Source organism: Apodemus sylvaticus, chromosome 13, assembly GCF_947179515.1.
Source record: "Apodemus sylvaticus chromosome 13, mApoSyl1.1, whole genome shotgun sequence".
Classification (NCBI taxonomy): Eukaryota; Metazoa; Chordata; class Mammalia; order Rodentia; family Muridae; genus Apodemus; species Apodemus sylvaticus.
The window spans coordinates 16312201-16427978 of record NC_067484.1 but is presented as its reverse complement, the minus strand read 5'-3'; the positions used below and the strand labels follow the sequence as shown (position 1 = coordinate 16427978).

Below are 115778 nucleotides of genomic sequence, written 5' to 3'. Positions count from 1 at the left end.
ACAAATCTCAACAAAGCTAGAGGCACAGGGACGTCACTGGGGCAGCCTTCTCACGTGATTCTGGGACTAAGGTCTACACAAACACTGCAGACTGCCCCACGTCTGTGGACACCGAGACCAGGTTTGATAACCCTGTGTCCTCAGAGGAATGTCACCATTGGCTAGATGATGGGGGCTGCGTCTCAGGTGTCTTCCTCAGCTTGCTCTTATGTACTGAGCTGTTTGGGAAAGGAGGAAGATGTCCCCAGGCCTCCTCAAATCTGCCACAGACCGCAGAGCAAGCTCCTCCAACTGGGAAATGCTATGATCTGCAGGACTGAGCCTCTCTGGAAAAAGGAACCTTGGAGTTCCACTTAAGAAAGTTGATGAACTTGAGGGACTCATGATGTTTCTTTGCAACAGAAAAGGGATCCCAAGAACCTTCACGCTCTGGAAGCTGAAGATGAGACCCCACTAAAGGCAGTTCTGACTCATCCTCTCTGGAGTGGGGACACTGCAAGCCAACTGTGGCACCTTCGCTTATGTCAGACACTGTGGAAGCTTCGGTGAGGCCTTAGCAATGTGGTTACTTTCCTCATGGTGGGTATGGGGGCCAACTGGACAGTCTCTGTTCAGGCAGATACTCCCATTCTAGCAGTGGAGAGCTCTGTGGGTCCCCATCCTTTAGGGGATATATCCCCTGATAACGTTATGTCTGAATGTTCCTGCTCCACACCATCCATGGGCAGGCTCTCAGCCTCAGACCCAAAGGGCCATTTTGGATCAGAGGCCAGCCTCATCATCAGATCCCATTGCCTTCAGCACCCACACACTCGGTGTCACACATCTGCTCCCCTCCTGTCTGCCCCCACATACCCGCATAGGGTTTCTGAGCTGACAGCACCTTCCACTCCAGACACCCCTGGGCACATCCTGCCCTCTGGGGACCTGGTGAGACACACTTATTTCAGAAAATGAGCCCAGACTAGGGGTGAAGAGGACCCCAAGCCTCGTCCGCTTCAGCCCATCCCCCTCCAACTCAGAGATGCCTAGGACCTGCACTTGGCAGGGCAAACCCCAACATTTTATCATTTCCTACCAACCTATGTGTTTTACAGGACCCACTAATTACGGCATGCACACCTGTAATTATGATAATGCCGCTCCCAGCCATACACGAGGTAGAAACTCTTAATTATAACTCAAACAATTAATCAACCAGCACACGTTTTCTGAGCATCTGGCCCACGCAGGGCTCTGCTAGGCACTGGGAAAAGAAAACCACTCAGCTCCAATCTGTGTCAGCCTGGGGCTCACTCCCCTCCCTTCCCTTGCCTCCCAAACACCCAACTTCTTTTTGCTTGTTTTGTTTTTAATTATGGCAACCCCAAGGCAGGGGAATGACTCAAATGGAATCTATAAACTGGCCTTGGAAAGCTGTCATCAGTCTCCCCCAAAGAGACCCAGAAACCACAGCCTTCTTTGGACAGCACTGCATGCGCCTGTTGTGCATGTTGGTTACAGAACAGGGACCTCCAGGCAAGAGGGCTTCACCCTACATGTGCCACAACAGCCTCAGGATTCATAGCACAAGAGAGCAGATCCTAACCAAGGACAGTAAAAGTCCTACCCAGCCCAAGAGGGAAGGGACTGGAGAGAGTGAGATAGGACAGCCATTGCCCGGGCCAGGGCTTGTGAATCCCTCCTGGCTCAGGAAAAAAAATGAAAACCCAGTGCTGAAGGCAAAGCCCTGCCCCGGTGGGTTGACTCCACTGACCGGAGAAAGAGCAGGGCCTCAATGCGATCCACTACTTGATCACTCTCGGAGTTCCAGACTGGAAGAAAATCCATTATCCACAGCATACCATTGCTCCAAATGCTGTCCTGGCCTTTTTTAGCCAAGGGCAAAGGAGGCTGGGAGGGGGGGTTCTAGGACCTCCAGGGGCCAAGAAGAAGGCTGAATCTGAGCTCCTAATCTCTGGGGTCCAGGAGCAGGAGAATTTGGGACTTGACCAAAAGGGTCCCTAGAACAGCACATGAACCCAGTGCTATCCTTGCAGGACAGCATTTCAAGGGTCAAAAGTCTTGGAATCAAGGGACTTCCAAACTCTGAAACCATGCGTGGGATCCCCCAAGAATCACGAGGTTGGACCATCATCTCGAGCGCACAGGAGGCAGCTCACCTTCCGCACACGGCCAGCCCAGGCTCAGATCCCCTCAGCACCCAGCGCACTCCTTACTCCTGGTGCCATTGTCCCGACCAGATGCTGCTGTCCGAGCCAGAGTTTGCAGAATTCGGAACAGGGGAGCCAGGACCCACACCCGAGTCACACCGGTGCCCTGGGAGGTTAGAGAAGGTAAGGTGGCAGGACACCCGCGTGTGCAAAGCGCGTGAGCGCGCGTCTGCGCGTGAGGGGGGGGGGGTCACTCACCACCTCGGACCAGAAAGGGAACTAGAGCCGCGGACTAGCCCCAGTCACCTGTCCACCGAAGCCTGGGCGCACAACCTTCAAGCCCGGTCCTGCCCGGTCCGGGAGAGCCATGGTCGCTTCCCGGGGAACCTGGGCCCCGCCGCCGGTTGCGAACCTCCTTCGCCCTCCTCTTTTCTTCTTACCCGGGCTCCGGTAGAACCGACGCGGGCAGACGGGGCGGCAGCAAGACCCAGCCTCCGGCGGCCGCCAGAGGCTCCATGAAAGCGCAGCACGCGGCCAAGCCCGATCCTCTGGCTTCCAGCGCGGGGAGCGCGGGAGGCCCCACTCCGCTTGCCCCAGCCCAGCCCGACCCCTCGAGCGCCCCTCCGCGGGCTACGGCGCCCCGCAGCGCGGTCAGCCACCCCAGCCGAGCTGCGTTCCCGCCGGTGGCCGCCCGCAGACAGGTGTCCACGCTCCGCTCGGACCCGGGCCCCGCTGCACAGACCTCTTTCGCAGCTTTGCCCCTGTCTCCAAACGGTCCCAGGGACTCTCGGAACAGACTCGGGTCACACACTGTAAATTTAACTTTACCTCCTGCTCCGGCTCCCGGCAGCTTGCTCAGCGTGCCTGGCCGTGGCTCTCCTCCGGGTGGTGCACGGCGTCCCCAGAGCCCACAGCTCAGAGTCCGGCACCGCCCCATGAGCCGCCCCCAGGCCGCCCCGGCCAGCGAGTCCGGGCTACGGTAGCGGTAGCGCGGCGCCCCCTCGTGCCCAGCGGGTCCCAGGGCGAGGCCCCCCACTGTGGCTTTGGAAGCGGCAGGCTGGGCTCTTTGGGCACTGTGTGGGACCATGTGTGGACATGTGTGGACATGTGTGAGACCATGGGGGGACAAAGGCCACACCCAGGCACTCAAAACACGTGGGCTTCTACACTCACATCCAACCACACTCAGAAAGGTACACATAGCTACACAGGTGCACACACTTGAACTCACTAGAACTCACACTCACCACCCATACACACCTAGCGGGTACTCAGACAATCACCTAGGCACACACACACATGGCTTCTGCCTAAGCACGTGCTCACACACACATGAGCGCTAACTGCACACACACACACACACACACAAAGACACACCGGTGTGCACACTCACACACAACTGCCCAGGCTCCTGTCAAGTAAGGAGCTCACTCACCTGAATTCAGACCCCATGCCATGTGAGATGGCGTGGACTGACCCCTCCAGAGCCGTGCTCCAGGAGGAGACAAGCTCTTCCAAACAGACTTCAGGGACACTGGAACGATGGGACGTAGGTTTCCAGTCTATGGACAAGTTCCAACTGTGTGATCTGGAGACACAAGCCAAGCAGAAGGTCTGTGACTCTTCCTATGACAGGGGCCTTTTATGGATCCGGTGGCCTCTGTGTCACTGTCTGCACAGAGATGGCAATGTTCTTGGCCAGCTTCTGTCCTGGATTAGGCCTGGAAGAAGGGTGTTTTCTCCTTGGAAACCGTTCATTGGATTTAGAGCCCAGGAGCCCAGGCACTACTAACTACCCAGAGCCCAGACCACCATGTTCCTTCCACAGGAAATGAGTGCTTCTGGGATCTGTGCCCTTTGAGGCAGTTCTGTTTGTCAACACAATCTGTCTCAGGGGCAGATGCTCTGGATGCTCAGTGACAGAGGCAGAGCAAACTGGGAATGCCGTTGATGCATCGACAAGCAGATTGATAAGCAAGGTAACTAACTGTCAGGAAGCTCTCAGCCAGGGCCAGCTGCTCACCTTTTCATGGGCACAGAGAGACCCCGGTGATTCCTGGACCTCTTACTGTCTGGCCCTACACTGTTCTTCTCAGAAATGGCCAGGTCCAGCTGTGCCCTAGCTGCTCCTTTTAGACCCTCACCTTGTGCCAAGTCTCTGGGTCACAGTGACCACGCAGTGGAACTAGCCTGTCTCCTTCCCTCCCGTTTGAGGATTGTACCTGCATGTGTGTAGCCGAAGCACCCATTATCCTTTCCTGGAACCCAGCACCTTTGCAGACAACCCTGGCTTTAGGTCTCCAAGGCTTTACCTCTCATCTGTGTAGTTGTTGGGATTTGTTTCCCTGATCCAGTGTTTTTGTTTTTGTTTTGGGTTTTGTTTTGTTTTTTTTAATCTTTGAATTGTAGGTTACAATTTGTTCCTATTGAATTTCACCTCCTTCATTTTTATTTCCCCTTTTCCTGAGCCTGTCACATGCTTTAGAATCTTAGATTTCCTCTGTTCCCTTGTCTCCTTGGACAGATACAAACTTGACTGGATGCGTGGCTCATCCTCTCTATGGGTCTTGTTTTTTAAAAGCACACACACACACACACACACACACACACACGTGCTACAACAAGGCACTGCACCGGAGTGAAGTCCCGGTGTTTCTGACAAGACCCAACATCTGTGGGCCCAGAGGTCACACTAGCACCAGTGCTGATCCCCACTCAGCTATTCTATCAGTCCAGTATTCCCTATGTGTTTTAGAAGGATGCCAGCATTGATTTACTGTCCTTAGAAATTGAAATATAATTGGTGGCACACTTTAAACTTTGTCTACTACACATCCTGAAACAGAACAGTGAAGATACCCTGATGTGATTTCATCATCAGTATCCACCACTCCAATTTGGTGTTTTGGAGATCAGCTCAAGTAAGCTCCTCTGCCCGCGTTGCATAGGAGTCTGGGTATCCTTGACCTCTCTCTGAGTGTCCTTGTGTGTACACTGAAAACAATGGTAAGAGCTCAGTGTTGTTCCCTTTGGTAATCTAATGAGTTAATGGAAATGACAGGCTCACTGTAAGCAAAAAAAAAAAAAAAAAAAAAAAGCATTAAAGCTTACAAAAACACTGAAATAAAATGTTACATGTATGGTAACAATGTTTCAGGAAGGTTAACACAGTAACCATTGCTACATCTGAGGGATCTCGGGATGCAGGATCCACTCGATGTGAGGTTACTGGTCCAGCTTCCTGCCCTAGGACCCATGATATCTTAGTTAGACAGCTCAAAAGAGAGCATTTAGGGAGGGCACGGGACACTCTGTGGGCTGGGTAGCCTGGGACACTGATGGGAGGTGGTGGAGCAAACATGGCCTTATGCCACTTGGTTTTCCTAAATGCTATGAAGTTGACATGTAAGTGTGGTTTGTGCTTGGAGTAGCCACTGTTTTGGAAGGAGTAATGTTTCAGAATGGTTACTGTCTATAGTACATAATTATTATAGAAAAAATTCAACTTGTGAGAAACACAAAAGGGAACCTAGCAAACTTCCTGTAGCTCCGTCATCCAGGCTTTGCCACTGTTAACACTGCGGCACCAATTTTGACATCAAAACACCTTGGTCATTTTTATGTAAAGAATACTTTTGGTTCATTAATATAAAAAATATTATTATGACCTATGCTGAAGTTTCACCACCAAATAGTTCCTGATGTTTCTACCGTCCCACCTGAAAGTTAAGCGTTACTTAAACAGAATTCCAGTCTGTGACTTGTACCATGCCTTATTAATTGACATGGTATTCTTTCCAACTTTCCACTCTCAAAGAACTTTACCGTCATAGACATATTTGGGTCCCTTTCATGACTGCGTTAACATATTCCAACTGGTGTATTGTTAGCAGAAAATTCCAGAAGTAAATGTTGCCTGAACTTGACACTGAAAATTGATTTCTCTGAAGAAACAGGAAATTCTGAGTATGCGTGTCTCTCCATCTTTGCAAACACTGGTCCATGGGGCAGGGACATATTTTATTTTTATGTCATTGGTCCATTGTGCAGAGGCTGTCATGTGAGCTTGTTAAGTTAACGCATGTTTAAGGTTTGCATTGGCAAGGAGGAGATGAGTGGATACTATTGTAAGGTGTGTGTCAGAGAGTAAACAGAGGCACAATAAACTTGTAGAGACATCGAGTCCATAAAGATTAGCATACCAGGGAGCTGCAACCCGGAAGTTGCTCAGGAACCCAGGGAGGCTGCCACAAGACCGGTCCAGTGTAGCTAACAAACAAGAGAAATCTGATTGGTCATGATGGCGGGGCTGCATAGACCGAATCTCTCTCTGCCGGAAAGCGCGCGTTACGTAACATGACTGCCAGAGCTTAGGTTCTGTTTCTCTTTAACACAGGCATTTGCAAGTCACAGCCAAGTGTTCCTGGTGTTTGCAAACCAAGTGTGCTGGGTCACTTCAGAGGCCTGCCCGGCTCCATCTGCTCAGGATTCACCAGGCTTGGGACTCCGCTTTTATCTACCATAAGCACATATCAAGTTACTTTCCTTGCTGGCATTTTTCTAAATTGGTGGTTTTCTCCTAGATATTTAGCTAGACTTTTCATTTCTTGGCCGCTTCTCAAAGGAAGGTGGTATATGCTGTTCTGTTGCTATTAACAGTTTCAATAGGATCCAATTAGACACTGCACTTACAGTGGGCAGTTCTGTGACTCTTATCATGTTCATAGCCATCTACGGCTTCCTATGCCTGCTGTCCATTAAGAGATCCTGCACCCTTCCCCCACTCTCGGCACTTCTGGTCCTTTCTGTTCACCTTGCCTCTTTCTGGACCAGAGCTCGGGGAACCAGGAGCCTGGTGTTCCCTTGTGCTGTGTGTGTAACTTGCTCTTGGCCATTTGTCCACTTCAGGTATTTGTGTTCTTTTGTAAGTCTGCCTTTCACTGGAGTTCTAGAGGATACAGCTCTGCTTCTAAAGCCTGGCCTCCCTCTGCTACCACCCTCTTTTTTTTTTAAAGACTTATTTATTTATTTTATGTATATAAGTACACTGCCACTCTATTCAGACACCAGAAAAGGGCATCAGATCTAATTACAGTTGGTTGCGAGTCACCATGGGGTTGTTGGGAATTGATCTCAGGACCTCTGGAAGAGTAGTCAGTGCCCTTAACCACTGAGCCATCTCTCCAGCCAGCCACTGCCCTCTTGAATGCAGAGCAGGGTCCTCTGTGATCCTCAGCATCCCACAGTCAGCCTTTCCCGGAGCACTCCGTGGATGTGTGTGATCATATGTTGTTCTAGTCTCTGGATTTTCTGTCAACTGCTTTCAGCTTTCCTCCGTTACACAATTGCTCCAAATGCTCGCAGAGGAGCACTTGTCTGCCAGCCACGCCCATCCCTTCTTCTCTCTACCGTCCAGCTTTTGATGGATCAAACGTTCTTCATCCTAGGGAGTTTGTTCTCCCTTTGAGCTTTCTCAAGTTCCCACCTTTGTTCACTGCTTTGAATCCTATAGCCCAGATTTGCTACCTCCATGTTCATCCTTGTTCTGTGTCTTTACCTTGCCTGGGCTCCAAAGGGAGGCAACCAAACATTGTTTCAGCTTCTTTTCCCATCCCTGAACACGGAGTTTGCAAGGCAGAGCTCACTCTGTCATCTGTGCATGTGCCTGCCCGCAGAAGCAGTATGCAATCTCAGTTATGAAAGCCATGTGCTCCTGAAATCTGTGGAAACTAAAATTCTGTCAGTGGATTTGCATGAGAGTCCTCCTGCAGAGAGGAGAGTCCTCCCTGTACCACTCCTGCAGAGAGGTCCTCTCTTTCTTCTTCCCGGGGATAAGTAGCTAGTTTCTCACTTACCTTTTGCAAGGGAGAGTTTTAAATTTTCTTATCCAGGGGTAAGGAAAGAGTCGCCTCCTTCATCCATGACTGGGTCTCTATCTTCCTGCAATGTGCAGCTGTGTGTGTGGCTGAAGCCGGCCAGTCTTGCTGTGTGGTGTTAAGCTTGTGAACTCATGTGATCAAGATCTAGGGAAGAAATCACATAACATTCACAACACAGCTTAAGTTTATGTATATGAGTGTGTGCCTTCTTGTACAGATGTGTACCACCTGTGCGCCTGGTACCCACAGATGTGAGAAGGAGTCAGATCCTCTGGAGCTGGAGTTATGGATGGTTATAAGTCACCTGGTAGGTTCTGGGAACGGAACCCAGGTCATCTACAAGAGCAACCAATGTTCCTAACCACTGAGCCATCTCTCCAGCCTCACAACGCAGCTTTTGGCATTCCAAATCGTGCCCAGAGAGCACCCTGAGTTTCTTCTCCAGCATCCTGTTGATGACAGGACCCTTCACCAGCAGTGCTGCAATGCTGGCCAGCTGGCATTCAGAGTTTCCAGTGCACAGAAGCCGTCTCAAGCTCGACAGAATCACATTGACGTATTTGGTTTGTCTCGTGCTGACCAATAGGTGAATGGAGCTCTGGGTGGCAGGCATCTGTTTTCACATACCCCGTGGTAATAGAGACATTCTAAAGACAGTCTCCTGCCTTGTGCATAACGGAACCCCAGTCTCCACTTCGGGATAGATCAGTATCTGTAGCCAGTCTAATAAATTTACCTGCTCAGCTGTCACATCAAGGAACACGCCCCAAGTCAGATGTTCTGGGCACAGATGTTTCAAACAGTTACTGTTATTGAGAGGCTTGAGTCTAGAAAATTGTCAAACAAGAGAGCATTTTAGGTATTCAGCTTATGAAAAGTCAAATTCAGTGGACAGTTACAATCAAGCCAGAGAGAGAGAGGGGAGAGAGAGAGAGAGAGAGAGAGAGAGAGAGAGAGAGAGAGAGAGAGAGAGAGAAGGCTTCTGCTCCTCCCTTCAAATGAGCTTTAAGCACGGCCTTCTTGCCCCCAGAACCCAATTAGAACATAGCTATTCTCTGTGAGTGAACAGCTAGCTACCAGCAGGGTTTCTGCCTGTGAGGGAGATGGTCACCTTCCGGTGGAGGTTAATGAATCTGCAGAACTGTGGGGAAGGCCAGTCTTTCCTGCAGCAAGGCTGGGGGTACAGAAGAGACCTAGAGAAGATTAGGCAGAAACAAGAGAGGTGGTGACATCTGGGTGTTAATGGCAACTCTGGCCACAGGGCTGCAGGGGTGAGGAGGGGCTAGCCCAGGCTTGCCCTTAAACTTCCAGCCTGCTGCTGGGATGCTGTCAGCTAAAACTTCCAAGCTAAAACATCCCAGCTTCCTCATCTTGCTTCTGAAGTCTTCAATGTTTGCATCTAATAATGTGTCCAGAGTTGCTTTTACAATGCCGAGAGATCAGAACCATCGGTAGATTGATTTGATAGATTCTGTGATAGCCACACAATACACAGAAATATGAAGCCATTCAAAGCATTCCCAGAAGTTGGGGCATTGTTGTACATACCTATGATTTCGGTGCTTGGGATATGGAAATGGGGATCAGCAGTTTAAGGTCACTGTCAGCTACATAACAAGGTTAAGGGCAGCCTGGGCTACATGAGACCTGGTCTCAAAGGGACCCACAGCAAACATTAACAACAAAATTCAAAGAATGTTTATAACACTGGCATAATGCAAGGTACTCTGGCAAAAGGTATATGTAAAACTGTGTGGCCTGCGATCTACTGCATGGTAGACCTCAAGTCAGGATGGATCAGGCACAGCCGTTGGTAAGCCGATGGAACTGGGAACCACTGGACCACCAAGCCTTCACTCTCCTGGCCCCGTAACCCTGAGCTGAGCTTTGTGCAACTGTCCAGCGCAGGTGCTGTGCACCTGAGGGATCCCTGGCCACCCCGTGTGATAAGAACACAGGACAGGGATGTGATGTGCCACCCCATGTGGATAAGAACGCAGAGCAGAGATCTGTGCTCTGGTGGACCCTCAAGGATCACAGATTTGAGTGATTCTGTTTCCTTTTGACTTCTCTGTGTCTCTTGTGAATTCTACAAAGGACTTTGTAGCATCTGTAGCCATACAAAGTGAGGGGTGTTCAGCACTGGAAGGATCTGCTAGCCTCTGGCTGCCCCATCTCCGCAGCCAGTCCTGAACCCACCCTGCAGTTGACTTTGTGGGGGTATCCTGTGGTTTTCTCTTCTGATAGGCAGAGTAGACCCCGAGGCATGGAGGCCTCAGTAATGTTTTACTAATAGACTATCTCATAATGTAGTAAAATACTAAGAATTTAAAGTACTATCCCTAACCATGGAACAATTGAATGACTATAATAAAACAACAACAACAACAACAACAACAACAAAAACCCAGAAAAAAACCCCGCTAATTTATTATTCCTATTTTAAAAAGGAAAAGGACCACATTAAACCAACACCAGGCTTTCTGAAACTGTCTAGTCTGCCCCTGAAGTCTTAACTGTGGTTTCATATCTCATTGCAACATCTTGCCTTCCAGTAGCAACATCTGTCAGAGGACTGTGTCGTCTGGACCCTTAGCTGAAATTGACAAACACGCGACATGCAGGGTGACAATAAACCAGGGTCTGAGTGGTGCCAGCTTTCTTTCTTTGTCCCAACCCTGCTGTCAAATGCTCCCATGCAGAGATGCATTCCCAGTGACTCTGGGCTTGTTGGAATAATTCTACTCAAGTAAATGTTCTGGCAGGACTCTTAGGGAGGCTCTGACTGGGGCTCACGTGCTCTGCCCAGAAGCGTGGGGGACACGGAGATGTTGGGAAAACGGGTTGGCTCAGCAGAACCATGTGCTTCTGGTTCTGGAGGAAGTAGGATCTGATGGGGACTGAGGCTGTTATGGGACCAGTGAGGGCGGTCCAGGTCAGCACAGCACTGCTGAATGACTGCACCTGACCCTCAGTCTCCACTGGAAGGACTATTGGGTGGCGCTGCTGTCAGGGGTGTCTTCTGCCCTGGTGATCTTTGATCTTTGAGGGGGCTCTGCACTGTGCAATGTTCCTTTCCCTAATTCTCTATTAGAGTTTTATATATATACACATACATAATACACACACATACATATATATGCACAGATATTCTCGATTAGTGTATTATATATATTACTATATATACATACACACATATAAATAAACACACACACACACACACACTGCACATTAAAGCTGAGCTGAGATTTGATGTCACTTAAATTAATGTTAGCAACGACTTGGCCCTGCTCTCATTTTGCAGGTGAGGAAAGTTCAGGATTCTCCCAAATATAATTGAGAGGAAGAAAAAGGCAAATGTGCCCATGGTTTCAGACCTGACTATTCATTATCATGAAAGAAAAACGTGACCGTGACGATGCCCACAGGAGAGAACAGGCTAAAAAGGGACCAGAGGCAGGCAAGGACACATGGTCCCCTTCCCAGGCCTCTGGACTGGACCTAGCAGTGCTAGCCAGCGATTGCCCTAATAGTCCTCAGATTCCCCAGCCTGCAATATGGGGATTGCAGGAGCCACAAATAGAACCGTGAAGTGCTGCGGGGTAATGACTGCAGCCTGCCTTCTCCCTGCTCGGAGCTAAATAGTTCCAATTCCGTTAGCAATTTTTCTTAGGATATATCTGCCAGCAGTCTAATCGCCTGTGAGGCTGTGGATTACCCACGGCGAGACTCCCCCTTCTCTTGCATTGCGGGCCCAGAGCGCAACCCAGCCCTGGATCTGTCAGAATCAAGGCTGGGTACTGGGGAGGAAGCAGGCACGCTCCTGAAGAGATGTCTGTCTCCAGTGGAATCGAGTTTCAGCCAACATGTCTCAGAGAAAGCCTTCTCATGAAGCAAGAGTGAACAGGGCACAGCATGAGGTGTGTGTCTCTGTCTGCCTGTCTCCACAGACGCGTTACTGCAGCTTAATTGCTGTGACTCAGGGTATCAGGCCCAAATTTACCTTTGGGCATCCTGTATTTTGTGTGTCTAACTGACCTGTCAACATCCAAGGAGCACCTGGCGAGTAGATTTCCCTTATTGTAAAATAACTACGTCTGTTCCAGAACTTCCCTTAACTTCACACAGTGGTTGGTGCTTCCTCGGGGCGTTCTGTCTTTGAGGAACTGCTGTTCTGGAGGTGAGGAAGTCTCCTAGACAAATGTCAGGTGGGACTGAGGAAACGCCCTTCAGGATGGTTCCCCTTTTGCTATCCTCTGGGTTTTTGGTCCTTGTTCCTCTCCTCCATAGTGGGCTTCCTGTTGTGTTGAAACCTACAGGCCCAAGTGACCTGAAGGAGGGGACCCACAGCAAGGGGTCTCTTGTGTGCCTTCACTCTGAGTGACTTCCAAGGTGGGCCCAGGGACAAATCCCTAGATCCACAGTTGGCCTCTCACTCTCTTTCAGGAGCACACTTCCCCTCCCCCAGTTAGCTCTCTCCATTGCTGCAATTCTCCATGTTTCCTCAAGCCCAGGGCTTCCCAGCATTCTGACTCATTTTTTTGAGGCCCTGACGTGTCTTCAGCAACCCTTACCCATCAATTCCGTGTCTCTCTAGAAATCTCCCTGGCCATGACTTACTTCCTATCTAGAAAGTGCTGAGTAATGTCATGCCCAATGACAGCTTCTCCACGCCTGTGCCCCAGTTTGCAAAGTGACAGCTCACCGGAAAGGTCAAATCTGAGCTTGTGAGTTTCTTTCTCCAAACTCCCTTCCTGCCAAGAGGGAGCCAAGTGAGGGCCATTTCTACCCTGCTTAGGACTGACTGGGGCTGGGCTCACTCAGAGGTGGGTCATCTGACTTTTGGGCCCATCCATTTTTAAGCCTTGAAGAAGAGATAAACTGACAGCCAAAATATTAATATTTGAGGCCGCCGTGTTCATAAATAAATGCTGCTGACTCCAGGATTCATACCAACCCTCAGCTTCTCTGGCTTGTGGGAGCTCAGGTGACACTTAGTGTGTGGCACATAACTCGTCCCTCACGTAGCCGCCAAGAACTGGCATGAGGGAAATGCTTAAGTTGCCTTATGTTTTTAAATATATCTCTTGTCTCATCCTCCCCTCCTCAACCCACACAGCCATCTTGGGCTCCTCCTGAAGAGTGTAGATCTTTCCAGTGAGTTACATCTCACAGAAGCAAACGCAACATACATCTCAGCCTACATGTGTATGTATGCATATATTTACCCAGCTTATTGTCTGAAAGCAGTCTATATTACGGCTGACTCATGTTTGAGGGGGAAATCCAAATTAGTAACTAACTTCTGTTTTTACTATGCCACCCTTGGAAAGGAAATGTGGAGTCTGTCCACCTGTAGCTACAATCCAGGCTGGGCCCTAATGGGACAGAGTTTTCTTGTCTCTGAAAAGGCAGAAGGGCACCTCCCCTGGGTTAGGCAGCAGGTGCACTTCAAGCTTTGCCACAACAGTGTGTGGCAAAGTCCCGTGGCCCTCTCATGTGTGAGAAGCCCGTCTGCTGAGAACTGGCCCCAGGGCCCTCGGTGTAGTGCTCCAGTGCTTCCGTCTGACCCTCAGCCCTGCAGCCTACTTTGGCTCCAGACTCATCGCTTCTAGTCTGACCCCACTGCCATCACTAGCCTGGGCTTTTCAGTCACGTAGAAAGTGCAACAGTGTGGTTTAGGGAGGGCCTGGGGTCCTGAGGTTGAGCCTCACCTAAACCTGTGGGCCCTCACCCGGCTGGGTTCCCTGGAGAGAGCCTGCCATGTTGTTACCACTGATCATGACCGGAATGGCACCTCCTGGGTTGCCTCATTAGGCTGGCATTGTCTGCCATTCTAATATGAATACAAGACTGTCCATGAGTTCTTCACTCTGAGGAACTCCCTCTCTGAGGAACTTGGGAGCCTGGACATGGTACGGGGAGGGCAGTTGGTCTCAATGATTCTGCCTAGACCAGCAGCCCTTCCACGTGATCTTGTCTGTCCTCTCTGCTTGCAGACATATGGACATTTGGGCACTATATTAGACGTTTCATGCTCCATACCACTATCTATGACCCCTGTACCCTAAAGCAAGGTCTTTGGCCAGGTGTGCTGACTGTAGTAACAAGAACGCCATCTTGAATCCACAGCACAGGGGCCTGAGGCTTGCTGGGAGCAGAGCACGCAGCAGGACAGCTTTTTCTTGCTCTGTGGTATCCCCTGTGTATCTGCTCTTTTTAGTCATGCATCATATCTGGTCTGACCAGAATGTTCTCCCCATATTAACTGTCAGGTGTTCACACAACAGTCACACAACCCTGTGTACCCACTGTACACAAGCCTTGACCCAGGAGCGAAGAGAGAGAAGGGATGGAGAGGCTGTGAAGGAAGAGACAAGGCCTTGGCCAGCTCCTCTGTTGGCTGGTGCTCTCTTACACCTCCCCCATCCCGCCCCTTCCCATCAGGGTACCTGAGAACAACTATAGGCCTGAGCTCTGTGTTTAGGTAGACAGTGACAATGGCCACCTCAGAGTGATGGGAGCAAATCCGACAGGCTCCAGAACACCAGGAACATTGTGTCTGGAGCTGGAAGGCCAGGATAGAGTGATCCAGAGAGTTGGGAGACTTCTGAGATTCCCCTGGGCCCTCTCACCTGCTGAGAGAGGGTCTGTTCTGTTCTTGTCATTATCTGACAGATTACAATCAAAGCACTGGACAGTGGACATTTGTGTACCATCACCTGTGTCATGACATATGATACCACCAGTTATGACATCACCTCATGTAGTGCTACCTCCCATGATGTCACCTCTTATGACATCATCTCATGTGATGCTACCTCCCATGATGTCACCATGTGTGGTGCCATATTATTTGATATCATCTTATGACAACATCTTGCATGATACCATCACTTGTCATATCAAATCGTCTCATGTGATGCTATGTCCATGTTTAGTGCTTTTTTGCGTGATGTCACCCTGTATGACATGACCAATTATTTCTGTGGGGTTCAGACTTTCCTTGGGGTGACTGTAGGATTTCCCCAACTATATGCCTTCCGACTTAGTAACATTTGTGGGTGATTTGGTTACCAATGAAAGACCTAAAGAAAATATTTTTTATTACATTAAACAATTTGATTACATTTAGTGTGTGTGTGTGTGTGTGCGCGCACATGCATGCATGCACGCACGCATGTGCACGCACACATGCATGCATGCATGAAATGCCATATGTGGAGGTCAGAGGACAACTGGTGGAAGTCATGCTACCTGGTTCTCCATGTGTGCACCCTGGGGACTGAACGCAGGTCATTAGACTTGGCAGAGGTGACTTTACCCATTAAACCATGTCACTGGCCTGGAAAGACCTTTTATTTTATCTGAAGGAATGTTAATTCTAGGTATGCTTTGAATGTAAAATTGTATTCGATTGCTATTACAATAAATAACAATATACTGGTTAGTTTTTCTTGTCAACTTGATACAAACTAGAATCACCTGAAAAGAGAGAAACTTTATAGAATTTCTATGGGACATTTTCTTTTTAAAGATTTATTTATTTTATTTTGAATAAGTAAGTGTTTGCCTACATGTGCTATTTGAAAGGTCTAAAAGAAGGGGTCAGGACCCCTGGAATGGGACTTACAATGACTATGAGCTGCCATGCAGGTGCTGAGACTGACCTTGGCTCCTTTGCCAAGAGCATCAACTGTGGGCGGGAGAGATGGCTCAGCGGTTAAGAGCACTGATTGCTCTTCCAAAGATCCTGAGTTCAAATCCCAGCAACCACATGGTGGCTCACAACCATCCATAAAGAGATCTGATGCATCTGAAGACAGCTATGTGTACTAAGATATAACAATAAATAAATCTTAAAAAAAAAAAAAAAAAGAACATCAACTGCTCTTAAAGCACTGAACCTCTCCAGACCACAAGAGGCATTTTCTTGACTGCTGATTGCTATAGTAAGGGCCAGGCCTCTGTGGGCAGTGCCGCTCCTGGGCAGGCAGTCCCGACTGTGTAGGAAACCTCACTGAGCGTGAACCGGTGGGTGCCAGTGTGAACAGCTTCTCTCGTGGCTCCTGCTTTGAGTTGCTGCCTTGGCTTGCCTAATAAACTGTACCCGGTTAGCTGAAATAAGCCCTTTCCTCCTCAAGTTGCTTTTGGTCAAAGTGTTGGTTTTTTGTTGTTTTTTGTTTGTTTGTTTTTTTGTCTGTTTGGTTTGTTGTTGTTTTTTTAATTATAGCAAAGAAAGCCAGCTGGAACAAGCAACGAGTCACTCTTTTAGAAGACCTGTGTTTAAGAAAATCAGAATGGTCTCCATGAAACCCAAGGCCTCTTTGGCTCTTTAAGGACTCAGCATCACTGAGAGGTGTTAATATGAGGGCTCGCCTGGAGGACACAGCCTGAGAGCACACATTGTTGCATTAATGGCTGGGCTGTGACTAAATGCACTGAAGAGGTTCTCTAAAGGGAAGAACTGAGGGGAAGGCTTTCACCAGGCAGGGAGCAGCATCTCTGACTCGTATAAAGAATGGTCAGTGGGACCCGCTGACTGGGGTCATCAGCCCCTAGGCAGCCTGGGGCTACAGACCCGGGACAAGCCAGGGCCTTGCATGTTCCTACAATGCCATTTGAAGACTTAGCAACAGCAGTGATGGTTGTCTACTGGGCAGCTTTGGGTACCTTGATTCTGACAGGCACTGCTACCACCGTGGCCCCTTGGATATGAATTTAGTTCCGCAGCTGAGCAGCTGAGGCCTAGAGAAACCAAAGAGCTACCCACAGCCGACTGAGACAGGAGGAACTATTCCACGCTGGAGAGTCCAACTGCCATCAGCAAGAGGAAAGCCTTTGTTCAGATTGGCCAAGGATCCATCTCTGCCTTCTCAAGGTCCCTTCCTCACCTGCTGTGACTAATTTGGCCACCAAAAGGCAGGCTGTGTGACCTTAAGGGCTTGGCTAACAATAGGTCAGAATGGGGCTTTGAAAATGTTTATTTAAGAGCAGTTGTACTGTGAGAGAGGCAGATTTCTATGAGAGAAAAGAGAGAGGCAGATTTCTATGAGAGAAAAAAGAAAGCCCCCACGGCAGGGTAGCGCTTAAGCCTGGATTGTGACCTGGCTTAATTGTCCTGTATTTGCAGTGGAGTGACTGGAAAATTCCTTATCCCCCAACACCTACAAGCCAGAGATTACTAGGACCAAAAATAAAACTACGCCCCACGGCTTCCCAAACAGGTACAACCTTGATTGAAGGCTCCCCCGAGACTCCCCCAGTGTGCCTGGCAGGAACCCCGAGAAGACAGCCGCAATTACAGAAGCATTTGCTAGCGAGAGGAAAAAAAAATATCAAATGCTGCTGGCTTTAAAACACTCTTGTCAGATTGGATTCAAGCCAAGTTATAAATGTGTGAATTTTGATTTTAGAAGGAAATTCAACAGCCCAGGGCTGCAAGAGTGATAGCCGGCCCTGCAGAAGGGAGAGTGTGGCTATCAACAGGGGAGAAGCCCCTGGCAGAGCTGGCTCCCTGATGACTATCCAGATATAACCAGTGTACACACAGCCTTGAAATACCAAGGAGAGTCTTCTCCATGGAAGATGGGACCAGAAGCTACACCTCCCAAACCACAGACAGACCAGGCCCAGAGCAGCTGCTGATATGCCCAGAGACCTCTGGTTTCCGCCAAGGTGGAACCCCAGATGAGGTACTGCCTACCTCCTGCATGAGGACAGGGCTGCTGGTACCCCAGGCAGGTGGAGGGGTGAGCTTGGTGTGCAGGCCTGGCTCCTCAGCACAGGAGCTCAGTCATCATTGCTGCTGCCTGCTTTCCGCACAGCCACACAACAGCACGGTGGAGAAGGGGCTGCCGACTGAGAGACAGAGTCGGGGGCCAAGCAGTGTAATAGCTGGGACAGCGGTTCTCAACCTGTGGGTCTGGACCCCTTTGAGGTCCAATGACCCTTTCACAGAGGTCACCAAAGACCATTCTGCATATCCGATGTTTACATTCCGATTCATAACTGCAGCAAAATCACAGTTATGAAGTCTCAATGAAAATCATTTTTGTGGTTGGGGCGGGGGGGTCACCACAACATGAGGAGCTAGCTGTATTAAAGGGTCACAGTATTAGGAAGGTTGGGAAACACTGCCCTAGGTGCTTTAGAGAAAGGGGCTGGCATGTGGAAGGGATAGAGACGTGGCTTCAGTTGCCAGGACCCCTTGTTATAATTTCATGCCAGGCACCCATTAGGTATACTGTTCTCTCAGTTCTGGAAGCAAAGATATTTGCCAGTTTATTGGCCCAAGGTGACAGTGTGGCCAAAAATGGAGGCCAGAGGGCAGTGAGCCTTGGGATTGATAGCAGCTGTCTTAGAAGTGTCGTCCAACATGAGACAAAGTTGATAAACTAATGATGGCAGGTTTTCACTGTCCGCAGAGGCCCGGAGAACCTGTAGAATGTGAGGCATCGGGGATCACTCTCTGAAGCTGTTTTTAGATGCCTACCATCATGTAATTAACCAAATATTCTGGGACATCTTGTCCATAGAGTGACTGACTCTTCATGGTTTATTTAACATGCAAGCCCACATGTGCGCGTGCAGGTCCGGGGAAATCCCAGAGAACGTTCATCACATTCAATAGGAAGAAAGCTGTACAGTAGATTGATACAGTAGACGGGGCTCCACTGTGAGGAACAGTGGATCAGCCAGAAGTGTCGGATCAGCCTGTGGAGGTCTGGGGACAGCTTCCTGAATCGGGTTCTTTCTCCTCAATTGCCGGCGTTCAGCTGGTTCCGCTCCTTGCATTGTGGTCGGCTGGCTGCTCCCGTGGGTAGCGTTAGGAGCACAATCTGCCCACCGCCCGCAGATCAGCTCTCCAGGTGATCCCACACAATCAAGGCATGAGGAGCCTGAGCACGGGCCTCTGAGGGCTCCTCTGACTGCAGGTTCATTTTGGTTTTGAGAGAGGAGGGGCAGGCTCTTAAAAGGCCATAAAGGGACCTGGGCAAAGCTTCACAGAGCAGTCCAGGTCAGTGAGCAGAGGGCTGTCACTGTTGGATGCCAGCTCAGAAGGGTGGGCAGCTGGGAGCTGTCAGTGTGTTGGAGGCTTTTCCAAGTCAGATAGCAGCTATTATTAAAAATGAACATTCATAAACTTCCAACTAAATATATTAAGAACAAAACTCATCAACTCCTAATTACTTCTCTAAACCTTCTTGTAGCTACACTCTAGGGGGGGCACTGAACAACCACACTGGGCTTGAAAGCTATGGTGTATGAGGTTAGCTGCAGGACCCAGGCGGGCCTGTTCTGATGCGGGGCCGTTACCTGGTGAGACCCGGCCAGGGGTGCGAGTCCTTGGTCCTTTCTGTCAGCTGGAAACGCTGAGAGGCCTGTTCCATTGCTCCAACACAGCAGGTTTTGATAAAAGGAGACAGCCCATGATTTTCAAACTTTATTATAGATGACTAGATTGAGAGAGGGTAGGTAGAGAGATGAGATCTGGCCATGGCCACATGAAAAGAGGGGCGTCTTAGTCAGGGTTTCTATTCCTGCACAAACATCATGACTAAGAAGCAAGTTGGGGAGGAAAGGGTTTATTCAGCGTACACTTCCACGTTGCAGTTCATCACTAAAGGAAGTCAGGACTGGAACTCAAGCAGGAGCTGATGCAAAGGCCATGGAGGGATGTTTCTTACTGGCTTGCTTCCCCTGGCTTGCTCAGCCTGCTCTCTTATAAAACCCAAGAGCACCAGCCCAAAGGTGGAACCACCCACAAGGGGCCCTCCCCACTTGATCACTAATTGAGAAAATGCCCCACAGTTGGATCTCATGGAGGCACGTCCCCAACTGAAGCTCCTTTCTTAGTGATAACTCCAGACCGTGTCAAGTTGACACAAAACCAGCCAGTACAGAGGGGTAAGAGAACAGAGAAAGAGAAAGGTAAGAGAATGGGAAAGTGAGAGAGAAGAGGAGAAGAGAAGAGAAGAGAAGAGAAGAAAAGAGAAGAGAAGAGAAGAGAAGAGAAGAGAAGAGAAGAGAAGAGAAAGGAGAGGAGAGGAGAGGAGAGGAGAGGAGAGGAGAGGAGAGAAGAGAAAAGAAGAGAAGAGAGTAAGAGAGCTAGGAGGGGCCAAGCATCCCCTTTTATAGTGGGCTGGGCTACCTGGCTGTTGCCAGGTAACTGTGGGGCAGGGCAAACCTGGCTGTAGCCAGGTGTTTGTCGGGGTGGAGTCCAGCCAGAATGCTAGGGGCCTGGGGCGTGGCCCTACGTGACTGGCGGCCACAGGGTTATGCCCGACAGACCCACAGGGGCCAGCAGGCAGGTGAGGTGCCCAGCAACACGTGGTGAGTAAATCTTGTGTATACATACATTTTGCCATGAACACCTACGTCCAGCATGAACAATGACCAGGCACCCTGCATGTTCTCAGCACCCATGGGACATGCTTCTAGATAGACCCGCTAGAGGCCTGGTGTGCTGGCTAGTTCTGGGTGTCAACTTGTCACAAGCTGGAGTTATCATAGAGAAAGGAGCCTCCTTGAGAAAATGTCTTCTTAAGATCCAGCTGTGAGGCATTTTCTCAATTAGTGATCAGGATGGGAGGGCCCCTTGTGGGTGGTGCCATCGCTAGGCTGGAAGTTTTGGGTTCTATAAGAGAACAAGCTGAGCAAGCCAGGGGAAGCAAGCCAGTAAGAAACATCCCTCCATGGCCTCTGCATCAGCTTCTGCTTCCTGACCTGCTTGAGTTCCAGTCCTGACTTCCTTAGGTGATGAACAGCAATGTGGACGTGTAAGCTGAATAAACCCTTTCCTCCCCAGCTTGCTTCTTGGTTATGAGGTTTGTGCGGGAATACAAACCCTGACTAAGACACATGGGAAAGAGAGAGAAGCTTCCCTTTTATTGCTGAAGTCCCCAACCATGGCGTGGGCACATTACACAACCAAGAACATTCTCAAAATACTTGAGAGGGTCATGAGTACTTGGGAAAGTGTGTGGACAGCTACAGTAGAGCAATTCAGAGGTCACAGGGACAGGTTGACCTTATGGCCTGAGCTCTTCAGGTAGGGTGGCATCAGGCACTGGACGTCTCAGATGTCTGCTGTTACATGTTCCCACTCCATATCAGTGTCACATATTCCCAACTCCATGGGTGAATATAAGCGTCATGGTTCCACCTTTGAGGGACCGTGTCTGATGGCTTCCCTATGTCTAGAACACCAATATTCATGGGTAACAACTGGCTGCTCTGATTCATGGGAACAGGCCTGCTTACAAGGAGAGGGAGAGTGGTGCTTCCACACCGAGGGCTGAGTGCTTCAAAACAGAGGAGTCAGGCTTGGGGACATCCTCCCTTGTACCTGCTGGGGTGGGGCAGGGTGCCTGCTCACTCTTCCTTTACCTGAGAACTCCTCAGGCTGTGTGAGCAAACATCCTTAGAGGGCTCATTCTGCTTGTCCTGTGCCCCTCAGTGTCAAATGAAGCTAGTCCCACCAGAACTTTTGACTCGGCACCCTAAGCACGGCCCATTCCTGGAAATCACGTTCTGTAAGTCTTCCTCTACCTGGAGTGACCAGGCTCCACTGGCAGCTGGCGCTCTTCGGAGGGACACCGTCTGGATCCCTGCAGCTCTGAGAGCATCCAGGGACAGAGAGGAACACAGATCCCACCAGAAGCCAGAGGATCCCCCTTGCTTTGTACCAGGTATTACTTAGCTCAAGCCAGCAGGCTGGGGGTGGAAGTGCAGCTGTGCGGTCAGGAAAGCACACGGGCTTGTGAGCCACCTGAATCTCCCAGTGGAAAGGTCAGAGGACGTGTCTTCTGTCCCCTGTCAACTGTCAACTTCATAACCAGCACCAACCAAACCTACATTAAACATGTTGAGGAATAAGACGGTAGCCTTCTTTAGACGCCAGAAACCTGTGTATAATCTGGAGTACATCAGCTATTAAAATTAGAATGTATACAGTGCACAATGCATTGTGCACTGGCTTGGGCTGCCCCGTCGGTCAGGGTCAGCAGGGCCTAGCACTGTGAAAGCCTGGCTACAGCAGACAATGGCTGCTGCTGACTCTGGGGGTGCTGTGCACTGAGATGTAGGCTTCACGCATCTCTCTCTGTTCCTTCTGAAGATCACTGCTGTTGAACAGGAGCCCCGTGTCCCAGCAGGTTCTTGCTGGCTCTCCTCTGGGGCCTCCGGCTCTGTGTGTCCTGAAGTGAACGCTCTTTCTTTGCTAAAGTGTAAACTCGGGATTTTCTCCTGGGGAGTTCCTCTGACTTCCATGGTTGGGGCTGTGTATAGTGGAGGGGAGAGACATTGTTTTCCTGACCCCAGATTACACATGTGTTGTAGTATCTGCCCTACCCTAGGGGAATCACGTCTCCATCAAAGCATGTATTTACACTAGAAGGAAGACTCTCCTTCATGGCTGGGCAGGCTTGTGGTCAGTGCCCAGACAGCAGGTTTTTCACACCATTACTGAAGAAACAAACTGGGTTCTTTTGTCAAAGAGTTGAGATGTATGCGGGCTTGGTTCTACCTTATTCTACCCTGGAAGAAGTGGGGTAATGGAAAGAGAGGCAGTTCTGTTGCAGAGAGGTGAGGATACTTTAGCTGGATACAGCCATTCCTGATGCTCACCTCATGCTTTCTATTTCTGTGTCTTTTTAGCCCTACTCATACAACAAGAGCTTCTCTTGGATTAAACTAATTGTAGTTGGGTCTTGGTTCATCATTTGGTTTCCTTCCTCTGGGGATGAACAGCTGTGCACGCTTGGGGAGTTAGCATCTGACACTTTAATCAAATAATTCCTTTTGTCCCCAGCTCTCCACTCTGGCTTGTGTGTTTCTCTGGTTCTTAGCACGGTGCCTAATAGTGACCATTATCAGATAAACATTTTCTCAGTATGTGGAACTCTATGTTAGCACATGCTTCTCCCTGTGGAGGTCATAGATCTATGTCCAGAGAAGGTAAGAAGGGTTCGAAGTGACAACAGCCACCTCAATGCCCTCCTGGCTGTATTGATTTCAAATCTCAGGCATTGGCTATGGTTCCTTTGCCACTGTGGGCTGTCTCCAATGGAGCTGGGGTTCAGCCTAACCAGAGGGACAATTTGGCTTTTTCTCACAGCACTGACTTCTTGTAGAGGCCACGTGATTCAGGGCCAGTCAGTGCTGCCACTCTGCTCATTGGCAGACATGAACTCTACTTCTCATAAAGAGAGCCTAGAACCAGCTCCAAGAGGTGGGAAGTGGGCGTGTTATCCACAGCAGGGGATTCTGGGTCTTGTAGTCTGGCGTGGTGGCCATAACTATCTGTATCCCATAACTGTCCCAGGCTTTATTCACCCATCATCTGAGTCCAGTGAACTGAGACACTTCAAAAGTGTGGGTCGCAGTGAGAAAGAGGCCGTGGGACTATACTTGCTGTGCTACTTTATAGGGAATGTTGCTTCCCAGCCCACCGTCTCTTGTCTTCAGAGCTGGACCTTGGATCTCACGCTATCTATTTCCGCTGCATACAGTCAGAGGTCTACCCACAGCCTGCAGCATGATGGAATGGCATTGTATTTTACTTCAACACTGCGGGAGATGGACTGATCAATGTGGATAAAGTAACAGATTATATAGATGCTGTTGCCAGGCATGGCTGGATCTGGTGAATGCTTTTTTCTAAATGTACAAATGTGTTTATAATGGAATAAATGCAAACAAAAAGCCAAGTTCCTATGCATGCAGATTTTGTATTTATATCTTTTTCTGTGGCTGAAATGGAAAGCCGCAGCTAACTCTACGTGTATGATTTGTGTTGTACACAGTGTATGTTTTTCATATTCAGTTTTCTAAACATGCCACAAATATTGAATGTGCTCACTGGCAGACACTGGAACGGGCGCTTCCCGTTCCTGCTGCTGTGGCTGCATTTCTTAGAGGGCGTTCTCTCAGCTGCTGAGCATCTCAGCCCAAGAGGGGCCTCTCATCCTGCCCCCCTTCCGTTATCAGCCCCTGTAGTCCCCAGAGTAAACCCCTAAGGTACACGGAGGGTGCCCTATGGGATGTTTTCAATAAAACCAAAGGGCCACAGCTCCAGCCAGGATGGAGAAACCCCTGGGCCACCAGCTGCTGGAAAGGAACAAACACACAGCGGGTTCATTTCAAGACTCTAGGTGGCAGTCACATGAGCATCTGTAATCACCGTCAGCAGCAGATCTAGACAATGTAATCTAGACAATGTAAACACCTCCTTGTTTATCGGTAATAACCAGCTTCCTTGTTCAAGTGTGTTTAATAACTTCCCCGCCCCCACCTCCATCCAACTGCCTATAATGAACACACTAAGCTCCCGGGGCGCCTCAGTTTCTCTATCAGGGAGCCTAGAACACATGATCCCAATTTTTCTTTCCATGTGTCTGCCTTCATTCCCTCAGTACCCCAGTCAGGTCCATCCGTGGTAAAGGACTCGGCTGCATTGTCAGCTCAGCAATGACATCGCATTGGTCTGCCCTCCGCTGACCTGCTCGGAACCCCTAGTCACTTCGTTATACACAATTTACAGAAAGCAGAGATCGCTGTGCTGCACCATCCCTCCAGGGAGGGTTTAATCCCCCATTGAGCAAATTCCTGAATGTGTGCTGTCAACATGGGCACTGCTGTATCAAGAATCTCATGACCTCAGACTCCCCGGGCAAATAGCAGTGCTCCCCACAGAGCGAGGCTCAGAAGTATGACAAAGATTTCCTTCCATCCATGTGTGGATGTTGATAGTATATGCAGAAACTGTCTAGTGTAGTTTACCCCTCTGTGTTTACTGCCTCAAGAATGCTCCCCACAGAGATCGCTCCTGCCTATGTTAGCTAAACTTGTCTCCTGAGCCAGCTGTATACCATAAGCCCCACCTCCTTGTTTATCAGTAATAACCAGCTTCCTTGTTCAACTGTGTTTAATAACTTCCCCGCCCCCACCTCCATCCAACCGCCTATAATGAACACACTAAGCTCCCGGGGCGCCTCAGTTTCTCTATCAGGGAGCCTAGAACACATGATCCCAATTTTTCTTTCCGTGTGTCTGCCTTCATTCCCTCAGTACCCCAGTAAGGTCCATCCATGGTGAAGAACTCAGCTGCACTGTCAGCTCAGCAGTGAAGAAACAGTTGCCCCACGGAGGCTGGCTATAAACCACGGAGGCTTGCAGTGTGCAAAAAGACTGTGGGGTTGTGAAGTGCCCTGGAATGGGAGGAGGAAAGTGTGGGAGGGGCAGGAATGAGGGGACAACAGTGCTTTCAGAGTGAGCCAGGACCTCAGAGTCAGCTGCTCCACCTCTAAGTCTGCCTTAGGCTGGGAGTCTTCACCCCTATGCACCAATAGCAGGCAGGCAGTAGGCAGGCAGCAAGCAGGCAGGCAGCAGGCAGGCAGGCAGGCAGCAGGCAGGCAGCAGGAGGCAGCAGGCAGGCAGCAGGCAGCAGGCAGCAGGCAGGCAGGGAGCAGGCAGGCAGGCAGGCAGCAGGCAGGCAGGCAGGCGGGCAGGCAGGTAGCAGGCAGGCAGCAGGCAGGCAGCAGGCAGGCAGCAGGCAACAGGCAGCAGGCAGCAGGCAGGCAGCAGGCAGGAGGGCAGGCAGGCAGGCAGGCAGCAGGCAGGCAGGCAGGCAGGCAGACAGGCAGCAGGCAGGCAGGGAGCAGGCGGGCAGGCAGGCAGCAGGCAGGCAGGCAGCAGGCAGGCAGCAGGCAGCAGGCAGCAGGCAGGCAGGCAGCAGGCAGGCAGGCAGGCAGCAGGCAACAGGCAGCAGGCAGCAGGCAGGCGGGCAGGCAGGCAGCAGGCAGGCAGGCAGGCAGCAGGCAGCAGGCAGCAGGCAGGCTAAAACACTCCAGATGTGCAGGCCAGTGTCTGTCAACCCAGCACTGATTCTAAAAGCTGAGCCTCTCAGACACTTCCTGGAATTTACAGGACCTTCTTGTTTCTTCTGAGATCGAATGTCCTGCTAATCTGTCCTGCACTGTATGAGCTGTCTCACTGCCTCCATCTCCATGGAGACCTTCCCATGGACTCTGTTTTTCGTGCTGGCACACCACCCTAGGCCACTTATACTCTCCATAACTACCTGTTCTCAATGTGGTGGGGTGGGAGGAATTCTCCAAGCACTTATATAAAATCACTATCTATCATATGCAGTTACCAAACCTAGACACTATTGTGGATGCCAACAAGTGCTTGCTGACAGGAGTATGGTATAACTGTCTCCTGAGAGGCTCTGCCAGAGCCTGACAAATACATAGAGGGATGCTCACAGTCATCCATTGGACTGAGCACAGGGTCCCCAATAAAGGAGCAAGAAGAAACACAAGGAAGTTAAGGGGTTTGCAGCCCCATAGGAAGAACAACCAACCAGTACCCCCAGAGCTCCTAGGGACTAAACCACCAACCAAAGAGTACACTTGGTGGGACTCATGGCTCCAGCCACATATGTGGCAAAGAATGGCCTTGTCAGACATAAATGGGAGGGGAAGCCCTTGGTCCTGAGAAGGCTCAATGACCCAGTGTAGAATGCCAGGACAGGGAAGCTGGAGTGGGTGGGTGGGTGAGCAGGGGGATGGGGGAGAGGGAATACGGGGTTTTCGGAGGGGAAACCAGGAAAGGGGACAACATTTGAAATGTAAATAAAGACAATATCTAAAATAAAATAATCACTATCTATGCTGAATACAGGGAGAAGGAGCATGTCCGGACCTATTCATCTCCAACCAACAGAGCATCTGGATGGCTTTCCCAGTGTCACCTGGCTCCCTTTCCCCCATGATGCCCTGGCTCTGGCTGCCACACCCAAGATCTTCTTATCTAGTCATGAGATTATCCGGTTCCATAAGTCATCCTTACCATAGCCTGAGGCTGCTCTGAGGACTGAGCGTGAAATTTTTTCATTGGGTATTTTGTTTCTTACTAAGGGGCAATTTTCCTGCCCTTCCATTCTGCCCTTGGCCAAGGGTTGCCAAGGTGCTCCAAAAGCACAACAACCAATAATGGCAGCAACTTTGGTCATCATGGTGTCTGGTTCAATCGCTCAGGGGATCCTGGGGTGTAGAAATACAACATTTGGCCCTCATTCATATTACTTCCTAGTATAGAAGAAATTTAAAACAAGGTTAATAATAATTAAAAAAAAAAAAAGAGCTGGGCGGTGATGGGGCACGCCTGTAATCCCAGCACTCTGGGAGGCAGAGGCAGGAGGATTTCTGAGTTCGAGGCCAGCCTGATCTACAGAGTGAGTTCCAGTTCCAGGAAAGTCAGGGTTATACAGAGAAACCCTGTCTCGCAAAAACCAAATCCAAAAACAAAACAACAACAACAACAACAACAAACCAAGGTTAATGGGCTAGGTAGATGGCTCAGCTGATAGAGCACTTGCCTTGCAAGTCTGAGAACTGGAGTAACTCTGCAGAACCCATGTATAAAGGCCAAGCATGATGACCCACATCCTGCAGAACCCATGTATAAAGGCCAAGCATGATGACCCACATCCATCCAGCCCTGGGAAGCAAAGATAGGCATACCTGTGGGCTTGCTAGCCATCCACACTGGCTTAATTTGTGAGCTTCGGGCCAGTGGAAGAGCCTATCACAAAAATTAAGGTGCAAGGCTCCCAAGACAACACCCAGAGTTGACTTCTGGCAGATGCCATGAAATGTGCCCCAATGCCCAGTCTCCCCAACGGGTCTACCTGCTATTTGCTGTCTGAACATTCCACACCAAAAACAGAGAGGGCACTCATCAGTGACTGAGTGGCAGAGCCACCCAGTGAGCCTTTAGCTGTGATGGGCCGTCACCACATCTCATGTTCTTCTAAACTAGTGGTTCTCAACCTTCCTAAAGCTGAGACTCTTTAATGCATTTCCTTATGTCATGGTGAGCTCCGACCATAAAATTGTTTTTGTTGCTACTTCATAACCATAATTTGCTTTCTCATGGTCTTAGGTGACCCCATGTGAAAAGGTCTTTCAACTTCCCAAAGGGGCCATGAGAAACATTGTTCTAAACTGTCTTCAGTCAAAATCCTTCCTTCCACAACTTCTCTCTAGGCAGAAGCCCTCTTCCCGACTCCAGCCCATTCCATCTTCCTACACATCACTTTCTTAGTGATACAGTGTCTCCCGGAAATACCAAAGCCAACACGCAGGTGTTCAGTGGTTGAAGGATAGACACAGCACAAGCACATATCCAAACTCCATCAGTCACTCACCTGTGTGAAAGGCAGCAGGATGCATGGTCTGGTCCCCCACCCTGAAACATACACACACATACACACACACACACACACACACACACACACACACACACACACACAATTTCTCCCTTGGGGGCAGAGGTTAAAGGAAGGATCCAAGGCAGGAGGAGCAAAACTGAGCTCGAGTACTGTTTTGGAATGTTTATCAAATGTGTGGAGAAGCACAAGCCATGGCGTGCTGGGTTCATTCTTTACAGGTTGCTGTGTGCACCAGCCTCCAGCCATGCTACACTACGTGAGAGGGAGATATAAACCTATTGTAGTATACCATGTAGATTTGTGTCTTATCATGTAGATTTGTGTGTTATCTTAGTTAAGATTTTACTGCTGTGAACAGACACCATGACCAAGGCAACTCTTACAAGGACAACATTTAACTGGGGCTGACTTACAGGTTCAGTGGTTTCAGTCCATTATTGTCAAGGCAGGGACATGGCAGCATCCAGGCCAGCATGGTGCAGAAAGAGCTAAGAGTTCTACATCTTCATCTGAAGGCTGCTAGCACAATACTGGCTTCCAGGCAGCTAGGAAAAGGGAGCCCACATCCACAAGGCCACACCTATTCTAACAAGGCTACACCTCCCAACAGTGCCACTCCCTGGACCCAGCATGTACAAACCATCACATGTGTTATACCATGTCTTGTGCCTTACACCACATAGATTTGTGCATTATACCATGTAGTAGATTTGTTATATGCTGCCACAGACTAGGAGAGAACTTAGGGTGGGGAGGTGAGGTTAAAGGGGAGTTGTGGAAGAGTCTGTGCATTTGACACAGCTTTTAAGGTCCAGTTCAGAAAATGTTCAGTGCTAACAACAATGACAGGTCTTGGGATTCAAGCTGATCTGTACTGGTGACCCGCTATGCAAGGCCTCTTCCACACAAGAGAATCCCATTGACTTCCACACAATGAAGCAAACACATTGTGTCATAATTGCTTCAGCTGTCAACTCAACATGGCCTAGCATTAGCTGAAGGAGTCTGGGTTGGGAGAGGGCTCAGATCATGTGGTCTTGCCTGTGAGGAATTGTCTTGATTGTTGATTGATGTGGGAAGGAGGCTCTAGCTCACTATGAGTGGTGACACTCCTGAGCATGCTGTCCAAGAACTCTAGCTGAGGTGAGTCTGGGAGAGCGACACTCAGAGCCATTCCTACACGGCTTTTACCTCAGCACCTGCCCTGACTTCCCTCAACGATAGATAGACTATGACCTGGACATGTATGTTAAAATAAAATTCTTGCTGTTTTATCGAGGCTATCTATTGCTGCAACGAAACACCATGAGCAAAGACAACTTGGGAAGGAAAGTTCATTTTACCCCCACTTCCACATCACAGTCCATCACTGAAGGAAGTCAGGACAGGGACTCAAACAGGGCAGGAACCTGGAGCAGGAGCTGATGCAGAGGCCGTGGAGGGGTGTTGCTTATGGATGGCTCCCATGACTTGCTCAGCCTGCTTTCTTATAGATCACAGGACCACCACCACCTATAATGAGGGCCCTCCCACAGCTATCGCTAATTAAGAAAATGTCTTACAGTCTTGCCTATAGCCTGATCTTATGGAGAAATCTCCTCAATTGAGGTTCCTTCTTCTCAGATGACTCTAGCTTGGGTCTAGCCAGCATGCCTCTCCAGTTGCTTTTGGTCACAGTGTTTACCACAGTATCAGAGAGCAAACTAGAACAGGTTGCTTTGATTCTCCAGTTGAGAAAAAAATAAGGCCAAAATGTTCATCACTACGATACTATTGTGAATCGTTATTACGTGCTGCAGTTTTACCGAAATATCGCAAGCAAAGAATGTTACTGATGACTGGGGCTGGTAGTGTGTTCTCACGAATACATTAACTCTGTCACCGCAGAAACAAGACTGCTCCAAGGTGTGCAAAGTCTCTGATGAACACTGCCAAGCAGGTCAGACGTGAGGAGACCTGTGTGAACGGAAGTTTCCAGAAAACACACTCATGCATACACCGCACAGACACACCACCATACATATTACACCACACGCACACATACTATACACTTCCTCCTAACAACACACACACACACACACACACACACACTTGTATGAAAGATTCCATAGGATGGATTAATTGATTAGAGCTGTGTTGTTGTGGAGAGTTGGAATATTGCAACCCAGAACCAATTATCTTGAGCTATCTTTAGTCCTTTTAATGACTGTTCATTGGACATCTAGGTGTCTGACCTGTATCCTTTAAAGTACCGGGTAAAACTTTTGGAGAGTATTAACTTAGCAGTCCGCTAGCTTCTGCCAACCTAAACACTAAAGTGTCTTTACATAGCATCTGAGACCTAAATCAGTTTTTCCAGCTTGCTTGTAACCCGTCTACCTGATGTCCCCACAAATGCACTTGGAAAATACATTGCTTTATGATTTTTGTTTTGTAGCCACGTCTCCACTTCTGTATTGGATTGCTGTTTGGTACACTCTCATCCAGGTTCCTGGCCGCGGCTACACTTATTTGGCTTGAGATAAGTTGTCTTGCTCCCTTGAGTGACAGCTGCGCTTGGCATTGATACCTGAAAGCTTCTCAAGCCGGTCATCCTCACCACAGGGAAAGCCATCTACCACCCAGCCATTGATTTCAGGGGCTTTACACTGCCATCTGTAAGGCTTTGATGAGTAGGTCAACCACCAGCAGGTAATAACTTACTTTCAAAGATGAGCAGGTATATATCAAGCCACAGGCCCTAAAGTCTCAAGCACCACAGGGGAATATGTTCACAGTTAGTTCGCCTTAAAAGCCAGGACCCCTGTCTGCTTCTGCAGCGCCTCCACCCACCTCCCACTCACTCCACCCCTCCAGCGTATACTAACATGCATATCCCTATTGCACAACCACAGATGCTCAGAGATTCGGAAGGAAGAAGGGCAGTGTGTATTTGCCCACGGCCTGCCCTAGGAGCCTGTCACCATGCTCGAGAGGAGCCAGGCTTCTCAGCTGTAGTGATTGACACGTGTCATTCATTGCTAGGGGACATTCTGTGCTTGTGGATGTTCAGTGGCACTCCTGCCTTGCACCCCAGGGGCTAGCAGCATCCCTCACCCAAAAAATGAGGCCGCCAGACATCTGTTCAATAAACCAGCTGCCCCCGAGAAACGGAGTCACCCTGGGTAGAGGCTGCTGGGTAGAGGTAGCAGTCTCGGGGCCGGGCATCCAGGCACATAGCTTAGCAGCAGCATGCTCGCCGATCGTGTGAAGCTATGGCTTCGACCCCAGTACCCCTCCCCGAAAGGGCGTGGAAGAACAATGGGACCAACATACATAGTTCTGTTAGTTCTCAAGAAGAGAAGCCCATTACATCTGGATCTGAGATATGCTACTATTGAGGGTCTTCCAGTCGTTGGTCACAGCAGAGTGGAATAGGTAAAGTGACAGCATCCTGTGAAGCAGGCATAAAGGTTACCAAGACCAAATCTAGGCTGAAGACAGAGATTTGCATAGAGGAAAAGAAGACATTAGGGGAACTCTTGCCCCATCTACAAACCATGTCTTCCAGCTTCACCAAGGAGGAAAGTGCATGCTTCATCTGGAACCACTGTCCGCATGTCACCTAGTAATAAGCAAGCCAGAGGCTGCCATCAGGCTCCTGGCCAGAGCAGGCTGGAACAATCTGGAACAATCTGAAACAATCTGCGTGTAGATGTCAGGAAAGCGATCCCAGCACTCAGTGGGACACTGAAGAACAGGCTTGCTGAAGGCTGGTTCTCTCCAGGGGGCATCTAGCCTTCCAGTCAAGCATCTCACTCCCCAGAGAGAGGCTCCCTAATTCTACCGGTTGGGGGAGGAGTGCGTGGGATGCGTCCTTCCCCACTCATTAAGCTCCTGTTGTGACACCCAGAGTGTGAATGGAGTAGCTTGCTTACTCTGTTTACAGGAAGGATCCCACCTGCAGATATGCACTGGCTTCTTCTTTGTGTCAACAAAGGGGTTATCTGTGGTGTGTGTGTGTGTGTGTGTGTGTGTGTGTAGGTGTGTGTGTATGAATGTGTATATGTGTGTGTTTGTGTGCATATCTGTGTATGTCTGTGTGTACATGTGTGTTCTTGTGTGTGTATCTGTGTATTTGTGTGAGTTTGCATGTGTGTGTATCTGTGTGTGTTTGTATCTGTGTGTGTTTGTATCTGTGTGTGTATATCTGTGTGTCTGTGTATGTTTGTATACGTATGTATGTGTGTGTGTTTGTGTGTTTTGTGTGTATTTGTATGTGTCTATATACACACACATGTGTGTCTGATCATCATTTTCTTTTCCGAGTTACAAGTGCCATATTTAGTGCCATCGATCTTCCAAGTCTTACCACCTCCATCGCTGCAGTCACTATTTCTTTTATCTTCAGGGAAACTGTCAAACGTGACGTACAGCGTGTTACAGAGAGCTGCCTGGGGGTTGAGTCTGAGGGGGATAAATAATGAGGCCCCTTCCAGCCCCATCTCCTCTCCCACCTCACGCAGCCCCAGGGCTGTACCCATCATGCCCTCTTGCAGTCTGGTCCACTTCTGTCCCTGACTATTCATGCATTTAAGGGTCAGTTGCTAGCACCTGCTGTGCGCAGGTCCAGAGAGACCACCACGGTTGGCTCGATAGGAAAGCAGGCCTGAAGATGAGTGCTGAGTGGGGCGGGGCTGCTCCAGTGAGGAGCTGGGTCCCTCAGAAGACAGAGCACACAGGGACAGGGCAGGTGGATCACCACTGCTACGGTTTCAAGCCTTGGCTTCCCGGAGCCTGCTGACTCGGGGTTAGCTGAGCTCTCTGTGAATTGAGTTTCAGTCCTGGGCTCCACAGTCAGGGTCACACTTGAGTCAGTTTCAGTACAGACACACCACTGCTGCACACTGAAGCCTCCTTAGTTCTCAGAGCCTTTCCAGGAGAATGGCCTTGGTGGGTTTTCAAAGCCCATGCTTGCTGTATCTCACTACAGTGCGAACTCTGGCTGCACATTCACTGCACAGGGACGGGCATTACCCTTCCATTCCAAGTTTAGAAGCCACCAATGGGAGTATTAGAGGAAGAATTGACCACAAAGAATTAAATCTGCTACAGTGTCAGCAGCCCAGGCCACAGCCTTCAAGAGTGAAAATGATCCAGTGAGCCCCAGATACTTTTTTTTAAAAGTATCTATCTATTTATCTATCTATCTATCTATCTATCTATCTATCTATCTACCTACCTATCTACTTATCTATCTATCTATCTATCTATCTATCTATCTATCTATCTATCTATCTATCTATCTATCTACCTACCTACCTATCTACTTATCTATCTATCTATCTATCTACCTACCTATCTACTTATCTATCTATCTATCTATCTATCTATCTATCTATCTATCTATCTATCTATTTTGGCTAGGTATTGGTGGCACAGTCCCAGCACTTAAGAAGCAGAGGCAAGCAAATCTCTGAGTTCAAGGCCAGCCTTGTGTACATAATGAGTCCCAGCCTGTGACACCTATTAAAACTATGGCCAGCTTTTCAGGGGACCTGCACACCAAACTGGGCACACATTATTTCATGTCGAGTTCCTCTGAGTTATTATTATTTGTCCCAGTGGGTTTGGGATTCAGGGTGTGTGTGAAAAGACACACAAACACATTTCCACTGGGGACATTAGGGCTAGCCAGCTGAGTGGGTGCATGACTGAACTCTCCGTGCAGCCCACGGCCGGGAACAAATACCAAGCACATGGCGTTCTGGGAGCAAAGCTGCCACACGGCGCAATCTGGAATTCCAGTGCCAGCTCCGATTGGATGGATCCTTTCTGAACACTTGTTCACGAGTCGCAGATGCCATAGAAATACGTTTCTTAACACTTAGGTCATGTCTTCTTCAAGCCTGGGGCGGGGCGTGGGGGGGGGTGTGCTGAAACTGAGAACAGCCATTACATTATCATCCCTTCACCTAGCCTTTGTGATGTCAAACAGCCTTGTAGAACGTTAGTTTGATTCATTCTTTGAATGAGCTGCCTTGGTCCCCTGGGGTGATGGCTCTGGAGCTTTGGTGTGTCTGGGGCTGCAGCTCTTCTAGGTTCTGGGTGAAGGGAGTGTCCTTCCCTGGTGAGGGGACCTCCTTGAAAGATCTGTCCCCCTTATTTGAGCACTGAGCACCTGTCCCCCAAGAGCATCATTAAGAGTGGCTGTCTGCATGGACCAGAAGGAGACATCCATGCCTACTAGGTGACTGGCGCCTTGAGCAAGGGTATCTATAGATGGTTTCAGGCCGAGTGTGCACTTGGGACCTGCTCTCCAGAAGAGAAGTAAGAGAGGCTTCTCCAAGGCCCCCGTCCAGGGTGACATGAGGCCCGGCCTGATCCTGGCTAGCCCTGACCTTGAGGCCCAGGCAGCTAGGCCTAAGGTAAGCAGGAAGTCACGCCACATCATCTCCTTGTTCCCCGGGTGCAAATCTGGACTGACTTTTCTGGAACATGCCATCATCTCCAGGGAAATGGGAAGCCAGGAAGCAGTGCCCTGGAAAGTGGCCGGGATTCCTTAGTGCCTCTCCAGGGACAGGCTATAGCTTGTCATCTCACACTGTGGCGAGCTCCCAGCCGAGGGGTCCTAGGAAGATGTTCATTTTGTCACATGTTATTCCAGTGAAGAGAATGAGGAGCCAGCCAGCTCCAGGCTGTGTGCCCTGGGGAGGGACACTAGTCTACCTATATATCATGTCAACACTGTCCACAGAGGTAGACCTCTACCAGACCTTTCAAGGTCAGAAGCCAGAAGCAATGTGAAAGTGAAATTATCAACATGGGAGAGGAGAGGCACCTGCCTCTACCCTCCCTGAGCAGACACCTGAGGACCCTGACCTAGCTGGTGCCATGGGCTCAGAGTCAGTGTGCTTGGGTGCTGTGATCACACACTCAAATACACACACATACACACACACATACACACACACACTCACACTCGTGGTGTGCTGATTCCAAGAACGATGTTCCACTGGATGTTTTCCAAGCCAGAAATAAAAAAATAATAAGAGAATAAAACATTAGAGACCAAATTCGTATTTGCAGCCAACTTTAGTGGGCCAGGGTATAGGAAGGAAGTGGATGCCGGTGACTAGTGTGCACCAAGGATGCTGTGGTTTAGGTAGACGGAACCAGGACTGGATTTGTCCTCTGGGTCCCCCTGGATGCCATGTGCCCTCCTGTGCCCAAGCTTTGCGTCTAGTAGAGACTACAGAGTTTGCAGCTCCCTTGAGGAGGAGACCCACCTGTGGTGACAATTTTGGAGTTTTGGTTTCTTTGAAAAAAAAAAAAACAACACAGAAATATGAGAATATGTTTTCACTTTAACCCCAGGTGTGGGACATGGGGCTGCTTCAGACTGTCCACAGCAGTTGACTATGATTTGCCTCGTGCTCTAGCAGGGGAGTGATTTTGCCACCTGTAGATAGTTTCTGTGATTGTGTGATGTTTGGAATTGTGGGAGTTTTCAGAGGGTATGTAAATGCTAGGGCCCTGAGAGGCATGGTGGTTTGTTAAGTAGTCATGCACAAAGAAGAAATTAGAAATCCTGACGGTGAAAATCGAACTTGCCTCAGGGAACTCAATTCCCTTGATCATTCCTCTCCTATCTAGTGTTAGGGGGTTGACAGGATAGGAAAAGGGTGGAGAATGGGGGGAGAACCTACGAAGGAGTAAAAGATGGACACACCCATCGTCTTTTGTAGCTACAGACCAACAACTTACAGCCATTTGTGTTTCCCAGCAGAGTGCCCAGGTTCTATGGAGTCTCGGATTAGTCCAGCTGAGCCTAGAGCTGGGACAGCTAGGGGCTTGATGTCCCTGGGTGGGGAGGTCTTGGGTATGGAAACGGATCCCCGGACTCCTGTCTTGGGGGCTGTGCCCCAGGACCTAAGATGGTATACATGGCAGGCATGCCTTCTGTCTGATGACTAGGAGTGGAGGAATGGAAGAGACTCTGCCTGGTTTTGTCTCACTGGCCTGTGGCTCGGGTGTTGGAGACAACAGAATCCTTACCTTGTTCCTTCAGGGTGCTCTGTGTGAGCCCTGGTACCATGAGTCCTCCTGAAGGAAATACAAACCCTCCACCTCACCTACTGATGATTCATTCCTGCACAGGTTTGAGAAGCCATGTTCTGTAACTAAACTCACCCTTCTTGAAGCACAGACTGACATTTGAGAGAAAATATCTGTGGAGTCCAAGGAAACCCAAGCCTCTCAGTTTTGCCATAAGCATTCCACTCCGAGGGCTACATGGCACTCCTGGCTGGAAAATTCAGTAACTTTAGTCCAGCCTTTACAATGATGCAGGTCTGAAGATCATAGTTTCTCTGTAGTCTGACACAAAGTAGAGCACATTGCTTTGATGGTGGCTGTAATGGGGACTGGTATCCTTAACCTTGTAATCAGACCTCCAGAAGGACACCCACAGCTCCTCTGGCCTCCTTGACGTTACCTATTTACTTTAGTTGTACATCTGTTCTACTGGCCAGGCCTGTGGTTATAGCTTCTTTATATCCTTTGGGGCAACCAAAAACTGAAGTCTTATGTGATTATAAGTGGATAGCAACTTTCTCCTCCTAATCTCCTGATGCCCCTGGCACTCATGCTAACACAGCCTTTGATCAATGGGTTGGGCAGTCTCCCTACAGAGAGCTTTTATAGAGAGGTGCAATGTCTAGCCACTAGCTAGGGTTCCCTCACTGGCCCACCCTTGCTGTATGTTTAGTGAGGAAGGCAGTGACTTAACTGTTATGTCACATGGCATACGGGTGGCATATTCTGGCCAATCATACCCACCTAGAATCTGGTGTGACTTGACCCAGACCAGTCCTGGCTAGGGCTGACTGAAGATATGTGGTATGAGATAGCACTTGTCAACTGCTCATGGGAACTTAGGCTCCTGGTGTGTACTGTGTAAGCCTTGAAGGTCATTCCTTGGGTAGATAAAATTATTTTAGGGTCACTCATCTATCAAGTCCCCTGCCTCTCAAGGACTGTGCTTTCTATCCTGTGACCTATAAAATATTGCACATGTGGTGCCTTAAATGAGAACAGTTTCCATAGGCTGCTATAGCTTATACTTCAGACTGTAGCTTAGTCTGAAGTTGGTGGAGCTGTTTTGGAAGGATCAGGAGGTGTGTCCTTGTTAGAAGAGGTGTCACTGGGTATGGGCTTTTGTGGGGAATGTAGAGGCCAACGGTGTGAAGGGAAAAAGTGGGATGGAGAGCGAGGTGCTACAGGCACCTCAAAGAGTCCTTGATCTGCCATGCATTAGATCTAAGATGGCTCCCAGCACACGGGTGAGACAGCAGAAAGGAACCCGAGGCCAGGGCGGTGGCTGCTTCCCCATTTCCACAGAAGTCCTCATAGGTGATGGTATTCCCCTGACTCCTCCTGAGTTACCTCATTAGGCAGCACTTTCATTGTTGAGATATGATTGGCCAAGGATTTAGGGGCTTGGGATCGGCTCAAACACTGGATCAAAGCTTATGGGCTGGGCAATGAACTCAGATGTGCACCGTGGTGCTGCTCTCTGGACTTGGATTTCCTGGGATACATCACACAACTCCATCTCTTCTCACCCTCCACCCTCTGTCATATTGCTGCAGGCTTTGGGGTTCTAAGAGACCTTGCTGTTCCCAGTGAGCTCTCGTTCTTTGCCTCATGTCATTGTCTCAGCGTGTCTGCTCTCGGCTAGTGTTCTAGCTCAGTGTCTACCTGCCTGCTGCCATGCTGCTCACCGTGACGGCCATGGACCTTACTGCCCTCTGGAACCGTGAGCTCCAGTGACTGCTTTGCTGCTGCTGGTGCTGCTGCTGTTGCCTTGGTGATAGCGTCTCATTACAGCAATTGAAAAGTAGAATGACAACTCTTAAATAACCAAAAAAATGGCATCACCCCTTGTTCTGCAAGGCTCCTGGAGGCCACCTGAAGTCAGATCCCGAAAGCTGGGCCATAGTTTTTTCCAGCTGGAGAAGGATGCCACATCTCAATAGGTCACAGTGCATGGGAGAATAAGACCATGCAAAGCTGGGTGCCACCCCAGGGTGTCGGGAGAGAAGGTTGAAATGGGACAGAGGAGGTCTCAGGTGATCTCACACCTGCAGGAAGGGGACACGGAGCTGCTGAGGGCTGGCAGTGTGCAGTGGTAGTGACAGTGGAATTAACAAGGGTAGCAGGAGCAGGCAACAGAGCTGAGCCTCGTTAGGACCCAGGCTCACAGCTGCTGACATGCTCTCACATTGGCTCCTACCATGACCCACTGACTGGGGCAGTGAGGGAATGAAGAAAGGACAGACATGGATAGAAAAGCTGGGGTCACGTGGCTTGTGCTCACTCTGACGGACAGACACCAACCACCGCTACAACCCAGGACTTCGCTGTGTTTATTGGGAACAGCCCAGGAGGAGGGGTAAGCTGGTTTTGGTAGGAGTTGTCTGCAGGTGAGCAGTCTCGAGCTGTGAGTGCCCAGGGGGAGGAAGCTACAGTGGCTGGTATTTGTACACACGGGTCAGTTGTTTACCCATGGACCCCAGAGGAAAGCCGTGGACCCCTGAGTCTCACCTGGGGAAGGCGTCATCATCTGCATGGGTCTGAGGCATTGGGGTCCATGGCACAACTGTGCCAAGGCAAAAATATATATTCACACAGGACTTCACTCCCCCAGGGCTTCCTCTGCTCTGTACTGGTTCTAGGGGTGGCCTTAGTTCCTGAATGTAGCTTCGATGCTGTCCTCTCTGCAGGTGGGAAGTTGTATGACCAGTTTCCCCTGAGTACCTGAGAAGATCCTTGATAACAGGATGGGATAAGATGTCCTTTCAGGACTTCTGGTGTCAGGAAGAAGGAGGCAAAGACTCCATTACTGGAGAGGGGAAATAAACTAGTTAGGCAGAGAGCCTTAAGGAGCGGGGTGGGTGAGCTCTGCTGAGGAAGGAGGTACTTCTCCCACCTGGCCCAGAGGTGGAGGTCACCAGGGTGCCTGGTTACCCCACCACAACCGGTCAGCCCGCAGCCCAGGGCCTAGAGGCGTTACCTAGGGACCCAGCCTGGATAGCAAGAGTCCTGTACAGAGGTCTGAGGCTTGCTGACTTCCGATGAGTCTCCACTTGGCTTGGATGCTTTTCTAGTTCTGGGAAATGCAGAACGGATCGGCACAGCCTTTTCTTCTGATTAGGCAGGCAGCTGAAAAGCCTCTGCAATCTGTGGTGGCACAGAAGCGACAAGGCGTCAGCCACGGAGACAGCAGCTGTGGATGATCAAGGTGTGTCTTCCTGGGGATGGCTCTGAATAGAGACTCAAGTGGCGGCCTCACCCCACACTTTCCTCCTGCCTTGGGGAAAGCATCACTTTCCTTTTCCTCCACTTTTAAGACATCTGACACTTTCTGGAGAATGGAGCCATTTAAAGAAAGCCTCCTGAACAGTTCCTGGCAGACACTGTGGTAACCCCGAGGGGGTTTGCCTTTGCCCAGGTGCCCCGCTTCAGGAAACCCCTTTCTGACTGCAGACCTTTCTTCCCCAGGCTTGGCTCTTCCCCGCTAGCCTCCCAGCCATGCAGGCTGCAGACATCCAGAGCCTCTTGGTGTCAAGCGCCCGCTGCCAGCTTTCCCTTTTCCATGGCAAAACATAAACCATGAATTTTTAGAAACTAGTAACAACCAAATGCTCTCCGAGCTAAAATGCTGCCAGAGCCTGGTTCGCATCGCTGCAGAAGCTCGGGATGTGGGAAGAGCCGCCCACGGAGGGGACGCGTAGGCTGCGATGATACACCCTCTGCTCTCAGCCATCTTTTTAAAAAAAGAAACGAATCTCAAGTGCATCATATATAATTTCACTTATGTGACTTTCTTTAAAAAATATCAAAACAATAGAGACAGAAGCAGATGGTTACTAGGAGCTGGAAAATGGAAGACAAGAATTTTACTAAATATCATTAAGAAAAAAATTTAAAGTCTCTAGAATAAAACCACCAGCCAGATGTAACTACTTAACTCTATAATGAAAGTTAAATAAAATGGCCTATTGCATTTCTCCGAGTGCCTGGGCATCTGTGTTACTGTGAGCACAGCCTGGCCCCTTCATGACGTCATCACTAAATACATTGTTTATACGGATCAGACTCATCCATTGCTCTCTCCTGTCCCACACTCTGTCCTCCCGCTAGTCCACACCATGTTGTATGTGGGTGAGGGAAATGGGTGAGACTGGTTGGCTCCACCCCATGTAATGGTTCCAGCTCCATCTGCTTGCATTATCATGTCAATAACATCGTATTCTCTATTGGAAAATGACGTCTATTGGGTATACCTGGCACATTTTCTTTACCTATTTACTTATTTACCTATTTATTAATTTACCTATTTATTTATTATTTTGGTCCTTGAGATTAAATCTAGGGGCCTCCTGCACTCTGGGCCCATGCATCTGTTGATGGGTACCCAGGTTGACTGCAGTGCATTGGTACCGTAAATAGCGCTGCAATGAGCATGGGTGTATGTGAGTATCTCTTGTGGTGTGCTTCAATTTCGTTGGGAAACCAGCCAGCGGTGGGATAGCTGAACCGTAGGATGGTTCTCTTTTAAGGGTGAGAGACCTCTATGATGTCCATGGTTGCTACACCACTTTACCTTCTCACCAGATGGATTTGTGTGCTTTTGTCTCCACGTATCGTCAGCATTTGTTGTTTCTGAAAATCAACCAAGTTGGGCAAATCAACCAAGTCCTGGAGCTTATTTTTCCATTCTCTTGCTATTAGCCGTGCTGACTAGGGTGAGGTGGGACCTGTGTTGTTTTCATTGGCATCAGAAGACTCAAGATGCCAGACACTTCCCATGTCTATACTCCATCTTTTGAGAACTGTCCATTTATTTTAGCTATTGATTTATTGAATTCTTTGATTAGTATTCATTTCTTTTGAGATCTTTATATATGGCAGATACTAATCCTGTCCCATGTGCAGGTGGCAAAGCCTTTCTTCACTCTGTGAACACTCTCAATTCTGCTGGTTGTCCCTGACTGTGCAGAAGCTTTCATATTTGATGCAGTCCCACTTGTCAACTTTTATGAACGTGCTTAGGGCTGTGTGTGTGTGTGTGTGTGTGTGTGTACTTTCATATATTTGTGTGCAGTTGTGTGCATATAGAGCCCAGAAATGGCATGGGATCCCCCGGAGCTGGAGTTGCAGGTGTTTGTGGGATGCTTCATGATTTTGTTAGGAAGCAACTCTAACCACTGAGTGATCTCTTGAGCCCCCTAGCCTTCTTGGCTTAATAGTATTGAGTCTTGTTTAATCTATTAGTCGTGTGTGTGTGTGTGTGTGTGTGTGTGTGTGTATTATTTCATATATATATATTTCAAAAAATATATTTTAAAAATGTCTAGATTCATCAATTATTTTTATATTGGATTGCTTTTTTTAATAGTTGAATTGTAAGACAATTTACAAATTCTAGACACTATATTCTTATTAAAGATATACTTTGCATGTCTCCTCTTTTATAGACTGAATTTTAATTTCTTGATAGTATATTTTGTACAAAATCTTGTGGGTTTGCTGAGGTCCCACTTAACCATTACTTTTTGGTTGCTGGAGTACTAGTCACCACACGTAAGCCTTTGATCCAGTGCATCTCTCTGGACAGTCCTTCTGTTTCAGGCCTACGTTCAGGCCTTTGTTCCACTTTGAATGAGGGAGAGGTTTTCATTGTTTCCCATGTGCAGCCTGAGTTTCCCAGGGCCATTTGTTGAACACATTGTTCGCAGAGGGTCTGGCTTTGTCCTCCAGGCTGCCCTTGAATTCATTCCATGGCCCAGACTGGCCTCAAATATGCTCTTCAAACTCAGTGGCTGAGTGTTGGGATTACAGTGTGTGCTACCACACCTGCCACAACTTGCTTTTGTAGTGACATGATATCCTGCAACCTAGCTGAAATTACAAAAGTGTCATCTGTGAAGGTACACACACACACACACACACACACACACACACACACACACACACACACTGCTTACATAAACACTCACAAATAAATCTGGGTGGCTTTTCCTTCAACAATTGCCCGATTCTGTTCATTGTTTAAGAGCGCTCACACCGCACATGCTCACTCTCTTACTAAGACAAAGGAATAAAGTTGGGGTCCCTGAGTCAGCCCAATGCAACCTGCCTCGGGCTCTAGCTTCTCTTTGATTTTCACACAGGATGGGTACATCTGCCAAGTGTAACCTTGGTTTGTGAGTGGAGGTAGAGAAATAGCCCAGAGCCCAGGGGTGGGATGGGAAGTGACTTGAAGAAGGCTGAGGGTTACCTGAACCATGCCAGACGACGGACATTTGCTAAACGGGTACCAGGGACAAGGTCTGTCCTCGCTGGGAGTAGAAGCTACAAACCTACCAGAGCCTAACTTCCTCCCTGTTGCCACGGAGCATCGTGTGGAGAAGTCAGCCAAGAATCCAGGGTCGGAGCAAAAAGCCCAAAGCAGCCGCAAATTAGCAAAGATGAAGGGAGTGGAGGAAGTAGGTGGTAAGGGAAACCTTCTCTCTCTCTCTCTGTGTGTGTGTGTGTGTGTGCGCGTGTGCTAAGAGTTGATGGATATTGTCTAATCTGAATTGTCATGCCCAAAGAGTGAGGAAGCACAGCGCACACATAAAGCCTTAGGACAGGAGCAGGACACCGTTCAGAGCTGAGAGCCGCCGGAGTGATTCGGACTATGCAAGAACCTGCCTTACGGTCTCCAACTAGGCCTGGGACTCTTGTGTGTACTTATGGGCGTGTGTGTGTGTGTGTGTGTGTGTGTGAGATGCTGGGGATAAAATACAGAGCCTTCTACATGCCAGGCAATTCTCCACCATTAGGCCTCATCTCCAGGCCCCAAAGCACCCCATTTTGAAGCCGAATACACCTCTCTTCCAGAGGTTAAACAAAACTAAGTGGACCCGATGAAAATATGCAGAAAGAAAGAAAACCAAATTATGTTTGTGAAACACCAGTAGGCGAAGAACATTTCTAAAGGGTTCACCTTCTCCACAGGATGTGGACAAGCACAAAGCAGCAGCAGTGTCATGAGAACCAGGGCGGAGGGGTCAGGCAGAGGAAGTGCCCAATCCTGCCTGCCCCTTAAGTGCTCATGGCTCTCCCATTAAGTGCATGGAGAAATGTCCTGGGAAGTCCTCCCAGGACCTGGGGACATGACACAGAGATGTCCTGGGAAGTCCTCCCAGGACCTGGGGACATGACACAAGATGTCCTGGGAAGTCCTCCCAGGACCTGGGGACATGACACAAGATGTCCTGGGAAGTCCTCCCAGGACCTGGGGACATGACACAGAGAGGAAGATGCGAGAAGTGACAGTGGGAACTGAGCTTCTCCAACAAGGTCCAGGAAAATCCAACAGAGGCAACATCAAAGGCAATTCATGCTAAAAGGATTCGCGTATGCAGGCTTGTTCTCAAACAAAAAACCAGCACAAAGACATTATATCCAAAGAAATCCTGAAATAAAATATAAAAGCAATGGCAAAAAAGTTCTAGATGATCTGGAACATCAACTTTCGTAGTAACGGCACTTGCACTACACTGGAGCGGGACTGAGGGCTGGGCCAGCAATTATTCTAACTTGAGAAGACCACAGTCATCTGTCTAGTCCACGGGGCTTGGAAGACAGACCTTTGCAAGGCATATAGATAAGTGGAATTCCTGTCCAAAAACCCAAGAACTTGTGGCCCATCAAATAGTCTTCTCAGTGTGGGCAGAACTGTGACTCTGGTGGCAAAGGCAACTGCTGAGCCCTCGGCCTCTGGCACTGGCGAAGGCTCCCAGGCTTGTCTGTATTGAGACCGTATCTTCCCAGAAGTCCATCTCAAAGCGGAACCAGCCTTTGCTCTACACGGTTCCAGTGACTCCAAAGGAAGATCTGATCGCAATTAGGTAATTTTGATTGCAAACGTTCTTATATAATTATGAATTTAAAACTTATAGCCCGGAGGTGGTGGCACATGCATTTAATCCCAACACTACTGAGATAGAGGCAGGAGGATCTCAGAGTTTGAGGCCAGCCTGGTCTACAGATCAAGTTTCAGGACAGCCTGGGCTACCCAGAGAAATCCTGACTCATAGAACCAAACAACTTACATGGCTACTATTTTCTTACTACAGATCACTTCATTCTGCTGCTCATGACCCAACTCTCAGAATGGCTGAACTCCACCTGACCCTGAACCATGTTTTAATGCAAACTCATTTTATCCATAGATGTCTCATATTTAAAATAAAAACTCAAAGTGTAACTCTAAAAGAAATGAACTCTTTAATATCAAATACCTGCCTGCTTAAAATTCTGTTAGTGTTGTATCAGTGGGTCTTCAGACATTTTACACACACACACACACACACACACACCTGATCTTTTACCCTAGAGAACTGTGACTGATACATTGCTGGAAGCTAGTAATACAAACCAGATGTCTTCAAAAGTAGTATGTGTTTATATGTGTGTGTGTGTGTGTGTGTGTGTGTGTGTGTGTGTGTATAAATCCATATTTATATATTGGAATGGCTTACAATAGCTGTTAAGGAAAGGCCAAGAATCTGGTAGGTGTTCAATCCACAATGCTGGATGTCTCTTCTGGACTCCTGAAGTAGTAGGCTCTAAAGCCAGTGAAGGAATACCTCAGCAACCAGATGACCTTGCCAGGGAGAGTAATGGCAAGCTGGCGGAAGGCATGACCCAGATTTAGGGAAGATCATCTTCCTTCCTCAAATGATCCAACCAAGACTTCCTCACAGGTGCTCCCGGCGTCTGGGTTTTAGTTGATTCCAGATGCAAGCCGACAGCCAGGCTTGGTGATCACAGGCCTCGCGAACTTGCTTACCAGGGTTGGTCCTGTTTACTGGCAGACATGCACACGATCTTAATCAGATCAGATTCATTTTGTTGTGACTTTCCACCAGGAGGGACACACCATCTGTTTTTGCTGAAGCTTAGTGCTCAGACTCCTACAAGCCTGAAGGTGATCAAGAAAGTCTTCCAACCTGTCCAGTGGATACACTCCCAGGGGGACCTTGCCAAGGAAAGATGAGAAATGTTTCTCAAGTTTTCAAAACAGATTGTTAACCTGTGTACTGAGGTCCATTCCACCTCTCAGGGGCGGTGTGGTGGCCCGAGTGGCTCCTGTGGCATTGGTAGGAGTGTGGGGCGCTGGTCACATTGCATTAGCAGTGAAGGGGCTGAGAGATGCCTTTGGTCAGTTAGCTTTAGGACCCCAGTCCACACTCAGGGTGAGTCTTTGTAGTTAAACCTTTATCCCCCACCCCTCAAGGCCCTACCAAAGGAACATCTAGGTAAATTCAGTCTAATTGAGAATAAAGAGTAACCATTACGTAGCATTCCCTGAAGGTGAGCAATTTGGTTTATTTATAAGAAAACCACTCCAGAGAGCTGAGTCTTGGGAGGAAATTAGGCTCAAAACCTCCCGTTGTGACTCTGAATGCTCCGTAAGAGTGTAAAGGTAAAGTCGATGAGTTAATTTCAACTCCACCTAGACAAACAGGTGAGAATTGGGAATTGTGTGTGCATGGGGTGGGGGCGTGGGATTCAGTGACAGAGCACTTGCTTGTCATGCACAAAGCTCTGGGTTGGGTCCTATGACTCAAATGCAACAAGCAAACACAACAAAACTATGACAAATAGTTTTCAGGTGTGAGACATTCCAAGTCCAGGAGGCAAGGTCTCCTTCACACAACATAAACAATGTGCTTAGCAAGTTGGGACATTAAGGTGTTAAGATCACCATGAAGACATGTGAAGGTGCAAGGAACTGTGACAGAAAGATCTCCAAACCACTGCTGGGACAGAGTGGTTTCCCAGCATCAAACCAAAGCCCTTAAAAACCAGAAAATGATGAACGATTGTTCAGCACACACACACACACACACACACACACACACACACACACACACAAAGTGCTGCAGTGGGACTCCCACTCCAAGCTGGTGGGACACAATGGACAGCAGCTCAACTTAAATATTCACAGTGGCATGTAGCCACCCTGCACTTGGGAGTTTACCCATGCCACACAGGGATGTTCATGACAGCCACATTTACAACCAAAATGTCCTTTCGTATGGAAATGCCTAAACCAACAGTGCTTCCCCCAGAGACAGAATAAGCTATAGTCATGAAGGACTCAGAGGCCATTGAGGTTGCAAAGGCCTTGAAGCCAGGTCTGCATTTGTACCACAAAGCCAATGTATTCAAGGGTCAGTGAGTTATGGCCTTCTTGAAAATTTTATGATAAAAACCTCTGGATATAAAATATACTCAAAATACCAACATTCTGTTTCTCACAAAAGATCAGATTGTAAATTGAGCATGGTGGCACGTGGGTGTAATGCCAACACTTGCAGCCCTGATCATGAGTCTTAGTGAAATCTGGGGCACACAGCAAGATGCGGTCTTGGAAAAAAGGGGAAAACATTCAAGTTCAGTCATTTCAGGTTTTCAAATTTTAGGTTTCTTCTGCTTATATAAAGATTTCTTCTGGACTTTGATGAGTTCTCTTGCTTTTATGAGAAGGATCTCATGTAGTCCATGCTGATCCTGAATTCACAGTAGTTCTCCTGCCTCAGCGTGTGTACTGCATCGCCTTCCTCTTGCTAAGCTTTAGTTCATACATTTCCTTTTAGAAAACATGACATCACAGAAAGGACCTCAGCCTGGCATGGTGGTATAATGTCATGACTTTAGTTCCAGCACCCGGGAGGCAGAGGCAGGTGGATCTCTGAAGAGTTAAGAGGTCAGCCTGGTCTATGGTCTACACAGTGACAACAAAGGGGTACATAGAAACTGTCTCTAGTCTTTAAAAAAAAAAAGACAACAGAGGAACAACTTCCCTAAGATTCTATTTCAAATAGTGGTACAAACGATCAAGCGTGTTTTCTTGAATGTGTAAACATCACCGTCTACATAGCTGTGTGCCCAGAGAGGACCTGGTTTAGTGCCAGGCTTTCATTGCCATTTGACCACCATAGGTGTGCAGTCAGCTCTGGCTACATCTCCAAGACGGTTGCAGACAGCTGCAGATCGTGGGACTAGTGGACATTCAGGACCCACCAGAGGATAAGCCTAGTTCTGACAGGTGGGAGTCAGTATGGAATCCTTATAAATCTTTGAAGACCACCTTTCTGCTTGGCCCAGCCATGGTATTGATGTACAAAGGCAGCCAGAACTGAAATGGGCAAAGAAAGTCCATTTTAAGCACCTCCCACCCCGCCCTGTGTGTCAACGTGTGCTGCCCTGGTGTTAGGCCCCATCTCTAACAGGACAGCAAAGCCATAGGTCTGGCTATACAAACAGGTGGTGGTGGGTGGAGATGAGCCCTGCCCTGGCTCAGCACTGGCAGCAGGTCCACGTTAAAAGGGGTTTTGGACATCTGGGGCACTCGGAATGGGGTGAAATAGTTATCAACATTTATAAGGGAGTGTTTACTCAATGGCACACTGGGGTTGTCTGTCACATGATGAAAACAAACAAAAAACAAAAACAAAAAAAGCCTTGTATCAAAAATGTAGCCTGAGGTTGCAGCTCAGTGACACAGTACCTGCCCGTTATACTGAAGGTCCTGACTTTCATCTTCAGCTCTAGATCCTTGATCATAATCACATGGTCTGGGGCAAGGAGTTCATAGCTGACAGCCCGGCTGAGCACATCACCAAGACAGAAAGGTACTGTGAGAAGATGCTGATGTTGAGCAACACTGCGCAGAAAGCCAGAAGAACTGGTTTGGCATGTGCCAAGATAATCTCAAAGGCCTGTTTTCACATCCATCCCAGTGCAGGTCTGCCAACGAGGCTTCTTGCCCAATTTACTGTTTCCTAGGAGACACTGACTGGAAGACACAAGAGATTTTGGTTCTGCTATGGGAGTAAATGAAGGCACCCAGTGAGTACAGGAGGTGGCTCTGGCAAGGGTGAGGCTCCTATTTTGGGTGTCTGCCTGCTCAGCGTTCGTTTCTGGGTCCACAGCAGTCTTCCATCACTTCTTTGTCTACATCATTCAGGGCAGAGTATGACCATCTTAGCCGGGCAACGGAGAAAGCCTCACAGAATGGAAAGCTAAACCAGGGCAGTTCCAGGTCCTGGTGCTGTCTGGAGCGTGCTGCTTGCATCCTGCTCCAGACCCCAAGCCTCTCCCTGTTCAGTCTGGTCACCACTCCTGCGGTGGCAGGTGTCCTGTTGGAACTGCCGATCCCGGAGCAGCTGCTCACCCTCTGCTGATGCGCACTCGGCTCTCGGAGCAGACGGTCGGTCGGTCATCACTGTCTCGACGCATCCAAGTGACCTCATGGACACAATGTGCATCTAGACTTCCTCCATGACCACAGCTTAGCAGAACAAGTTGTGAAGAGAATGACTATGGCTCTTCTGTTCAGACAACTTTGGAGAAAGGGCCACCGTGTTGTTCTACAAACTCTGACAAGCTCAGGCTTGGTGACCCCAACCCAACATGGCATCGGGCTGCTGAGCTAGTGCCAGCTGAGAGGGAATCTGAAGAGAGGGCCACACACTGCTGTCACAGACCAGAGAACACAGCTTACAAAAAGGATTTTATTAAATGGAAGCAGAATCTGGTGGGTGGAGTATGAAATATACAAAAACTTTACATCAGATCTCTTAGGGCGTACAGGCCGCCTCTCCTCATACTGCCCACGCTGGCAGGCTGTGCCCAGGCAGCCCAGGCTGCAGACAGGGACCTGAATCAGGAACTCCAGGCCATCTGCAGATTGGCTGAGGGACTGAAGGGGCCGGGGCTCAGGCCTGCCTGTGTGTCTCGGTGTCCTGTACACGCATATGTACACTGCTGTTTTACTTAAAAATCCTTCAGAATCCTGATAGCATCAGTTGTGGAAAAGGCCCAAGATGCCAGGGTTTGCTATAGTGCTCTCTAAATCTTACTGGGTCCCCAGTCCTCACACTAAATATGCTACAGCATTCAAAGGCAAGCCCCAAGGCCCTCACTACATGACCAGGCATCACAGATCCATGCTTGCCGTGAGAGGCCCCGTTGAGCTCTTTGGCATCGCAAACCAACTCCTCAGAACACTTTGTCGCTTAAAAAAGTAGACTTCCTATAGTAAAACTTCTTACAAACACTTATTTCTGCAAAATAATGTGTTTCTGTATGTGGAGCTCTGCAAAATATATGTTTTTCTGGAGAAAAAGGACCCAAGCCAAGGGCTGGTGTGGGGCGGGTCCAAGTCATATGAGGTCATTAAGCTCCGCCTCCAGAGCAGCGGCCATCTCATCTGCTTCAGAACTGCTGCCCTCCTCGTCATCGTTGCTGGACTCCCCGCTGGACTCGCTGGCAGCGTCTTCCTCGTTCAGTTTTCTCTTGTGACCTCTGAGGAGAGAAGAGAAGCGGGACCACAGTGAGACCCCCGGCAAGCATGCAGCCCTTAGTTGGCACAAAACCAACGTCATGGCCACTGCCTCAGGAGGGCACATCACCAGGGCACACTGTGCACTTGGCTACATCTGGAGGGGAGGGAGTGGACTGAGAAAACAGCTCCATCCTCCGGTATAAGCCAAGGAAGCATGAAGCTACGATGACGACGACGGGCACTCTGCAGGTGTGGGTGACAGCGATAACAGCAGAGGCCACCAGGAGAGGAGGCCAGAGGGTAGGAGGTAGAGACCTACACCTTACTTGAGCTGGTTCTAACCCACCAAGGCATAAAAGGGATGGCTCCCGATTACAGGTGGACAGAGCAGATGGGAACGAACACAGCACAGAGACAAGGGAGGCCGCTGTGGTGCCATGCCACCTTCCACAAAGACTCGGTTGCAGGAACATCCAGAGCTCTCAGTCAGGGGCCTTGTGACGTGACGTGTGTACTCCTTTGGTTCAGACATAGGCATAAAGAAAAGGTAAGATCCACAGAGGAACCACCAAATAAAGATTCAAAGCGGGATTCTTTTACAACAACCACTCAAGTCTAAGCCACTGAAAAGAATCCAAAGGCACTCCAGGTAACTAAGTGCAGCAGGGGTCCTTGTTTTAAAACTCATTTGCTCTGGCAGTCACTCAGGCCAGTGACTTTACTACAGAAGCCAAATCATTCAGCAGCATGGTGTATAACCATCAAACAGCAGTGCATGTGATGTTTCTGGCCCTGAAGCCTGTTCCCAGGAAGCCTGCAGGCCAGAACTAGCGCACATCCGCTACTCAGCACGGTCCTTTCCTCAGCTCCGAGACTAGAGTGGCCCTCATCTCTGAAGCTTATCTACATATATGATCTATATACATAGATCATATGTCTATATAAACACAGACATAGTGCCCTAACTGATCTGACCCTGACAAAGGGTAACTGGGCAACATCAGCCCACAGTTCCAACCCTAGGACAAAATGAAGAGAAAATACATTGTAACTGTGGCCACAGAACATAAGTTTCTTTGCTGAACATACACACATGTATGTAACACATCTATAATATGTACAGTGGCAGCAAACATACCTGGACTGTATGATAATGATGAGAACACACCGGTTAGGAAAGCACTGTAGTTTTCCCGTGAGGCAGGTACAGTGTGACACGGTGACTGGAAACGTTAGACAAGACAATCCCTGACTGTGTCTACAAAAGGAGCCCATTCCAGGTGGCTCACAGAATCTGTGTTACCGTGGCTTCCACACTAACAAGCACGCTCAGTCAAGGCAAACCTCCACAAGACCCTTGGCTGACCCAAGGTCATCTGCCATGGCGCTTAGCCTCATCCTTGCAATGGAGAGCCCATTCACACAGAGTGCATGCCGACTGAGTGTCAGAGAAGCCTGCTGAGTGGGCAGGGGTGGGGCGGGGCGGGGCCTGTGGAGACAAGGGAACCCTCGGCCCTAGGTTCTACACATGGGGCACAGCCCAAGAACACAGTGAACCCATTCCTAGGCTCATGCCTTCAGGGTCACACAGCATGCTCTTAGCTGGGTTCCAAGCAGCAGGCACAGGAATATGGATGCACAGGTGCCCGGTTACATCTTAAACACTGCACACCTACAGAAGCTGCCTGATGCTCCCTACAAAGTCCACCAAACCACTTCCCCTGTGGTCGAAGCCCTTTCTGCATTCCGGGCACATAGCTTTTTTTCCTGGTCTTTGCTGTTCTAACCAGTGTGTACCAGGTCTCACCATGGTTTTACCCAGTGTCTACTACAACTGCATTTTGCACCTCTGCGATTATTAGGCTGTGTACACATTCTATTGCTCAGGTCTGGGGCCCATCTTGTTGGAAGACTGGAGTCTCTCAGGCCTGCACCCCTGCACTACACCATCTTACATTTCTTTTTACAAACAAGAGTTACCCATTGATTTATGGCCAGTACTTTCTATATTGCTGCCAAAAACTCAGTGTGTAACACATGGTTGGTTACAGAGACTGTGTCCTGAGAGCTTCAGCTCTGTTCAGGCCTGCGTCTACTGGGCTAGCTTAGCTCCGTGTCAGGCGTGAGGTAGCAGCGAGCTCTCTGTAGCTGCACAGCTCGCTGCTCTAGCATCATCTGGAAGTCGGAGGGAAGATAAGGACCCACTATTCAAAGAAACTGTTCAAATTTTGAAGCAAAAGAAGCAACCTCCCCAAAGTTGTATCTGGCTGGAGAAAAGTATTTGTTTAGCCAAACAGAATACAAAGCTGCAAACACTGGATTTACAGACAGATGGTGTGCACTTGGCCACGGATGTGACACTGTATGAGACACTCTAAAAGTGGCAGGACAACCAACCCAGGAAGAACACTCTGCAAGCAAACACAGCCACCAAAATTCAAAGCAGCATTGAGCAGCAGGTGCTGAAAAATGTAAATCAGGGAAAAGGGCGCACACAGACACCTCACTCCAGGGCACACACAGACACCTCACTCCAGGACACACAGAGACACCTCACTCCAGGACAGGACACACACAGACACCTCACTCCAGGGCACACACACTGACACCTCACTCCAGGGCACACACAGACATCTCACTCCAGGACACACACAGCACACCTCACTCCAGGACACACACAGATACCTCACTCCAGGGCACACACAGCACACCTCACTCCAGGACACACACAGACACCTCACTCCAGGGCACACACAGACACCTCACTCCAGGACACACACAGACACCTCACTCCAGGACACACACAGACACCTCACTCCAGGACATACAGACACCTCACTCCAGGACACACACAGACACCTCACTCCAGGACACACACAGACATCTCACTCCAGGACACACACAGACACCTCACTCCAGGACACACACAGACACCTCACTCCAGGACACACACAGACATCTCACTCCAGGACACACACAGACATCTCACTCCAGGACACACACAGACACCTCACTCCAGGGCACACACAGACACTTCACTCCAGGACACACACAGACACCTCACTCCAGGACACACACAGACACCTCACTCCAGGGCACACACAGACACCTCACTCCAGGACACACACAGACACCTCACTCCAGGACACACACAGACACCTCACTCCAGGACACACACAGACACCTCACTCCAGGACACACACAGACATCTCACTCCAGGACACACACAGCACACCTCACTCCAGGGCACACACAGACACCTCACTCCAGGACACACACAGCACACCTCACTCCAGGGCACACACAGCACACCTCACTCCAGGGCACACACAGACACCTCACTCCAGGACACACACAGACACCTCACTCCAGGACACACACAGACACCTCACTCCAGGACACACACAGACACCTCACTCCAGGACACACACAGCACACCTCACTCCAGGACACACACAGACACTTCACTCCAGGACACACACAGCACACCTCACTCCAGTACACACAGCACACCTCACTCCAGGACACACACAGACACCTCACTCCAGGACACACACAGACACCTCACTCCAGGACACACACAGACATCTCACTACAGGACACACACAGACACCTCACTCCAGGACACACACAGACACCTCACTCCAGGACACACACAGACATCTCACTCCAGGACACACACAGACACCTCACTCCAGGACACACACACAGACACCTCACTCCAGGACACACACAGACATCTCACTCCAGGACACACACAGACACCTCACTCCAGGGCACACACAGACACCTCACTCCAGGACACACACAGACACCTCACTCCAGGACACACACAGACACCTCACTCCAGGACATACAGACACCTCACTCCAGGACACACACAGACACCTCACTCCAGGACACACACAGACACCTCACTCCAGGACACACACAGACACCTCACTCCAGGGCACACACAGACACCTCACTCCAGGACACACACAGACATCTCACTCCAGGACACACACAGACACCTCACTCCAGGACACACACACTGACACCTCACTCCAGGACACACACAGACATCTCACTCCAGGACACACACAGCACACCTCACTCCAGGGCACACACAGACACCTCACTCCAGGACACACACAGCACACCTCACTCCAGGGCACACACAGCACACCTCACTCCAGGGCACACACAGACACCTCACTCCAGGACACACACAGACACCTCACTCCAGGACACACACAGACACCTCACTCCAGGACACACACAGCACACCTCACTCCAGTACACACAGCACACCTCACTCCAGGACACACACAGACACCTCACTCCAGGACACACACAGACACCTCACTACAGGACACACACAGACACCTCACTCCAGGACACACACAGACACCTCACTCCAGGACACACACAGACACCTCACTCCAGGACACACACAGCACACCTCACTCCAGTACACACAGCACACCTCACTCCAGGACACACACAGACACCTCACTCCAGGACACACACAGACACCTCACTCCAGGACACACACAGACACCTCACTCCAGGACACACACAGCACACCTCACTCCAGTACACACAGCACACCTCACTCCAGGACACACACAGACACCTCACTCCAGGACACACACAGACACCTCACTCCAGGACACACACAGACACCTCACTACAGGACACACACAGACACCTCACTACAGGACACACACAGCACACCTCACTCCAGGACACACACAGACACCTCACTCCAGGACACACAGACATCTCACTCCAGGACACACACAGACATCTCACTCCAGGACACACACAGACACCTCACTCCAGGACACACACAGACACCTCACTCCAGGACACACACAGACACCTCACTCCAGGACACACACAGACACCTCACTCCAGGACACACACAGACACCTCACTCCAGGACACACACAGACATCTCACTCCAGGACACACACAGACATCTCACTCCAGGACACACACAGCACACCTCACTCCAGTACACACAGCACACCTCACTCCAGGACACACACAGACACCTCACTCCAGGACACACATAGACACCTCACTCCAGGGCACACACAGACATCTCACTCCAGGACACACACAGACATCTCACTCCAGGACACACACAGACATCTCACTCCAGGACACACATAGACACCTCACTCCAGGGCACACACAGACATCTCACTCCAGGGCACACACAGACATCTCACTCCAGGACACACACAGACATCTCATTCCAGGACACACACAGACATCTCACTCCAGGACACACACAGACACCTCACTCCAGGACACACACAGACATCTCACTCCAGGACACACACAGACATCTCACTCCAGGACACACACAGACACCTCACTCCAGGACACACACAGACATCTCACTCCAGGACACACACAGACATCTCACTCCAGGACACACACAGACACCTCACTCCAGGACACACACAGACACCTCACTCCAGGACACACACAGACATCTCACTCCAGGACACACACAGACACCTCACTCCAGGACACACACAGACATCTCACTCCAGGACACACACAGACACCTCACTCCAGGACACACACAGACATCTCATTCCAGGGCACACACAGACACCTCACTCCAGGGCGCACACAGCACACCTCACTCCCCATGCATGAGGCCCCTCCTAAAGCCAGTGGGCTAGATGGCACGCTAACACAACACACAACTGCTTTGATACATGTCTGCTCTGTCCCCTGCAGGACAGCTACAGATGGGAGTGTTGGTCTAGGATGAGCATCACTGACAGAAAGCCAAGGAGGCTACAGGAAGAGAGGATGGCTCAGTGGGTAAAGTGCAGGAAGGGGGACCTGAGTTGGACCTCTAGCGCTCGTGTAAGAGTTGGTCGTGATGATGCATATGTATAATCCCAACTAGGGGTGGGCTGGGGGAAGAGAGGGTCATCCCGGGGACACGCTTGCCAGCTAGCCTAGCTGAAATGCTATGTTCCTGATTCAGTGAGACACTACCTGAAAACAGTGTAAAGTGTTAGTTAGAGGGAGACGCCAGTGTTGACCAACACACATGCAGACACAGGAGAATGCACCGCATGTGCATGTGTGCATGCACACACATGAAAACAAGCCAGAGAGGAGGTCACTCAGCCTTGTAGCAACAGAGGAGAAGGAGGCACAGACCCCATGATCCTGAGGTTCAGAGCTGGTGGAAGTCAGGACAACTTTCACCAGATTCCGACATGCATTTTAAACCACCCCTTGCCGTCCAAGCTCAAAGAGCTTTAAGAATTTTTATTCACCCTCAAAAGTCCCTTCCACTTTTCATGCTTCTTTTTCCAAAAGCATCCTCAAATGAAGTGAGCCCAAGGACGGGCGGCCCACCCAGGACTGAACAGTCGATGGATGAGTAGCATACAATAGCCAGCCTCCCCACTTTGAGGGCCCGGCTGCATTTTTTTTTTTAAATGAGTGTCCAGTGGTCAGGCAGAGGAGATGCAGATGGGCAGACCTGGGAGCCACGTAGCTCTGCTCCAGGAAAGGTGCTGTGTCTGGAGTACGTGAAAGCACGGGTGTCCACTGCCGTCTGTTTCTATCACTGGCGGGAAAACTGACAGCTCAGCACACTGCCGGGCCTGCACTCACGATGATGCCACAGTGAGCACAGGCCTGCAGCTCAGAGCCACAGCCTGATGTGGTGGTCTGTATGTTTGGCGTGCACTATTACAAAGTGTGGCCCTGTTGAAGTAGGTGTGTCACTGTGGGTGTGGGCTTTAAGACCCTCACCCTAGCTGCCTGGAAACCAGTCTTCTGCTAGCAGCCTTCATATGAAAATACAGGACTCCCAGTTCCTCCTGCACCATGTCTGCCTAGATGCTGACATGTTCCCACCTTGATAATGGACTGAACCTCTGAACCTGTCAGCCAGCCCCAAAGAGATGCTAAGAGTTGCCTTGGTCATGCTGTCTCTTCACAGCAGTAAAACCCTAAGATACTGAGTAAGTATGAGGAGGAGAGGTGCCTGGTAGGATCCAGGAAGAGTGGAGGAATAAGGTCAGAGAAATGCAGCAAAAGGCATGAGAACTGGTCCTCACAACATCTAAAGCAGGCAGTGAACACCTCATGGCAGGCAAGCGTTCTCGTCATGGTGGCCCATAGAGTACCCAGGAGAACACAGAATGGTCAGTACCACAACATGGCAACTTCAGTGAATCCTGACAGACCCAGTAAAGTCTTGACAGCAGGTACGTTCAAAAACCCAGGAGTGACTGGGAAGGACTCAAAGCTGATGGCCTAACCCTCAGGAGTTTTGAACCTATACTGAAAAGTGACCGAGAAGCCATTCTTCCATATGCCAACACCCGATGCACCAGGTCACGAGCTGCAGCAGGTTCTTTTGGAGACACCACGTCCAGACGAAAACGCTGGTGCTTAACTGGAATCCATTACAACATAATTATATGAAAAGACATTTTACCACCTAAAACTAAAGACAAAAACATCAAAGATGCCAGGCACGAGGCAACCATTCCTTTAATTCCAGCACTTGGAAGACAGATAGGTAGATCTCTGAATTCCAGACAGTGGAAACTATACAGTGAGACTCTATCTCCAAAACAAAACCCAAACCCAACCAACCAAACAAGAATACCACAAAAAAACCTACATCAAAGACAGTGACAAAATGATCTAAATGTTAAAAATGTGGAAGGCCCCTAACTCTATTTCCAATGTCATTGTCCAGGTCCTGGAGACCGATGGACGGACGGCAGTGCTGTGTGCTTATGCAGGGTACCTGCAGTCACGAGTCGGAGACTGCAGGTGGCCAACACTGATGGAAGGAGGCTCTCTCCATGTGATGCAGCTGGCTACTGTCAAATGCTGATATCACCCGGTGACTTTCCATTCTTAAACAGCAATGCACACGTCATGCCTCCTGGGCTGTGGTTCTGGTATGGGATCTGACTCCAAGGGAGTTCAAAGGTCAGCACTGCTAGGCCTCCCACCTTTCTCCAGTGCCAAGCTCTATTCCCCAGCCCACCCTCCAGAAGGCAGGGAAACTTGGTCCAGACTTTGGAGAAATTCTCACTTCCTCCTAGGGTTTGCTGCACAGAGCTCAGCCACATAGAACCTGGCTTTGCTAGGGGAGAGTTAATTCCCTCAAGCACACTTTTTTTTCCCTACAAACTTCTTCATGAGGGCAGGACTTGAGAAAGGACATCAAATAGCCAAGGCTGCCCTTACGACTCCCAATCCTTTGGCCTTTACCTCCTTGGAATTTACCACCACACTAAGCTTTACCTGTTTGAAAACAGCAAGCAGAGGATAAATACCACTTTTTTCTGTTCTTCAAAAAATCCTATTGAATTTTTGGTCAATTTGGTTTTTTAAATTTTTATTGTTTTAACTGGTACTTAAAGTTATGCATATAAGTAAAAAGAAATGAACTATTTTAAATTTCAAATGAGATTGGAGCTGAATTTTAAAGCAGACTTCTCATTTGCACGCCACTTTGGCTTGATAGAATCTTTCCATGCAGCCTCTGAGCTGCACCCCCAAACTACTGGCTCCACAGGGTGCAGACAGCACTCAGCTCTAGCTGGTGCTGTTTCCTTTAATGCTCACAAGAAGCACATTGGTGGGTGCTGTTTTATTTGTTTGAATCTTAAGTTGACTCTCACAGGCCCTAAACTTGGGGGCAGTGTGTGACCCATGAGGGACAGATCAGAGGGACTGCATTACCTTTAGAAGGAAGTGACTCTTACCGGGAGCATGGGGCTCAGGCGGCACACGGGACATGTGTCTGGGATGCGACTCCGACGAAAGAAAGAAGCAGAACACATGCCCTCCCCAGAGATGGGAAGACCACACGAGGACAGACAGATTGGAGCGGTAAGACCACAAGGAAAACAGGCAGGACAGCAGGTCCACGGGAGGAGGGGACGGACAGCAGGCAGTTCACAGTGAGAAGACCTGCGATGGCAGATAGGTCCCTACCAGGGACACCCAGCCTAGGCCAGCTCTTCACGGCTGCAACCTGTGAGAGACTCAGGCAGAGCTGTATAGGAGATGATACGCAAGCTCTATTCTCGGCAAACAATGTTTGCAGCAGTACAGTTTAAAATACACCATGAGTACATTTAGGTAATTAAAAATTACCTCAAAAATTAGAAACAGACAGCTGTAGGCCATAGTAATAAGTGCTTACAACTGATATGTTTCATTTCCTCTTAGTGTAACATGCAATATTTATATTTTGTTCCTACAACCAGCTGCACAACTCCATAGAGAAATATTAGCAGATTTAATTTTGGAACATCTGAAAGCTTGAAAAGAGCATATCAAATTCAATGTGGTAGAAGGATATAAATATGAATAATAGATGTAACTTTCCTCCCCAATATTTCAGCTTTCTGAATTCACTGCAGTCATATATGCACAGGCCAGTGCTAAGGTCTACACTCACAAGGATGCACAACTATTTAATAAGTGGTGCTGTTTATCCACAGCCAGTCCTGCAAGAGTCATCAGCCTGCCAAGTGTGACCTGTCCAGAGTGTCGCTTTCCTGTCCAGTTTCTAAGAGGCTGAGCTGGCTCTGTCGGCCATTCTAGCTATCAGAGACAGCTCATGCATGATGGGATCAAAGGCCATGGGAACCTGCAGCTCTCCTGAGACCTGCTGGGGTGACCTGGGACTTGGGGGTGAGGAGCAAGCAGGAGGAAGGTGAGTAAGTGCAATTTGTATTTGCTAGCAGGCTCTTCTTCAGCCGGGGGTGGGGGTGGAGCTGGTGGGGGTGGTGGGAGGTGGAGGGGGTATTTGTTCTGCACTTAAGTTCCAAAATAATGAATTAAAACCATAGAATAGCAATGATAGAAACAGGAGTTCTTACCTAAGGAGCTGGTGGGTGGACAGGCCTGTTCTCTCACAATCGTGTGAGCATATATCAGGCTAATCCATCTTAAAAGTCGCACTGCTCTGCACCCAGGCCAGCTACACCCAAACTCATCTTCCTAAATTAGCTGGGTTTTGCTTAGAGGACTCATCCTAACCCTGGCATAGCCTGGGATAGACACCAGCTTTATTTCTCATTTAATAATGTTAAACTGGGGATGTAGAATAGATAAAATACAGGCAGGGATATGCCCAAGAGCCCACTGAGCAAGGAACAGAGCAGGGACCAGAACCTTGCCCACCTCACTGCCCCTGGAAACATTTGGTAGTAGCCCTCTTCAGCTCAAGAGAAGAGTAGCCCCTACACCCAAGACTGAGTCTAGAGTCTTCCTGAACTCCAGTTCCACACATAATTAAGACTAGACACAGCTTGGACGTGTCCTCTCTAACCCGAGGTGACAACTTGGGCAGGACAGACAGTGAGAGCAGGCTCCAGCAGGTCTATGGAAACAGGACACACAGTGAGAGCAGGCTCCAGCAGGTCTATGGAAACAGGACACACAGTGAGAGCAGGCTCCAGCAGGTCCATGGAAACAGGACAGACAGTGAGAGCAGGCTCCAGCAGGTCCATGGAAACAGAACAGACAGTGAGAGCAGGCTCCTGCAGGCCCATGGAAACAGAACAGACAGTGAGAGCAGGCTCCAGCAGGTCCATGGAAACAGAACAGACAGAGAGAGCAGGCTCCAGCAGGTCCATGGAAACAGGACAGTGAGAGCAGGCTCCAGCAGGTCCATGGAAACAGGACAGACAGTGAGAGCAGGCTCCAGCAGGTCTATGGAAACAGGACAGACAGTGAGAGCAGGCTCCAGCAGGTCCATGGAAACAGGACAGACAGTGAGAGCAGGCTCCAGCAGGTCCATGGAAACAGGACACACAGTGAGAGCAGGCTCCAGCAGGTCTATGGAAACAGGACAGACAGTGAGAGCAGGCTCCAGCAGGTCCATGGAAACAGGACAGACAGTGAGAGCAGGCTCCAGCAGGTCTATGGAAACAGGACAGACAGTGAGAGCAGGCTCCAGCAGGTCCATGGAAACAGGACACACAGTGAGAGCAGGCTCCAGCAGGCCCATGGAAACAGGACAGACAGTGAGAGCAGGCTCCAGCAGGCCCATGGAAACAGAACAGACAGTGAGAGCAGGCTCCAGCAGGCCCATGGAAACAGGACAGACAGTGAGAGCAGGCTCCAGCAGGCCCATGGAAACAGGACAGACAGTGAGAGCAGGCTCCAGCAGGTCCATGGAAACAGGACACACAGTGAGAGCAGGCTCCAGCAGGTCCATGGAAACAGGACAGACAGTGAGAGCAGGCTCCAGCAGGTCCATGGAAACAGGACACACAGTGAGAGCAGGCTCCAGCAGGCCCATGGAAACAGGACAGACAGTGAGAGCAGGCTCCAGCAGGTCCATGGAAACAGGACAGTGAGAGCAGGCTCCAGCAGGTCTATGGAAACAGGACAGACAGTGAGAGCAGGCTCCAGCAGGTCTATTGAAACAGGACAGACAGTGAGAGCAGGCTCCAGCAGGTCCATGGAAACAGGACAGACAGTGAGAGCAGGCTCCAGCAGGTCTATGGAAACAGGACAGACAGTGAGAGCAGGCTCCAGCAGGTCCATGGAAACAGGACAGACAGTGAGAGCAGGCTCCAGCAGGTCCATGGAAACAGGACAGACAGTGAGAGCAGGCTCCAGCAGGCCCATGGAAACAGCTCTACTGTCTTTCTGCTTGACTGGTAGTGCAACAGAGACTGTTAGCAGCATGTAGCTCACTTACATTTAGGCTCTCAAGGGGGAAGGGGTCTAATCGTAGGAGTAGATTAATCCTCCATGATTCCCACCCCTCACCCCAGGCTGGTCCCAAGCTTCCCTATAGACCCTACTGTCTTCCCAGACATGAAGACAAATCTACTAAAACACATGACTCATGTGCCAAGACCTAGTCTAGAAGCTGCACATCTCTCGTAACGTGACATGACTGCAGCATTTCAGTGAGATTGGAAAGTGCTCCTTCCTAACTGCATAATGAAAACCCGGATCCCTGTTGGGCTGCGATCTCATCTGTCCCAAGCCTCCTCTATGGGAAGACAGACTGTCCCTCTACAAGCTTCCATCTCCACTTGCTGCTGGTGTAACTGGACCTCAGTCATAGCATTCTTTCTGAGTGCCGCACTCACTACACAATGGTCGAAGGCAGGCAGAGGAGAGAGCACCGACTTGAGCTCTCCTGCTGCCACTCTCACTCAGCTCTCTCACACGGACGGACGGACGGACGGACGGACGGGACGGAGGCTCAGCAACTTCACATCACACAGCTGCTGCGGAACAGCACCAGAGCCTGAATTCTAGAGAAGACCCTTAGGATGGATCCTGTTCACATTTCTTTGTAAACAGGCTCTGCCAGACTGCTGGGCTTGGTATTTCTCTCAGGTGAGCTGTTTATGGACAAAGCATGCTTGTGAGGTGAAGTCAGCAGCACACTCTGAGCTGTGAGGACCACACAAAGGACAACACTAAGGATAAGACAAGAGCCCTAGGGAGAGGGGATGAGGCAAGGCAGCTAGGGCGAGGAAGTTGAAGGGCCTACTGTACTGGAATTCTTGGACAAGGACACAGGACAGCACGGCAGTCTCTGCCAGAAAGCAGCGTATTCACGTGGGCTTAGTGGGTTCCCATCCAAAGGCTGAGCGCCGGGTGCAGTGGGGTTTAGTCCCTTTGTCCCCTAATATGGTAGCACACATTTTCACTGGATATTTTATGGCCATAGGGCTACGTCACCAAGGCTACACGGACGCAATAAGGTTGCCAGGACATTGAGGCCACAGGAATGCCACACATGCTGTGCATGTACACACAGACACTGATGAAGCCATGCTTTTGTTTTTTTTCTGTTTTGTTTGTTCTAAAAGGGCCCTTAGCACACTAGTAGTGAGCCCTGCATCCTGCCCAAAGCTGTGACAGAGGACACGGAACGTGTGACTTTGCACTGCACAGGCAGGCACAAACACTAAGCAAATAAAAATGAGGTAATTACCAGATCAAGAAGAATCAAAGATGATTATGAAATGACTTTAGGTCACAATAAATACTGCATAGTCCCATAATTTAAACCTGAAACACTGGCAGGACTGAGGCAAGGAAAAGGTTAAATTATGGTCTTTCTCTTTAACAGTGAAATACAACTCAAGAGGAAGAAAATGTAGAACAGGGCAAGCGGAGAGCTGGGGGTGGGACACTTGACTTGGTTATCTCTTACTCTATACATTGTAATGTTTTCTGCATTTTACATAAATTCATGTCAATTTGTTAAAGCAAATTTTAAAGGCTAACTAACTTGTTGAGGATATGTCCTACCACTCTCCAGCAACAGCATACAAGGTTCAACAGAGTGAAACAGAAACCCCACCATATATCCAGAGACTACTTTCAAACTAGTGGAGAATAGGGACCTCCTATTAGTAGGTCCCTTATTTGTTTACTAAAACAGGTGAACTTTTACTAAGATTTATGATAGAAGGACAAGGCCTAGAGCATCTGACAGAAACTACTGAAGACCGTGAAGCCAGGAAACCTAGCTCACCTTTGCACGGAAGCTATTTAGCAACTGCAATGGAATATCGAGGCAAAAACAGAGGACAGGCTGAAAGAAACACATGGCAGGATGAGAGCATTTTGTCAACTGAAGAAGCACCAACTCGTCATTGAGAGGACGGTGAAAGACATGCATGGCTCCCAAATAGCATGTGGAGAAAGCACCACATGCTATTCTGAGAGCAGCAGATGCAGCTGCGTAAGTCTTGCTCCACCACTTGACTGCCCACTAGTGACAGGACACCCACTGCCACGCTAGGAACTCAGCATCACAATGACCCCTGTATTTAGGAAGAGTCCCCCACGGCAGGAGCACCTTGTCAGCGTTTATCGTTGTCCACAGGGGAAGGGAGGACAAGCTCGCGTCCCCACAGGCTCAAGGGTAGGCTCCTGGAACAAAAGGACCATGCTCCTGCAAGCAAGGCGAGGGCCACTTCCTCATCCTAGGTGGGGCAGCCAGATCTCTCAGTGCAGAACCTAGTTCCCACAAAGCCTGACAACTTGACAGTGCCGAAGACGCCAAAACAGGCCAAGGGTTCTTTTCTCCCTTCGCACTGTTGTGAAAATGCAAGCATCAATGACAGTGACCCACACAGTGTGATGTGAGGCAGGCACTTCAAAGGCAGTGTGCAGGCCTGGCACTACCTGCTGTCTGCTTTCCTTCAACCCCCTCCTTGCGCGGTCTCTCCCTTGTCCAGACCCTGCTCACCCTCCTCACCTGGGCGCACGCATGCCAGTGGCGCTCCTCTCGCCAGACGAGGGCACCCCTACAGGCTGCTCTCTCCGGAGCCCTGGGGCCCTGGGCTTCCTGGCCTTCGGTGCTCTCTCCTGTTCATTGTCGTGGTCTTCTGGCTTCTTCTTCTCGCTGTCGCTGTCGTCACTGCCTTCTCCAAGGATGTCATCGACCTGACAAAGGTGGAGAGTCAGTGAGTGAGTTGTCTTGCAAGTTGGCTTTCTGTAGGAGTCCTATGCTCCACACTTGCCCAGGAAGGACTGCGACAGAGTCACACCATCTTCATACAGGAGCAGAGTCAGGCCAATCTGCAGGGCTTGTATATCCAGTTCTGTTTCTACCTGAATGCTGGGGGCTGACACTAAGCTTAAATGGCCGCCGGAAGAGCAGAGGTGTACTGAGACACATTCAGAAATGCCCATGGAGCTCGCATACTTGAGGCCTGAGAAGGACGGACGATTACGTTCTCACATAGTATACTGATAGAATGTCTGTACACTGCTGGCCATTTACTAGATTCTTAAGACCCACAGCCTGAACGTGGACTTTCCAAGAGAAGCTCCAAGAGACTGGAGCGCAGCTGTGTTGCAAGGCAACTATTGAGCTGGCCATTCTCTCTTTCTCACCTTGAGCTGGAGACATGACATGCGGGTGATGGGGAGGAGGAACAGGCCTGCCTGCCTGGGATTCTTGCTACTGATATTTGAGGGCAGGCAGAGGGAAGTGAACTTAGTGGAGGACACAGCAAACAGCAGCCAGATGATAAGCAGGCATTTGGGGAGCCTCACTGGGGTCCACCACTACAGTGAACCACCTTGTACCTCAGGACCAGAGTGGAGGGGCTGGTGTTACTCTGTTGTGAACATGGAGCTGACGCTATGCAGAGAAGGCAGAGCCAGTGCCTGCCTTTGGCATGCTGGCCCCAGCTCTTAGCCCCTTTCCTTCACTGTAGAGATGGGCAAAGGAGAGCCAGGGCAGAACAGGGCTGTGTGTAGCCGTACCAGTGAGCTGTCTGCTGGATTCCAGGAATGATAATGTGTTACTGATAATACTGCCCATCAGTCCTCATGGGCAGCTCCCTTGGGGGCTTCTAGCCACAGCATATTTTTGCCAGGTCGAGGGGCACCCTGGGTGATACATGGCCACCAGTCTGTGTGGTTGACTGTATCTATATCCCAATCAGAAAAGCATTTCAAACAGCTATGCTAACATTCCTACGTAGCAGACAGCTAGCCTGAGCATTCATTAACTTTGCTGGCTGGCCCAAGACCTAGAGAAACACCTTCAAAGCCAAACCACAAGTGTGGGCATACACCAAGTTTGGCCTCATTTCAATCAAGCTTCTGTTTGGGAATGTCATGAATTTTCCAAAGGCATTTTTCCAAATGTGTCAACTGCCTTTTGAAAACTATTTGTAATAAACTTAAATGGCAACGCAGGATATCAATCGCGGCACACAGCATCACGCAGCTCTGCCTGCCACTTTTAGGAGACAGCTCTCTGAGAATCTGTCTTTTTACAACTTTACAGCCAAAGGATGTGGTAGGAGGGTCAGAGCACAAGGTAGACAGTGATGCCTGAGTACCCGGGACAGGAGACAGCAGCCAGCCCACAAGCCCAGAGGCCTGCCAGGCCCTTCTTCCTTCTCTGCAAGATTGACAGATAGCCCTTTCCTAGCCTCGGACAGAAACCAGAGGGTGAATATGCAGACCTTCTCAGAGAGTGGCTCCCTATCAGCCTTATCAAACAGGACTAGGATGGCCTTAAAAGTGCCACGGTTCACATGACTGCCCGGAGATGACCTCCAAGGAACAGGTTTCTACTCATCTTAAGCTTTACCCATGGATTTGGAACACACATAAATGTAATTATTTCTTTGTTCCAAAGAACCAACATTCTGAGTAGTAGAACCTTCTGACAGAAAAACCGAATGTATTTATAGATGCATTAAGTCACTCTTTTCTGTAAGTTTCCTGATGTTGTTACAAAGGACAGAGGGGACTCTACACAGAACTTTCTGTTGTTGGACAAGGCCTTGTATTTTATACACAGATGGTGTTGGAACTGCGTGAGTGGTGGGCACCTGAAGGTCAGCAGGGAGGCAAGCACTCCCGGAGACAGCAGGAATCTGTCACCCACTCCAAGGACAGATGCTACTCCTATCCTGGATACTGTGACACAGGCTGTTTTGGCCATCTGGATGAGCCTCACCCACTGGGCTCCAGTAGCCTAGTAGTCATGCCAAGGAGAGAGGGGCAGCCCATGTCCTCAAGACTACATTTCTACAACAGAGGGAATTAACCTGCACCCAGCAGGACTGGGGAAGACAGCGAGCTTGCTGGCTGACAAGAATGCTCTGAGGCCCTGAGGGAGACCCCATTTCCCTGCACTTGACTCCTGACCCCGTGAACATGCAGAGGAAAGACAGAGGCCCCCTAAGCTTCTGCACCTGAATTACTTGTTATGTACCACAGAAAACTGATACAGTGGTAGAATGTATTTTAAAGGGAATGATGTCAACTGAGAAGCTATTTTTATGAACAGAAAATACTTTGAAGGCCAAAGAGAAACTTTAATTACATGTGAAAAACCACAAACTTGGAAAACAAACTTGAGGTGTTCTGAAACTGCTCAAGAGGATTTCAAACTGTCACACAAATGCTGGCTATAGGCAGCATATATGTTCTGAGAGTGACTTATGCAAATTACACTCTAAGCCCCTAGAAAGCTCTTTACACCAGGGCGATGAGAACCAATGTAACCCTCCAATCTCTTTCTCATAGGTTTTCACATGCAACAAGGTCTCTCACTAAAATTCCACGCATCAACATTTTTAGGAAACAGAGGGCCAAAGACACAGGATCATTCTTCTAAACATTTATCACCTTAAAAAGAAATTAACACCAAGCACAAACACCTGATGAAGACCTTTTAAATCAGCATACCATCAAAACACATTCTGTGTAGGATATGCCGTTAGCAAGCAGTTCTGCTAACTACACAGCTTTGGTTAACCAGGATGACTGTCTAAGATCCAGCCACAGGTTGATGAGAGGGGAGAGGGACTGCTGTTTAATAAAAGAATATAACCAAACACTGCCTTGACATGTCTGCTGTGCATTGTTGACACTAATCATTAGATGTGTACACAGTATATGATCACACCTGAGGCTCTTCTTCAGTGTGAATTATTACTGTTGTTGATCTTAGCCAAAGGGTAACCGATTCTATATCCATCAAATATAAACATAACAGTGCTAATGACTGCTATCAGGAGCACAGGAGCAGACCAGAGCAGATGAGTGCTGAGTCCAGTAGAACACACCCACTCTCTCTGCGTCAGTTTTTAGCTTAGGGTGCAAACACTGGTGATCAGGAGGTTGTTCTTGCACTGTGGATAAATAACACAAACTCAGCAGTCCTCACCTAGCAAGCGCCGGTTACATGGGCTTAGATTTCCTGCGTACTAGGGGGTGGTAGTGGGGGTGGGGGTAGGCTGAAGGCAGCCAGTTGGCCAAGGAGAACTGACCAATGGGAAAGACTGGGAGAGACAAGTGTGGCGCTTGGCTGCAGATGACTCTGCCCCCCTTGGTGACTGGTCTTCCCCAGAAGCAGGCAGGCGCAGAGATGTGACAATGCATCTGTCTCTGCTTCAGTATCTACGGTATCCCTGACCATCTTGTCAGGTCTTCTCTCTGCCTGCTGGCTTTTTAAAAAAGGTATTATTTGCTAATAATCTGAAGATAAACAGATTGTCCACAAGAGTAAAGCAGAAAGATGAAGTTGGGAGACACAGATTTCTCTAGCACTTATTTTTTTCTTTAAAAAAAAAAAGTCCCTCTGGGAAGCCTGCAAACTCACACAAGTCAGAGTCTCCTGGTTTCATGGCTGACCAAACACAGCCTGTCCCAGAGAGTATACAACACACGGTGCTATGAGACAGAAGACGGGCGCCATCCCTGCTCAAATCACAAGATATAATAACCACAAACCAGCAAAAAGAAGGTTGGGAATAACACAAAAAAGTTTTAGCTACTGTGAAAATAAACATTTAAAATTTGACAAATAACTGCGCAAACTTTTTTCTGCTATATAGGAGTCAAGGGGGTCAATCAACCCTTGGGGTAATTCCCACTCTCCTCTCCCTCCATATAACCTACACACCAGATTAAGAAAAAAGGACTACACAAGTCTAGCTAGTGACTATGCCAGAGAGAATGCCCCCACCTTATGCACACAAGCCAACACACGTACCCATGGTCTCTGACCCCAACAAAAAATACTGGGAAAGTCTGGACCTAAAGCAGACATAGTATGGATTTAAGCCCCCACCTCCATACCTGGCCAGCTCAACTGCACGGAGAGACTGCTGTCTGCCTCCCCCTCGGTTCAGACACTCTCAGCCATCATTCCTTCTAGAACTTTCCTCAGTCAGAGTCACTGTTAGCGTACCTCCATCTATTCCCTTCCACGCTTCTTAGGTGATTTCCAGTATAAATCCCTCCTGAGATTCTGTCTTGGAGGATCCGTGTCCATGAGACGGTTCACCTTTCAGAGCCCACATACACTACACACGTTTCTGTTTAACCATTTCACCATCACAGTCTTGCTTCACACTGTCCAGGACCAACTTTACAGATGAAATCTGTGTTGCCTATGTGGACAAGGCTCCAGGTGAATCTCAGAGTCCTGGAAAGCTATGTACTGTCTCAAGCCCCAGTGGGCTTAGGTGAGTCACCTGCCCTCTCTCAGTTAGTTCTAAGGGCCACTGGTTCCTGTCTGTTTCCAGTTGACCCTGTGACTGGTTTGGGCTTATAAATGGCATAGATGATTCCTTCCCTGGTCCCCCTCAGAAACTTACCCAAAACCTGACTGTGCAGTGGCAGTAATAGGCAAGTTTTTTGGGAGCTGCCCTTATCACAGGGCCGGCCTGGCTGGCCCGCTTTGATGAAAACACTGACATGTCACTGGGGCTAGCAGATGCCAAATGCCGAATAAAGAGCTTGGCACCGCTTTTACTCTGTAGCCATCCTCCCTTACACCCTTACAAGTTGGCTCAGCTCTGTGCAAAGACGTGCTCATCATTTCAGGAGTGTCTGTACAAGCTGGTAATCTTTCCTTTGAGACTGGCAGTCTTCAGATACATAACAAGATATTTTCAAGATTTGTAAAGACATCAAAACAAATGGACTGTCAACGGCCACTGCTGTACAACACACATCCTTGGTGTGGCAGGACAAAGGCTGTCTGTTTGTCCTGCCCACTTTGCCCAGAAAGCTCCATTCTGCTTTCAGTGCCACCTGTCTGTACATACTGGAGAACAACAGAGGAAGAAGTTCTTAGCTGCGCCCCACCCTCATGAACAAGTGATAGGATCAGATAAAGTGCCGAGTCAGAGAACAGGCACGTAGAGCAGCTCAGTCATGAGACTGCACCAAGGGTCGGGTTGTTAAGGCACTACTGGCACTGTTGGCTACCACAGCATGTAGGTCTGCACCCATGCCGTCCCCTGCGGCCGTCACAGCTCCCCAAGCAAACATCTTAACACTTGTAGGGCAGTGGAAAGGCACTGGTTTTACTCGGCAAACAGTAACTGCCGAACAATTTGCCTCTAGCAAAGGCCATGTCTTATGCAGACTGAATGTGCACATGGCACCCAGCAGAACGGGAAAAGCAGGGATGTGCAGCAGCAGGGATGTGCAGCAGCTGCAGCCCTACACTGATGACAGCCGTCAAACACCAAAGGGACAGTGCCATGGTGCCACGTGGAGCCTGCCACTGCTAGGCTCCCAGAGCTGCAGGGTGCCAAGATGGAGACTGTCCAGAGTAGTCCAGTTTACAGGCTCTGGGGTCTCCCTTGAGTAAGCTCACAGCAAGCAGGCTTTAGATTAACCAGGTGATATGAACATACCTCAGTTTCCATTTTCTTCAATCACCTTTAGTTCACAGGCATGAAGTGAGCATGCCACCATCAAGCTTAGAGCTTGTGTACATCCTAAATGAGTGTGTAAATGAGTGTGTAAGCTTAGAGCTTGTGTACATCCTAAATGAGTGTGTAAATGTTCAATGAAACAAAACCTCCAAGACCAGCAACATGACTCAGCTTGGGAAGGTGTTTGCTGTGAAACCCGACAACCTGAGTTCTAACCCCTAGCCCACATAGAAGAAAACGCACTCCTATGAATTCTCCTCTGGTCTTCAGTATACATGCTGTGCCATGTCTCCCACCCCCAAATAAAAACCAGTAACAAAACAATATAAAACAAAATGACCTTCAAATTATAATCATGGGCTGCGGTGGTTCAGTAGCAGAGCGTACGCCTGGCATGGTAAGGTCAAACTTGATCCCCACGCTGCGAGGAGGAACTCGATCTTTCTTACTTATACACTGGGCCCGAGAGTGGCTAGCAGTGCAGTGCTATGCGCACAGCTGTGACTCCTGAGGGACAACTGACCTGGATTATACCCACCTGCATGGTGCTCACCCACACGCCGCTCACCTTCTACCCAACTGTGCACACACACTAGTGTCTGCTTCCTTCTGCAGCTCAGTGTACACAAGACCAAGCCAACACATCCTCGCTGTACCTGCTTACACTTTATTTCTCTCAACAAAGACCAAGAGTTGAGAATGTTTTATACAACTTCAGAGTCTGCTGAAGGCACTGAGTATTAAGCCGCTGCCCACCTGGTAGGGTGCCAGTCAGGACTAACAAAGGATCAAGCCAGATGGGCCTCTGAGCCACGCTAACAATGGTTCCTCAGAATTATTCTAAGGGGCACTGGAAGGCAGGGGGAAGCGAGCTGAGGAGAACCACCTTGAAGACCACACTCGGCATGCTCAGAGGACATAGGCTGCCTACAGAATTTCCTCTGTGGGCCAAAGCCCACACAGTGACTGACTGTGCCAGGTATCTTAGGGGCCCAGTTACTACCAGGAGGAAGGTAGAGGGCAGCAGAGAGACAGCACATGAAGCCAGCCTCACAGACCTCTAGGTCAAGGAACTAAACGGTATTTAAAGCACATGCTGCTGGCAAAAGACCCACCGGAAACTTACAGGAGTGGGCTGAGGTGGGGTGGGAAGAAAGTTTTATCTTTTAATTGAATGAAAATCTGTCGATAAATTAAGACAGAACACACATCCTGACACTGAGCTTCGTCATCAGCGGAGGAAGAAAGCAAATGATTCTCATCTTTGTTATAGATAACAGCTGTTGCATCTGAGCAGGGACTCCAGTCTTCTTCCCACACACCAGGAAAGGCTGAGTCTTGTACTATACCAAGCAACCTTCAGCAGTTAAAAGAACAGGAGGTGAGTCAGAACAGGAATCACTGCAGCAAATCCTTAGAGGGGTCCATTCCGGCAGCTGAGGGTTCTGGAAGAGTCTATTACATCTGCTCCAAGCTTCACTGTTCTACAGACTATGACAAGGGACGGTGCATCTCCATGCTTAAAAGGACACAGGCATCTTCCATGTGAAACTCTTTTTAAAAAGTGCGATAGTGTCTGGGAAGGATGGAGCAACCACAACAGACTACAAGGGGCCTTCATGAGAAACCTAACATAACTCAGTGAGAGCCTTGCTGCATGTGCTAGGGGAGCCAGAAGAGGAAAGGCAACTATGTGCTAGGTAGTGGGTCCTCCTGCTGACTGCCTGAGGGAGCTACTGGGGGCACAGGCCTGTCATGTAGAACCTCTGGGACAGAGAAGGGACTGGTGGCCTCTTATGGCTCTATAGGTTTGTCTGGACTACTTCGCTAGGCCTAAATTGTTAACCATGGCCAAGGGTGGTCAGGGTTGTTGATAGCATGCTAACAATTACATTACAGGGGTGGGGACTGCCAACACCCACTCTCAATGGTGGAGATCCTGACCAGCAGGTCAGCTAGAAGGGCCATGCATGGTTGGCTCTGCTCAAATGAGGAACGTGATTTGCTTCACTATTATGACATGACACACCCCTTCTGTCAGGCAGGGACTCAGGAGGCTGAGGCCATTATACTGGTGCCTAAACTGTTTTCATTTTTCTTAGTGGCTGGCAAAATGAATAAATTAGGAGTATAAATTAGCGTGTAAATTCTGACCATGAGCAGGACTGACTGAGGTTGTCAGACTGGCAGAATGCACAAAACTTGTTCTGATAAACACTTAAGCTGTCAAACTCATGTTCTTCTGAGAGAACTGAGATGTCCCTTTGCTATAACTGTCTTGGATAATATAATGTACATTACCTTGGTAAACTGGCATTAGCTACTTAAGTTCACTGAGAAGCTGGCTCGGACCCAAGGATGTTGTTCCAAAATGTCCTCCAAGATTTCCTATCTAAGGATTGGCTAGCTTATCTCAACTCTTGACCGGGAGGGAAGAGAACAACTAACAGCTCACGAGTCACACATCACGACCTTCAGAACGCCTAGCTGGCGAAGCATTTCTATTTGTGGTGAACATTATTTATTTAGAGTGAAGCAGTGCCTCCAGTGGAAACAGGAAATGAGGTTCAGTCACAGGAGGCTCTTCCAGAGACTGCTTCAATTTAACCTGCACTGCTGCTGGATGACTCAAAGGGGCTGGTTTCACGATAATCTATGTGCTGTTTCTGTATGTTCTATCATATGGAAGTCTTATCCAAGGGGACCCTCTGCTCTGTCTGAAACCTGGATCCATAACTCTACCTTACTGCCCCATGATGCTACTTTTTGTTTGCTCTCTTAACTGGGTATACCAGTGATCTCTACTAGATGTTTTAAGTACCTGATTTGATGCTATCTATTGACACTATCTGATATTTATTTTTCTACGTTTGCTTGCTGTGTACTTAATAAATTCACCCATTCAAAACCAGAAAGATGGCTATCATAGATCATTGAACTGTACAGAACAAATCATTATTAGAGTAGTTATACAACAGTGATACGGTCAGGGCAGTCTAGTCAACCAGGTGACTTACCCAGTGCTACTTGGGATGTAGCCGCTCATATTCTCCAAGCCCACTTGTTCGGACACAGACCAGCAGGCTGCAGCAGGTAGCCCTGCCCCCCCACCCCCCCACTGGTATTCTATCTTGGGGACTACACTGGATTGTCAAGAATCTTTGGCTTCTCTGTTTCTAGAAATACACACAGGATTAAAGCAGCTATGAGAAAGCACAGTGTTGGTTTTTATTAGCTTTACATGTTTCTGCTGTACTTTTCTTGGCCCACTCCAATCTCTAATTTGCTTTCTAGGCAATGCTTTCTAGAGTTCTGTAGTTTCTCTTTGGTTCTGGACAGAGAGCGCCACCCTCAGACCTGTGCTTAGAAAAGCACTGGCTTTCCCTGCTCATAGAGGTGGCAGTGGAGCCTCCATTAGGGATCTGGACTTGGGGCAGTATGTCGTCAAAACCTCTGCAAACAGAGCCAGGAATGAGGGTGACATGCTGAGGACCCTACCCACCATGTCAGGGAGAACGGCCACGGTGGGGAGAACTGAAAAGTCACACTCAGGACTCCTCAGTCTCCTTTCTCCGTAAGCAGGCTGTCACCACAGGTACAGAGACCCTGCCACAGCACCATGCCTCAGCCACTCTATGGCTCCCTCAATCTTGTGTCTTTTATGTCTTCAAAAGCAATACCATGTGGACAACACTCACACACTGTTAAGTTCTGCTAGAAGCACAAGATGTAATCTGGCTTCCCTGGCAGCTTCTGTCTGCTGACCCTGAGGAAACATGTTCTTATCGCCCAAGTGAGGCCTGGAATGTTTCACCTCAGTGGTGCCAAGCTCTGACAATCACAGCCACTTCTCAGCCCCAGGCACACAAATTCGCAGCAAAACCATCCATAAATAGCCCCAATCCAGTTAAGGGCAAAAATTCCGGTTCCCCTCTAGAACACTGCTCCACTGTTTGCATTATTCTTACCAATCTTATCTTCCAAGCTCCTACCAGAAAGATAATTAAACAATTAGCACTCACAAGCTTTTTTGGCCCAAAGTTCCAAAATCTTCACTAACTAGCTGATAAAATAGTCCAAAGCACAAAGGCACAAAAAGGCACTGGGCCAGGTTCATGGTGGCAACAAACCCACTTCTCTAGTAACAATTTTTGTTGCTATGATATAACACCTCGACCAAAGCAAACCTAAGTAAGGGGAAGAAAGGGCTTACCTGCCTTCTGATTCCAGGTCAGTCCATCACTGAGGGAAAATCAGGGTGATAGGGCAAAGCAGTTATAGCACACATAGTGTAAACTCGTAGACAAGTGACTTCACCTGGGTTGCCTGCCTGCTTGCCACCGCGCCAGGTGACGTCCTTCACTATTAGACAATTTAGGGGCCAGCCTGTGAAAGGTGGGTCTTTCTAACTCAAGCAACAATCTAGAAAATTGCCCACAGACATGGCCACGGGCAACCCAATCAAGGCAATTCCTAGCTGAGATCCACTTTCTGGCTTATGTCCAATTGGCAGGTAAAACTAACTAGCAGAGTTATGGACATCTGGCGTGTCCATACTGTGCCCTGCCATCACACACACCACCAGCGGACACTGTCTGAAGGGCCTTGGCTCACACTGGAGACTGATGCATGTCATCAACTCTAGTGCTGCTGCTGGTTATACAAAGTTGTCTGCTCTGAATGAAACATAACTGTTAAGAGGAAACAAACTATTTTCCTATCATTAGGAAACATAAATATGAAATTAGTGTATTATTTTCAATTATATTGTATTAAAATGCTGATTTTTAAATTGCTGTTTTGAGTTGCTGACTTGAATTTCATAAAAAAAAAAATCATCAACTGAACATTCGTGTGGGATTAGCACATGATTCCCTAACAATTCTTGAAATGGCTCTAAGCATATTACTGCCATCCTGTATGGTTTTTATTTTTTGTAAAACGGTTATCATCAGAAATGATGATTTACAAAATATCAACTAAAATGAAAAATGCTGAGAATGTTCCATGTTCTGCAGTAGCAAATATTTAATCAGTATTTAAGTTTTTTAGAAGAAAAATAATTTTTCTCTTAAAAAGAAAAAATTTTGAATTAAATCCCTAGAACTTACACAAAAGAGCCAGGCAAGGTGGTACACACTTATAATCCTAGCTCTGTAGGCAGAGAAAGGTGGATCCATTAGGCTTACTGGCCTAGGCAGTCAGCCTAGCCTAGCTGGTGAGTTCTTAACTGGTGAGAGACGCCCCAGCCCCAGCCCCAGCCCCAGCCCCAGCCCCAGCCCCGCCCCCTTCTCAAAAGTCAAGGTGGATAGTACTGTCAAAACAATGTCCAAGGTTGTCCTCAGGAACACTCATCAAATAAGCATATTTATCTTATTAGAGTACAGGCTTGCTTTTACCTTTAATAAGCAACAAGGTTATATGTATACCAAAGAATTCTTTTAAAATAAACTTCATGATTCACTACAAGTAAATGTGTGGTTTGTATACCTAGTTATAAACCAGGTTAAAATGTCTCAGGGAAAAAACTGCTCTAGCTCACCCAAGGAAGCACCGGGGAGTAACATGGATGGAGGTGACTGTGTGCTTCTGGTCAAGTTCCTGTGATATCCTGTCAAGCAGATTGATGCCTCTCCCCTAAAACAACCCCAGACCCTTTCTCCACCCAAGGTCCTGCCCTGGTCCTTGTATCTATGGTTTCATTGGAGATAAAGGTCTTTGTAGATGAGTTAGGTAAGATGAAGTCACTTGGACCAGCGTGGTCCTAGAGTAATGTCTACAGACAGTGATATACAGAAGACAGCTAAATCTAAGCACCCATGTGGCTTGTGACTACCTAATGGATATGTCATGCAGATCCTAAGTGGCCAGAGGCACATGAAAATAGCCTGGTGCTTATACATTGTGAGTCTGCCTGCCCACTTTGTCCCCAAGAAAACTGGACAAACAGTCTAAGGTGATCTGGGACCTATGGAACTCAAAAAGCATCTCCCTTATGCTCAGACATGGGGAAGCCTGGCCACTGTCTCTGTAGGGGGACAGGGATGTTTTCTTTTATGGTCCCTGACCCAGGAATGATCAAAGCCTGTGCAGGATATGAAGCTTCTGGTTGTCTTCCCCCAACTTAGCAAGACCATGCCCATGAGCAGAGCTCCAGCTCCTCCTCAGGAGCTGCTGCAGAGCTGAGCTTAGGGGCTAAGCTTTTATGGCTAAAAGGATAAGATTCTGGAGTAAGTAAAAGTTGCTGTTTCACAGCATAATTTGAGTCTTGATATGAAGGGAATAAAAAGCAACAATAAGGCTGGCCAAGTAGTATCAAATGGACTGCAAGGGAATTCTTGTGAAGCCAGAAGGGAAACAGCAATATGGCAGGCCCCGGGATCGGGGGACGGAAGTACGATCGGCCGGAGTGGGCACTGCTTCCAGATTCAAATCAGCTGAGCTTGAAGACAGGGAAGCAGTGGCCAAGAAAAACCTCATGAGATGACCACAGTTAAAGTGAAAAAACACAGAAAAACGGTAGAGTTCTGAAGGAGCTATCATCTGAGAGAGAATCTGAGTTGTGATGAGATTTCATCCTGAAAAGAAACGTATTTTCTTACTTTTGCTAAAAAATAAATAAGAAGCACACTTTCTTCCTTGAGCTCTCGGCTGCATGGTCGATGGAAAGGAAGCAGTTCTGTCCCACAGCAGTTCTGTCAGGTAAAAGGCTCACACGCAGCTGGAGGAAGGGTGCAGAGGGCGGCTTTTGTCCACGTGACCTGAAGCTCATCTCTTACAGTAGTCCTCTCAAAGCAGTCTGCAGAGCAATGGCTGCACAGACCACACCACAAAAACCCCAGAAGCAAAAGCTCTGTCAGAGGGCTAGCCTGGGAGCCCGGAGAGAGATGTATAAGGCCAAGGGACACAGGAATACCCAGGGCTGAGCCTAGAGTACAGACAATACTGACTTGTGTATGACATAGTTTGCTTTTAGCTCTAAAGGATAACCCACCCCCCTTCACACCCCCGGTATTTAGGCTGTAATTAAAACACATCTGTTGTCAGGGTTTTCAATTCTCCAAATTGAGCATTTGAAAAAACTAACTTCACTTTATGTACTTAAAACTATTTAGTGGTGTAAAAATGACAGAAGAAACTGGTCTTATTTTGTCTGAATTCATGTATTAAAAAAAAAAATCCGTTTAACTGAATACAAACTAATTAAGCATTTCACATCTTGAATCCTATCAGCTTTGTCTGGACTGTTCCCTTAGCAAGGTATCCTGAAAAGCTCTCGTGGCTCCTGTAGCTCAAATGTCAGAAGCACCCTCTTATGGCAATCTGGAACATCTGCAGACACTATCACGAATCCCTGGGAGTGGTGGCTGTGCGTTTCTGTTGCCAAACACAGGGGTACTTCATTTCATGTGGTCACAAATCCTTTGACTAGGAAACCAGGTGCTGGCTCACCCCCCTGTGCCTGTCCTGCACAGATGCCACCTGACTCTGGAAACTGGCCCTGCACCATTCTCACCTCTTTGTCCATACTCTCTAAGTCCTCCTTACAGAGAGTGTACAGCGGCATTGTCTCTGACATACTGGGTTGTCGCTTTCTTCTAGCAGGGCCAGGCTGCTCTCCATCTTGAGATTCTGGCAGCTCTTCACCAAACATTTGCTGCTGATGTGGCTGAACAGCTCTGTAAGGAATGTTACAGTCCTGTGTGAGGAAAGCAGTTTCATGGCACCTTTCCAGCAGACACCTGACTCCTGGATGAGTTTATACACACAGAACATGTGTAGGGACAGACAAGGTGCACTGTCCACTCTACCCACTTTCTACCTCTGCTTATGTAGCAGACCCAGCATCTCCTCCTAGGATGTGTCCTGGCCCTTGAGGAGGCTCACACTCACATCTTTTACAGAGAAGCCACCTTGTCTGCAGGCTATCGCCTGACTTGACCTGAGCACAAATCTTACAGGGAGAAAACTGTTTGCCCAAAATCACCAGGGAGTGTCATTTACCCTTGAGTAAAGCCAAGACTTATTAAGAAACAAAAGAAAGCAAAAGTGACATTTACTTTCTATTCAGAGCATAGAGCAGAAGCCAAACAGGAATGGTGAGTTAAGAGGTGATCTCAATGGAGCGGAATTAACCTGCTTACAAAGGACACAGAAGAAACATTAGATTATCTGTGCACAGCTTCACTGAGCACTATAGTAACCAATCAACTGCAAGGACCAAGTTCAAGCCTCCAAGACATTTCTAACCTGAACCCCTACACCAACACTAAATTGGTATTCTTATTGGCAAAATTGCAGCTCTGTTGAAAAAGTTTCTGTCTGCAATGTGAATCTACATGTGCCAAACCTTACTGAATATATTTTATGCATGTTTAAGTTTACGGTATACCAGGCAAAGTGGCTCATCTTCACAGCTGTAGGACTTGGAAGGCAGGAGACTGTGGTTTCTGAGGCCAGCTGTTTTTAGAATAGGTTCTTTCTGAGCTTAGGAGTGGGACGAGGAACTGAGCGCCACTGCTACAGGTCTCAGGCTGGCTGTCACAGACACTGTGTATAGGTGACAAGACCTCACCATCACTGATAGGGGTCCTAGGCTGGCTGTCACAGACACTGTGTATAAGGTGTCAAGACCTCACCATCACTGCTACAGGTCTCAGGCTGGCTGTCACAGACACTGTGTATAAGGTGACAAGACCTCACCATCACTGATAGGGGTCCTAGGCTGGCTGTCACAGACACTGTGTATAAGGTGACAAGACCTCACCATCAGTGATAAGGGTCCTAGGCTGGCTGTCACAGGCACTGTGTATAAGGTGACAAGACCTCACCATCACTGATAAGGGTCCTAGGCTGGCTGTCACAGGCACTGTGTATAAGGTGACAAGACCTCACCATCACTGATAGGGGTCCTAGGCTGGCTGTCACAGACACTGTGCATTAGGTGACAAGACCTTACCATCACTGATAGGGGTCCTAGGCTGGCTGTCAAGGACACTGGCATAAAGTGATATGGCCTCACTATCACAAGGACATATGTGGAACCCAGCAAGATAGTGCAGCTGACAAAAGTACTTGAGCCAAGCCCGACCACTTGAATTGGCTCCCAAGGATCCACAAGGTAGAAAGAAAGAACTGACACTCACAAGTGCTCTGATCTCCACAAGGATGCAATAGCATATGCACACCCACATGCATACATGTATTCTAGCACACACGCACACACACACAAACATAGTAACAAAGAATAATGGGGTCTTAATTCTAAGTCGCAAAATTAACAAGAAACTGCATTAGGCTAAATGAATATTATCTGTCGAGGGCAAAGGATTTGTTTTCTCCATGTTCCTATCTTTGGCAAAACTCAGTCTGAGCAGTCAGATAGCTCAGGAGAAAGTATGAGGAGGACATGTGTGGCCAAGGCTCTGTACTACTACCTTTATGAGAAAGATGGGGGACTCATGGACTGCAGAGCACTATGGTTAGTATTACATTTGATATAGTACAACTCCTGGTGTTATTTTCTTGTAAATAAGTAAATAACTGGGGGATGAGACAAGCAGACTCTTACTGGCAGCTGTTGGACTCTGTCTTGCATGGTTGCCTCAAAGAGTGGGTTGAACTCTATGGCCATTTCTGAACACTCCATGGACACTGTAAGGCTCCACAGCAGCCTCAGCTGCTTGCCCTAAGGCTGTTTCAAAGCCCCTATATCGAGTTTTTGCTATCATGAGACAGGCCTTGGTAAGCTCTAGATGACCCTAAAACAATTTCTAGGTACACCCAAGGGACAACACTTCCTCTGGTGGGCCCCCAGAGACTTTACTGAGTGGTATCAAGGGCAGTGTTCTGAGTGCTGCGAACCCATCCTCTGGCAATATAGAACAGCCAAACTGAGTCACTTGGTGAGTTGGATGGGCAATGCTCTCCTCATGCAACATTAGGCTTCTCTTTAATCTTTACTTGCTTACTTTTAGTAGAGTGGGCTAAGAGTCACCAGAGTCACAGTCATGTTGGAGGCAGCAGAGTGGCAGTGACCTCTGAGTAGTCGGCATAGAGTTGTCAAAGTGGCAAGGCTGTTGTTAGCTGAAGAGGAAGCTTAAGAGCTCAGACTGTCCAGGGCAGAACAGAAGCTGAAGAACAGAAGGCTGTAGAGAGCTAGCTAGACAAGAGAAACTGTGAGCCATGGCGGCTGGAAGACTTCTAGAATGCTGCTTAGCCCCAGGGTCTGAGCTTAGACACTAGGCTTAGACACTAATACTAGCCAGAATCAAGGGGTAGGGAATCCTCTAATGCCAACTCCTGCCAACATCTAAGGAATCCCAAATCTCCTAGGCTTGCAGGGAGCTGTTCACGTGTAGAACCTTTCTAAACACTTAAGAGATGGAAGGGTCTCCAGGCATCTGAGGCTTGCAGGAGAACTGCAACACCAGAGGGCACCACCTCCTGCCACAGCTGCTCCTGTCCAGTGCTGGAGAAATAAGCCCTGGAAGGAGCCTCTTCCTCCTTCCCATGCTTCTATTCAGGTTCAGCAACAGGACCTAAAACATGACTGACCACGTTTACAACTGCTCAAACCACCACCCTCTGCTCCCAACAGCCACAGCTCCAAAGCAAACGGGAAAAGCTCACGTTTTTACTAAAAGTAAACATACTATGCTTCTCTTTAAGGTTGTCTAACGGTTTCAACCAAATGTGAAGTGTAAGAACAAAAGACCTCTCTACTGAAAGAAAGCTTAGTGCTTATCTTTAAAGGTTTTTAACTGCCAAGGCCACGCCCAGTTCACAGTCACCCCGGTCTGACAGCACCAGGAGAGTTTTGCAAAGGGTAACAGGTTTGAGGTGCATGAAAAATGCAAAACCCCCTTCTTTGACCTGTAAGGCATTGCAAATCAGTCACTATACAGAAGCTCTCAGGTACCTCCTGAAACAGTCTTGACCTCCTCCTCCTCCTCTTCCAGGGCTGCCCTGGTGCAAGGCCATTACTCTAAGAACCAACCACCAAAGGAGGAAGTATGGCAGAGCCACAAAAACGGAAAGCAGTACCATTATATTCCTTCTCAATTTGAAGAAGCAACTTTTTATGTAAAACATGTATTAACAATGATTTAATGTGTTAAATGAGCTGTTTAGACATTATCAATTCTACTCTAACCAAACAAACCCAGTGTTGCCTGGCTCATGCCATCTTAATGACAGCAGGGAGGGGACAGATAGAAAGCCTGGAGTTTAACAGCACCGTCTGTGCAGGAAGACCATTCCATGATGGGCACCAGCAGCAGCACAGGGGAGAGGAAGACTTGGATTCATTTCCTAGTAATACTGCCTCCCCTCCCCCACCTCAACATCAGTTGTCAGTTAAGACAGAGGATGCACCAGACCCAGATTCTTAAGGTGATGGGAAATGGCTGGGCTTCAGCCAAAATTACTGTGAAGAACAAGAAGACCTCTAACTGTTGGAAAGGACAGAGGGTTGTTAATTCCAAGGTGACCTTTTATCTTACAAAGATTTTAAACCATGTTGAAAAGACTTTAACCATCAATTACAGATATATCTGAAAGAGAGGGGGGAAAAAAAGAAACCTTTGGCAACAAAGAAGATGCAAAAGACTGAGGGAGTGCGAGGATGAGAGCATAAAGGAGCAGGCAGGAGGCTGGCAGCAAGCTCGGCTGCAGAGGATGATGGCCTTCAAGACCTCAGGGACGAGGCAACAAAAGGCTCAGACTCTAAAAGAGGCAGAGATGAAGCCAAACAGCAATGGCTGGAAACGTCCCTAATCTAGCAAAAGTCAAAATACTTCTAAGAGGATGAGCAAATCCTTTACTCCACAGTCTCAAAATCCACACCAGCACACAGTGATGGAACTTGCAATTAAAGACAAAACAAACAAAAAAGCATCACGGAAGCAGCATGGGGAGGACGCCTCCCTACTCTTGTAGAAGGAAAGCCAAAAGGAGAGCCTGCGTGCCAGATCCAGAAAGCAGGAGGGCTCAGCTGCTTTCAAGGCGCTAAAATGGAGCTATTAGGAAACAGAGTCCACCATGGATCTCCCTTACGGAAAGGAATGGGGTCAGAAGCACACAGAAGCCTGACCGAACCCTCCCCAGGAAGGACACAGCAGGTAAGGGCACCATAGAAGACCTAGCTCTGAGGGAGTCTCTTGAACTGCATGCAACTTCTGGAACATATAAGCAAGCAAGCAAGCAGGAGGAAGACTATGAAGAACAGAATCCCAGGAGCTTTACAAGGAAACAATCACAACTCAATAAACTAAATAATTGCCTTTTGTCTTGTTCTGGACACAGCATCGCACAGTCGAGGCTGGCCGGAGGATGATTTTGAACTTCTGGTCCTCTTTCCTCTACTTCCCAAATGTAAATAACTGAATTGTAGAAGAGATCTCCAGAAGAACTGATTTGCAAAAAAGGTATGATTCCCAGTATCAGGGCCAGTCAGAATCAGTGAGACAGACAGACATTCCAAAGTGGGTACCAGCTCTCTACAGGCTCAGTGAAGGAAGCAGAGAGGAGAGGACACCACTCAACCCATTCTGTGAAGCAAGTCTCATGGGGCACACAGTGGGAAATATATCGCAGACTCATGGCTACTGTGCCTGCCAACATACATAAGCCAATAGAAATAGGTCCATTTCAAGAGTTCAAAGATGCTTTCTGTTTTGCTTTAAACCAACCAATGGGGCAGGGAGACATTCTGAAGGAAGGTGCTAGCTGCCTGCTGGCCTGAGCTCTGAGTTTGGACCTACATGGTGGGAGGAGAAAAATACTTTTGAAAGCTGTCCCATGACCTTCACAGTCACTCTGTGGCATGCCCCACAAGTCCACATACCTTCCTTCCAAAAAAAAAAAAAAATAAGAATATAAATGTAATAAAATTCAAACAAGGTAGAAGCAGGCTCAAGAAAAATAAAATGTAAGAGGTCATAATATACACAACCTCCAAAAACACCCAGTCACCAGTAACAAAACTTCATATATGAGGGAGGAAGAAGGGATGGTCTCCAGTGTAACAAGGAAGATGACACAAACCCCACAGATTCTCAATAACCTATCCAAAGATAGTCATCCAAGACTGAAAGAAAGGTACCACGCAAGTCCTCTGGTGGAACAGACGGAGCCAGGAAACAGATGCAGAACAATGTACACTTGACTTGGGAACAACCACCATGAAGGTCTGGGGCATCTGTGGAGCAGGGCGGGCCTCACATCACAGTGATGCACACCTGTGAGCAGCAGGGCAGGCTGCGGCAGGACAGCAGGCTTCATGCTAATCACAGAGCTAATCAATCCATCCCCCATCCTCACCCACCTTTGTGGCATGACAGGGTCAAAAAAGACCTCTTGTAACTTCTACAAAAAGTGACTCAGGCTGGGAAGGAGACTCGGCAAAACTGTCATGCAGGCATGAATACCGAACTGGGATCCTCAACCTCTGTTGAAGGCCTGGCACAGCCACACCCGCTCCTCTGATCCCAGACAGCAGAGGCACACAGGCACAGCTTTGGAACTCACTAGTCAGCCTGCTCACTACACTGGTGAGCTCCATCTCTGCCTGACACTGTAAGGTTAAGAGCAAATGAGGGGCCGGGGGACCCTAACCTCCGGCCTCCACATGCACTCCTGTGCACACACCCACACACCTCTTCATACAGAAAACATCATATTTAAGTACATGTAAAGTGTTAAGAATACAACACATTTAGAGAAACAGAATAAAACGGTTAGAGAAAACTGAAGGCTAGGCTGTCGGTAATAAACTCAACAATGAAAACACCATTCACAACAAAAAAGCCGGGAAGTAGAACTTTACAAAACCCATGGAGTAAAAACTATTATTCTATCAAAGGTCCAGTTAAAAGGTAAAAAGACAAACTACAGTGGAAAACATACAAAGACATGTTAACAGTAATAACCAAAAATGTAATTGGAGAGTGGGCAAAAGCACAGCTATTTCAACAAAGAGTAACTATAGCCAATGGATGCTCACAGCTCACTGAACCCTTGAGAGCGACATTTGGCCTCTCTCTGGCCCTACTTTCCATGGAACCTCCATTATCTTAGCAAGTTCAGTCAGGTCAGGGGTCAGCCCCTGATTCACCTGGCCGGGGGTACCTGTATCTCACCCTGCTTCAGACATTAAGAGTGGGATCAGATGACATCACCCACCAACTGGATACAATTGGCTCTCAAGCCACATGTTTACTGTGCCTGAATCTCATTAAGAAGTGCCTGCAGATGTCCCTGACTTCACTCAGTGACAAGTCTAGGAGACTCCACTGAACTAATTACCAAGTACAAAGCAAAACTTACAACTTCACAGCCAGGGCGACAATGCTCATCAAGGATAGTGCTTGGTGCTGTTGCCAAGCGCCCTGTCACAATGGGTCTGCATAGAGTTCCAGGCAGTCCCAGGATGGGCTGGCTGTAGGCACAGGAGCCCTGTGACAGGCAAAGCAGGAGCCACACAAGTTGTAGGATGGCTTGAAGAGCTGTCCATGCTACTGTGCTGGGGGTCCAGCATGGGCCAAGGAGACCTACAGCTGACAGTGCAGGTCAGCCTCCAAGGCCTCGGTGGATGTCTGGAACTGTGGGTCCAACTAGAGATGAGAGAGTCACTAGGTGCCAAGTACCATGGGAGTGCTGAACCAGAGCACACCTACTCGTTCAGTGCCCCAGCATGTGAGTGAGACTCAGCAGAAAGGAAGCAGAGTCCAACAAGTATGGGAAGGACGCCTCTAGTTTAAATCAGAAGGGTGTTTTCCACATGGTGGTCTTAAAAGCACTCTAGTACATCCAACAGAGGGCTAATATCTAATGTATACAAAGAACTCAAGAAGTTAGACTCCAGAGAGTCAAATGACCCTATTAAAAAATGGGGTACAGAGCTAAACAGGGAACTTTCAATTGAGGAAACTCAAATGACTCTGAAGCACCTAAAGAAATGTTCAGCACCCTTAGTTATCAGGAAAATGCAAATTAAAACAACACTGAGAATCCACTTTACATTGGTCAGAATGGCTAAGATGAAAAACTCAGGGGACAGTAGATGCTGGAGAGGATGTAGGGAAAGAGGAACACTTCTCCATTGTTGGTGGGATTACAAGCTGGTAAAACCACTCTGGAAATCAGTTTGGCGGTTCCTTAGAAAATTAGACATAGTACTACCTGAGGACCCAGCTATATACCCAGAAGATGCTCCTACATGTAATAAGGACACATGCTCCACTATGTTCATAGCTGCCTTATTTATAATAGCCAGAAGCTGGAAAGAACCCAGATGTCCCTCAACAGAGGAATGGATACAGAAAATGTGGTATAGCTACACAATGGAGTACTATTCAGCTATTAAAAACAATGAATTCATGAAATTCTTGGGCAAATGGATGGAACTACAAAGTGTCATCCTGAATGAGGTAACCCAATCACAAAAGAACGTATGGTATGCACTCACTGATAAGGGGTTGTTAGCCCAAAAGTTCAAAATAAACAAGTTATAATTCACAGACTACAGGAAGCTCAAGAAGGAGGAGGACTGAAGTGGGGGTGCTTTGGTTCCTCTGAGAAAGGGAACAAAATAGTCACAGGAGCAATAAAGGAGGCAAAGTGTGGAGCTGAGCATGAAGGAAAGGCCACCCAGAGACTGCTCTACCTGGTGATTCATCCTATAAACAGTCATCAAACCCGACACTATTATGGACAATAAGTGCATACCAAAAGGAGCATGTCATGGTTGTCTCTTGAGGGGACCTATCAGATGCTAGCAGCCAACCATTGGTCTGGGCGAGGGATCCCTAATGGAGGAGCTGGAGGGTGGACTGGAGGAGCTGAAGGGATTTACAGCCCCATGGGAAGAACAACGATGTTGGCCACTCAGATGCCCCAAAACTCCTAGGGACTAAACCATCAACCAAGAGGTACACATGGTTCTAGCCAAAAATGTGGCAGAGGAATGCCTTGTCGGGCATCAGCAGAGGAGTGGTCCTTGGTCAGGTGAAGGCTCAACAGATGCCCCAAGAAAGGGAAATCGAGGGGGGGAGGTGGGAGTGGGTCAGGTGGAGGGGAATATACTTGGAGGCAGGGGGTAGGAGGAGGGATTGGGGGTTTTCGGGGAGGGGGAAAATCAGGAAAGGCTTTAGCATTTGAAATGTAAATGAAGATTATATTCAATAAAAAAGAAAAGAAAAAAGAAAAGAAAAGCACTCTAGATTTCCTCACTCAGCAAAGAAGTGGTTCTAGAAGAATATGTCTGACCAAAGTGGGATAAGAGCTCTCAGCTACATTCCTTGGTGTACACAAACACATACACGAGTATATTCTTCTAGCATTTGGATGCTCCTGGCTCCCCAGACATCCAGTTCTCTGTATTTAGACATAGGCAGTGAGGAGTAAGGGGTGGGGCCTCCATTTTTCCTTATGTAGACTGGTCAGTTCATCAGTTGTGAAATCAGGGTCCTGACTACGACTTTGCAGCATTTCTAAGCTTCCTGTGCATTCCAGCAGGGACAGCAGGAGTATGGTTCCCGACACGTTCGTTCCCCAGCAGCCTCCAAAGTGAACTAGGTCAAGCCGACATGTTGGTGCACAGAGCCACTTCCCATTAAAGTCTATGCAGTGATACAGTTGATGCCTACCATCCTCTTATGGACCAAGACAGGTGGCAACCTGGATGCACAAGACACTTGCAGGTTTAAAAGAAAACCTCACCTCCCCAGAATGCAGCACCAGAGACTGGCTCCTGCAGCTGCGCGAGGCAGCTCCACATTTCAGACCTGGCTTCCTCTGCTGTCGCATTCACAGCTTTATTGAGCTCAGCCTGCCAGACACAAGTTATTTCAGACAACACTTTTCTCTTGTCTTGGAAATCCCTAGTCTACTGACACACACTTCAAACAAAGTTGAATAATTAAAAAACAACATTGTACCTAACACTGTACTCACCTTAAGACAAGGTGCCTTTGCTTTTTATTTAAGGAAAAATAACTGAGAGGCTGAGTTGGTTTCCGCAGCGTGGAAAGCAGACTGCACAGGTGTTGCGCAGGTGCACACCAGCACATACTGACTTTGCGGCTGCTTTAAATTCTGGAAGCACTGCTGTCCAACTGCAATTTAGAAACTGAATTTCAGAAATAGCCTTCAATGCACAGCTCCTTCTTGCCCCTTATCAGGTTATAATAACACTGCAAAACAGCCAGCAATAGAAACATGAACCCCTTGACTACTGGGACTGTGTGCTCAAAGGGGAAATCTTAGGGTATTGCTGGTTCCTGACACAAAAGTCAAAACCTTTCTGTTTCCATCATGTGAGAGAGAGAGCTTCAGAACAGGGCTGCTTCCTACAAAAACCCAGATCTGGAACTTCAAAACCCAAGCCCAACCTCTGACCTCCAGAGAACCAATCACTCAGCCACTCACTTAGTGATTTAACCTACTACACCCACGTAAAGGGATTTCCACAGAGCCTCCAGAGTGTGTCCACAGAGCTTCAGAGTGAGTGTGCCCAACTTCATAGGTGCTGAGCTCCTGACAGCCTCTACTACCCCAAGAACAGCCCACACTTTCCCTGACTCCTGCCTTGAGTTCTCCATTTTCTTCACCCATACCCATCTGCCTCTCTGGGCTGACCAAGGCACACTCCCTCCACAGCTACTGTTGGCTGAGACTTTGGGGAAGGACTCAAAGTCTAGAATAGAAAGGAGTCTGTAGTCATCAGACTCCTTGGTTCTCCCTCTCTTAGTTTTGATTCTCAAATCTTGGATGCTGTAGTGACCTCAACTCCCCCACTGTGTCTCTTGAGATCAGAAGAATACAGCCTTTATGGCCTCATAGCATACCAGCCCCAAAACACCACTTGGGTGGCTACAAGCCACAGCCCAGCTGGTCACCGAGGCTGTTCCCAACACTGTCCATTGCTGTTCCATGTGACAGCTTTACGACTATGTTAGCAAGAAAGAAACTGAAGAATTCCAAATCTTGCATCTTACTCCACTGCCCCCAGACTACTATTTTTACTTCTAGGTCACAGCTCCTAAAGCAAAACCTGGGTCAGAGAGCATGCACTCAGTAAAGATTGCCAGACCTCAAGCAAATGCTGAACCCACTTAGACGTTCCAGCAAAACCCAAGCACCTGTCACCTCGGAATGAACAGACAGCCCTGGGATGAAACCTTTGTGCTTAGAGATTGTGTGAAGGCTAGTGTTCATCACAAACCCTATTTCCTACAACCTGGACACTTCATCTCTTTCCACTGCCACTCTCCTCTTGAGATCACCTAGTATCATGCCTGACCACCTGGACCCCAGGCATCTAGCTCAGTCTAGAGACCACACTTGCCCTGACCTCCATATGTGCATCCGTGTTCCACATGAAGGATGTGCACAGACTTAGTACTACGTGATTTTACTTGTGTTACACTCTCTGCTATGGGGCTTTCCCAGCAGACTCTAAAACATCCCCACTCCACTTTCCACACTGTCCAACACCCTGTGCCTTCTGGTTTTCATGTGTCAGAGAAGCAGAGAGCAGAGAGATGGCAGGGGTGAGTGGTAAGCAGAGGTCTCAGCACTGCTGCCCATCTGAGGCATCAGAATGTTTTTGCTCTTTGGTATAATGTATGCAGCATCAACATGTTCATACAAGTTATATGCATATATGAGTGGAGGCCTGAAGCTGACCTTGTAACTTCTCAATCACTCTCCACTTCATGTCTAAGACAAACCACGCCCCTGACTGAGCCAGGCTGTCTGGTCACTGAGTGTCAGACGTCTGCCTGGCTCCCCCTGCCCTGCTAGCTGTGGGTGTGCAGATGTACTCCACTGTGGCCTGCATTTGTGTGTTCTAGGCATACAATGCCCCACCCCACCCCACCCTACCCCACCTGTGTCCCTGCACACTCATCCTCTTTATTTGCAATCCAAGACCTCTCTGAAATGAGAGCTATACCATTTTAAAAGACACTTTGGCAAAAAAGTACATGTTTACCTGAGATATTTTAGGATAGTAAAATACATATAGTGCTCTGAACCAAACTCAGACTTCTCATACAAATGAGTTACCTGGGATCCTGTGTGACTGCTACCTCATACCTGTTCTGACTAGGCTCTGCACAGCAGCCAAGCTTGGCTGTGGCTATAGCAGGAGATGCCAAAACCTCTGTCTTTGTGTTCCTGGATCAGGTTACACTTGATAAGAATATGTAGAATTTGCCAAATAGTGCTGATCACAAGAGAATTTGAAAGGAGGTTCAGTCTGAATTGTGAAAAATTTCAAGAAAAAAAAATGTATAGTGAATCTATACTGAATGTAATTGTATAGACACTGAATGAATAAATGTCTACCATAGGTACCTGCTACAGAGAAAACTAGCTAGGACGCCACACCACTGGACCACGGTGATATGCACAGCCAGGGAAAGCTCTGGCAGCACGGTGCTCAAAAGGCATCTCTCCTGTAAGCACGTAGGAGGGTTCCATTATATTTGTCACATGACAAACTTCATAAGACAAGCCAACCGACACCCCCCTCCCCAAACAAGAACTTAGTAGAGAAAGGACCAGAAGAATGTGAGAAGGCAGTTTGCTGCAGTGTACTCTAATAGTGAGCTACAGCCACAGAGAGGCTGCCTTCACAAACCTATTGCTACCCATTAGTTTCCCAGGACAGCTCATGAGCTATGACCAGCACACAATCTCACCAAACAATACAGGCCTACTCTTCTGGGTATCTGGGCAAACCGTGACCTGGTTTGCCAAAGGGGCTGCTATACTGTACCGCAGTCAGAATCTTCACAACCTTTAACTCAGCGATCCCACTGTGGTAATAGGATGGCCCAGACTACGAGCAAAAGCATGTGGATAGTGACTAACCGGAAGAAACCAAGCTGCAGTAATGATGACCCTTTCCATTTCAAAGTGCGAGGCAGCAGGTGCATCCCAAGGTGCACCGAGGAAGCAGAGCCACTTCACAGAGTCCTTCTGTTTGTGCCAATCCTGCTTCCCACTACCTGTGTGTCACTGAGGCTGGACACAAGTGTGTGGATACAGGACTAAGTTCTGGCTCCACTCTAAAACTACTCTGCTGAACACATGTAAACTGACCAGGCCTCCAGAGAGCACTTGCAATCCGAGCAGAACTAACAGCACTATCGCTCTGGGCTGTTACCCCAGGGATGATCTTGGTACCTTTGAAGGAGCTGAGAATGGGCAGGTGACTGTATGCCGACTGCAAGCTGAACACGGTATCTACTGCCCCAAACCTCTAGCTCATTATCTGAACAAGCAGGATATGCTTCTGCTCTAGAAGGATGGTCTGAGGGTTCAAAGGAATGGTGGTGACTAAGGCTGCACCGAGCGAGCAGGGATTAATAAGGGTCTGTCACTTGTGGGCATCACTAACCCTGCCATCAAATGACCTTTGATCTACTTCAGTGTTCTCACAGACCTTTCTGAGAAAACATCTCTTCTCAGTATATGGAAAAGTCCAGGTGGCTATGACTGAGTGCCTGCTGAGGACAGACCTAAGAGGGAGGTCAGAGTACCCTGTGGGACCCTCCTCTGCTGGGCATCCCAGGATTCTCTTGTGTACCCTGCCAGCACTGAGCATCCTGTAGACATATAACTCATGGAAATCACACGTACACACCTGCTTGTTTAGTACAGGCAGCCCAGCACTGACTCAGGACTGAAGAGAACCTCAAATATCACTTGTCTATACTGTAGCCCAACAAAACCATCTTAATAGGTTCAGAAAACTGAAGTTTAACACTTTAGATGCCCATCTTCAGCAAAGGAGGCTTACATGTGCTACAACGTACCTGAAGGAGGAAGGCTCTCCATGGATAAGTGGGGCACTGGAGGGAGCTGGTGCAGAACCCTGGGTGCCCATCCGGATGAGCTTGCCTGTGTTAGAGTCATAGATTCGAACCTCGGGACCAGGATGCGCCTTGGAATGGATGGGTGTAGGGTGGAACAAGGCTGTTGGAAGTACACTGTGTCTGTCTGCAAAGGCTGCAGGGCTGTTATCCCTGTGGGATGAGAGCAAGGGACATGAATGCCGTTATTGGTAACACATGGCCCAGGGACACAAGATGGAAGAGAGGCACGGCAATGAGAATGGCACGGCACAGGAATGGGGCACAGTGCATCAGGGACAACAGACACTATTGCCTAGGCACCGAATGAATGATTTCAAAGTCTTAACTGGATGCTTCAGATAGAAGATTTGAACTCTGAATTCTAGAACACAACAATGTGTAAAAATAGTATCATGCTTAACCGCCTGCATCACTGGTGGGACGAGGAGCCCTCGTCACAAATACACAAAAGATGAAAAATTCCATTTTCCAATATGCCTCCATCTGAGTAATTTTGTATACTTGCTCCATGGTCTTCATCCCATATCCTTTCTTTGGTTCTGAGATCTAACCTAGCCTTTATATAACGTGTGTGATAGTATCAATCCTGAAGACAAACATGCAAACTAGAATTTACTACTGCGTACTGCAACTGAACTTTATAGGAAAGCCCAGCTCTAATGCTTCTCTAGATATTAACAGTTGCTCATCTTCGAGCCCACAGAGGACCTAAGCATCACACTGCAAAGGCCAAGGCCAGGGTGGACAGAACAGACTTCCCGTCAGGAGCACTGCAGCCTTGGGAGCTGGGCAGCATTTGTAATGGTTAATAACAATTCACATAAGAGATCTACCATCATCTAGGAGACAAGCCTCTGGCCATGCTTGTGAGGATTATTCTGATTGAATTTATTGAGGAGAGAAGACTCACCCTAAAAGTAGGTGGGGTACACTTCTCTGGGTTTGGGGGTGGGGGTGGGGTCCTACACTACACAGAAAGGAAAACGCTGAGCACCAATATTAATTATTCCTTCTTCCTAAATCCTGCTACAATGTGACTAGCTACCTCAAGCTCCTGTGACCATAACTTTCCTACCAGGATAGAAAATATACTCCCTCCCCCCTTAAATTGTTGTCAGGGTATTGTGCCACAGCACCATGACAAGTAACTGATGTGCCATGGGTCTTGGATGGACACCCCTCAGCTCACGGCTCTCAGCACTGTATCCAGCCAAAACTCAACTAGTCCTCCTGAAAGCACTGCTGGGTATGAAGAAGAACTGAGTTTACAGAAGCTCCCAGCTCAGTTTGGGACGATCACAGGGGATGAGAATGGGTCACGGGTGAGCACAGACTACATTAGATGCCTGGTTGTGGCTGGGTACCTCTGGGAACCGGAGGGGAGGCAGGCGTCGTAGAATAGGATGGACGGGAGGGAACCAACCTGTGTGCCCGGGTATCGTCGTCTATGAGTGGGAAGAGCTGCTCCTCTACCTTGTCCCAGCGCTCCAGGCAGCTCCACAGCCAATCAGGGCTGACCACATGGAGGTGTTTGCACTCCTGTGCCTGGCGCACCTTCTCTGTACCTGCAGAGACAGCACGTCAGCCTGCCTGCCGCGTGTACCAGAGTGGGCTCTGACGTCACTCTTAGGCTAGAGCTGCACGCCAGGCTTACAGACAAGCATCCTCCTCACCACCGAGGACAGAACCTCTGGTCAACAGGATCTCTGTTCTTGAACTACTTCTAATCCTAGAGACAGTGCAGACCCCGCCCCCCCAGGTGTGCCTATTTCTCTGGCTCTGGTGCCAGCCAGGGCAAGAGCTCCATCGGGAGGCACCCTATCACTTTTCAACTCCTTAACCAGTCGGGCACCTGGCCTGGCCTTCTCCCCTGCCTCACACACTCTTCTCTTTTTGTCCTTGTGTGTCCCAAGAGCCACTGGAGTGCCAGTGATCACCCAGTGAGTGACTCCTCAACCATCTTCAGCTGATCCTGCCCTGCCCTGCCCTAGTGTCTTATGGCTATTTTGCATACCACTTGGTACCCCCATGCTGCAGGATGGCTGAGTCCCAGACTAGCTACGTTCTCAAGGAAGTCACTCTCTTCAATAGAAAAGGTAGGATGAGAACACATCTCACAGCAAACCCATGAATAAGGAGTCCACAGAGAAAAAGCTTCAAAACCAGGCAAAACAGAGATGAACACTAGTTACTACAACAGTCTCTACACAAGCAGGTACGTGTACACACACACACACACACACACACACACACACACCAAGGAGAGACCTGACTTACCCACATACACACACCAAGGAGAGGCCTGACTTGTGCTGTCAATGCTCGCTCTCTCTCTCTCTCTCTCTCTCTCTCTCTCTCTCTCTCTCTCTCACACACACACACACACACACACACCCCAAGGAGAGACCTGACTTGTGCTCTCGGTGCTCTGGAAGGAAAACCCTTTGTCCTCAGACAAAAGCTGTTGCTGGGGCCAGAGAGCCTGTCTGACTCCCACTGATCTGCGCAAGATGCTCTACAAAGCAAATAACACCATAGCCTGGAGCTATAGTAAAAGAAGACTGCAGCCTTTGGGGAGACTATGGGAACGGACCACCTCCACAGCCAGGCAGAGCTTGGAGGTGAAGGCTTTGGGTTGTAGTCACTGACTACTGTGAAGGACAAATGGCAAGGTGACCAGCAGTGTCTACATAACCCAGGTGATGTTTATAAAGGAAAACTCTAATTGCTTATGAAGATCATTTAAAACTAATTAGTGTTTAAGTTTTTCTTAGAGAACCTTCAATATCTGTGTAACACATAACATGAAAGTGACTATTCCAGAGACCCAAGACAGGTGAAATGTATATAGGAAAACCCAAAGTCAAGTCAATTATCAACGTATGTACGTACGTACGTACGTGTGTGTGTGTGTGTGTGTGTGTGTGTGTGTGTGTTGGTATGTTGGTTCCTGTCTTCCACCTTGAGATTGGGTCTTTGTTATTTGTTGCTGCTTATTCCAGGCTATCCGACTCCCACGCTTCTGGACTCCTCCTGTCTCTGTCACCACAGCGTGCTGCAGGGGCACTGGGAACATGACAGGCATCTCTGTGCCTGGCTTTCCATGGGTTCTGGAGATGCCAACTCGGGTCCTAACACAGTGCTGTGTGACAAGCACTTTCACGCACTGATTTATCTCCCTAGCAGGCCAACCTGCTTTTAAGCATCATGCTCATAAAGATGCAGTGCTGTAGGACCTAGCCTTGAAAAGGGGGACCAGGCTGAAGCGCAGGCGCATGCCCACCCCGCAGCACTACTGGTTGCATGTCCCCACCCACAGGAACAGGGACAGTGGCACATACCGGCCCGCGCTGCAATGAGGTGAGTGGCCCTGTCTGGAGCATCAGGGCTGAGCACCAGCTGGGTGAGGACCTTGGCTCCCAGAGCCGTGGCATGATAGTGCTCACGAGTCTTTTCCACAGGAAAGTTTGTTGGGTGCAGCCCACTGAATATCACAGCCACATCTGCTAGCACCTTGCTCTTGAGCTCTGGCACAATCTTCCGTATATCTGGAGCTTCCTCAAGCTCCTTGTTGAGGTATCTGTCATATTTCGTGTAATAGTCAGTGTGTACTCGGACTAGGATCTCCTCGAGGTGTATCAAGTGATCATCGTCATCTGTGTCCTCTTCCTCTTCCTCCCCGACACTCTGGTCTAGGGACTCGCCTGCAGTGACACCTGACTGCTCACTGTTCTGTGATTCCGTTTCAGCCTCTTTCCGATCCACACTGCCATTGCCCAGGCCACAAAGGCTGTCCCGTTCACCCTCCTCCTGAGTATCCAGGTCTGATCCTTTGTCATGTGAGTGGATGCTAGACCCAGACTCTCCCAAGGGGCTTGCTGCAGATCTCCCCACAGTCGTGTCCTGGGGCCCACTGTGCTGTAGAACTTTTGCTCTATCCCGGGTGGCTGGAGACTTCTTTCTGTGTCCTCTCTCCTCATTCTCCCCATCGGAAGCAGAGGACTTCTGACCTTCTGACCTGCTGCTCTCGCTGCTCTCACTGTCGCTGGACAGGTCAAAGTCCAAATCTTGGGTGGCATCTCCTTGAGTAGGCTGCACTCCTGGTGTTGTCCGACTATCCCATTCACAAGACACAGGGAGCTCCGCAGCTTCTGTCAGCTCGTGGCCACTGCTGCTGGCAGGAGAGGCCCGGGTGAGGGACCAGGCTTCCTTCTCTTCTGTCTTACTGGGAAGAACTCCTGGTACAGCCTCACCACCATTGAGCTCCCGGGAGGCCTTCCCAAGGCCATTGCTCTGCTCCATCGAGGGAGCAGATCTGCCTTCCTCAGGATCCTTCGCTGGCAGAGCGTGCTCCAAGAGGTCTCCTCCTTTAGAAGAATGATTTACTAAATATACAACACACAAAAGGAAAACTTCCTGTTATCTAATGGTAAATAACATTCACAACTAAACCCCACCCTCTCCAGGCCAGTCTGAATGCCTGTCCTCACTGGCTCAGGCCTAGGCAAGTTTCTGGTCCAAGAGCTGGACAATGAGCAGCTCATGTTGGTGGCCATGCACAGACCTTCTGCCTTTACAGCCTATGTGGGCATGGGGTTCTAGGTCAGCACCCTCATCTACAAGGGTCTATATCTGCAAGACCCCACATCCACAAAAAGGAGCTTATCTTCATTTTCTACTTTAGTGCCTACAGAAGCAATAGCATGCCTCTAAACATTCTATTTTAAAACTAAAATTCACCATAAAAACTTAAAACCAAAACATTTAAACTGAATTTGGTGATGCACACCTATATCCCCACAGCTGGGAGGCTAAAGAAAGGCCACCTGTGCTACACAGAAAGACTGTCTCAGAAAAGGAGGGGGCCACCTGTGCCTCACAGAAAGACTATCTCAGAAATGGGGGGGGGGGGGGCAATGTGAATTTCGTTCAGAGACTCTCTGGCTCCTGTATGCCTCAGACTCTCCCTGCAGTTTCCACGTAAGCTACAGATTGAGTCCCGGTTCTGTTGTGGGCTGGTTCTTATAAGGGGAACAACTGCATCTCACACCTTCCTCCTTCCATGGGCTATGTAATCCAGACTCCTAGGATGGAGTGCAGCAGAGCCACACTGAGACATGCAGGCAGCAGACTCAGAACAGTGTGACCACTCCACATCCTCCCCTCCAGTACCAGGGACTGAACGCAGTAGTCCCAACACCAACACCTAATATGATTTCTAAATATCCCACTTTTCATTACATAAACCCAACTACTTCAGGAAAATTGAAATACAAAGTAAAACAGAATAAAGTGAATATTACAGAGATAAATAAAATAAGAGAAATTTACCAAAATGCTATTTTCAGTCTGAGAAGATCACCCACCTTTTTTCCTTGTCTGAGATTCCCGGGCCCCAGGGGGTGCATTCACATCACCTGTGCCTGGAAAGTAGACATACTTCTTCACAGTTATAAGGTTAGGGGCAAATTTCCACACATCTTCTCGGTCGTCAATGATGCAAACCATTGAGTCTCCACAGGGAAAGAGATTTCTATAAGCAAACACATTCAGTTATTTGCCAGTTGCAATAATCTTTTCTTCTGCTAAAAAGAATAGTCTAGGACTTTCAACTATCTATAAAGAGCAAAGAGCAGATTCCTTAAAAAGAAGCAAGCTGTAACAGGGTGCTTTCATTTAGTTCATAATTTATATTTTTCCCAGAGATAGTGAAATTAAAATATTTTCTTCATGGTTTGGTTCTCCTTAAGAAAACTTTAAAAAATGAGTAAATATTTCAGTCACAGGTCAGAACACACCACTGAAAATTCAGTTCTTATAGCTACTCAGCCCAAAGCCAAGTGCCCATCAGGAACACTTAGAGGAGAGCCTCGGCTGTTCTTGAGCACACCACAGGGGCAGCCTACACCTGTCCAGAGTGCTTCCCTTAGAGTCTAACACCCACCCCTTCAGACAGCTTTGTACTCTGATAAATCACCAATGTTACCTCATGCTTCCTTCTGCCCTGTTTGCTCCCTCTATACTATCAAGCAAAAGCGAGGTCTTGCTTCAAATAAAGACCTCACAGTCTCTTCCAGTTAATAACTTGCACAGTTTTCAAATCTCAATGGATCTCTTAATCTAAAAATGAAACTTCAAAAAAGAATGCCTGTGCAGCTACACCCCCTTCGCCTGCCAAAAAGAACTATGGCCCAGGTCTTATGAGAAAGACATTATTAAAACAAATGCCACCTGACACATGAGAACGGTGGACACAGCTCTCTCTTGGTAGAAATGGGAAAGACTCGTGCAAAGTGACAAATTTCAAATATAACATCACTTTCCAAGCAGGACTGAGAAAGAGCTAGCCCTGTCACAGAGCTTAGAAGGGACAGGAAACAGATGACAGAAAAGAAAGACACGAAACAGTAAAGAAAGATCACTTTGGCTGTTTATTGAGTGTCTATACACTATTGGAATGAACCCCAGGCACATTTCTAAGAAGCTGTAACTCTTGAGAGTCTGGCACTGGTGTCCTTATCCTTCAACTCAGAAAGAAAGCTCTGTGAAACAAAACTTTGACCTCCTGGCAGGTCCTATGCCCACCATGCTGTGTGCATCTTGCAAGCCTGCACCTTCTCTAGGCGACTTTGCCTTATGAGCATTAAACCTTCACCTCCATGGTCAATGCTTCCTTGCCTCTGCAGCAGTGAGTTCTAGACAAGCCTCAAAATAGGCCTGAAATTCCAGGCCTCATCTCTGAGGCCAGCTGGTGAAGGGAGACAGAGAAGGCAACGGCTGAGAGGAGAAGAGCGAGCTAACAACCAGCCCAGTGGCAAGATGGACACTGCACCTCTTCTGACAGAAACAAAAAACCAAAGAAAAGCAGCTGCACAGCTGTACGGTCCAGAGTGAGGAACGAGACAGGAGGACACGGGAAGGACTGGGTCCTCTCTGGGCTGTGGTGGTCTGAATGAGAGTGGGCCCCGTAGGCTCATGTTTCTATGTGCTCCCTACAGTGATGGACTCACCCTCTGAAACTGTAAGAAGTCCCCAGTTACATGCTTTCTTTTCTAAGTTGCTTTAGTCATGGCATCTTATCACAGCGATAGGACGTTAGCACACACAGGGCCCAAGCATCCAGACAGAACAGGACCCATGTGGGAGGAGTGCAGGGCCTAAAACAACCTTTCTGAATACTCTGAGGTATACTGAAAGTTGGAGGAGGAAGGTTTAAACTCCTGGAAAATGTTGAACGCAGAATTATTACTCGCATTCTCAATGTTCAATTTTTAAAGAGGAAACTGAGTAATAAGTTATCCCATGGTAATTCAGCTAAGTACATACCGAAGGTTTCCTGTTTTAGAAAATGGGTCAATACATTCATCTCTAGACAATATTCGATGAGAAAAAAGCTTCTTCTCAGGGTCCAAAAAGCCTGTAGGAAGAAGGGACAAACGTCATGCTATGCACATAGCACTCTGTGCTGTGCCCCGTGCAGGAGAGACCGGCTCACTTGGTCTGCTCTTCTTTGCACACATCAGAATTTCTACAACAAAACCACGTTTGCTGCCTACTGTAACATCCATGAAGTAATCTGTAAGACGCAATGGAGATGCATAAGCTACATAGTTTTGTATAAAGCAAGTAAATTATCACTGCACTTCACAAAACAATGGCTGTGGGTCTGTGCACACTTTGGTTTGCACTCAGAGAGGAACATCACTCTGACATGCAACTCGGGCCATTTACTAACAGGGAGAAAACATTCTCCATGCATTTCCTAATCACTTCAGTAGAACCACACAGCCATCTCCTCCACAAAAAGGAACATATCACAAAGCCAAGAGGAAGCCTGACAGCTTGGACAGTACCTAACTCCTGTCAGTGACACAGGGTGAAGCCATCGTGAAAAAGGTAGTCTAGTTACAGTGTGGCAGGATATGTACCTCTTCCAAGGTGGTCGTCACATTTGGGGCACTAAGTGTATTAAGCTTTCTGTCACTGTGTGGTGAATGCTGTAAAAGCAGCAGACAAGGAAGAAAGATCGATGACCAGCACATGTACAAGTTTCAATCCCTGGTTCCTGGACCCTTTGTCTGAGGCCATAGGACATCACAGCAGGAACATGAACTTTGAGGAAAGTGCCCACTGCACAGCAAGCAAGAAGGAAACAGGAGGAGCATGGCCCCAGTACTCCCTTTATGGACACTGCATAATGACCTCGCTTCTTCCCAAAGCTGAACTACCTCCACCCCATTACCTGAGGCCACAGTCACCAAGATGTGCCTTGTGCAGCACACCCAGGACCTAGCTCTGCAGGAGCAACTACCATTGGCTTTCACGGTTCGTCCAAGCTGTCCTCAGACTCTGGTCTGGGAGAATTTACATTTATGTTTTTAGAGATAAGGCTAGAGACCTATTGGATATTGCTGTCCTGCTCTGTCCAACATTCTTTGGATGAACTAGATACTAGAATTCTTCCATAAAGCCCCAGGGGGAAATGGAGTAGGAGCCTGGGGCTGCAGAGCTGGACTAGCCCAGGAGGACACAGCAGCAGCAGGATTGCTGTTGGCAGCCCCACAAGGCTAGGACTGCCGATGACACCACAGTGCAGACACTTTAGGTAGGAGAGCAGCAGGCAGCAGCACGCTCTCTGCCTCAGCTCTGAGGGCGGCCTAGCAGGCTTCCCTTCCCTCTTACTTTTCCCTATCACTGGGGCCTCTCTGGCATGAGCTTGATGCAGCAGCTCACTGACTGACTGTCAGAAGGACTAATGAGGGCACGACCTACAGGAAACTCAGGGATGCATGGGGCTGTGCTTAAGCAAATGTCCTCTTACTCAGTACTGATGCAGTCCCTACGCCTCCTTCATTCTGGTCCTTGCTGTGTTGATGTGGTCAGATCAACAAAACATGGTTTCTACAAGGAAGAATGAGTGACTCTAGAGCAGCGGTCCTCAGCCTTCCTAAGTCTGTGACCCTTTAATATAGTTCCTCATGTTGTGGTGACCCCCAACCATAAAATGATTTTCATGGCTACTTCATAACTACAACTCTGCTACTGTTATGAATCGTAACGTAAATATCTGATACATATACGATCTGATACGCAGCTCCCATAGGGGTTGTCCGACCCACAGGTTGAGATCTACTGCTTTAGGACGTGTCCAGCAACTGTCCCAAACATCTATGGTTAAGATCTCAAAGACCCAAATAAGAAGTACTGGCCTTGCCACTAGAGGGACAGGATGTACACGTGTCAGGATGCCCACCCTGCAGCCAATCCAAATCAAGAAAAGTCTATTCACGCGTAATCTTTACCTTCCGATGAAAGAGGAAAATGAGTACTACTGTTCAAAACAAGTAGTTACTTTGTGGTTTTTGTGACATTGACGATATAAGAATCCTATGTGACAAGAACACTGCACGGATGTGCATGGACACTTAGACAAGCTATGTAGACTCCGAATAAACACACTGAGCAAGCGGAGAGGGAACACATGTGCACATGACAGGGTTATTTTCTGCATGCACACATGACAGTGAGGGATATTTTCTGCATGCGCACGTGACAGTGAGGGGTATTTTCTGCATGCACACATGACAGTGAGGGGTATTTTCTAATGTTTAATTTTGATACTTTTAACTTAAAAAGTACCATAGTAGTCATTTACCTGGGATGCTTTCTTCCTTAGACTCTGCTGGGCTCTCCCAGTCACCTGCCTAAAGCTTGCCCCATGATCTCTATGAGTCCATCCATCACTAACTAGCACCTAGAGGCAAGGGTTCAGTGGGAAGAAAGCCCCAAGCTTGGGTGTGGATCTGCTTTTATATAGGGACGCCTCAGCTGGTAATTTACACCCACAGGGAGCTATACATCACAGTTCTGCAGGCTGTAAGCCCAAGATGAAGGCAACGCAGCTTCCCTGACAGGTGGTGGCTGTTCTGCCTCCCAAGGTCACCTCCTAATAATCACCTTGATGATTAAAGGTTAGAACAGTAGTTAGTGCATGGGGTTCTCTTTATTGGTCTGAGATACCTTACCTTCCTATTACACAATTATAACCTTCAAATCCTGTGTCCCACCCAGTATACAGGAGTGACAATCTTAAAACACTGAATCGCAGACAAAGAGAATCAGCTTTGACATGTGGTTTCAATGTTCATGACAAACAGCATCAGTGTAGGTTCACAAATTATAAAAAGTGCACGTCCTGGTGGGAGCCACCGACTATGGGGAGGTAGGGAGCATTGTGTGTGGGGTGTGTAGCAGGCCAGAGTCCATGGAGGAACGAGTGTGTATGGGAAACCTCTGTAATTCTGCTGTGAACCGAAAGCTGACCTAAAAAACAAAGCCTGCTAAAAAAAAAAAAAAAGGTAGTTTAGAGATTCTAAACTACCAACTCCATTACCAAGGACAGAGACCAATCTATATCTTTGTGTATGTGTGTGTATAAATGTGTGTGTGTATTCACCCATGCATGCATGTGTGAAGACCAGAGGTCCGCACCAAGTTTCTTCCTCTATCACCTTTTGCATCATTTCTTTTGTTGTTTTCTGTTTTTTTGAAACAGGGCATCTGATCTCACTGATTCAGAAATTGGCCGGTCATTTTGACTTTTAGTGGTTACTTAGGGTCCGACCTATGGTAAGGGCTGTACTCACTGAGCCATCTCCCCAGTCCCAAGACCGTTGAGTTTTAAATTGCTCATAGGCCTGCTGGGATAGAGTGTGGCCTCCCTTAGGCAGTGACTATAATGCACTCATTCCCCAGCCAGTGCTGCCACCTGGTGGCCACTGCACACTAAGAGCACATGGAAGTGATTGCCAGCGCAGTTCATGTCCAACCAAGACAAGCAAGGGTCACTCAGTCTTAAGGGACTCACTTGGCAGTTAAAGCGTTTGGCACAAACACAGGTAAACAACAGAGCTCCAAAGCCATCTTTAGTGAGCTAAAGGAACTACCTTTGAAAACACACCACATAAGTTTTCTCTTTCCATCCGTCTATGGTCCCAGACAACTTTCCCTTTGCAACTGCTGGTCCTAAAGAAAGACTTTCTTTCTGCCCGACTCCTGTACTGCGCTGGACTGACCTGCGATGGTGTGGGCATACAGACGGCTGCCGAAAGTGAACACATGCAGCTCATACAGCTTGGCAATTTTCTCCAAGAAGTCCTTGCAGTGAGGCCTCAGGCGGGTGTGCAGCATCGGCTCCCCTCGGCCCAGCTGGAAGTGGAAGATGCCCTGCAGACGAGAGTCAGGCGTGAGAGGAGGATGCAGGGAGAACTGCCCAGCAGCACCTGAGCTCCATGTGGGCCCAGCAAGTCAGAGGCGGAACTGCACGGGGCACATGAGATCCACATACGGCGGAGTGAGGCACAGGAAGGCCCATGATGACTGATGCCACTCCCTACCCACAACTCTGCCAACTAGCCACTGTAATAACAGGCTGCAGTGACTACCTCTCATAATTACAGCCGTCCATGACACTACTTCCTATAAACTACCTGGTAACTATCAATCACTATAACCACCTGTAACTACTTAGGATCAACCATCTCAATAACTGTCTTTGATAACCACAACAAGATAGCCTGGTAATGGCTGTAGCCACCATGCAGTCATGTCATGCCTCGGGATAGTGGGTAGTGTCTTGGGATCATACATCCCATCTGTGTTGTTATCTTGGTGACATCACTGTTCTGAGCATACCCATGGTGACTCCTGGGCTTCTAACAAGAGTAACAATTGCTAATGGTGAGACAGCTTCATTCAGCACACATGAGTGCAGAAACAGTGTTGTAGGTCACCTTGCAGGCAGGTGAAACCGTTTTTACTTCTATTGTTATTTTTCAGATATGCTTGTTTCCATAGGAAACTAAGATGTGAGCCCTTTACTTCTATTTCCCATTATTTTCTCAGCAAAAATACTGATTTCTTTAACAATTAAAAAGGTTAACTACTTAGGCCAGATACTGATTAGCTCTAAAAACAAAACAAAACAAAAAACAAAACACCAACCAACTAAAGCAGCAGGATGGTGAGACAGCCATCACAGACAGAACAGGAAATTCTAGTATCAGCTTTCCCCTTCTCCATCAGCTGTCACGTCTACTTCCAGAATGGTACAGGCACGGATGAGGCTTAGAGCAAAAATTAAATACCCTTCCCCACATGTGCAGACATCAGGAACTCAACTCAAAGGCCGAGTGAGCCCCAAGGCCTGCAATCATGTTTCAGCGGCGGCCCAAGGCCAGGCCAAGGTATCCTTAGAATAGACTAGAAGCTTCCTAGGAGTGCTGATGTTAGTAGAGGATTAGTTCTACCCAAGTCACCCTATCCCAGTGCTTCTCAGCCTTCCTAACGCTGGGACCCTGTAATGACCCTGTATACACTTCCACATGTTGTGGTGATCCCAACCATAGTTATTCTGGTTGCTACTTCATCACTCTACTACGTTTGTAAGTCATAATGTGAATGTCTGTGCTATCCTGTGGTCTTAGGTGGCCCCTGGGATGAGGTTGAGAACCACAGGCTGCCCCACACTGACGGGCAGACACTAGCTCCCTGGATCTTTTTACAAGTGAGAACTGGTTCCAAGTGTCTTACTGAACTAGTTTAAAATGTGCAACTCCAAAGGCATAACAGAAGAATCAACCGCAGCTCACACCCGTCGAGTGGAGGTGTAGTCATTCCATCTATGCGCCCTTCAACACGCTCACTCTACAGGCAGGGACGAGACTGAGGCTGTAAACTGTTTAGTATGGACTCCTGACACCAAATACAGGAGGCTGTTCTGTCAGACTCCTAATGTAACTGTAAGGATAAGGTGTATCATGGAGGCAGAATTCTAGCCATATTAGGTTAATCTTCACAAAGTTCTACCAACACGGGTCACTACCCATATCCACCATCATATCCACAGCAGTTCACTCAAAGCAAAGGATTTGGTTCTATGGTGAACCATACCCTAAGCTGTGACCAGCTTCTAGCATCTTCCCATCCCTAGACCTAGATACAGCAGGACACACGCAGACCTGTAGTGGTACCCAAAATCTAAAATAATAGTCTATGTGCATTTGCTCAACAGCTAATATCTTAAAACACGGGATACTACCCAGGCCTTCCTTGTTAAAGGTCCACATCACTACAGGCTTTAGGTCATCTTTCTCTAATAAGCACTAAAAGTTTTTTGCTCCTGAACCTCAACTTCCCAGCATATGGCTCATTTCCCATTCAGGCTTAACTTGCATGGGATTCTACATCTGGCCACTTCCCATGTCACTCTGGAGAATTCAATCCCTTCACGGTGACTTCCAGATTCTCTTTAACACAGACCCACATATCCTCTTGATCTAGACATCTAAATATAAGGCACTGTACACACCGCATCTTCCCAAGACCATGTCCCCAGCATCATTCCTTGTGTTCCCAGTTGCTGTCCTTTACAGGTCTCTGAACTCTTCTATCTTGTATGACCCTAGCAAGTGTGACCCTACCTCACACAAAAGCTTAATGCTAACAGTAAGAGATCACTTCCAGTGCCTCCTGGACCAGGCCAGACCCAGATATGTGAGCGCATGCCCACGCAGCTGAATGACCTGTTTCCCATATCTAGGTATCACAGGAACTCACCTAACACAAGATAATGTACTTTGGAATGGAATCATGAGGTCTAACACTGTTGGGAGAGCTACCAAAGGAAAAGCTGGAGTCACCCACTTTGTTGGACATCTGGGGACAGTGCTGCTCAGTCGTATGAATCAGGGTCTGGTCCAAGTCAACCATGAGAACCAGTTTTCTGTTTCGATGGAGTCGCTGCTGATCTTCTCTTCCTAGTTTTTCAGCTTGCTAAAGTCAAAAAGTAAAAGAGAAAAATGACAAAGTATGTATATTTGGATTCAAAACTTAATTCTATTTTATTAAGAAAAATAGCAGAGCCAAGTCCCTAGCCATACCACTGCTTTCATGCCAGGGGCCTATCGCAGCATTTCTAAGGGAAGTCTGGCTCAAAGGGAATTCAGGCTCCCCTGCTGCTGTGTGGGCAGTACCAAGAAGGCGGCTGGTATACATGGGGCTTCAAAGCATCCATGGAGAGATAGTTGCTTACAAATAAAAAAAAGGAAAATGGCAGCCATGTCTTAGAGCACGGTCCTGCAGATGGGGTGCCTGCCCAATGCTGCCTATCAATCCATGCTCCAGAGTCCCCACAGCGCCCAGGGGCCACTGCTCTGCTCACCTCGGAGCTCACCATCAACTCCGGCACACTGTGCACCATGGAAACAGTTGCTGTAGAAAGGGGTACCTGCTGCTTTCCATTTTTACTCTGCAACCTGTAAGTTTGGAAAGTGTGGGTTAGCGGTGTGTGGAAAGGAACATCTAACTGTGAATGTGGTGTTATGATTTCAGCAAGTGGCCACTGATGCTGCTATCCTAGCACACACTTTCTCGTGCAGACAGCTACATGAATGCTGTCTTTCTTTAAAGAAAACATGGGCGACTGGGCTCTAGATCACACCTGCAGTCAGACATGGCAGTCACGTAGTCAGTACACAAGTCAGTTCTCCATGTAAACTGCAGTTACATGGAAACAAACAAAATATAGTGACAGCCATCCACCACCTGCACTGCCGAATGACTAGAGATCATTTAAGCATCAGTGGTCATCTACATAGAGCATTAGAAAAACAGGCTCACTGTCAACACGGCAGATGATTGGCTGTCTTCACAGTGAAGACAAAAAGCATTATGTCCTCCAGAAATCCTGGAGAAGAATACTCAGTATGATCTAGGGGGTGAGGAAAGACAAGTCTGAAAACAAAAAGGATCCTTTTCTGGGGAAACTGTTCAAGGTGCTGCCCAAGGCAAAGGCAGCAGGACCCTGTGTCGTGCCTCAGAACCACAGGCTCAACCACTGGACGGCCAGGTACTCACTGGGTCAGGTCCTGGCCACACTCGGCACACAGGCCCTTCATGACAACAGGATGGCTGCATCCTTCCAACCTCACCAGAAGTGCTCTGCAAAACAAAAGCAAACATTAACAAATGAATTGCATTTAAAATCGCTCAGTGGACCATATGGTATGAGAAAGGGCACCCAAATGGGAACCGAGTCCCAAACGCATCTTCAGGCTGGCTATATCTGACTCTCAAATTACTCCAGCCAGGACAACCACATACTGCACAAGATAAAGAAAGAACTGCAGATGTCTATACAGATGGTCTCAGTGAATATGTGCATAAGATTCTCTTACACTTCTGACAAGGAACACATCAAAGCCAAAGCTTTACCTACGAAGACTGTAAGCACATGTTGGTATAATTCCAAAATACATTTTTGCTCCCTCCCACTGATGATTCCCAGTCTAGACTGGCTCATATTCATCCAACATTTCTCTGACAGAACTACCATAATATCTACTTGTTTCTTTTTTTCCCTTGAAAACAGTCATTTGACAAGGAAGAACTCACCATCTTCTGGCCTCAGTCTCTTAAGAACTGGGATCACAGGTGTATGCCACCATGCCCACTTTCTAATTTTTAAATAAATGGAAAGTATTTTTCTTGTTATGTCCACAAAAGCACTGCCTCAAAGATTTACTATATACCTCAGGATCATAAAATCAGAGCTGCACCTGATGACCCAGCAGATGTTCACAAGTCTCTACTATGGCTCAGTAGGGTACCACTTCTCAGGACCACGTCTGTTGTTGGGACCCACTGGCATAAAATCAGTAGTCTCCAGAAGCAGGACTGGTCCCGCCCTGCGCACACTGAAGAACACTCTGCTTCTCCCTAGTCTGCCCCCAGCGGAAGCTCCCATAGGCCTTTCCTATCATACTGTAATCCTGCGCACGCACTCGGCTCTCCCAGGGCCCTGGCTGAAGGAGACTTTCCACGGCTCCCCTCACAGCACTCTGAAAGAGATGAAGGAAAGCAGGGCAAAGGTTGGAGTACAGCACGCAGTGCAGAACAACAAAGGGCACTTCCTGGTATGTCACGGAACGGGAAGGCTGAGACCTAAGACACGTGCAGCCCCCGTGTCCAGCCTCAGTAGACAGGGCCTTGAGTTCAGGGTGCTCTGTCCTGCACCCACCCTTCCTCCTTGTGCATGAGGTTTCAAAGGGACTCACCTGACCTGGGCATGTACCCAAGGTCTACACTGCAATCTAGTAAAGCCAAGAGAGGCTTCCACTGGTGCTGTAAGATACCACAGCCAAGAAAAACACAAAAGGACCTTTAAGGCTCACACCTTATACAAAACCTGACTTAAACAGGTAACAACTAAGCATAAAGGCCAGGGCTAGGTACTGAGTAGGATATCGGTCTCAGAGTTTTCAGTCAGGGAAGCCTCAGGAGTTAACCGCAGTCCTAAAAAATGATATTATCTAGCATGAAGAGTTCTCAGAACTCAATAGTAAAACTAAGATTTTGATTAAAATAAGTCTAAAGCAATTAATAAAAGCTCAACTCTACTCTTTTTTCTGGTGGCTGTTCTAGGTTCCCTGTATTTTTGTACAAACATCCGGACCAGTTCAGCAATTTCCACAAGCACAGGTGCTAAGCTCTGCCAGAGTAGCAAGTTAGTATCTTCCACACGCCCAGTGACCACACCAGCCACACAGGCTGCACAAGGAAGCCATGACGTGCAAACTCCTCCCCACCCACCAGCAGCGGGTCACCCATGTCCTACCTTACTAAGGTTAAGTCAGACACAGAACAAGTTCCTTTAAGTACCCCTGCCCAGCAGCCTGTGTGGAGTCAGTCTGGTTTCCCACCTCCTGTCCCTGTCCAGAAACTATGTGCCATTTTATATGGTAGGACTGAGCCACCATCAAGGACAGGAGTAAAGTTATGAAGAAGCCTGTTGTGAGGGCAGAACTAGTGACAAAGCCAACCTGCCCAGTTTGGTCTTTCCTGGAGCATGGGACCAACATGAAATTTGCAGTAGGCAAAAATTCTTCTCAGTATAAAGGCCCAGCTTTATACTCAGAAGAAACATGGCCATAATCTAAGAAGTGGGCTATGCAACCTTGCTCTCAAAGACTCGGTGAGAGGAAAGCTCACAAACTCCTGAGTTATTTAAGACAAGTATTTGAAGCAAGAATTCCATCACACAGATGGTGAATTCTTGGCAAGTACAGAAGAAGGCAAAGGAAGAAACAAAAGCACCCAAAGCAGGGTTGTGAGACTGGAGTGAGGCACAGTGTAGGTAGCACGCTCTGACCTCTGCACTCCGGACACTGAACTCAACGCCTCACTGTGTGAACAAATCATGGTTTTTGTACTAGAACCTAAGGCTTTTTTTGTGCATCTTATTCTACAAGGCAGATTTTGCCCTGGAACACATGACCATGTTGACAGACACTCCAGACATTGCTCAATTACCTCACAGGGCACAGAACAGCTGTAGCACAGTTACATGACCCAGAATGTCCATGTGCTTAGATTGGAGACCAAGACACAGACATGAGCCCATTTACTGTCTGGGTTTATCCAGTTTACTGTGCTCTCTGTGTTCTAGAGACTCCATCCCTGATGAGGAGTTGCCAGCCAATAAGCTAATCTTCATGGAGAGCTAATGCATGTGACAGCTTACACCACCAAACCAACCTAGGGCCATACAGGCGTTGGCTCTCTTTGCATCACTCAGCATCTGCAGCTATACCTTTGCTGCCTGTGTCCACTTGATGAACCCCAACCCCATTTCTGTTTCTGGAACCTGGGAGATGCAGGTGTTTGGGGCCGGGCCTCTGCTCCATAAACAGAGACAGGTAAAATACGTACCATGATGGCCCAGAGAGAACACACCCTCTACACACTTCACAGAAACTCGGAGCTGTAGCAGAGGGTTTAAATGTTTGCGGCTATATAAAGCCATCGCTGCTCCTTAAGCTCCAAGGTTGCAGGGTGCACCAACTACCTGAAGGCACAAGACTTTCATTCCCACCAGTTCACAGTCAACACACACAAGCACACACAGTGCATAGGTATGTGAAATTAACATTATCCACAAGTTCACATGCCACATGAAAACTGAGACTTTTAAAAAACTACTATGAAACACAAAGTATTTAATAAGATTAAAAATAAGTTTTTAAAATTAAATGCAACTATGTATGTGTGTATATATATGTATATACATATATGTATATAAGTGTATATATATATAAAATAACATTTAAAAACCCATTAAGATCTTGGTTTTAAACTAAAGATGTGTATCTTTATAGTATTTTCTAAACATTTCAATACTGATGTTCTATTTTCTCTTCCTCAAAATAAAATGTTCTGTTCCTGAGACGATAAACATTCATTACTTGTTGTATGTGGCAATGACACAGGATTTATGCATGATTTAAGAAATATATTTGAAACTTATCTATTCCTCTACATCAATGAGTATTTCTTTTAATCTTTTTTTTAAAGACTTATTTAATGTGTGTGGGTATTTTGCCTGTATGTACGTCTTTCTGTGTACCACACACAAGCTTGGTGCTGGCAGAGGCCAGAGAGGGTGTTGGAGCCTCTGGCACTGCAGCTACAGATGGCTGTGCGCCACTATGTTGGTGCTGAGATCTGAATTCAGATGCCCCTGAAGAGCAGCCAGTGCTCTTAACCTCTGACCCCCTCTGCAGCCCCCCTCATTCAATCTCTTTTAAGATAAAATAAAGGAAACATGAAATGAGAGCACCATATCATAACACACACACAATTCCTACAGCCTATATGCTGTTCCTAAGCAGACACACTTCAAAGCCCACCTACCTCAGAGGCCTCTTAAAAGCTACTTAAAAGTCTATTCACATGTACATAAAATAAATAATCTTAAAAAATAAAAGTCTACACTCAACACTCAGGAACCACAAAGGCGGAAGAACTCCTTCCAAACTAGGAGCACAGCACGGCGTAGCACAACTCCCATCTGAAGACACTGCCTGCATTCAACAGGCTCCATTAAAGCTACAGGTCTCCTGGCCCAGGAAGGACTGTCTTCTAACCAGTCATTACTGAGATTGAGCAGACGCCAACAATCAGTACTTAGCCAAAGAATAGTCATTCATAAAAATTTTGGGTATGGGAGTGTGAAAGAAATCTGAGTCCTAAAGCCAAACTGTATAGGCACCAGCTTCTGTGGCTCCTGTGACAGGCTGTGGCTCTGAGCATCTCGCGCCATCCAACCTTCCCACACCCAGTCAATGGGGAGGCAGGCACAGGGCAACTCTTCTAAGATGTTCATCCTCTAGGCCCCTGATGTTAGCAGGGTGCTCCTGCCAGAGCTGGCTAGGAAAAATGCTCTTCACCCCAGGAAGCCACAGCAGCTGAATGTCTCCCAAATGCAGGGCTGCCTCTACTGGCTCATGATTTTTGTTTTATAGGTTACATATTTTAAAAATATTATTTCTTTAAATTCTTTTTTTTAAGATTGCAATATATCAATTCTCCCTTCTAAACCTTCCTGGGTTCCCTTTCTTCGTTATATACATACCTATATCTGCCTAATAATGTAAGCACATCCTGCTCAGTCTGTCTGATGTTATTCTTGTGTATGTTTCCAGGGCTGACCATTTGGTACTGGATAGTCCAATGGTGAGCTCCTCCCTGGGGAGGACTATTTGTGCCACTGTCAGCATCCCTTAGTTACCTATAGCTTTTTTAAGGATTTCCTTATCTATTAGTTATTTTATAAGTGTGTTGCAGTTTTCCTCTTAACCCAGCTAGCTCACCAATAATTGAGTCTGGACTATTATATTTATTTAACAAGCTTTACGGGCACAATAACTGAGCAGTATGGCTCTATTTTAATCCTCCAAATTAACCTGGCTACCTCCTGGCCAAAATTCCAGTGATATCTGCATTTTAGTACTGATCTAGCTCTCTGGGCTCCAGATGTTTTCTCATCCTGTCTCCTGGACTCTCTTCCAGTGGCCAATCCTCACTTCCTCCTCCCTCTTTCTCCCCCTCCCCTGCTCAGTCATTGGCTGATTAGCTAATTTATTGAGCAATTATGGAATAATTGAGTAGCAATGTTTATACAACTGAACCAGATATGGGGGCACAGAAATGCGCATTTGTTAATACGAGGCTAATCTTTACATAGGGCACAAGCACATTATGCCCACACCCGCCCATATTAGTGTGCTTATTGTTGTCTTTGTTCAGCTCAAATGTAGGGAGTCAAGCTCTTATGCATATAGCTTCTGACATCATGAGGACACACAACCTCACAGCAAACTCTTGCTCTTACAGCTGTCCTACCCTCTCTTCCACATAACCCAGAACCTTTGGTACTGGAGTTGTATTGTAAATGTATCCATTGGGACTTCACTCGACAATTCTGCATTTTGATTGGTTGTGGTTTACTGTAAGGGACTCTGCTGCAAATTGAAATCTCCTTGATGTGGTGTGAGCCTCTCTACTGGTTCTTACCACCTCTTTCCACTCCACTCTCCCAGTAATTACGTGTTTCAAACCCCTTTAGGAACTTAAAGTCCTATAGAGGATTAGGGCCATATGACAAACCAATTCCGGGGTTTGTTTCTAACAGATGGTGAAGGACCAGTGTTTTCAACCTCAGTAACATTACAAACAGGCAAACCGATACACAGTATCACTCTCCCTATAAACCGGTACAGAGTATCATTCTCTCAGTTTGCTACTGAACTCTAGCTCCACTATAAGGTCTAAAGAGCTCACTAAGTGGCATTTCACGGCCAGCACCTTATACACTACAGCCTACCAAGCAGTGTGCTACTATGTACCTTTTGCATCCCTGGCAGTTCCTTCTTTCATCCAACAGGATGAAGAGCTGTGGAAACAGTCCTAGCACAGCTCAAAATCATTCATTATTTCAGTTTCAACCTGACACAGTTATTTGGAAACAAACACAGATGTGGCAAGATTGGATATGGCTAACAACCAAAACAACAGCAACAACTACAACAGCAGGATCACATCTTAGTTAGCACACAAGCCACTGACTCTGCTCAGCTTCAGGTCTCAGCAAAAACAAGTCATTATCAAGCAACCTGTCAGTGAAGTCTGCTGTCACCCAGTGTGCACATCTGGGTTCAGCTGTACTACAGCACCCAAGCTATGGATGACCATCCTTTATTCTTCAAAAGAATGGTGTAGCCAATCCTGGGAGGAATCAGGAGGAATGGTAAAGGGCAGAAAACCTAAAAAGTTGTCAGGTTTAGGAGTGGCCTGATCAGCCCAGAAGAGATACCGAGGACCAAATAGTGTGGCACACATATGAAGACTCAGGTCCAGTTTGCCCCAGAAGCAAGTTTTAGATATTGGCTCAGCTGTGCACTGTTTAGACAGTTGTATAAGACTGCTACACGCTTCTCAGCAGTGTAATGGGCTTGCTGCTGCTCACTAGAGCAGCAGGTTCTACTGCTAGGGGGGAGATTCGTGTGTGTGTGTGTGTGTGTGTGTGTGTGTGTGTGTGTGTGTGTGTGAGAGAGAGAGAGAGAGAGAGAGAGAGAGAGAGAGAGAGAGAGAGAGAGAGAAGGGAGGCAAGAGCCTCTCAAAACAGTTCTGAATCCACTAATTGTAGGTCTCTGTACGTGGATGGGACTAAAGTGTGTGTTCTGGGTGGGAGTTAAGATACAATAATCATTCTACAAAGGGTTAATGCAAATGTCAGTAAATGTTGACCCTTCCCATGTGACCTTAAGAACATGCATCTGTAATCCAGCACTGAGAAAGAAAGACAGAGGTGGTATTGCTTGATGAATAGAATCTAAATCATGAACAAACTTCCAGGAACTGCTCAGGTAAGTCCATTCTAAAGTAGTCTTAAGTGTGATTCTGAGACATGCTCAGAAAGAAGTAACTTCTAGGGCTATCAGGCATGGCTGCCCCTTCCTGACACCCTCTCTTCCAGCCCCCACCTGGGTAAAGCAGTTCCATTATGGAACAGATGCTAGATGAGGCTGCACCAAAACCAGATACAGAAATCCTTCTAAAAATCGAACGTTTTGGGCAGCATACCTGGCGTGAGCCAGACAGGTCTTTGCTGACCAAGGTCTAACAGTCATGGCACATATCACTCAACACCAGGATCCAATGATATCTACTACTCTCTGTTTTCTCAAATAGGGAAATGCACTTGCTTTTTAGTAAGACTTCCTAGTATTTGAATCTCTCATTCAAAGTGCTGCTGTTCTGGGACCATCTGGAGTTCGGCATGTTTGCACAGGCCTCACATGCTGAGCACGGGAAAACACAGAAGCCGCTGTGCCCTAGCTTTGGATCTTGAAATATTTTAGATGTTGAATTTTAAACTTAAGGATATTTGGCCTGTATAACTATTGTGGGGGAAAGACCCACCTAGGTGTAATCTGTGTGCTACAAACAGCCTGTAGGGACTGTGACTGAGGGACTCTGTGGTCCAGTCCCCACAGCATCCTCTGCACAGGTATGCTCAGTGGGATCCTGCTTTTTCAGGCTGATGCTTTGTGGAAACAATTCTCTGCTGAGCGGTCTTTGTACAAAGTGACTTAATCCAGTGATTTCTTTTAAAACTTTGTTCCACAAATGTATGATGGGCATTTTGGGGTCGGAAAGAGCTGATAGTTGGGGAAAAAAGTACTACCCTTCTTACCAGCCCTGGGACCACCCCAAACACCCATGAATAAATCCAGCTGGGAAAGGCAGCTCAGACCCTTGATAGTCACTCCAGAGGAACTACTAGGACTGACATATGGAAGACAAACGGAGCTTTAAACCGAGGACTTGTTACCTGTTACCTGCTTCTTCCTGTCACCCATGTACCTGCAGGCATACGGGAATACTACAGGAAACACACATGTCATCTCACTACACATGTCATCTCACTACACTCCTCCCCAGAACGCTGACAAGATGCTGTCCACGAATGCACATTATAGGAAAGGGGAAGGAAGCATTTTAAATCAGAGTAATGTTGCTAGTGACTTTCTCAGAAGCAGGAACTCACTTGACAGCACTGACCTGGCAGTCGCTGTGAGTGACCCAGGATTCCACGAGTCATTTCCAGAGGAAGCCAAACAGCTCCCTCAGAGGCACCCCCAAAGAAGCAAGTTTTCCTGGTGGTTGTGCAACCCAGCATACAGTGGGCAAGGGGAGGGAGAGAGTTCACAAAGAACCCAGGCAGGCAGGATCTCCAAAGATGCACTAGGGGGAGTGACCAGGAAGACCGACAGCCAGGCAGGGTTCTCTGTCTTCGACAAAATCAGTGGAAAATGGAAATTTTCCTTGCGGAGAATGGTGAGCAGGAAATACTCAACAAAGCAAAGATTTGACCAGTCCAAGAGGTTAGCAGAGGACATGAGAAAAGGAGCAGAAAGAATGTTTTCAAAGGGAAGCTCTCAGCCCAACCCACAGTAGGCAGGAGCTTGCGCCTCTCCCTGTAGTTTCAGTTCTTTACAATCAAAACAATTACAGCCATGTGACCCACATGCCCACGTGTTAATTTAGGTTCAAAACACAACACTGGCAAAACTCAGGCATAAAACTGGACAGTGGCAGACCAAACCAAGTCAAGATCCTACAGAGTTTGGACACAAGTCTAGCTAAAGAGTCCTCACAGGAAATCGAGGACCAAGTCCATCACCCGATACAGTCGGGGTTCTGCCCTTTCCGTGGCTATGATGCAGAACACCGGGTTTTTACAACAGCGTTTCACAGAGTTTTATAAGCGTTTGAAGAAACACACACGCCCCACAACTTCTATTTCAGTAACGAGCCTGGAACCTGCCTGAGTAGTCCTGCGGCCACAGCCACCCAAGTTGCCTTCACTTACAAAGGTGGAGCCACCAATTATAGAAGAGGGACAAATGCAAAAGATATCCCAAAGGGGTAACCTTGGGTCACCGAGAACTTTTCAAACTCAAAATATCTCAGGGTTGGCAAAACCACAAATGGCAACTATTCTTTCTACACTTTCACCCCGCAGGCGACCTGCACGCCCGGACTAAAACTGTAGCCAGAGACCCCCCGACATTCTAAGAGCCCGGGAATCGTAGTCACAGCATACTCACCCAGGGGCCACCACCTGGCCTGGCTGCGCACACAGTTCACGGACCACGCCGGCGCGCTCCGACCTGAGCCTGCGCTCGGCCCGCGCGGCGCGCACGCAGCCCCCGGAGGCCGCGCGAGCCGGGGCTGGCCCTGCGGGCTGCGCAGAGACTGCGGCTTCACACACTGCCAGCACCGAGCCGATGCGCACGGTCGCGCCCGCCGCCACCTTCCACTCCAGCAGACGCAGCGGCGTGGGGCCCGGGCAGCGCACCTCTGCCCCGGCCACTGCCGGAGTGCACTCCGAGGGAACGCCGGCCGCAGGCGCTTCCATCGTGACCCAGCGAGCGGCACGGACGGTCACAACAGAGGTGAGAAATGAAAACACTAGGCGCTCAGGGCGCGGCGCCCACCGCGGGCGGCGGCAACACTGCGGTTCCCGCTCCGACACCGGCTTCACCCGCCGCTCGCTGCGCACTCACTTCCGGGGGGCGTGCTGCGTCACGGAGGGCGGGGCAGGCGACGTGCAGCCGCGTGAATGCGTGCTCTCAAGCCGCGGGCAAACACTCGGTCCTCGCGGAGTGGAGAGATGCTGGTCCACACCCATGGGGCGCCAGTCCTTGGTAGTGAGACTACAGCCATGTCACGCGGATCGCTGTCACAAGACTTCTGTCACCCACTGGTAGTCCTGACGCATCAAGACTACCAGTTCCGGCATGCAGTGCGAGTCTATGTCAACTCCCGTCGTACACTGCGAATTCCGACGACAGAGACTTCGGACGCCCGCATTCGGCGCGGACCGCAGTATTGGATAGTACGTTGTAGTCCTGACGTCAAGAGAGACTACCAGTCCCAGCAAGCATCGCGAGCCGCGGTCCCACTATTCCCGTCGTGCACTGCGAGGTTTACAAGTAGAAACTATGGGTCCCGCACCGCAGTGCGGCCGGTACTCCTCGGGACTGTGGGTCCAGGTGTAGTACACTCCTCCGGTCAAACACTGCGAATGCTGGACTCAAAGAGACTGAGTTCCAGCGCA

General features: G+C 48.3%; 2 protein-coding genes and 2 long non-coding RNA genes across 58 annotated transcripts in view; 1 reads left to right on the top strand and 3 right to left on the bottom strand.

Annotated features, from left to right (window-relative positions):
* The window catches only part of Kcng2 (potassium voltage-gated channel modifier subfamily G member 2), a 69860-nt gene extending 66768 nt beyond the window's left edge, over window positions 1-3092 (bottom strand). The window contains exons 1-2 of one of the 2 annotated variants that reach the window (XM_052155805.1): window positions 2982-3092; window positions 2163-2319 (exon numbers count right to left, since the gene is read on the bottom strand). The gene's annotated coding sequence lies outside the window, so the exon portion shown is untranslated. The remainder of the gene's footprint in view (window positions 1-2162; window positions 2320-2981) is intronic. The other variant, XM_052155804.1, reaches the window with a different exon arrangement.
* A 45789-nt stretch (window positions 3093-48881) lies between these two features.
* Window positions 48882-115216, bottom strand: Ctdp1 (CTD phosphatase subunit 1). 3 transcript variants are annotated; one of them, XM_052201499.1, is made up of 13 exons: window positions 114766-115214; window positions 105671-105754; window positions 104976-105069; window positions 104459-104587; window positions 101830-101980; window positions 98081-98171; window positions 96121-96287; window positions 94096-95139; window positions 92178-92319; window positions 90695-90904; window positions 77383-77545; window positions 63920-64107; window positions 48882-49688 (listed from the first exon to the last, which is right to left on the bottom strand). In XM_052201499.1, the coding sequence occupies exons 1-13, from the start codon at window positions 115074-115076 to the stop codon at window positions 49547-49549; spliced, it is 2916 nt and encodes a 971-aa protein (XP_052057459.1). In that variant the 5' UTR covers window positions 115077-115214; the 3' UTR covers window positions 48882-49546. The 3 variants fall into 3 exon arrangements, with proteins under 3 accessions (XP_052057459.1, XP_052057457.1, XP_052057458.1); XM_052201498.1 differs by lacking the exons at window positions 48882-49688; window positions 63920-64107 and adding an exon at window positions 86823-86983 and having other exon boundaries at window positions 77456-77545; window positions 114766-115216; XM_052201497.1 differs by lacking the exons at window positions 48882-49688; window positions 77383-77545 and having other exon boundaries at window positions 63914-64107; window positions 114766-115215.
* LOC127698163 (uncharacterized) lies at window positions 52183-58968 on the bottom strand. Of its 50 annotated transcripts, XR_007980717.1 has the most exons (9): window positions 55111-58968; window positions 53760-54710; window positions 53557-53681; window positions 53384-53508; window positions 53158-53331; window positions 52728-53106; window positions 52528-52677; window positions 52380-52429; window positions 52183-52250 (listed from the first exon to the last, which is right to left on the bottom strand). It is a non-coding gene; the product is annotated as an uncharacterized LOC127698163 (long non-coding RNA). The 50 variants fall into 50 exon arrangements; XR_007980690.1 differs by having other exon boundaries at window positions 52380-52677; XR_007980691.1 differs by having other exon boundaries at window positions 52191-52429.
* LOC127698164 (uncharacterized) lies at window positions 60127-61205 on the top strand. 3 transcript variants are annotated; one of them, XR_007980736.1, is made up of 5 exons: window positions 60127-60308; window positions 60389-60472; window positions 60515-60640; window positions 60809-60934; window positions 61141-61205. It is a non-coding gene; the product is annotated as an uncharacterized LOC127698164 (long non-coding RNA). The 3 variants fall into 3 exon arrangements; XR_007980737.1 differs by having other exon boundaries at window positions 60767-60934; XR_007980738.1 differs by lacking the exon at window positions 61141-61205 and adding an exon at window positions 60977-61030 and having other exon boundaries at window positions 60767-60850.
* Window positions 115217-115778: the final 562 nt, after the last annotated feature.

Excerpts from the sequence above, each read along its gene's own strand:
- Ctdp1 (XM_052201499.1), bottom strand. The coding sequence starts at position 115,076 with ATGGAAGCGCCTGCGGCCGGCGTTCCCTCGGAGTGCACTCCGGCAGTG. Across the intron at positions 95,140-96,120 it reads ATCTCAGACAAGGAAAAAAG|TAAATCATTCTTCTAAAGGA; the intron begins GTGGGTGATCTT and ends TTGTATATTTAG. Across the intron at positions 90,905-92,177 it reads GACGATACCCGGGCACACAG|GGATAACAGCCCTGCAGCCT; the intron begins GTTGGTTCCCTC and ends CTCATCCCACAG.